Here is a 144,179-nt window from a genome sequence, read left to right on the forward strand (position 1 = left end):
ATGTTAGCCAATTTTTTTTTTTAGTATTTGTCTTCGAGAGAGAGCATGCTCTTGCAAGTGAGTGGGGAGGGGCAGAGATAGAGGGAGACAGAATTTGAAGCAGGCTCCAGGCTCTGAGCTCTCAGCACAGAGCCTGATACAGGGCTTGAACTCAGGAACTGTGAGATAATGACCTGATCTGAAGTGGGGTGCTTAACTGACTGAGCCACCCAGGCGTCCTTACTAATTTTTTATACAAAGTAAAATTCCATCCGTTTTATGGAATCCATTGTTCAAGAGCTGTGTGGATGCTCTGATGGCCATAGTGGTTACTAAATCATAGGGCAGCTTGTTCTAATGTAGAGATCCTTAAGTTTTCATAAATTTATTTTTTTTTGTGACAGGTATTTTTTACTTGTATTAGTGAAACAGGATTCAGTTACCATTTAAAATACTGTGTTCCATAAGATATCTTAAAAACAAAGAGGTTATAGTGTTGACAATGATGTATTGAGAACAAATGATTAAATTTTCCATGACAGAATGTAAAGAAATACTATTAGTAGGATATCCAAAAATACAAGATCAATTTAGAGTGTGAGAAAGTCTTCTATTAGAGTGGTTTGGATTTTGCAGAAATTATGTAGTGGAAATGATTCCTTATCCTTATAGCCTCCTTTAGGAAGGGATTCTTTGTCTAATGTCTTTCCTTCTCAACTGCGTAAAATGGAATGCACCAAATAGCTCCTAATGGTAAAAACGAGGTGCTGGTGATGATAATTGTCTGAAAAAATGCTGATGTATGAAAAAATAAGGACAGAGGAACCCAGCTGAGAGAGTTCTGGTAGAGCTGCCAGCATGGTAAATGTTCTGTAGGTAAGAGATACATAGTTTCTCTGGGGGTCATACTGACAGGAGTATAGGTTTATTAGTTTTCAGTGGTTTTGCCTGAGGCTTCCATAATCATGCCTCTAGTCACAGAACAGTTAGAGAGCCTGGATTCCAAAGACCATGAAAGTGACCATGCTTGTCAGTAAGTAGTTGAGCCCTAGGCATATCTCCTACACTATTACCTGTGCATGGAGAGCTTTCAGTTCATCCTAATGGGAGCACCAGATTTTGTAAGCCTGTCATATAGAGAAAACAAGTTCCCAACAAATGCTATATAGAGAAGTAGTAAATCAGACATGATTAAAGCTAGCTGTGTTAGGAAAACAAACTATAAACAAATGCTTTTTGCTTTCAGAACAACTGAGAAGTAGACAGAAAGAGTGATAAAGCATAATATGTTTCTTCTATCCTACTCAGAATTGTATCTAGCCTTTATAGGAAGAAAGAAACAGATAAGATATATGTTGACATTTTAATTATCACCATAAAGTAAAATATCAATAATCAAATTTATATAAGCACCTTTCAGAAGCAGACTATGATATCAATAAAGGACACCTATTACTTATCAGAAAAAAAAGTGGTTCAATGGAGCATAGCTGACAATTGTTATTGGAAAAATAAGATCAAATCATATTTATGCCTTAATAAATTGAGATTTTGCCTTACAAATATATATATATATATACGTACATATATAAATATGTATGTAGATACGTGTGTGTGTTTGTGTAAGTTAATTCTTTTTCTACTTGTTCCTTGAATGTTGCCTACAAATATTAGGATACATACAACAGAGTTTCTAATAGATTTAATATATATATATATAATGTGATTTATAAAATTTATGAAATTAGTATTTTTATTAAATATGGATTTACAGTATTAACATTTATGTGATAAAACTGTCATAAGAATTGGCCATTATTCTATGATTCCATTTTTACTTGGATGAGAATAGCAGAACTATTGTCTAATGTAGGACATTTTTAATCTTCATTCACACCACAAGCAGATTTGCCGTGGGGACATGGGACCATACCAAGGGTACAAGACTCTAAAAGCTTTAATTCCCATAAATTCTGTCAGTTTTCTTATTATCTCGAAGGTCATAATTATTCAGAAACTTGAGAAATATCTTACCCGAGGGATTGATAGAGATCATATTGTCTACTCACTTTAATACTAAAGGGTTTACTTTCTTATGAAATTAGAAACTTTCACAAAGACTAAAACCAACAGAAGAGATGTATTCAAGCCTAAGTTAATAAAAATACCCTACAGCTATGATCTGTAAGATTGGAGTCTGATGGGAATTGAATGTGTCACTTTACACTCTATTGCAGTACTCGCATCTTTTGAATTTTTGAAGTTAAAACCTAGCCTAAAACTTTACATTTGAATGTCAGTAGAAGACATTTTAAATACTTTATAACTGTACAATTTCAGATTTCTATGTAAAATGAAAGCTTTTAAATAAAATAATTTTAGTTAATTTATTAAAGTATCGTTTTAACCAGTTATCCAGAAAGATAAGCTATTTTGTTTGGCATAAAATTATTCTATTTAAAAAAAAATCTTTCCCCTGTGAATTTTCCCAATAACAATAATGTAAAGAGCCATGTAATGCAAATGTATAAGTTGAAGTTTTTTCTTGTTTATTCAATTATCCAATCCACAAGTAGCTTCTGACTCTCCACTACTTCCAGGCACTATTCAGCATGCTTTGTACATAGCAGTGAAAAAAGAAAAAAAATCATATTCCTTTGATACATAAAAGCAACTGGGGGAACATTGATAACAAACAAATACATGACTGACATGCCATGTGCCACTAAGCTATATGGTTATGGCTAAAGCAAATAGCTTAAAAGGTAAAAGGGGTAGGGTAAGGGTAAGACCAGGGCCAGTTTCATAGAAATTTGACCTGTGCAGTCACCTAGGTCCCCACATTCAGAAGGATCTGTGTTTGACTTAATGTTCTGCTTTTACTTTCTTGAAATTCTTAATGTGTTTTGAGTAAGGGGCGACATATTTTAATTTTGCTCTGGGCTCCACAAATTATGTAACCAGTGCCAGGTGAGATTATTTTAGTGTGGTTCAGGGAAGGCATGTCTGAGTAGGAACTTAAGAAATATTGGAGTATTTCCTGTAGCAATACCTTCTCCAATACTACAGGAAGAACTTCTAGAGGGAAAAAGAAGTGAAACATCCTGTTACAGTTGGAAGAGTAACAGAAAATTTAGATGAAGGGTAGAAGACAATGTTGTAGGGTCTTGGAAGCAGGGAGTAAGGGCAGGTCATACATGCTTTTCAGATTCAGGGTAAAGACTCTGTGTTTTAGCTTGAGTGGGATAAAAAGCCTTTGAACGATTTTGAGGACAGTAACATGATCTGAAATGCTTTTAAGAAGGATTGGTTTAGATATGTAAGGAGGCTGTTCCACAAATCTAGAAGAGAGTTGATACGCAGAGAATAAACTATAGTGGGGTAAATGTGGAAACAGGAAGGTAAGAGACTAACTGTAAGTGTCTAAGGAAGGGAAATGGAAAGGTAGAATGGGAACAAGTTGAAGTTCAGTTTCTGTAATCACCACATGGATAACTCTAGAACTTCGCAGGACACATGTGCTGGGAGTGTATTTGTGCATATTTTGTGTGTGTCTTTGGGGTTGGGTGGAATGAGAGAGAGAGGATAGTAGGAATAAACTGCCAAGGGTCTCAGGCATTGTCCTTAGGAGACTGGGTAACAGAGCTCACTCTAAAATATGTCATTTTGCTGCCATTCTTTTGCATAATTCAGAAAGGTTTTTGCTTTGATTAAGCCTCAGCTTTTTGTCTCCCGCTTCCCATCCTCCCTGAAAAGGTGGGATTTCTTAACAGTATCCTCTCAGAAGTCAAAAATCCAGATTTAGGGGCCTCAGTTTGGATCTGCACATCCAAAATCTTCAGGAGCTATGCTTCAGAGATTCATAAATTTATGCAAAACATTTCCAGTGCTCCTTTTCCTCATGGAATTACTTCAGAGACTTTTTTGAATATCAGTAGACCACGTAAGTCAGGGCCTCTTTAGGATGCTCCAGTCCTTTCCATTGAGCTATGTGTTTAACCTTATGTCAGTATCATACTGTTCTGATTACTGTAGATTTATAATATTTCTTAAAATTAATATGTCTAAGTCTTCCAAATTTGATCTTCATTTGTTAAATTGTTTTAGATCTTTTATATCATCTGCCTTTTCATATAAATGTTAAAGTGAGAATTTAAATTAATTCCAAAAAACCTATTAGGATATTGATGGTATTACACTACATTTGTAGAAAAAATTGAGAAGTTTGCCATTACAACAATTTTTAGTCCTCTCATCCATAAACACAATATGTTTCTCCATTTATTTTTAAGTATGATTTGCAATATTTGATAGTTTGCATTATATAGATTTTGCGCCTCTTAAATTTATTTCTATATTTACTTTAATGATACTGTGATGCTTTCAAAAGTATTTCCTAGTTCATTTCTAGTATATAGTTATACAAATGATGAATTTATATTGATCTATGTCTTGCTTATTGATTGCTATCAAATTAATTTATTAGTTTTATAGATTTTTTGTAGACTTCTTAAAGTTTTCTATACACGTGACTATGCAGATATAAGGAGTATTTTACTTCCTTCTGAACAATTTATGTGACTTTTATTACTTTCTCTTGCCTTATTACACTGGCTAAAATTGTCAATAAACTATTATATATATGTGATAAGAACATACATCTTTTGTCTTTTTCTTGATGTTAGGTAAAAAGTATTGAATCTCTCACCAGTGAGTGTGATGCTAGTAAATGATGTGCTAGTTAGTTTCTAAGATTCAACATATGTTTAAGATTGCAAAAAAACAAAATTTTTTTGTTTAACCAAAATCTTTATAATGATGGATATATTTTATTTTTTTAATTTTTTCCTTCTTTTTAAAATTTAAATTCCACTTAGTTAACATACAGTGTAATATTAGTTTCAGGTGTACAATTGAGTGATTCACAACTTCTGTATATCACCCAGTACTCATCATAACAAATGCACTCCTTAATCCTCATCACCTATTTAACCCATCCTCCCACCCACCTCCCTTCTGGTAATCATTAGTTTGTTCTCTATACTTAATAGTCTGTTTCTTGATCTGCCTCTCTCACTCTTCTTTTTTTTTCTCTTTGCTCATTTTCTTTGTTTCTTAAATTCTATGTATGAGTGAAATCATACAGTATTTGTCTTTCTCTGACTGACTTATTTCTCTTAGCATTATACTCTCTAACTCTATCCATGTCATTGCAACTGGAAAGATTTCTTTTTCTTTTCTTCTTAATGACTGAGTAAAATTTCGTTGTATATAAACACCACATCTTCTTTATCCTTCATAATGATGCATACATTTTGAAGGGATTTAATCTAAAGAGGTGTTGTTTTCTAGGATGATTTTCTTTTTATCTTTTATTAAATCCGACATGGATGTGTTTATCATTTCTCTTTAAAACTGGGATACTTATCTATTTTTTTATTGCGAGACTTTAAATTTTAAGATATGAATGAGAGTCTTTATAACAAGAGCTTTATTTGAGGAAATATTTAGAAAATGGAACTTCTGTGTTAATGTACATTGTATGTGCATTCACATAGTGAGAATCCGTAGAAGTAAAAATAAATTATACAGGCATTGATAATAGACTCTTAGAATCATTACTGTGACTAAAAACTGCATGATTGAAACTATTGATAACTCAACTTTTATTAGAAACTAATTTTTGGTAGCATGAAATATTATAGTAAGACAATAAAGGCTGTGTCCCTGTATCAAAATTCTGTGTAAATTATAATTTGCTTGCCTGGCATGCAGGGGAGAAAGTAAATAAATATAATATTGGATACTTGGATACTTCAGAAATAGAGTACAAATATTTAATGTGATCACTAAGTAGACTTTATGGTATATGGAAGGCAAGACTTGGAGCCAACGTCATTGAGCATATTCATTTTCGGCCAGAAGATAGAATGATTCAAAATCATTATATATGATATATGATATTCTTTAATGTTTGTGATAAATAGCTTATGCATTTATTTCTGAATGGGGGTAATAATCACTCGATAGCTTTCCTAATGGATTATATTTCTCAAAATCATTTTATGTTATTTGGTAGGGCATACTAAATTACCTTTATAGCATGTTTAAAAAAAAAGAGACAAAAATATTCCATTTTACTTTTATTCCTAAATCTTTAAGATTATTTCATTTTTGATAAAGAACTGTAGGAAGGGATTGCTACTTACCTTATGAAACTTTCATATGCGTATGATATAGTATACTCTAATGTATAAATATAATGTATTAAAATATGTGATCTATATTATATGGTCTATATTGTAAACATATTTGTTATATATCAATAGGAATAACCTTTTATTTATCAGCCACTGACAATAGCTTTTGTGTGCTGCCAAATTAAACTTTCTAGAAAGAAACAGTTGAGGCTATAAGAGTCTAGTACACATCCCTACTGAAACAAAGATATTGGGTCCCATTTTATAAAGTTGTAACTTTGAGGAAATAATTCATTGAATAGAGAAAATAAAAAGAACCACACCTTTAACAAAGGGGATGGGGGAACAAAGACACAATAAGACAGACACTACAAAAAGGCTCCTGCTTTGCTTGCCATGCTTGTTCACAGGATGAACTTATACCACTGGTTAACATTCTTCAATCCAATCACATTGTTTCCCAGTTACACAGCAGGAGCCAAACAATGGCTTTAAATAACTGAATTATATTCCGTATATGGTTTGCCACATACAAAGGGAGTAAACACTTGAATATCCTGTCTTGTATCTGAGTGCTTGCTTGAGTTGGTTATACTTCTTTCTTTGTATATAGAATCTCTGGATGTGTCATTCTCATAAAAAAATAAATAAAAATAAAAATAAAACAAAAAAAACCCAAAACCCTTTGTTCTTATAATTGCATAAGAAAGGAATTTGAAGGTTTTCTTTTATCAGAAAATTACTTATCACAGAAAACCACTTAGCAATAGAAAATCACATCAAGTATTCCCAAGGTCTGATGTCATTAATAAAAATGTCTGATGTTGCAAGCCTGAGAACACAAACCAGAATATTCAGGCTCAAGATCTGATTCTAGACTGTGGCTAGACTGTGGCTTGTGTGATAAGTGGGACAGATATACTTATGACTTATCCAGAGTGGTTGATATCATTCTAACTGATTTTATAATCTCTGACATTGTACCCATTTTTTCTTCATCACCTGCTTCCTGAATTTCAGCTGGCCCACACAGCTCTGTAGATAACCTTAAAATTAACTGACCAAAGGAGGTCTATAAAATGCAGCATCAAGGCCTGTCCTGTTCTGGAAGTTCACATTTGTGCCCTCCTGAGGTAAAAGGGAGCTGGGGTGAGATAATGCTAAGAAGAGATTTTAATCTTGGGTGGAGCTGTGAGCAGATGTTCATATTAAAGTCTGAGAAAAGCACAGGATTACTTCCTGTTATTTGTGTGATGTGCTTGTGTTCTGATATCTTGATATTACCCCATTCATTCAATAAAGGTGTGTTAAATGTGTCAGGAGTTAAACTAGAATGTTAGGGGCACCTGGGTGGCTTAGTTCAGTGGCCAACTTTGGCTCAAGTCATGATCTCACACTCCGTGAGTTTGAGCCCTACATTGGGCTCTGTGCTTACAGGTCAGAGCCTAGAGCCTGCTTCAGATTCTGTGTCTCCCTCTCTCTTCTCTGCCCCTTCCCCGCTCTTCTCTATCTCTCTCTCAAAAATAAATAAAACATTAAAAAAAAAAAAAACTAGAATGGTAAAATTTACTTTTCCCTTATACACTGTATGGAAAACCAAAAGCTGCTTAAGTATTTATACTTTAAATTTTTTTTTAACGTTTATTTATTTTTGAGACAGAGAGAGAGCATGAACGGGGGAGGGGCAGAGAGAGAGGGAGACACAGAATCGGAAGCAGGCTCCAGGCTCTGAGCCATCAGCCCAGAGCCCGACGCGGGGCTCAAACTCACGGACCGTGAGATCGTGACCTGAGCTAAAGTCGGACGCTTAACCGACTGAGCCACCCAGGCGCCCCAAGTATTTATACTTTAAAAGTCTTTTGTATGGTTGTTAAGAATAGTATAGTGTGTATTGAGAAAATAATTTAACTGTTAAAATCCAAAGAAGTTACTTTCAAATCACTGAAATAATCGTTTCTAAAGAGTATATTTGATTTCAAGGAGTTTCTGTCATTTTATCCAAATAGTTAATTGTCCCTAATAGAAGTTTGTGAAGTGTCTCAAAAACTACTTGTCTGAATTTTTATTCAAATTAATGTGTTATTGGCAATAATCACCCACATTAAATTCCCATGAAAACTGTTTTAAATAAATAGCATATAGTCTTTACTACTTCACAAATTCAGATGTCTCACTATATTGTGTTTAATTTAGTAGTTTTGATGGTCCACTACTCAAAATGAAAGAAAGAAAATAAGAAAGAAGGATTCTAATGGAGGTTTTATTCGTGAAAACAAGGACCACCTTGTTTAGATACAAGAAAACAAGGACCACCTTGTTAGGTGTCATATTCATGATATCTAAAAGACACAGGCCGTGTTTGTTATTATTACATTATTACCCTTTAAAATGTTTACTCTGTAAGAGCATATATTCACTGAGACTGCCTTAATATTTCCCTCAGCTTAACTAAACTGTAGACAGATTTCTCTCTCCTCCTGACTTCCCTCTAATCGCTGCCTTTACAAAATCTAGACACCCTGACCAAAGAGGTCCCTCCCCTCCTTTTTCTTAGAGGATTTATTATAGAAAACTGAAATATGCAAATTATTTTCTGCTCCTTTGAGATGTAAATCTTATTATTTTTCTTTTAGTCATCATCTATTTATTACTGAAAATAAAAAGATTAGAATTACCCTAATTTTCAGGCTCCTGGGTAGCTCAGTCAGTTAAACATCTGACTCTTGATTTTCAAGGTTGGTGAGTTCGAGTCTGTATCAGACTGTGCTGACAGCACAGAGCCTGCTTGAGATTCTGTCTCTCTCCCTCTCTCTTCTCTGCCCTCCCCCAATAAATAAATAAACTTAAAAAAAAGCATTACCCTAATTTTATACTTTACAATTTGCACTTATTTCTATAGTCCATGTGTCCTTTGGCCATCAGTGAATAAATGTTTTTCTTTTCATTTAACTCTTGAGGGCAAGGATCTCATGCTCCCTGTGTGACTACCTGGTTACTTTCGTTTTTCTTTTTAAAGTAAAAATTGTGTTTATTTAAAGTGTCTAACATGATGATTTGATACACATGTTTATAGCAAAATAATTGCTAAAGTCATAAAATCAAGCTAATTGACATAACACATCATCCCCTTACTTTGGTGTACATCTATGTTATGAGAGTACTGGAATCTACTGTTACTAATTTTCCAGTATTCAATACAATATTATTCACTAATGTCATTATATTGTACATTAGTTCTCTAAACTTACTCATTCTGCATAACTGCAACCTTATACCCTTTGGTCAGTATCTTTTCATTTTCCCCATCCCTGGCCACCACCAACCTCCTCTGCTTCTGTGTATTTAACATTTTTAGATTCTACATTTAAGTGAGATCATACAGTTATTTTTCTTTCTGTTTCTGGCTTGTTTCACTTAGCATAATGTCTTCTAGTTTATTCTTATATTTGCAAATGACAAGATCTCCTTTTTGAAAGGCTATATAATATCTCATAACCCAATAATAATGGGTATTATTATTATTACCCATCATTGTAGTAATAATATACCACAATTTCTAAATCTTTTTAAAATGGCTCTTGCTAGTTTTACAGTCCATGACTGTATCTTTCTCAAGGACCTGGAAGCCATACCTTTGAAATGTTGTTATTAAGGAAGACTCTGCTCTCTCCTGTCTCTATGAGATGATAGACCCTAACTTCAAAGGCTGCCTTGCTTCAAGTTGTAAAACTACTGGATGAAGATAGGAGAAAGTTTCTTTTTCCTTTGGGTAAGACCAATTAGTAAAGCTAGCCTGTGGTCCCTCTACTGCAGCTCCTGAAAATTCTGCAGCTTTATGAAGCTTTATAAATAGGGTGGCCATATAGGGCAATTCTGAAAGAAAAAGAGAGTACTTTTAAGAATTACTCTGTATTAATTAGAATAAACCAGGATTGTCTTGGCAATCTGAGATGTATAGTCACGATATTCGTAAGTGGAATAAAGTTTATGTTTATATTAATAATTAACTTCTGAGGAGTGAAGAAATGGAAATGTACCTCATCCGTGTGTCTGCTAGGTGGGCTACTGTAACAACATACCGTAGACTCGGTGTCATATATAAACAAGAGCAATTTATTTCTCTCAGTTCTCTCTGGCTAGAAGTCCAAGGTAAAAGTGCCAATATGGTCTGTTTCTAGTGAAAGCTGTCTTCTTGGCTTGTAGGTGGCTAACTTCCTGCTATGTCCTTACATGGTGGAAGGGCCAAGGAGCTCTCTGGAACCTCTTTTGTAAGGGCACCAATTCAATTCATTAGGGTTCTGTTCTCATGATACAATCACTTCCCAAAGGCCTCACCTCGTAATACCTTCACCTTGATCATTAGTTTTTGAATATTGAATTTTGGGGGGACACAAACTTTCAGACCATAGCTATGTCTATATACTATATGTAATAATTATATATATATATTTTCTGTATGTTATCTATATATAATGTAGAAATAATATATATACGTGTACATATGTACATAGAGAGGAAATGTTCATAGTTTCAGGAAATACAGCTTTCACAAAGCAGGTGATTATTAATGAATTGGCATAGAAATAATTAGAATAACATTTAAGAAAATTTAATAATGATATATGAAATTAGATCAAAATAGAAGTTTTTAATGGGTTGATAAGTTAAAATATCTAAAATCTTGCATGTAAAATCTGATTATTTTAAATCGAATTAAATTTTTTTTAATGTTTATTTAACTTTGAGAAATAGACAGAGCGCTAGTAGGGGAGGGCAGAGAGAGAGAGGGAGACAGAATCTGAAGCAGGCTCCAGGCTCTGAGCTGTCAGCACAGAGACTGACTTGGGGCTGAAACTACAAATGGTGAGATAATGACCTGAGTCAAAGTTGGACACCCAACTGACTGAGCAACCCTAAGTAATATTTAAAAGGATATACACAGAATTAGACATGTAAAAATTTATATGGTATTTGTATATTATTTCTATCTCTATCATTTTCTTCCACTGCAGTAAAAATAGTTTATTATTAACTTTACAAAATCAGCCAAATCTTAGTTTATAACCAACAAGCATAAAACCCATTTGACTTAAAGCAAGGCTTTAGTTTTGAAAGGGTAGATTTGAAATCTAGTAACACTGGGCCCAAAACATATAAATCATGTATTGTAATATGATAATGTTGCAACTTTTAATCTGCCTAGTATATCACCGATTTAAAAGATAAGGTTTAAATTTGGGATTCGTACAGCCATGATGATACATTATTACATCACTACAACAGGGCTTTTTTGATGGTTATTAAGCTCAGATCTGAATTGTCCTTTAATGGGTTTTTTTGATGCTGGAGCTGAGGCAACAAACTAATTTATTTATCATGTGGTTTTCTGCCACCAATGGTGACACTAAAAGGGTCTGGAAGGGAGGAGGGAAGAACCCATTTTTTTTTCATGGTTTCTTTCTTTTTCTGCAACTTTTGCCCCAGCAATGGTCTTTAACCTGCCAGAGGTAACTCTTCCCATCCTCCAGAATCTTCCAGCACTCCAAGTACCTGTCTTACACTACCCTGTTTACAGGCACCAATACCACTGAAACAGTGTCCCCTTCTCAGATATCTTAGGGTCCTCTACACTGGAGGCTTCCACCACACTCCCTATGTACCAAAGCCAGGCAGATGTCATACCTTCCTGAGAGTTCTGAGTTTCCTATACGTGACAAGTGCTACCCTGAGATCTTGAGATACTAGCAACAGCTAGACTGTTCCCTTTTCTCAGAAATTTGAGTCCCATCTCTGGGGTCTCTTATCTGAGCATCTAGATAGTTCCTTCCTCTAGTTCTTGTATCTTGTTACCTCAGTATTTCCTTTCTGCTTCTTTAGGGCTCTAATATCTGTTTAAATATATCCTTATATTGTTCTTATTGTTGAAATATCTAGCATAATTGCCATTGTCAAAAGTACAACCTAATTAGTAAGATCATCTGTGATGATTTGAGAACTTTAAAGTAGTAACAATAAATTTATTTACTAGATCTTTATAGTACATCTGATGATACGTAAACTGCTAGTGACATCCTTAGTGATGTAACAAAAATAATAGGTAATAATTTTAAGGTCATACGTACTAGACTTAAAGGTAAGGGCTTTGCATGCACTAATGTGAAAAAATAAAAAACAATACTGAAGGCGAGGAATACAGTTGACTCTTGAACAATGTGGGGGTTAAGGGCACTGACTCCTGTGCAATCATAAATCCACATACAACTTTTGACTCCCTAAAAAGTAACTTACTAATAGCTTACTATTGATTGGAAGCCTTACCGATAACATAAACAGTCAATTAACAATTAACACGTATGTCATGTGTATTATATATTGTATTCTTATAATTAAATACCTTAGAGAAAAAATGTAATTAAAATCATAACAAAGAGGAATTATATTTATAGGATTGTCCTGTATTTATTTAAAAAAAATCTGCATATAATTGGGTCCATGTAGTTCACACCCATGTTGTTCAAGGGTCAACTGTACTAACGTTCTGTTGTGGAAGAAGTTCAGGTAAAGTATAGATTTTTTTTCCCAGCATCATGTAATTATTAAATGTTGAACTACAATTTGTAATGTATTAGTCTTTGTTATCCTTAAGAGAGAAAATCAAAATACATTGGAAAAACAAGGTATAATTTTAGTTCTCTTTTAAGCATACACTCAAGATGTGGGAAATAATGTGCATTTATGGTATACCTTATCATAGGAATCCAGAAATCCTGCGTCTAACTTTATGCTCCATCAACAGGGTGTTGAGAACTTCATCTTATGGACCGAGATTACTTCCTAGCCACAAATAAGCCTTTCAAGCTTTTAGAAGAAAGTGGAAGTGTGCTCTCTTTAAATATACATTCTGAAATTTGAACTCACCACTGACATTCTTTGTTTACAAAACCACACTTTGGAGCAAGAGACTACAAAATGTCCTGTAGCTAGGTTTTTTGCATTCAATTAAATGCTAGTCATTACATTACAGGGATAGAAGAGTATTCTAGATTCTGGAAGAACCAGCTGTCTGTGCCATAGATACTGAAGTACTGGCTCCTGAATCAAGAGTTGATGATGTAAAAGGGCTTCAACAAGTCTAGTTCTAGAACAAAAGAAAATGCCAAACAATTGTTTTTAGTTACTTAATGCTGTAAGTCTAAAACACATGTAAATAGTTGTTTATTTACCTAAATATTCAATTCATCTTAGATACAACTAATGCACGTCACCAGTTTTTTTCTCAAACTAAAAGGATTTAACAGTGAAACAGCTAACATTCTTGTGTTCATAGCATATAAATATTACAACAGAAAATCTGAAGTTAGTTCATATATACATACACAAATATACATACATTGGGAATGCATAAGTGGATAACTTTTGACTAAAGATTTTACAGTGTGTTCCTCATACAAAGACTGTGGCATATTGAATTATGTTATTGGTTATTTTCTTCTGAATTTCACCATATTTTTATCTAAATCATACATACATAAATAGGTTTTTTTATGCTGAGCTAAATAACAGCATTGGATGTATTGTAGTTAAAAACAGTTCCTACACCTGCTGTGAACTGAATACTTATGTGTATTTGGAGCAAAAATTACTGCCTTTGCTGAATGTCCTACATACAATACTTAAAAATCATAGGAATAGTATATTTTTAAGGAACAGCAATGATTCATATTAAAATTTTATATAACACATTTCTATCACTCACTGTATGAAATTTACGTACTTATTTTATCTTAGATTAAGTTTAGCAGTTTTCAGTGCTCCTAACAAATCAAATATGCCAGTTATGTGGTTCATTAAATCAAACATAAAAAAAAAGTTTATTTAAAAAAAAAGATTTAGGCATTTCTAATTTTTAGGCATTTCTAATTTAGGCATCTCAATTTTAAGATGCTTCTTGTTTTAATTTAAGAAAACTCTCATCATAAAATGAGGCCCTCCTAAAATGTGACTGATATTGTTTTAAGGAGGATAAACGTGCCTCCAGGCAATGGTCCTGGCTAATCTTTGTCTTCTATTATTTGCCTGTAATATCAATGTCATCTTAAAATTTCATATCTAAAATCAACATTTTGATAAATTTATCAGATACGTAGCTAAATAATAGACAAAATCTAAAACATATTCCCCAAATACTATTTTTGCATTATCGTTTTCATTTTAAACAATATACAAATCATTTCAAATAATTAAAAAGTAAATGTTCAGGCATCCTTAACCTTATAATTACCTAAGGAAATAAAGTTAGTGTCTATTGGAAAACTACATATAAAATATTAAATTTTCAATTAAGTAACAAAAGTATGAGGAATACGAATTGAATGGCAATTAGAAATGTATTATTTTGAACCCATTTATAAAATAGTAACTGTCAATTACTAGTGGATAACTGAAAATCTTTTATATAAAATATAATTGAATCATAAACTAATATATTTCATAAAGATGAAAGGCATTCAATTTTTTCCTGTATATTTATGTTAAATTATAACGCCTTTTTCTTAGAAGTCAATACAAGCAGCAGTTGCCTTCTGACAAGTGAACCAGTTTCCTTTTTAGTTCATGATTATTCTGCTCCCACACACATAGGGTGTGTTTAATATGAAATGAATAACCAAATTGTATAATAATGATTGTTAAAGCAAGATTATAGTATAAAAATCAAATAGGTGTAATGAATGGGGTCATCCATTTTTTCCTTTTAAAACAAGACATCATGTTTTACTCACTAAATGTACCAAGAATTAACTGTGCTCAAGTTTGGGATAGACAATTATAATATTGCCTGTGAATTTAATCTGAGCAATTACTTACATAAACCAAATTATTTGAAATTTGCAGTCACTTTTGCTATCTAAAGGCTGGTAGTATGTCTAAAATGTTTGCTTGTTAATAGTGTTTCTGGTTAATGAGTGTTTCCAACTATTTTTTTAGCACATTTATCAATCATGTTGAAAATTCAAACTAAACCTATTTTCAGAAAAATGAATATGTGAGCAGAATTAAAAAGTGCTGGCATAGGTGCATAGATAAGAAAAAAACCTGACATGGTTGAATTGGCTGGCATATGGACATAAAGTCTGGTAAAAAAAAGATTCTTGCTCTGATTAATTCTGTGTATATGCTTGATCACCTGATACTTGATGGATCTGACAGAACAATTCAATTTTCATTCTTCTGAGTGACTCTGTAAAATCACTGCCAAACTGAATTAATTTGTTAAAATTGTGTACACCATAGTTAACAATAGCATAGATAACAGTGAAACAGTATTTTCTTACTAGAAACTTTGTATAGTAAATGTCATAATGGAGTATAAATAATGACAAAGATAACTATTATATCTTAACAGAGCTGAGTAAACATACTTAACTTCAGATATTTAACAATGAAATAGGTTGTTGCCATGCCTTAGTGTATAGACAGATAGTTGATTTATAGCAACAAGGTCTGAACTGAGGTATTTGTATTTTTTGAGTTAGAAGTAATTTAACCCAGTAGAGAGACTATTGATGTATTTTAGATCTTCAGGGATATATACATATAAATGTGTAAATCGCTTCAGATGCTTCTGTAGAACTTTGTGTCAAAATGTAAAGTGGAAAATTGTGCACTTCATCACACATGTATCCCATGTACACTTTATCACATAAATATCCCAAACACAGATGAAATATATACATACACATACATGCTTTAATGTATAGTGTTCATATAAGGCATATACATATACTTGTGTGCATATGTGTATATATATCATTTGTGTGTGAGATATATACATAGGATTATACATACATGATACAGTATATAAGGGATACATGTATGATAGTGTACAATTTTCACTTATTCTGTACTTTGACACAAAGTTTTGTAGAAGCACCAGAAAGGATTTATATTATGGACAAGAAGAAGATGGATGGTACAAAGCCAATCAGTGCACATTCTGGTTCAAAGAGGGGAGTTCCACAATGATTTATATACTCAAATGACACACAGCTTAATTTGATTAAGTTACTCTGCTTTGAAAATTTAAAACCATAAGTGGTATGCAAAAAGAAAACAAATATACTCGAATTACCTTCCTGGGGTGCCTACTCATTGGTCATGTCGTAGAGAAGAACAAGTTTGATAATGTGCTTATTTTTCCAGGTTGTCCTGAATAATCAAATGTGTAATCACAGTTATCCTTAAATTTTCCTCTTTCATGTTCCAAGTTCAATTGACTGCCAAGTTTGTGAATCTTCTTCTTGAATATCTTCTGCATCAATTATTTCCTTCCATGCTCTGTGCCACACATTAATTAAAGGCCTCATGAGTTTGCCAAATTATTCTAACAGCCTCTGACAAGTCTTCATAAATTAATCCTTCACAGTGCGAAAATATCCAACATGCAAATCTATTCATATGAGTTCTCTAAAATCTTCTAAGACATCTTATTGACTACATGATAATATTATTTGGTGCAGCATATGAAATATGAAACTTTTTACGTTCTGATCCTTCAGTGTTCAACTTCACATCTGCTAACGTCTCATGTATTCTACATCGTCCAAACATTTTAAATGGTTATTTATTTTTGGGGGAGAGAGAGAGAGAGCGAGTGAGCGAGCATGTCATGTGTGCAAGTCGGGGAGGGGCAGAGAAAGAGAGGGACAGAGGATCTAAAGCAGGCTCTGCGCTGACAGATTGTGAGATCATGATCTCACAAACCGTGGATGAAGTCAAACACTTAACCAACTGAGCCACCCAGATGCCCCTTAAATGACTGTGATCCTTAAAAGTCACCTCTGTAAAAATTGTTCCCACATTCTACATTCTTGTTTCTCATTAGTTGTCAAATGAGCTATCCTGCTTATCCTTGAAAATATTCCTCAAATGACACTTGTTTATGAACCCCCCACCCTTTTTCTATGCTATTAGATCACCCCTACAACATTTTAGTCATATTTCAGTGGTATCTTTTTTTATACTGAATCATAATAATTTTCAAATATATTTAAATGCATGCTACTAATAGCCATCTCTTTCTGGGTAAGAGCTCAGTCTGATTCATCTTTGAATCCTTAGAACAGGCTGACATCCCTTGCAAATTTTCTGCATTTTAGTGAAGAAAGAGAGAGGGGAAATTAATACTTGTAAATGTGCCCTTCTGTTTAGAAAATTTAATTATAATTATCTACTGAGTGTATGCTTATGCATATACATACATAAATTTATGTCAGTATGATGTGGTATGTATTTCAAGATGATTTTTTCTATATTTTTGTTAGTTTTTTAGTAAAATCAAGTGTGGTTTCTCTATCAAATATTTTTCAGTTTTCCTATAATGGTTAAACTGTAGCATTTTTATTTTCCTCTCAATGGTCTTAGATATTAAAATGTTAATATCCATTACGTCTCTAGATGGTGTTTTCCCTTTGTCCATTTAGCAAGACGTTTACTTATTCTTATCAAATATCAATTGAGAAGCTGTCACTTGCTTTCTAATATTAAACTCATTATCATTTGCCTTCAAGAGGATCTCTGAAATACTTCAAATCTATTATCACATTGCTAGTAGTTTCCACATTATAGATCTTTCAATGATCATTTAAAATAATGTTACATTAAACTAAATTGACTCTCCTCTGACATAAAAACACAGGTTGTATTACTGACTGATACATATTTAGAAGAAGAAATGTCTGGGTGTCATTTCGTATATTATAAAAAGATTATATTGAGTTATAAAAAAAATCCTGTCTGTACTACAGAAACTGATTTTGTAGATATTTATTTTTTTACAAAACAGATTTGTAATGTAGTTTCAAAAAATGGTAGCAAAACTCATCAGCTTATGGTAAACAAAAAATTTTCATTTATTAAATATTTACCTCATTAGTAAAATATGTATATACAAGATCTGCATCTCATATATAAATTTATTTTATATATATGTACATACACATATGCATATATAACAGAAGGTACTAGAAAAACATTTAGAGAACAAAAAACATAATGTAAAATTTGAAATATTTCCTTAAAAGATAATATAATATCTGAACAATACACAATGTAATTTAGAATTTATGATTAGTTTAATTAAAAGTTTTTTATTTTATATCAGATTTTGTGCCTAAATACAATTGTTTGGTAAGATTAAATAAATTGTATATTCAAAACATCACTTGAGTTAAAGTACTAAACTATTTTGGTAATGGAAATATGAACCCCCTTGTGCTCTATACATTCATGGTATATTAATGCTTGTGATTCACTGAAGGGTAAAGGTATACAACATAAAATTATAGTGTGTTTTATAAGATATATTTTCAGAGCAGCTGTAAAAAATATGAGAATATATGTTGTTACTGCAAAGACCCACATAGAGCCTGATGCAGGAATCAAGCTCACGAACAGTGAGATCATGACTTGAGCCGAAGTCTGGTGCTTAACCAACTGAGCCACCCAGGCACCCGAATTTCTGAATTTTTAAACGGAAATGGTTGGTGTTGAGCAATAAGAATTCAGAAAAACTACTAATATATTAAACAATCTTAAACATTCTTTTAATAAATATTTATGGAACACCTTTTATGAGTTTGGCATTTTTTAATAGTTTGTCGTTTTGAAAAGAATATAACCCTGACTACAGGAAGTTGAAAAGTATGACCAAAGCTATACTACAGTGTGATATCTGTCATAAACTAGTGGTATAAATAAAGTGCCATCAAAGCATTGAGGAAAGAGGGCTTAATTCTGTTTCTTGGAGAATTTAGGAAGAATTTGGTGGTGTTGAAGTGGATTTTGAAGATGAGAAATTCTTAGCCTAGAGAGGAAAAAAAGAGGAACCAATTTAGGTAGAAAGAAAAACATCATCAGTTTGTCAAATGAAAGAATAAACTTCTTTACTGACAGTTGATTTTTCTTTAATATTTATACACCACATGAACACTAAACATAAATTTCTCCAGTATTTAAATATATTTGAAAACTTAAAAATCTCTGAAGAGTACTAAAATCATACCTAAGATTGTTGATTCACTAAATGTTTTAAACCTGTGAAACAGAAACAGACATGAAATGTTACAAACAAATACAAATCTGTAACCCTGCAATAATGTCATTAACAGAATATAAGTATCAGGGATTTAATTCACTAATTTTTGGATTGTTCTTTTATGGAGTAAAGTTTTCTTTGTTATATATTTTTGGTTTTTGTTTATTGTACCTACTTTCATATTTCTACAAATAAAAAATAAAGTAAAACAAAAAATAGCAGACAATACAGAATCTGATTTATTTTTCATAAGGTCTGCTCCAGTCACAGGTACTTGCTGTTCAGCTCAAGGACATTCTGAGGACTCTTTTGTTACAAAATTTTATTTGTTACATGGTTGGATACTTTCATCCTCTATCTATCTATCTATCTATCTATCTATCTACCTACCTACCTACCTACCTACCTACCTATCTATCAATCCATCCATCATCTTCTATCATCTATCTCTTTAAAACTTTATTTTGAATGCACATTCTTCATTAATATTTTATTATAATTAGTAGAACTACCAGGAATTTTCATCTTTTATGAAATAATGGGTTCAGTTTGCATGATTACTTTTAGGATATTTTGTTAATGAATTATTAAGTGAACATGCTATCAAATTCATATTTTATATGACCATATTAGTTTCTGCATATTTATTGTATGATCTCTTATTTAACCATTTTCTACTTATGTGACAAACAAGAACATATTGAAACTTATAAACTAGATTTTACAAAGGAAACAAAACCACACTAACATTTTACTGCTTAAATAAAATCAACAAATAAATATATATAATAATAAACAGCCTTCTGTTTTATAACTGCCTTATGTGTATGCTGTAAATTGACATATATCTATAAAATATTGTGTATTCATGAGGTTTTACCAAGTTACTTGTTCTGATTTGCATTATTATCATTATTATTTGATGTTCCAAGCATTACAGCTTATGGGAAAAAAAAAACATTTAGCAGTCTTTTTTGTTTTAAGTCTATTTATTTATTTTGAGAGGGATAGACAGTGAGTAGGGGAGGGGGCAGAGAGAGAGAGAGGGAGAGAGAATATCCCAAGCAGGCTCTGCGCTGTCAGCACAGAGCCCAACGTGGGATCCGAACTCATGAACTGTGAGATTATAACCCGAGCCAAAACCAAGAGGCCAACACTAAACTGACTGAGCCACCCTGGCACCTCCTTAGCAGTCTTCTTTTTTTTTCTTTCAACGTTTTTTATTTTCAACGTTTTTTATTTATTTTTGGGACAGAGAGAGACAGCACGAACGGAGGGGCAGAGAGAGAGGGAGACACAGAATCGGAAACAGGCTCCAGGCTCCGAGCCATCAGCCCAGAGCCTGACGCGGGGCTCGAACTCACGGACCGCAAGATCCTGACCTGGCTGAAGTCGGACGCTTAACCGACTGCGCCACCCAGGCGCCCCAATCTTCTTGATCTTATCATTGCCTTTTGTTTTTTCTCAAAGCATCTTTAGTTCTGGTGATAATAGTATGTTTCAGATCCATCTTGATTTTTCTTGTCCCAGGGCATAAGATCAACTACTGTTCACTGATTCCTTGTTTCCTTAACTACCAATTATTTTAGGGATCAAATTCTTAAATCTAATGGTGCTTCTGAGTTTGACAGTGGGCAAAATGTTTTGCAGTTACTACTTGTTTACCTCAACATTGGCAGAACATGAAAGTATGTATTTTAAGATAATGTATTCACAATGAATTTTTCCCATTTGAACTGCATTTCCTGCAGTAAATGGTTGTATCACCCATTAAGATTTATTCTAAAGAGTTTCTGAGGTCAACTTAAGCTGAGAAACGTATAATGATAGGAGTTAGGGAAAGGAGGAGTTTAAATAGAAGAATAATACTTTTAAAGCACAGTGTATTTAAAGAAAAGTATTTTTTAGGGGGAAATTTCATGAATTGAGGCTTGTAAATATATAGGGGGATAATATGGCCTTTTTTTGTTCATTTCAAAAAATATATGGTTTTGTTTGTATTGCTTTGTGAGTTTTGTATGTTTTAAATTTTTCTTTTAATTTTGTTTTTGTTCTTGCACTTCTTTCCAGGGACATTGGGAATTGGTTACCAGGGAGGTGGCAGAAACAGATTATTGTTTCAAAGTTTCACTTTAATTACTGAGCAGACTGGCGAGTAACTGGCAAGTAGTGAAAAGTTAGTATGTTTGCATAGTTAAGGAGATGTGTTGGCTTGCACCAGAGTGGTGGCAATATTTAGAAGGGAAATGCAAAGTGATTTTGCATTTAATTGGGAAAGTGGTCAGAAAGGGGGAAAAAATGAAGTGTGAAGGATCAATACCAAATTTAAACCTTCTTGAACTGAATAGATTCTGACACATTTACAGAAAACACTGGAAAAGGGGGAAGATTTTGTTTTGTCTTTTTATTATTAACATTGGTAACTTTGAGATATGTTTAATTAGAACTGTCATTTTGATTGTTTGCCTCATGATGCACTGTAATTCGATTTATTAGGACTTGAAGAAACTGAATCCTAAAGGACAGTAAGCACATAGTTTACCAGAAGTGATACGTTTTGACATTTTAAAGGAAGGGAAAAGATTGTGAGTACAGTTCTGAACACGTTACTCATTTGAGGTGCCTGTGAGATATTCATTTGAGGCTATCCAAGAGGCTCTTGATTATATAGGTCTGAATCATAGAGAAAAATTCCCAGCAGAAGTTACACATCTAGAATTAATGAGTTAGAGATGATAAAGACTTATGAGCTGTTTAGATCACCTAAGCAGTCATTCAGAGAGCAAGGGGGATGAGCATTTAGCTTTGACACAAGGGAGGACAGATCAATAAAGGACACAGAAGGAACAGTCACTGAAGCAGGAGGGAGCCTAGAGGCTTTGTGCTCCAGAAGCAAGGAGGGTTACAGAAGCAAGAGAAAGGAGGGTTCTCAAAAGTGAATGAGTAATCAACAGGATTAAATGCTGTTGCAACCTGCAGTAGATGTGGTATGAACTGGATCAATTAAATATGACGGTCATTGGTGATTATGGCAAAATTTCCTTTAATGAAGTATTGTGAGCAAAATTGAGAACAACTTTACTTGAGAAATGATTAGAATGTAAAACACGAGATACAGTCTGTAGAAGTTACTTTTTCTGGGAAAGAGAAATAACATGGTAGCTACTAAAAGGAAACTAGGATTGAAGGAAAATTCTGTTTTGTCTTTTTATTAACATTGGTGGCTTGATGTTCACATCAAGATATACTGTAATTTGATTTATGAGCACTTCTGGAAGGAACTGAATCCTAAAGGATACTTAATCAGAAAGAATCACATAGTTTATCAGAAGTGATAGCTTTTGACATTTTATTTTTTATTTTTTATTTTTTTTAAAGCTTTATTTATTTATTTTGAGAGAGAGAGAGTGCGTCAGCTGGGGAGGGGCAGAGAGGGAGAGAGAATCCAAATCATGCTCCATGTTAGTGCAGAGCCCAATGCTGGGCTGGATCTCACAAGCATGAGATCATGACCTGAACCTAAAGCATCTGATGGTTAACTGACTGAGCCACCCAGGTGCCCCAGGTTTTGCATTTTAAATGAAGGGAATATTATACAAAAAAGGTGTGAAATATGGTCTGTTTATGAAATTAAAAACCATTTTATTTGTTCATGGTATATATAACTATAATATTATAACAAATACCTTTATAAATTACCCAGAAGTATGGAAATATGTTGAAGGTTAACAGAAAACATTGGATGATATGTTTTAGATTATATGATTTTAATATATATCATTTATCTGGAAAACAGTATATTCACATCTTTATGAGTAATAAAATGAAGTTTCCCTTTAGTAATATTTTCATCCACTTATGTGAGTACAATGCTGAAACGGATAAATATTTTAACAAGTGATATCCAATATCTTTTACTAAATTGGTTTTATTTCCTTTACTGAGAAAAGAGGTGATGAGAGGCTGTGTTGTAGACAAAGGCAGTGTCAAGAAAAAGACAGATGATCATCACCCAGAAAACAAGTGGACATTTTCTTGTTGGGCTTTTGTCTCTTCTGTCAGGGAAATCCCTCTGGGGTTTCAGGCTTTCAAAACATTTGACACAATATTTTGGAAATGACTAACACTGTTGCAGAACACAGTATAAAATATGAGACTATTTTTATGTAAGTTTCCAGTTTCCAATTCTGTATCACTGTTCACTTTATTTACTCGAAATATGAAGATTGCTACTTGATTTAAGTATTCCTCCAAATAATAGTTTTGCTTTGAAAGTCAAACATGTCATTTTCATTTGGTTCTCTGACTGAATATATCAAAGTTCTTGATTCATGATAAAATATGTTTTATTTATTTTCCATTATAGGAATTATTTTGGATTTATTAAGTTTATCTGATGATTACTCAGTTTATCTCATAAAATGAAAATGTGTTAGGAAATTGGGTGATTATCTAAGGAAAGTTCTTTGATACTTTGGCTTCTGTCAAAACAAGTCAGTTCTATTTAAAATTTTTTTTTGATAATTTATATTATTGATACTTTCTTAAATGTTTCTATAATTATTTTGGAGATATTTGCCAGTTAATCTACATAGTAAAAATAAAAGCTTTATACATGACAGGTTTGTAGAATGAATATTTTATTTTTTTAAATAATCAGATCAGTGAAAACTAATACAGCTTTATATTAGGGCACATGATGATAATTTGCATAACTTGTAGCCTGTCATTGGACCACTAAAATAAATGTAATCTTTGTGAATGCCAAAGGGTTAAGCACAAGTGAACACTTCTTAGCATCACTTTTTAAAATCCTAAAGCATTTAAAACTCATGTTTCACCTGTCATCTGTATTTATAGCTTGGTAATTAATGAAAACTTTGCCTTTCCTATGAAATTATGAGCTCATAAACTTCAGATGCATTCCAATAGGAAAAGTTTGGTTAAAAAGGAGGGCATATTTGGCAGGTGCAGTGTCATTTCTGAGCTAACTTTTTATGAAAAAATCCTGCACAGTTAATGTTCTATGTCTAAAAGATCTGGATAGGACTGTTAATGAGACTATAATATTTTAATTTGGATTTGGAAATGATCAAGAGAGTAGAGAATGAGAAAATACTTGTTTATGGACAATAGAAGGATAGAAGCAAAGTGTAATTGTATCAACTGTAGATCAACATGTTAGATCAGGTTGTGGGTGACTTTGAATTTCCTGGACTTAGTAATTTTTGGATAATATAAACAGTATAGTTTTGTATGGGCTATATTTGTCTTGTAATATTATATTGATTGTTCAAGAATTATTGGAATCTGAAAAACTGGTTAGGAGGAAATGTTAATAATGCAAATGTGATATATTGAGGTTCAAAATCATTATGGAGACCAATAATTTGTAAGAATTGATAACCCTTAATTGGGTGGTTGTACTAAAGAGCATTGCATGGATAGCTAAAAAAATTGAAGCTTATAATAACTAAGCAAATGCAAAGATGGTGGTAATATTATGGATAAACAAGATTTTTGCTGACTGGGAAGTGTGGACATGAGTTAATTTTGGATAAAAGAAAATGTAAATAACAACAACCTGTATAACAATTGACAAGTACTTATTGAGCATCTACTGAAAATTCTAGCATGTTGTTGGCTCAGTGGAGGACAAAATATATAAAATATATTTTTTAGACTTAGTGAGGTTAGACAGAGAAATTAAATAGATTTAATTATTCAGTGATTAAGTGAATCTTGGCAAGGATCTGAATATTAAATATGTTCATTTCCATGAGGTGCATCCAGCAGAGTAAGGGACATGAAGAAACGAAGAAAAAGTACAGTAATATCTTGGTTTGCAAGCATAATTCATTCTGGATACATGCTTGTAATCTGAAGCACTTGTATATCAAAGCACATTTCCCCATAAAAAATAATGGAAACTCAGATGATTAATTCCACAACACAAAAATATTCATATAAGTGTTTATAATACTATAATACAAAATAATAAAATACAAAATATAGAGAAAAATAAGCAAATTAGCCTGCAGTTACCTTTGAAAACCTTTGTGGCTGGTGTGAGGGAGACAAGGAGAGGAAGATTATTGTGTAGGACAGCTTTCACCATCAGTAACGGCGTCACTGCTATGTATTGGCTCATTGGAATCTTTCTTTTCCTCAAACTTTAATAAGGAACTTACCAATGACATTTGCTTTTGCCTCCTTTTGTGGATTTCATGGAAATGTGACATTTTTTTAAAGAGTAATTTGTTTGATTATTTTAAAAAGTGAAACCCATAACCGAAATTTCAAAGCAAATTCACACAACTGGAAATACAAATGCCCAACAATTTTACGGAGGGAGATCAAGGACAGTAATAAGCAAAGAGTTAGAAGGTAAGACAGGATGCCACTTTCACCTGTTATCATTAGGGGTGGGGTTTGTTTGCTTTGGTTTGGTTTTATGGTTTTTATTATTCGTGCGTTCCTTTGCTTTATTTTTAGTTTTACTAACCTAAAGTAGCATCAGAGTGAGAAGAAAAGACAAATTGAGAAGCTTTTGACAATTTGGCACCGAGAGACCTGTCTAAGGGAGTCATTTGATGTACATAAAAACATGTTATTCCCAAAGTTGTTCATCACAGCATTATTTACAATACTAAAAATTTGGAAATAAGCTGAATTTTCAATAATTTGAAAGAAGGTTAAGTAAATTATGGTGAAAGTACACAACAAAATATATTACCACCATTATAAAGTATCTGCAGACATTTGTAGTAACCACATATGATACTTGGTGAAAAAAATAAGAATATAAAACTGCGTGATGAAACACATAGCATGAGCACAGCAATATAAAACATTCATATCCCAAAGAGGGCAAGATATTGTTGTTAAACAGATTCATCACTTGCACTGCTATAGCCTTTTTCCGGTGGTGCTTTTCTACAAAACTTTGGACTGTTTCCCACATTTTACACATCTCTCTAATCTCATTTGAAGTGAGGGATTCCTCCGGCTTTTTCTCCTCATCTGCAGACGAGATGCAGACATAGACTTCTTACAAAATTTTGCAATTTCAGGTACTCGCATACCTCATTCGTACTTCTTGATGATTTCCTTCTTAGCTTCCACTGTAACTGTCTCCTTCTTACTGCCTTTCTTTTCAAACTTTTTCTGCATGGCAATTATGAGTAAAGCCTCTTTAAACATCTGTGTGCAGGTTTTTGTGTGAACATAAATTTTCAACCCCTTTGGGTAAATATTAAGGTGTGTGATTCCTAGATTGTGTGAAAAGTCTGTTTTGTTTTATAGGAAGGTGCCAGTGGGTCTTCCAAAGTGCCTGCACCGTTTTGCATTCCCACCAGCAGTAAATGAGAGCTTCTGTTGCTCCACATCCTGAGTAGCATTTCAGGTTGTCAGTGTTTTGGATTTTGGTCATTCTAATAGATGCATAGTAGGATCTCATTGCTATTTTAATGTACAATTTCTACTGACAAGTATGTTGAACATCTTTCCATATGTGTACTGCCATCTGTGTATCTTTGGTGAGTTGACTGTCATTAATTTTCACCTCTGCTGTTGTGCCAAGGTATCAGCCATGACAATAAATAAGTAAATAAGTATGGCTGCATTTCAATAAAACTTTATAAACACTAAAATTTGAATTTCATATAATTTCTGTGTGTCACAGAGTATGACTCTTTTAAAGTTTCCAGTCATTTTAAAATGTAAAATGTATTTCTGGTTTTCAAACTGTACCAAAACAGGCAATTGGCCAACATTGGTCTATGGGTCTTAGTTTGCTGACTTCTGGCCTAAATCACTTATCTAGGTCACATATGGAGGCAGAGAAAAGAGTTAGGAAACTGTTAGAGACAGTTACTCTGACAAGCAGTTGTGATAAGTAGAAAAGTGAGTAGATTTGTAAAAGATAGCTACTGCTTATTTCCCCCAAATTAAAAACAAAACAAAACAAACAAATTGCTCTATCCTATGATTGGTCTATTACATACTTGATTGAGAGGCAGAATCAGCAGGACCTGTCATAGGTTTGGATATATAGGGAGTAAGAAAAAGAGAACAAAAATATTAAGAGTTTTGGGAAATTTAAAGGATAATGAAGTGTTAAATGATACTATTGGTGAGATCCTAGATTATATTAATGAACAAAATGGGGAGGAAGAATATGCATAAAGAATACAATGATGACTTCAAAGACTTCACGGACTTTTTTGGGACCTTAAAGATTTCAGAATTTTGCTATGTAGTAACAGAGGAGGGCATTCTATGTAAAGACAATAACGTGAATAAATATGGCAGAATACATGACGCGAGTGTGTGCACGGGTGTCTGTGAGTTAAGCGCATTGTTTTGTTGCATTACATTTTACAGCTATAATGTTACTTATGAAATAAAGACATTGGCTTCTTGAATGGTTATGAAGAATGATGTTTATATTTAGTAGTATAACTAGGAATAATCCAGTAAGTTATTAAAGTATTAAAATAATTATAATTATTATATTTATTTTAAATATTTATTTATTTTGGGAGGGAGAAAGAGAAAGAGGGCATACAGGGGAAGGGTAAAAAGAGGGAAAGAGAGAATCCCAAGCAGGCCCTGCACTGTCAGCACAGAGCCTGGCATGGGGATCGATCTCACGAACCATGAGGTCATGATCTGAACTGAAAAGAGTTGTATACTTAACAGACTTCCAGGCACCCCAAAATAAATAATTATTTTAATGAATATTTATGGTGACTCTCTTATAAGGTAGGCATGCTTTTCATTATTAAAGTACAGATAAAATAAATAACATCATCTTGATCTCAGAAAGTTCACAAACTATTAGAATGCTGAAAACCTTTAAGTAAAATGTGATAGCTACTAAATCAGGGCTATTAATAAGATGGAATATAGTCAATAAGGAAGGATAGACTGATTTTGTTTCACCTTGGGCAGAAGGAAAAGGTAAAAAAGTTAATCTGTTAACAATTATAAATTTGTGCAAGTGATTTAATATTAAATAGATCTAAGAGTATCAATAGAACAAACAGTATATACTGATGTATACCTACTTAAAATATTTCTACATGATTCTAAATACAACATTTTGGGAAATAAAATAATTGCCTGTCATTTTTTAGTGAGGCAAAATATAGAAATCTGAAGAGGTTTAGTCACAAGTATTTTCTTGATTCAAATACAGAGTACTTCATTAGATTTTATTAAAAGTTGGGACACAAATTCATGTTTTCTATATATTTTTCCTTCAAAACTGTAACATATCTAAGAAGTTGTTTTATAGTTTGTGCTCTATCTAGTGAAATATCCCCAGTCCAAATCAAGTCTTTAATTGCATTTTCCAATGCTTGTAAAATTCAGAGACATTGTATCCTTGCTTTGCATAGTTTGATATGTATATTTTGTGTGTGTATATATATATATATATATATATATATATATATATATATTTAGCTACTAGATGACTTAGCTCAAGTAACACTTTAATCTTTCTTGGTTATTTGTTGATAATAGTGTCTTGATACATATTGAAGAAATTGAGAAACTTAAAAAGCTTATGTGTAATATAATGAGTATCATGTTTCATTTTCTCTTTCTCTCTCTTTTTTCTTCCTTTCTGTCTCTAGAAAAATACAAGAAACCGAATTTTCACAGAAATGAATTTTCCGAAGTCATATTCTTTTAGCTATGTTCTGTAATTATATTCACTACCTATAGGAGTCATTTTATGTTTAGGTCAATTAAATGACATTAAAACCTTAACTCGATACCTCCACTTGTAAGTTATTAGATAATTTTCTCTTGATTCATTAACCCTTATGGCACTGTTTTTGCTAAAGAAAAATCATTGCCTTTAAGGCAATTCTATCTCCTTCTTTCTGTTCATCACATAGGAGAAAAATGTGATGCCCTACATTATTATGCCAACACATACTTCAAAGCTCACACTGTATTTCAGTTCCATAGCTTGTATAATTGCTTCCAATCTTAAATTGCTTAAGGCCAATTAAATGGACAATTATTATAATTTTATTATTTCAATTAACCTTTTGTAAACTTTCAAATATCTAAATTTTCCTTTATCATGCCTGATGGTAGTAGGTCAATGTAGCTAATTCTAATTTATGTTTCTGACAGACTTTAAAAATGTATTTGTAAAAGAAAAAAATTAAAAATGTGCACACTTCAGTTATAACTGGGTTAAACTGCAATCATATTATATTTCATAAATGTATATATTTTCTCTTTTACTTAAATATATAACTTGTTATGGTAATGTAGGGAAACAATATAGACGATAAAATAACATGCATTTGCAGGTTGAGAAAACTATGTCCATCCAAATTCTATTGCAAAGCAAAGTAGCTTATATGACTTCAGCAACCTATTTAAACCTTTGAGTTTTAGGTTCTTTCCAATCACTTTCTATGTCTGTATGGATGTGGGAGGTGTGGTATTGCTTCCGTAGTGTGTGGTAAGACTGGGTTTGTGTATATCTAATCATAATCTTTTGCTTTTTTTTAGAAATTTAAGGCATATTTGGCTCCCATCCTGTGCATTTGCTAATGGAAACAAATGCTACATTTTCCTCATGTTTATAGGCTTCTGCCTTCTAATACCATCCATGCTTATAAAATTTTTAAAAATTTATAGTGAGTGTATATATGTGTATGTATCCCTATCTATCCATCCATCCATTCATTCATCCATCTCTCTATCTACTGTTATAGGCATGATTTAAACTAAGTTGGTTTATAAAACTCTAAAACATTTTATTTTAAGTTTTGTGATGTTTATTCATTTTTTGAGAGGGAGAGACAGAGCATGAGCTGGGGAGGAGCAGACAGAGAGGGAGACACAGAATCTGAAGTGGGCTCCAGGCTCTCAGCTGTCAGCACAGAGCCCGATGTGGGGCTAAACGCATGAACCATGAGATCATGACCTGAGCTGCAGTTGGATGATTAACTGGCTGAGCCACCCAGGTGCCCCTAAAACATTTAAAATACATGAAGAGTTAATAGTTTCCTTTAAGTTAACCCACAAGCTGAATGATTTGACATTTGCATTTGCCATTTTACATTTGCTTTCTTATTTGCCCCAAATCATAATCTTACAAACCAAATTATGATACCCTTTAGCTGTTATTCAAATTACCTTTATATACTTTTTTTTTTCAAAAAAATCTTTTAATGATTAGATTAGATTTCCCATTAAACCGTGGTCAAAAATAGAATCCTTTATGTGGGTATTTGTAATAATTTATATTTATGTTCTAAGCTTTCGAACTGATCTGAAGTAAGTGGCCAGACAGAGGAGTCTCAGACACTGAGTTATTTGTTCACAACCAAAATCTGATTGTGGGAAATGTGCCAATTAGAAATACACTTTTGGAGCAAGATTATTGAATAAAAATCATAATATATTCTGTCAAATATATTAGCAGTAACTAAAATTATAATTTTTTGTTAAAATTTTTTTTCAACGTTTTTTATTTATTTTTGGGACAGAGAGAGACAGAGCATGAACGGGGGAGGGGCAGAGAGAGAGGGAGACACAGAATCGGAAGCAGGCTCCAGGCTCTGAGCCATCAGCCCAGAGCCCAACGCGGGGCTCGAACTCACAGACCGCGAAATCGTGACCTGGCTGAAGTCGGACGCTTAACCGACTGCGCCACCCAGGCGCCCCCTAAAATTATAATTTAAAAAGAGTTTAAAATTAACAATTGTAGCACTTACATAGCTGCATCACAATGGAAACATCAAAATTTATCTGCCTTCAAGTGTAAGATGATAGGATAAATCCAGCACTAAAGTGTTTCTTATGAGAAAAATTGAAGAGCAAACTACAAATGGACAAAAAAAGAATAAGATGTATTGCAACAGAAATAGTAGTGCTCATCATATTAAAATGCTGATATAAAGTAAATATTTACCAGAACATGTGAGGCTTAGTGCATCTGAACACAGCCGCAAACTCTGCAGTATTTAGAAACACAAAGGTTAACTGAGCAAACTGTATCTTGAAAAACTTATTATCCTTATCTTGATTAAAGCCTGAATGAGAGAGTGTAGGTACTATGGGGAGGAGAGGAAAAATATGAAGAAGAAAACCTTCTCTAATTACCTTCTGTCCCAACAGAGATTAAAAAAAAAATGTATATTTTGTGTTTGCCAGCTGTGAGAAAAATGGCAGAATAATGAGAGAAGGTTCATCAAAGCTCCAAAGTAATTAGATTTTTCAGTGATAAGCTTTTATCTAAAGAGGAAAATTAGACAGATGATTGTTAGATAGATAGATAAATGGATAAAGGGATAAACAGATGAAATAGGAAACGGAGGACACAGGAAAATAAGAACCCAGAAAAGAATATGAAGAAATCCTATGTAACATCTTGTCATCATGGGAGTGACCATCACCTTTGCTGTCAGAGGTAAACTAATCAAGAGAGCCACAATCTCATCCCATTCACAGGTCCTGTGCACTCTCCAGGGGAGGAGATTACACAAAACACAGTCCACCCTGTGGACCCATAGTTGTCCTCTCTACAATGCAGAATGTGGTCATCTCTTTCCAGGTTTCTCAAGAATATAATTCCATTATAGCATCAGCTCAAAGTTCAAAATCTCATTATATGGCACTAAATCTCATTATTTCATTTATATGAAGTCCAAAACCCAAGTCAGATTCAGGTAAGGATGAGGTTCCTGGCTGTAATCTATTAAGTACCACTGATCTAGCACAAGTCCTCTCTGTGTGAATCTATAGAGACAGGTAATCTGTCCCAAAGCACCAAAATAAACAGTGATGGAAAAGCATAGGACAACAGTTATGGGCATTAGAATTCAAAAAGGGAAGAATGAAAGGTGAAAATGCATCAACAAACCTCAACAGTTATGAAATCCAGCCAACAGAAAGTTGGCCCTTTCTTAATTGGGTTTTAAGGCCTGGGAATAATGTTTCATTAGTTCTTGACTCTGCCCTTTGTGTTGTCCTTCTTTTTGCACAAAAAGTAGAATGTGTTTTCAGTAAAATGTGAGGTCTGAGAGCCTCTTGAATTTTGTATTCTTTCACTCCCAAGTTGACAGTGATTCTGTTGATACGATTTTCTCAAGAACTTGTTAAGTCTTACATGTATTTTGAGATTTCTTTCCATTAGAGAATCCACACTCACAAATCACTCTAAGGTAATCCTTTCTTAAAACTTAGTTGGCCTTATAGGCTTTGGTTTATTTTGGGACTCTATTTTGTTCAGCTGGTCTATATGTCTGTTTTTATGCTTTATTATAGCCTTATAATATATAACATGTTACTCATCTTAAATATACACATTTTAAAATTAAAAAACAATTGAAAATTGTTGATCCTGAGTTGGATCCTAGACTAGGGAAGGGACATCCATGGGATATCTGATGAATTAAAATCTGTAATTTAGTTAATTTTTAAAAAAGGGAGAGACTTTTTAAAGGGGTGCTTGGCTGACTTAGTTGGTAGAGCATGTGACTCTTGATCTTGAGTTGTGAGTTTAAGTCCCACACTGGGTGTAGAGACAAAGAGAATTTTTTTTAAATGATAATCATTTCTCTACCTTTGCTTCTGCTGTGATGGCTGAGGGGAAAATATTCTCAATCTTCCTAGAAACTCTCAGGTTTGGTTGAGAAGATTTGTGAGTTTTACCCTTAATGTCTTGAAAGGGCACTTTGTGTGACTAAGTACACTGAAGTTTTGAATTTACTAATGTTATAGCAGAAGGTACAATGACACACTCAGTTTTGTGTTGTTGTTGTTTGTTTCTGTTTTTGTTTTTCTGTGCCCCTTTGGGCACCAGTTTCTGTTAACATTTTCTGTCAAATGGGAAGCTGAGACTTTCCAAAATCACCCAGTCTTTGTTCTTTTTTGTTTAATGCTTTTTTATCAGTTTATTTCTGTACTCTCACTTTTTATAACCAACAAGCAGAAATCATGCATCCTCAACACTTTACTCAAAAATCCCTTTAACTAATTATTCAAGTACATCCATTACAAATTCTGTCTTCCACATGATTTCCAGGCAAAATTTTAGTAAATTCTTAGTCACTTCATAACAAGGATCCTTCTTCCCCAAATGTCCAATAATATATTGCTCATTTTCTTCTGGTTCCTAACGAGCAGCATCTTTATTTTATTTATTTTATTTTTTTTTTTGCTGATCTCTTTGGAGTATTTTCTAGAGGCTGTCTTTTTATTTTTTAATTTTTTTCAATATGTGAAGTTTATTGTCAAATTGGTTTCCACACAACACCCAATGCTCATCCGAAAAGGTGCCCTCCTCAATACCCATCACCCACCCTCCCCGCCTTCCCACCCCCCATCAACCCTCAGTTTATTCTCAGTTTTTAAGAGTCTCTATGCTTTGGCTCTCTTCCACTCTAACCTCTTTTTTTTTTTTTTCTTCCCCTCCCCCATGGGTTTCTGTTAAGTTTCTCAGGATCCACATAAGAGTGAAAATATATGGTATCTGTCTTTCTCTGTATGGCTTATTTCACTTAGCATCACACCCTCCAGTTCCATCCATGTTGCTACAAAGGGCCATATTTCATTCTTTCTCATTGCCATGTAGTACTCCATTGTGTATATAAACCACAATTTCTTTATCCATTCATCAGCTGATGGACATTTAGGCTCTTTCCATAATTTGGCTATTGTTGAGAGTGCTGCTATAAACATTGGGGTACAAGTGCCCCTATGCATCAGTACTCCTGTATCCCTTGGGTAAATTCCTAGCAGTGCTAGCTGGGTCATAGGGTAGGTCTATTTTTAATTTTTTGAGGAACCTCCACACTGTTTTCCAGAGGGGCTGCACCGGTTTGCATTCCCACCAACAGTGCAAGAGGGTTCCCGTTTCTCCACATCCTCTCCAGCATCTATAGTCTCCTGATTTGTTCATTTTGGCCACTCTGACTGGCGTGAGGTGATATCTGAGTGTGGCTTTGATTTGTATTTCCCTGATGAGGAGTGACATTGAGCATCTTTTCATGTGCCTGGTGGCCATCCGGATATCTTCTTTAGAGAAGTGTCTATTCATGTTTTTTGCCCATTTCTTCACTGGGTTATTTGTTTTTCGGGTGTGGAGTTTGGTGAGCTCTTTATAGATTTTGGATACTAGCCCTTTGTCCAATATGTCATTTGCAAATATCTTTTCCCATTCCGTTGGTTGCCTTTTAGTTTTGTTGGTTGTTTCCTTTGCTGTGCAGAAGCTTTTTATCTTCATAAGGTCCCAGTAGTTCATGTTTGTTTTTAATTCCCTTGCCTTTGGGGATGTGTCAAGTAAGAAATTGCTACGGCTGAGGTCAGAGAGGTCTTTTCCTGCTTTCTCCTCTAGGGTTTTGATGGCTTCCTGTCTCACATTCAGGTCCTTTATCCATTTTGAATTTATTTTTGTGAATGGTGTGAGAAAGTGGTCTAGTTTCAATCTTCTGCATGTTGCTGTCCAGTTCTCCCAGCACCATTTGTTAAAGAGACTGTCTTTTCTCCATTGGATGTTCTTTCCTGCTTTGTCAAAGATTAGTCGGCCATACGTTTGTGGGTCTAGTTCTGGGTTTCTATTCTATTCCATTGGTCTATGTGTCTGTTTTTGTGCCAATACCATGCTGTCTTAATGATTACAGCTTTGTAGTAGAGGCTAAAGTCTGGGATTGTGATGCCTCCTGCTTTGGTCTTCTTCTTCAAAATTACTTTGGCTATTCAGGGCCTTTTGTGGTTCCATACGAATTTTAGGATTGCTTGTTATAGTTTTGAGAAGAATGCTGGTGCAATTTTGATTGGGATTGCATTGAATGTGTAGATAGCTTTGGGTAGTATTGACATTTTGACAATATTTATACTTCTAATCAATGAGCATGGAATGTTTTTCCATTTCTTTATATCTTCTTCAATTTCCTTCATGAGCTTTCTATAGTTTTCAGCATACAGATCTTTTACATCTTTGGTTAGATTTATTCCTAGGTATTTTATGCTTCTTGGTGCAATTGTGAATGGGATCAGTTTCTTTATTTTTCTTTCTGTTGCTTCATTATTAGTGTATAAGAATGCAACTGATTTCTGTACATTGATTTTGTATCCTGCAACTTTACTAAATTCATGTATCAGTTCTAGTAGACTTCTGGTGGAATCTATTGGATTTTCCATGTATAATATCATGTCATCTGCAAAAAGTGAAAGCTTCACTTCACCTTTGCCAATTTTGATGCCTTTGATTTCCTTTTGTTATCTGATTGCTGATGCTAGAACTTCCAACACTATGTTAAACAACAGTGGTGAGAGCGGACATCCCTGTCGTGTTCCTGATCTCAGGGAAAAAGCTCTCAGTTTTTCCCCATTGAGGATGATGTTAGCTGTGGGCTTTCATAAATGGCTTTTATGATCTTTAAGTATGTTCCTTCTATCCTGACTTTCTCGAGGGTTTTTATTAAGAAAGGTTGCTGAATTTTGTCAAAGGCCTTTCCTGCATCGATTGACAGGATCATAAGGTTCTTATCTTTTCTTTTATTAATATGATGTATTACGTTGATTGATTTGCGAATGTTGAACCAGCCCCGTATTCCAGTAATGAATCCCACTTGATCATGGTGAATAATTCTTTTTATATGCTGTTGAATTCGATTTGCTAGTATCTTGTTGAGAATTTTTGCATCCATATTCATCAGGGATATTGGCCTGTAGTTCTCTTTTTTTACTGGGTCTCTGTCTGGTTTAGGAATCAAAGTAATGCTGGCTTCATAGAATGAGTCTGGAAGTTTTCCTTCCCTTTCTATTTTTTGGAACAGCTTGAGAAGGATAGGTATTATCTCTGCTTTAAACGTCTGGTAGAACTCCCCTGGGAAGCCATCTGGTCTTGTACTCTTATTTGTTGGGAGATTTTTGAAGACTGATTCAATTTTTTTGCTGGTTATGGGTCTGTTCAAGATTTCTATTTCCTCCTGATTGAGTTTTTGGAAGCTTGTGGGTATTTAGGAATTTGTCCATTTCTTCCAGGTTGTCCAGTTTGTTGGCATATAATTTTTCATAGTATTCCCTGATAATTGCTTGTATCTCTGAGGGATTGGTTGTAATAATTCCATTTTCATTCATGATTTTATCTGTTTGGGTCATCTCCCTTTTCTTTTTGAGAAGCCTGGCTAGTTTATTAATTTTGTTTATTTTTTCAAAAAACCAACTCTTGGTTTCGTTGATCTGCTCTACAGTTTTTTTAGATTCTATATTATTTATTTCTGCTCTGATCTTTATTCTTTCTTTTCTTCTGCTGGGATTCGGGTGTCTTTGCTGTTCTGCTTCTATTTCCTTTAGGTGTGCTGTTAGATTTTGTATTTGGGATTTTTCTTGTTTCTTGAGATAGGCCTGGACTGCAATGTATTTTCCTCTCAGGACTGCCTTTGCTGCATCCCAAAGTGTTTGGATTGTTGTATTTTCATTTTAATCTCTTTCCATCTATTTTTAAATATCTTCCCTAATTGCCTGGTTGACCCATTCATTCTTTAGTAGGGTGTTCTTTAACCTCCATGCTTTTGGACGTTTTCCAGACTTTTTCTTGTGGTTGATTTCAAGCTTCATCACATTGCGGTCTGAAAGTATGCAAGGTATGATTTCAATTCTTGTATACTTATGAAGGGCTGTTTTGTGACCCAGTATGTGATGTATCTTGGAGAATGTTCCATGTGCACTCGAGAAAAAAGTGTATTCTGTTGCTTTGGGAAGCAGAGTTCTAAATATATCTGTCAAGTCCATCTGATGCACTGTATCATTCAGGGCCCTTGTTTCTTTATTGATTCTCTGTCTAGATGATCTATCCATTTCTGTAAGTGGAGTGTTAAAGTCCCCTGTAATTTCCACATTCTTATCAATAAGGTTGCTTATGTTTGTGAGTAATTGTTTTTATATATTTGGGGGCTCCTGTATTCGGCACATAGACATTTATAATTGTTAGCCCTTCCTGATGGATAGACCCTGTGAGTATTATATAATGCCCTTCTTCGTCTCTTATTACAGCCTTAATTTAAAGTCTAGTTTGTCTGATAGATGTATGGCTACTCCAGCTTTCTTTTGACTTCCAGTGGCATGATAAATAGTTCTCCATCCCCTCACTCTCAATCTGAAGGTGTCCTCAGGTCTAAAATGAGTCTCGTGTAGACAGCAAATAGATGGGTCTTGTTTTTTATCCATTCTGATACCCTATGTCTTTTGTTTGACGCATTTAGTCCATTTACATTCAGTGTTATTATAGAAAGATATGGGTTTAGCATCATTGTGATGTCCGTAGGTTTCATGCTTGTAGCGATGGCTCTGGCACTTTGTCTCACAGGATCCCCCTTAGGATCTCTTGTAGGGCTGGTTTAGTGGTGACGAATTCCTTCAGTTTTTGTTTGTTTGGGAAGACCTTTATCTCTCCTTCTATTCTAAATGACAGACTTGCTGGATAAAGGATTCTCGGCTGCATATTTTTTCTGTTCATCACACTGAAAATATCATGCCAATCCTTTCTGGTCTGCCACGTTTCAGTAGAGAGATCGGTCACGAGTCTTATAGGCCTCCCTTTGTATGTTAGAGCACATTTATCTCTAGCTGCTTTCAGAGTTTTCTCTTTATCCTTGTATTTTGCCAGTTTCACTATGATATGTCGTGCAGAAGATCGATTGAAGTTACATCTGAAGGGAGTTCTCTGTGCCTCTTGGATTTCAATGCCTTTTTCCTTCCCCAGATCCGGGAAGTTCTCCGCTATGATTTCTTCAAGTACACCTTCAGCACCTTTCCCTCTCTCTTCCTCCTCTGGAATACCAATTATGTATATATTATTTCTTTTTAGTGCATCACTTAGTTCTCTAATTTTCCCCTAGTACTCCTGGATTTTTTTATCTCTCTTTTTCTCAGCTTCTTCTTTTTCCATAATTTTATCTTCTAGTTCACCTATTCTCTCCTCTGCCTCTTCAGTCCGAGCCGTGGTTGTCTCCATTTTATTTTGCAGTTCATTTATAGCATTTTTTAGCTCCTCCTGGCTATTCCTTAGTCCCTTGATCTCTGTAGCAAGAGATTCTCTGCTGTCCTTTATACTGTTTTCAAGGCCAGCAATTAATTTTATGACTGTTATTCTAAATTCACTTTCTGTTATATTGTTTAAATCATTTTTGATCAGTTTGTTAGCTGTTGTTATTTCCTGGACGTTTTTCTGAGGGGAATTCTTCCATTTCGTCATTTTGGATAGTCCCCGGAGTGGTGCGGGACTGCAGGCACTTCCCCTGTGCTGTCTTGAATAAATTGCTTTGGTGGGCGGGGCCGCAGTCAGACCTGATGTCTTCCCCCAGCCCACTGCTGGGACCACAGTCAGACTGGTGTGTGCCTTCTCTTTCCCTCTCCTAGGGGCAGGATTCACTGTGGGGTGGCATGGCCCGTCTGGGCTACTTGCACACTGCCAGGCTTGTGGTGCTGGGGATGTGGCATATTAGCTGGGGTGGATCGGCAAGGTGCACAGGGGTGGGAGGGGCAGGATCAGCTCACTTTTCCTTCAGAGATCCGCTTTGGGAGGGGCCCTGAGGCACTGGGAGGGAGTCAGACCTGCCGGAGGGATGGATCCCCAGAAGCACAGTGTTGGGTGTTTGTGTGGACCAGCAGCATCTTTAAAGCCCATGTTTCTACCAACAGTATCTTCAAGACAACTTAGGTTGTTCTACTTCTAAAAATTCCTCTAATCTATGTTTTTGTCCCCTTCCATCTCCACTATTTAGGTATTCATTATGGCAGCTTCCCAGTTATATATACCAGAAACCTTACTGCTTAAAACAACTCCTGTGCATTGTCTTATACTTAATGTGAGTTAGAAATATGAGCATGGTAAAACTGGATTTTTTGCTTAGGGCTTAACAAGTTTGTAATTAAAGTGTTGGTCTGGCTGAATTCTTTTCTAGAACTTGGTGCTCTTGGAGCTCTTTCAGATATTTTTTCAGAAATCAGTTCCCTGTGGCTCTGAAACTGAGATTCCTGTTTTTCTTGCTGGCGGGAAGGTTCTGTTAGAGACTACACTTAGGTCCTAACCACATTTCTCTCTTATAACATGGTGGCTTTCTTCTTCAAAACCAGTAGGAGAATCTTACTGCAACTTACTGTAAAGGAGTTGTATAGTAAAATATGTTGATGACAGTGACTATCCCATAACCTATTACATGTAACAACTTATTCAAGAGAATACTATCCATCATATTCACAGGTCTTAATCGATACTCAGAGGGAAGGTGTTTTACAGGGTATGGACAACAGAAGGTAGGAAATTTGGGTGCCATCTTATAATTTTATACCATGCATCTTTAACTTTTCAGTCTACCTTCAATTAGTTTTACCACTTAGCCTATAGAATAAGAACCTTACACCAGTAAGTGATTTGTGTTATTATGATATTGGTGTTATGCATTTCAATATTGCATATAGTATAAAGCCCACAGTGCACCGTATTACTTTTGTTTGAAACTGTCAGTTATATTTTAAAGATATTTAGGCAATAAGGAAAATAAATGGTTTATATATTTCTACATATTTATGACTTTTGCTGTACTTCATTTCTTTATTTAGATCAGTTATTGGTCTAATATAATTTCTGTTCCTATCCTTGCTTATAATGTAGGTCTTCTCTTGAGTAAACTTGCAAGATTTGTATGCTTAAGAAGATACTGTCTATACATATAGGATACTAGTTCCCTCTGGTTTTGTTTTGTTTCTCCTATCAATACTTTAAATCTGTTGTTCCACTGTTTTCTGCTTTGCATTGTTTCTGAGCAGAATTCTGATTTGATTCTTATTTTTGTTTCTTTATATGCAGTGTGTCTTTATTCTCTGGCTACTTTTAAGATATCTTCTTCATGGTTATTTTAAACAATTTGATTATGATTTACCTGGATGTAGTTTTCTTCGTGTGTGTGTGTGTGTGTGTGTGTGTTTCATTAATATTCTTGGATATATGAATTTATAGTTCTCATCAATTTGGAAAATTCTTAGGAGCTGTTACTTGAAATATTTTTATGTGTCTCTTTCTCTTTGCTATCCTTCAGGGACTCCAATTATGTTTGCAATATTTAAGCACATCTAAGTATTTTAGTCTGTTTGAAAGTTTCCTAAAGTATACTAATACTTTATGACTTTTAAGACTATTTTTTTTTCCCCCTTTCAGTTCCACGTTTGATAACTTCTCTTCTTTTGCCTTCAGGTTTACTAATTGAACTTCTTTCCATCAGTGTCTACTACCAATAATTTGAGTGCATTTGTCATCTCTGCCATTATATTTTTCATCCCCAGAATTTTAGTTTGGTTATTTTTTAAAAATATTTTTTATTTCTTTTTGAGACAGAGACAGAGCATGAGTGGGGGAGGGGCAGAGAGAGAGGGAGACACAGAATCCAAAGCCGGCTCCAGGCTTGGAGCTGTCAGCACAGAGCCTGACGCAGGGCTTGAACTCACAAACCGCAAGATCATGACCTGAGCCAAAGTCGGCTGCTTAACCGACTGAGCCACCCAGGCACCCCTAATTTGGTTATTTTTAAAATATCTTCTATTTCCCTACTTAACATACCAAATCTATATTTCTCTATCTTTAACATATTCAGTATATAGTAGCTTTTAATATCCTTGTTTATTAATTCCACTGTGTTGCTTATTAATTCCACTGTGTTATTTCTGGATCTGTTTCTCTTGATTATTTTTTTATCCTCACTATGGATTTTATCTTCCAGCTTGTTTGCATGCAGCCAATATTTTGTTAGATGCCAAAAATTGTGAATTATACCTTGTTAGGTTATGCATATTTTTATGCCCTTGTAAATTTTCTTGAGTTTGTTATAGGACTCAATTAAATTATTTGGAAACATATTGGAAGTTCAGAAGCTGACTTTTATGATTTGTTTGGAAGGACCAGAATAAATGTTAATTCAGAGCATGCAGTGAACAGAAAAGTGAAACTTAGGTGTTACTGTTGATTCCCTGGGCTCATTTGATACAGGATGTTACTTGTCACTTCTACTCTGTAAGCCATTCAGATGTATGTAGGGAAGCAAAATGACATTTTGGGTCCTGTGGTGTCAGTGACAGTTCAGAACTTGTAATCAGCACCTTTCAAAGTATGTGAGAATTTTCCTCACATACTTATAGAGTGATCACTTACTCATATAAATGGCCTTAAATTCCTCTGGTAAATCATTAAAGAAATCCGTACTTTATATATTAGCTATCATATTGTAAGTATCATCTTTTCTCAAGTGGACCCAGATACTCTTTTCAATCAGGGAGCTTTGAGTCTGGGCACTGGCTTGAATCTGGAACTAGGTAAAGAATGGTGTATTTCATACTATGGTGGCTGACATCACCCTTTTTCATCATCTGTTCCTGAGCATTTTATCGTATAGAAAAAAAATAGAATTATGCTACTTGAAATACACATACTTTGTTTTAAATTTTCTAGGTCTAGAGATATAAACACATCCTAAATTGAACTTTTAGATTTTATGTCACATTCAAAGTTTTAAGATGATAGATTATGTTATCATCACAAAACAGCTTCAGGGGAGCCTGGCTGGCTAAGTAGGTAGAGCATGAAACTCTTGATTTCAGGGTTCTAAATTTGAACCCCACCACATTGGGTTAGGGAGTACTTAAAAATAAAATCTTCAAAACAAAACAAAACAGCTTCAGTTTAAGGTCTTGGCAATAAGGGGGCTGGGAAAAGCTGTGTAATCATTATTTGCCTGATTCCTACAATATTCACATGATAAAGATATGAGCGGTATTTTTATTAGCTAATTAATTGAGTATGATATTTTAGCATTCTCATTATTTCTTAGTGGAAATAGAGAATTTTAAAAAGTTTCCTGATATATCCAAAAGGTTAAATACGTTAGCATATATATTTAATTTTGTTTAGTTTGTCTATAAAAGGTATATTATTTTTTTATGTTTTTACTAAAATCTTTTTCCATTAACAACTATGTCGGTTGTCTTATATTATAAAACTTAGAAACATTACCTTAATTCCAGCTTAAAAACTAGGACACCTAAAGAAACATTATTAAAAAAGAAAATCTTACTGCCATTAGCAAATTGTCAACCTCTGATAATAGAGTTAAATAAATCAGTGTTAATGATTTTAGGCATAAGCATGGTTTTACATGTAATTCAGAATCAAAATCACGTTAGATTTATTTATCAATGTATTTTTATTAGGAAAATATTAATAAACATTTTTAAAAAGTTAAATTTAGACCTTGAAAAGGTATTCATATGTGAAAACCTTTGATTTTCCTTTTATGTCATAATTAACTATTCAAATTCTAGAGGAGAAAATAGTACCCAATGCATAATAAAATAATCCAGCTTGCAGACAAAATAATCTGACCATGTACTTTTGTAGGAACAGAATTGACTATATGTAAAGTTGATTTCCTTCATGAAAAAAAAAGTTTCAATAGCGCCAAGTATTTTAAAGCATTAAGACATACCTCCTTTTATTGTGCTTTACAGATAGTGAGTATTTTTTACAATTTGAAGGCTTATGGCAACCCTGCATGGAGCAAATCTGTCGGTACCATTTTTCCACCAGAATTTGCTCATTTTGTGTGTCTGTGTCACTGGTAATTCTCACAATATATCAAACTTCTTCATTGTTATATTTGTTACAGTGATTTGTGATTATGGATTATGAATCACTGAAAGTTTGGATGATGGTTAGTATTTTTTGTCAATAAATTATTTTTAAAATAATTTTTAAGTTCTATTTATTTATTTTGAGAGAGGGAGAGAGAGCATAAGCAGGGAAGAGACAGAGAGAGGGAGAGAGAAATCCTAAGCAGGATCCAAATGTCCCTACGGAGCCTGCTGTGGGGCTCAAACTCATGAGCCATGAGATCAAGATCTGAGCTGAAATCAAGAGTCAGACACTTACTTAACTGAGCCACCCAGGCACTCCAATAAACTATTTTTTTTTTAATTAAAGTATGTGCCTTGTTTTTTTCAGATACAATGCTATTACACATTTAACAGACTACAGTACAGTGGAAATATTAAATTCATTTGACTTGTTTTATTGTGACATTTGTTTTTTGCAGTCGTCCAGTACCAAACTGCAATATCTCCAAGGTATGCCATGCCTGTTCTGTGTCTTGTTTTTGTTTTTCGTTTGTTTGTTTTTTCAGTAAGTTTGAATACAGGAGATTATGCCAAACTCCTGGCTAGTTTATACAATCCATTATCTGTGGTCCTCATTTCATACACACTTGTCATATATTTTTTTCATGCTTTTTGATCCAAGAGCAACTATATCTTTATGCCAGTATGTTGTCAATATTTCATAAAACATCATGGAGGTACTTGAAAATATTTGTGTTTTAAGATCAAATTTTGTTGTAGTTAAGAGATATTTTGATGGAAGTTTTTAGTAATAATAGAAATAAAGTGTAACATTATTCTTACAGTGAAAAAATAAAAGAAATATAATATTAGATAGTTTTATTATACATATTTATTAAATTTGTCCAAATAAATAGAATTTAGAATTTGTTATGTGACTTCAAAGCTATTTCAATTTCTAATTAAAATCAGATTTTTGGTTTTTGTTCTTTTTTCAAGTTTATCTATTTCTTAAGGCTCTTAAAAATTCTGTTATTGAAAATGAGAGAAATGGTACTATATATTGCATAGTAATAATTAGTTCCTTTTATCAAACCAATGTGTGTATAATACACTGATAGAAAATTTCTGCTTCCACAGTAGTTAATTAAAAAAGCTTTTGAAGAAATCCATTTATTCTCTCCTTACCATTTGCCTAAAGGCAAAGGAATTTCTACATAGATCAAAGGAATGATTGTAGCTATTTCCCTTGTCTGGGAGTTATGACAGTCTTTACAGGCAGCTGGTGTAAACACGTTCCGTTTTTACATACTTGTCATTGAATGTTTCACATACTAGACCTTAAGTGATTTTTAAGTTGATGTACATGCTAAACTGTAAGTTGTGTGATTGATCATTGTGGAATTTCTAATAATGTAGCTTACTAAATAAATATTGTACTATCATATAAAGGCATATTTTATTTTACTTTTATCATTAATAAAACCTACTTTAACACTATATCTGGGTATTTATATCATTTATGGTATTAAAAGTATAATTCCCATTATATTCTAACATTTAAGATTATTAGTTGGTCATTTCAAATATATAGTACTCCCATAATTGAAATAAATTTGGTGGTGAACCTCAAGCATCAAATTTCCTGAAATAAATATTCATATAAAGTATTTATGATGATGCCCATAGGTATAATTTACAATGTTAATGTTGAAAATTATGAGTTAGGAGAGGATATGTGTGCTTATTACATAATGATATATTTATGGCTCTTGAACCACTCAAGAAATCTTGGTATCCTGCGAATATACATTAATTTATTTATTAAATATAATTGAATCATTTAGTTATTCTGTATAGTTTATATAATTGATATTATTTTAGTATATGTTTTTATACCATAAAAAATTAAATATAGTGAAAAATACTGTACAAATACCCAGATGTGTTAATGTATATTTTAACATATTACGTAGTGATATTTCATAATCATTGGCCAAAAACAGTGGTTTTCTTTTCTTTTTTTTGTTTTAATACTTTTTTAATGTTTATTTTTGAGAGAGACAGAGCACAAGTGGGGGAGGGGCAGAGAGAGAGAGAAGCACAGAATCCAAAGCAGGCTTCAGGCTCTAAGCTGTCACCACAGAACCTGACATGGGACTCAAACTCATGAAGCATGAGATCATGACTTGAGCTGAAGTTGGTCACTTAACCAACTGAGCCACCCAGGTGCCCCTAAAAAGAGTAGATTTCTTAGATTTCAAAATTATTTAAAAGTCTTTCCTGGGGCGCCTGGGTGGCTCAGTCGGTTAAGCGTCGACTTCAGCTCAGGTCACGGTCTCGCGGTCCGTGAGTTCGAGCCCCGCGTCGGCTCTGGACTGATGGCTCAGAGCCTGGAGTCTGCTTCCGATTCTGTGTCTCCCTCTCTCTCTGCCCTCCCCCGTTCATGCTCTGTCTCTCTCTGTCTCAAAAATAAATAAAACGTTAAAATTTTTTTTTAAATAAAAGTCTTTCTTGCATCATTTAAAATTTTAAACTCCTAGAAAATATAAATGTTTTTCTTTTTTTAAAAATGTTTATTTATTTTTGAAAGAGATAGAGCACAAGTGGGGAGGGGCAGAGAGAGGAAGACTCAGAATCTGAAGCAGGCTCCTGGCTCTGAGCTGTCAGCAGAAAGCCTGATGTGGGGCTTGAACCCATGAACTGTGAGATCTTGACCTGAGCTGAAGTCGGATGCTTAACCAACCAGGCACCCTGAAATATAAATGTTTCTAAGTATGTTACGATAACCTACCCATTTTCATGAGAGGTATGGTATTTTATAAACACTTGAAAAACATCTCGTAAACATAAGACAATTTTTACAGACCCCTTTTGCCAAATTGAGTATTTTATCCACAAACATTTCGGAACGAAATTGCTTTATAAACTTTGTTTGACAGCTCTGGCTGCTCTTCTTTTTTATGCAATTCAAAGTATACCACGTGACAAAGACTATATATAATGACTTCAGTTGTACTGGTCATCCCTGTTTACCTTTCCCACAAAGTAGCCCCTCTGGTAAGTGTTTCACTTTTAACTCTTAGGAATAATTTGCATTTGGGGCAGAGATACTCATTACTCTATGGCATACCTGTCCTGGTTTATGAGTACCTAACAGAATATTAGCTTGCATGTTTTTCTTCTATTCTTTACATCCCAGTGACTTGATGTTATCTTGATATTTACCCAGTGGACACAACCTACTACAGCATCAGTAATCAAAGCTTTTATAACAAATTCCATAAAGAAAGGCCATCAGTGGTGGTTCCAGATGGTTAAAAAAAAAAAAAAAAAAAAAAGGAAAAGACATGAATTTCAATTTTTTTCTTTAACTTAACCTTTATGTCATCTTACCATATACCTCAACTATTCCCCTTTCCCAAACTGCAAAAAACATTGGGCCTTGAAGTCTTTTTTCTCCCCAAGCAGTTTTCAGTGATTTTTGTGTTTTTATTGTGGTTGTCATTTATTGGTTGGTTGGTTGGTTGTTCCTGGAACCAATGTTTACTTCTTTTATGATTTATCTTCAGTTGATTAGAACTATTGAGCCACAAAACATCCTAATTCATAATCTTGGCAGATACTGTCTTGCAACACTAAAATGTGTTATTTAAAATATCTACTGTGAGATTCTGCTTGAATAGCTGATTCAGCAAATTCCTATGCAGTGTAAATGCAGTTGCTCATTGAACTTTCCAATTGCCAATTTTGTTATAGCAGCATTTTCATGGCCGCTAATTCAGTGACCACCCATGCATCTGCTCTTCAACCTTCAAAATGCCTTTTTCTAAATATTCACTACTTTTTCTCTCGTTTTTTCACCAAGTTTATACCTTCAAAAAGTTATTTTAATGGCGTGTGGGAAAAGATTATATAAATGAGTATATTTAATCTGTCATCTTTTATCAGAGGTCAGCAGTATATTTTATGTATAGTAATGGAAATAATTATTTTTTGGGAAGTATTATAAGAGAAAATTTATTTTACCTTAGAAATTTTGTGAGTGCATATCTTAAAGTCAGGAATGGAAATCCAACATGCAGTAAATATTTTTAAATTAAAGGCAACAGGAGGATTTAAGAATATGGTGGTACTTACTGAGGTGAGCATGCTTTTATTACTTGACTGGATATTCTGTGCTTATTCATATTTTTATCATGGAATTATTCTGTTCTTATTTAGTTTGCACTAGAGTTGATTTCTCATTCAAGCTGTCAGAGTACACAGTATCCATTCACACCTTGTTACGAATCTGTCAAAAATTAACACTTTTTAAGTGGAGCGCAAGGTGCTGGAAGGTGAGCTGAGGTTCAGTAACGGCCCAAGAGAATGTGAGCAGAGAGAACGTGAGCAGAGAAGTTTATCACTCTCAGGTCCTGAAGGAAGTGCATGGCATGCCCCAGGGAACCACACGGGGAGGTCTAGGCAGGGTGCAGGCAGAGAAGGTAGAGAGACAGGCAGGACCTAGGGTATATTCCTTTTAGGGTTTGTGGGTGGAGTGATTTGCAGTTCCTGAGATAGGCCAGGTTGGAAAACTCAAACCTAAAGAGCAGATTTTGATAAGCTCCTCTGGGGTCTTATCGAAAGTGTGCAAAAGAGGGGGAGCCTGGGTGGCTTAGTCGGTTGAATGCCTGACTTTGGCTCAGGTTATGATCTCACAGTTTGTGAGTTTGAGCCCTGTGTCAAGCTCTGTGCTGACATCTCAGAGCCTGGAGCCTGCTTCAGATTCTGTGTCTCCCTTTCTCTCTGCCTCTGCGCCCCTCATGCACTGTCTCTCAAAAATAAATAGTTTTAAAAAATTTAAAAAAATAAAAAAAAATTTAAAAAAAGGTGTGCAAAAGGGGAAGGCGTTGAGAATCAGAAGAGATTGTTGATCACAAGGGCTATTGGGAAAGTATTATCAAGAATTTACATTCCCTTGTGACCATGTTTTTCTGTCTAGGGAATCTTGTTTGAGGGGCTAGTGTTAAGTTTAAGGCTTCTGCAGGTTCCTGGGCCACACAAAATGGATGCTGAGGCAATTGTACTGTGGAGTATTTTAGCTAAACTTGGCATTCACCTTTAGCTAGAAGAAACAGTAACTACTACTTTTGTCTAAGGCAGGGTCAGGGATTGTCAACCTCTGTGAGTCCGTAGGATGAAAGCCATTTCCTACTTTCTTGAGTCATTTCTTAATCAGAAATATTTAAATTATATCATTCTTACAGATGTCTGTCTAATCCCAATTTTGACTGATAGCTTATTAAATTGCATCATAATAAGTGAAGAGTTCATGCATTTACAAAGAGTGATTTGGTTATGTGATTTAATAAAAGAGAATAACTTAAGTGAAACAATCCTTTAGATCAGTTTAATTTTTTGTTTTTTAATGTTTGTTTATTTTTGAGAGACACAGAGACAGAATATGATTGGGTTAGGGGCAGAGAGAGAGGGAGACACAGAATCTGAAGCAGGCTCTAGGCTCTGAGCTGTCAGCACAGAGCCCGGCGTGGGGCTTGAACTCACAAGCTGTGAGATCATGACCTGAACAAAGTTGGATGTGGACGCTCAACCGACTGAGCCACCCAGGCACCCCTAGATCAGTTTAAAACTGTTTCAGAGGAGTACTTTCCTAAAACATAATAGAGTACAATTAAAGCATGTTTGTAGAGAATTTCTAACATTAGAGTTTACTATATTTCCTTTTTTTTGTTTCAAGTTTTAAAATATTTATAGTTATTTGTAATTATTCTTTCCAGTGATTTTTTTTTTCTTTCAAATTAGGTCAGTGATGGAAGGAAGAAAGAAAACTTCCATCCCCATCACACAAATACAATTATAATGGGGTCAGATGAAAAGTTAGTAAGAGATGTCCCAGTTTCTTGACTAAATAAATTGGTTCTTTATACAATAGTACAGTTTTCCTTAGAGGATTCATCAACAAAGAAAGATAGCTCTCCTTTTTGGGATTTTCTGTTTACCATTTGTAAGGTCATATTTCCTGTCAACCAGCAAGAGATTCCAATAGTAATTGTTTTGTCACTCAAAAAAATGAAATTTCTGTAACTATTTGACAACATATAGCCACAAGGCTATCGTAGCAAATTAAAGCCATTTCTGTTCAAGTGACAAATATGCTTTATATCCAAATGGGAATACCCTTTTAAAATAGTTTGTTACTTCATATATTTTTGTTTTCATTAAAGTGACTGAACATTTTATTCTATCATGAGTCTCATATTTCAGAAATCATGAAAATTTGTATTCAGATAATTTAATGTTAAAAATAGTTTTCCTAGTAACAATGCAAATAAATTTAATTTATTTAACTAATTTAAATGTTAATAAAATTCACTTAAATAATTACAGTTATAAAAAATGAGTTCCTAGTAAAATAATAAATACATTATCCATGCAGATGAAGTTATTACATTTAATCTAATTTAATGCCAGCATTGAGACTCAAACTCTGTAGATTCGTCTGATAGTAGACTAAATTATTTTTGTTGACAAGAATCTACTTATATTAATGTATAAGGAGCCTATTAGGAAAAGAGTTCATTCTCTAAGAATATCTTTAATAAAATTAGGCCTAATACTTTGTCATAGTTTTTTTTTTTTTTAACGTTTATTTATTTTTGACAGAGAGAGCATGAGCAGGGGAGGGGCAGAGAGGGAGGGAGACACAGAATCTGAAGCAGGCTCCAGGCTCTGAGCTGTCAGCACAGAGCCCGACGCGGGGCTCGAACTCAGAGACAGTGAGATCATGACCTGAGCCGAAGTGAGATGCTCAATCAACTGAGCCTCCCAGGCACCCGTGTCATAGTTTTCTAAAGCAGATGGTTTTCTTGAGTAGGTCCCATTTTTTTAAATCTTTTTTTTTTTTTAATGTTTATTTATTTTTGAGAGACAGAGTGAAAGTAGGGGAGGGGCAGAGAGAGAGGGAGACACAGAATCTGAAGCAGACTCTAGGCTCTGAGCTGTAAGCACAGAGCCCGACGTGGGGCTCAAACTCATGAACGGTGAGATCAAGACCTGAGCTGAAGTCAGATGCTTAATGACTGAGCTATTCAGGTGCCCCAGGTAGGTCTCATTTTTATAGCAGTAATAAATCAGAGGAGAAACTAAATAATAATACATATGTATCAAAATAAGAATGCCATGGCACAAATGGAAAGAAATGCATCCTCCCCACTTAACAAAACATACCATATGTAGTTCTAACAGAAAATGATATCCATGAGAAATAATAACTCTGCAGTGACAGAGCAAGCAATAGTGATGAAGAATTAGTATACTTGAATAATATGTTCATGGAAGGGACCAGAAGTTTTCATGAAAAGACACATATCCTATGAGAACTGAAAGTTGAAAAAGTATGGTGTTCGGGGAATAGATGGAAGAAAATGTAATTGAAATAAGAAATAATAAGTATCATAGTAACACTCTATTTTAATGTTTATTTTTGAGAGAGAGAGAGACAGAGAGTGAGCAGGGGAGGGCAGAGAGAGAGGGAGACACAGAATCCAAAGCAGGTTCCAGGCTCTGAGCCATCAGCACAGAGCCTGAAGCGGGGCTCGAAATCACAAGCCGTGAGATCATGACCTGAGCCGAAGTTGAATGCTCAATTGACTGAGTCACCCAGGCTCCCCACACTCTATTTTAAACCCTGGCCTGGAGACAGTGACTTAGTTATATACATATCTATATATTTATATCTGTATCTTTATCTCTAACCTGGTAATCTTGAACATCAGTCCCATGGAACATGTTTCCACCATTTTAATGATGAAGAAATTTAAGGATAGCAAATTAAAATGACTTATTTAAGGTTGCAAAATTAGTAATTTCAGTGTCTAGATTTAGAATTGATTGTGTCTAGTTTGAGTCCAAAATGAGTGCTTACTCTCTACAGAATCTTAGGTTTACTCAGTGATGCTTCTGGTGCTACTGGTGATAAAGCAGTATTGAAGGTGTGATCAAATTATGTGGGGGTAGAGGACACTGTGTAAATTATTTTTCAAAAATATTACATCTTGCACCCCCCAAACCAAGATGGGGAGAGTATTGTCCCTATCACATTGACACTCTCTGTGATTAGCCATTGCATCATTGTTCATGAAATCTATTTCCCCAACTCTGGATGTTAGGTTCATCCATGTGATTTGCATTGCTCCATAAGATGTTAACAGTTGTTATGGCATCAGAAGCTTGAATTGTATTTGGGTGGTTTTTCCTGTCCTCTTGTAAATCTGCTATTGTCCTGTGAAGAAATGGTCCAGATAACCCATTGATTGAAGGAGGATAGGAGACACATGAGCAGACATAAACTTGGCTCAGCCAAGCCAAGCTGAGTTCTGCCTTTATTGACTAATCCCCAGCCAATTAGCAGACAAATAAGAGAGAATAAGTGGTTATTATTTCAAATAGTTGAGTTTTAAGATGGTTTGTTAAACAGAATTTTTGTAGAAATAGCTGATAGACATAGTCACTAGCGATATACTTCAACTTTAGAATTTCTATTTTAATACTTGCATATATTAGAATTCCAAAAATATTTTCTCAAAATAGGTTACTGATCCTTAGAGAAATAGAAAACCACTTTTTTTTTATATTATGCCATCTTTAAATTCATTGATACATCATGAAAATGTTAACTGTTCATCACATTTTTGCATATTTTATTCTGATCTATATTCCTCTAAATGCAATCGAAGCTATATGTAACTGATTCTTAATCAAAACATTGAGTACACATTTCAGCAATCTGTCCACTTAAATCTGCAATCACTAAACTACAAAAAAATTAGAGATTTTTATGAGTAGAGAGGTAAATTTTGCCTCATTACTTTCCTAAAAAAATAGTTCAGAGAAAATATGAGGGAACTGAAGTATGCAAAAAGAATCCTATAGGTATTAATCAAAAGGTGTATCGTCATTAACATAAATGAGCAGCTGAAACCAAACATAGCCAATTGCATGGAGATATGTGGCTAGACATACTACACTCTTAGTTCTGGTAACAGAAACTGACATTTAACGAATAAAAATTATTCACAAACTTTTCTATTCCTTATTAAGTTTTGAAATATTTGTGTGTGTCTGTAACTGCAGCATTGCAACACTTTAATGTCAAATGAACACTTTCATTGAATGTGACATAAATGAGTAATATCTCAAAATAATCAACTACTATAATATATTCAACTATTTACAAAAAATTCCAAAAACCTATTACTGTCTTTTAGCTTGTGACTAGTTAGGAAAAACATGCACATGTTTATACCTGAAAGTCTTTTTTTCTCATACTTAAATTTATTAGTCATTATCTTTAGGGAAAAAAGTTTCTGCTTTCTCATAAATTGCCTGATATAGTCAACATTATGGTTGGTTTTAATAATGAGTACCTGAACACTGCTAGAATCCACACTTTGGTTAATTAGACATCAAGGAATCTGACATTCTTTAAATTAGTGTATTTGCTAAGTTTATTTGCATTTTTTATTAACAGCATTTATGTGGCCCATTTTATGACTCAGGTGTTTTTTATTATTTTTATTTTTTATTAACTACTTACATATATTAGCTTATTTAATTAATGTGGTCTTCCTAACCTATGAGTTAACAAGAGTAGAAATAATTCAGCGATTCCAAAAAATATGCAAGACAAAATAACACCAGAAACAACTCCAATATCAGACACGTGACTTAGATCAAAGTCAACAACTTTTTTCAGTAAATCTCATATATTTTAGGCTTATAAAGCACAAAGTCTCTCTGGTAGTTAGAGTCAAGTCTGCCAATGTTGTGCTAAAACAACTATAGACAACATGTAAATAAGTGGGCATTTGTCCGATAAAACTTGCTTTATAAAATGAGGTAATGGGCTGGGTTGAGCCAGTGGGTCACAGTTAGGTGTCCCCTAACTTAGATGGTAAGCGATGGATATGATTCTGGTCATATGAAAGTATAAAGGAAACCAAGGACATTGGCACTAAACACTCCAAACCTTGTTTCCTTGAGACCTGTTCCTTTTTGGGGAACTAAAAGCATTCCATGTTCATTAAATTAAAAAGCAGGAAAAGGAACTGTGGTAAAAGATAAAACAAAATCATACATGGTACCACAGGTGAATATAATGGAATCATATCATTTTGTGATATGTAAAGCCAAAACAAACATTCCTTTTTTTCCATTGGCAGTATATGAAAAGGACTCAAGGAAATGAAAGTTCATTTTGAAAAGAGGTGGCAGTTATAAAGATATTAAATCATTTCCACAGATTTTACCTGTGATTGTAGACAATTACTTTGTCAGGATATTTTCTTGGCTTCATGACTGTAGTTGGTAAAAGTAAAAAGATCGCAGCAAATCTTTTTCTAATCGTGAATTTTGAAAATATAGTAACTCAAAAACAGTAACAGCAGGATAGTAACACCACTTTTACATATGAAAGAGATCACATTTAGTTTCCATCTTGATGAGAAATTTATGACTTCTGGTGTATTTGGCTAGCTGAGAGGAATAGAACAGCATGGCCCTGGTAGAAAGAATTAAATACGTCAGTATACATATTGTGCCAAGCAAATGGAACAATTTACAGATTGGGAGCAGTGCAAAGTGTTGTCATTCTGGGCTAGAGCAACATCTATCTTTTTATACAGAAATAGAACATTCTGTTCAGTGTGTTCCAGCCTTGGCTCTCAGTTCCTAAGATAAATCTCAACCCCGAACAAGTCAGTGATAGGATACAGCAGAGAGCATAATAGAGGCTTGACAATGCAGTGATTAGTTACTTAACCTGAGAACTCAGAGACTAATCCATATGATAGAACATACAGAAAACAAATTGGATATGCAAATGTTTCCTATGTTTGAAATGATTCACATTATAAATAACCCTGCCAATTCACATACTGAAAATTAATAAATGTACATGTTCCCTAAATATGGCATTTTAATCCTCAATACTTTGGGTCAGACTGTTAACAAATAGTCATATAATCCAATTTATTTGTGGAAAATGAAAAAAAAAAACAGATTGTTCACTTTATTTTTTAGTATTTTTTTAATGTTTGTTTATTTTTGGGAGAAAGAGACAGGATGAGCAGGGCAGGGGCAGAGAGAGAAAGAGACACAGAGTCCAAAGCAGGCTCCAGTCTCTGAGTTGTCAGCACAGAGCCCTACGTGGGGCTCGAACGCACAAACTCCAAGATCATGACTTGAGCTGAAGTCGGATGCTTAACCAGCTGAGCCACCCAGGTGCCCCAGATTGTTCACTTTAGGCAATAACTTACATATGACCAAATGACAGATTCCCTTGGGTTTTCATAAAACTTTGTTAATATAATTAACAAAGACACTCTCAGATTCCTTTACAGTTGATTGTTTATATGTCTGTGTCCCTTGAAAGAACTAGAGCTACTTGAAGATACAAATTGTTGGAATTTGTATATCTAATACCATAGTTGGGATGGAATATATATCCAGTATTCAGTAAGTAATTGTAAAATTACTTCAATTGAATATAACTTTTTGTTTTTGTTGTTTCTGGAATGATAAGATAATATATATGGGAAGCACTCTTTTTTTTTTTTTATCTTTCTGATTCCAAGTTAGTTTCGAGGGTTTATATGTCTTGGGTTAATGTAGCAGTTGAGAAGCACTGTCTATTATAGCATTTTCTGTGAAACCAAGTAAAAGATCAAAACTCATGAATCCTAGACATTCAGATACATAAACTATGATATTTAAAAACCAAGAAAGAATTTCCACTATCCATATGATAAAAATGAATTCAAAATATTCTTGCTCAGGCTTTCTCTCATGTCAGAATAGTGTTTTGTTTTAAAGCATTAATTCATCTGAAAACAAAACAAAACAAAACTGTTCTAAGAATCAGAGACCCAGTGTCATACATTTGAGTAAATAGTTCACTGAAATAGATGCATAAACCACAAAATTCACAGACTACCCAATATACTAGTGTAATATATTAGAGAAAAGATTGTGCTGATGTATTGAATTTACAGTAAATAAAAGAGTTCAGAGGTTTCTTGTAAATACCAGAAGCATCACCACTGTTTTAAGTTTAAGCATGTGTAGGATAAACGATAAAAGTGACTTTTCATTCACGGATAGATCCTTCAGATAACCAGATTCGGTGGTGGCATCATTCAAAATGTCCAAGCAGAGGACCTGAACAAATATTTTTCCAAAGAAAAGGTGCAAATGGCCAAAGGTACATGAAAATAGTGCTTAACATCACATCACTGAGTCATCAGGAAAATGCAACTGAGAACTACAGTGAACTATCATCTCACACCTGGTAGATAGCTCTTATTAAAAAGACAAAAGATGACAAGTGTTGGGAAGATGGGAGAAAAGGCAATCAATGTATGCTGTTGGTTGGAATGCAAATTCGTGCAGCCAGTGTGGAAAATAACTTAGAGATTCTGCAAAGAGTTATTCTGCTATAAAAAGAATATCCTGCCATTTGCAACAATATGGATGGACTTTGAGGGCATTACCAAAGTGAAATAAGTCAAAGGGAGAAACACAAATACTGCATGATCTCACTAATACATGAAACCTAAAAAAAGCCAAACTCCTGGAAAGAGTACATTGGTGATTGCCAGGGGCTGGGTGTGGGAAAAATCAGGAAATAATGGTCAAAGAGTACAAACTACCTTTTATAAGATGAATACATTCTAAGGATTTAATGTGCAGCTTGGTGACTATTTTTAATCGTATTACGTAATATACTTAAAATCTTAAATACTTAAGATCTTAAATGTTCTCCTCACTCACACACACAAAGGTTAAGTGGGGTGATGGATGTGTTAATTAACATTACTGTGGTAATCTTTTCACAATATATATGTGTATCAAATTATCTTAAATTACACAGTATTTATTATGTGTCAATTACATCTTTAAAAAGTTCGGGGGTGGGGGGGAAGGGAGGAGCCACCAGAAGAATAGGATACTGAGGAAATGCATAATGTCATGATATAATTTCAGTAATTTTTTTAATTCTTAAATTTGGTAGGTCATTTAATGGTCTTAGTTTGCTCACAGTCAAGACAGATGAATGTATGTAAATAAATAAATTACATAAAGTACAAAGTGTGTTCAAAAAGCCACTGGCAGAAATCAAAATGATTTTGTTGAATCAGCAAGCAAAACTATTTTTTGACTACTTTATGACCTCTTCTAAAGTTTTTTTCATTGGCAACATAAAGATATGAAATGAGCAGGGGCTGTAGGTAATGGACCAGAGTGTGATTCTACCACCCTTCTATGTACATAAGCTTGGACATAGTGTATTATGTTACCTAATATCTTTGAGCCTGTCATAACTAATTTGTGAAAAAAGAAAACATTTTCTTGCTTCATTATAATACACTATTTAGGAAATGTATCAAACAACATGTCCAGGCTCATTAAAATGGTCATCACTATAAGTTTTTAAATATTTCATTGATGCTGTTCATACTAGGTATGAATACTATGCTCGTACTATGGCAGGGATCAAGATTGCACAGGTTGATGACACAGTGCAACTTATGTTTCAAAAAATCCTGAAAATACACCAGTGCTAGAGGAAAAGTGAAAGTTATTTGGGCAGGAAAAAAAAAAAACACCATAGAAATATGTGAAGTAAGTTAAGCTGTGAAAATAAAAGTACCAGGCTGAGGCAGGTGTGCAGTTGGCAGTGTGAGTCCTCAGCCACCTGGCCAGCCTGCCTGAGAAGAAGTGATAGCAGGAGCCCACTGCTGTCTGTGCTGCCTCCACCACTGTCGCTGGGAGGTCTGAGTGCCAGCCTGCAGCCATGGCTTACTGCTTGTGGGAAGGGAAGGGTCAAATCATGTTTGTGACCAAAGAAGACCATGAAACTCTGAGCAATGCTGAGCTGGTGGCTGATGATAGATAACTATGATCCATAAGAGGAGCACGGATTGATCCTACCAAATGGAGACATTAACTGGAACTGCCCATGCCTTGGGGAAATGGCCAGTGGCCCCTGTGGCGAATAGTTCAAGTCGGCCTTTTCCTGCTTCCTGACAAGGAGTCAGACCGTGTATATCACTTCTGGGCCATGCAGGAATGCATGCAAAAATACCCTGACCTCTATCCCCAGGAAGATGAGGAGGAGAAGGAGAAGCCAGCAGAACCTTTACAAGAGGGAGATCCCACTGAGGCCACTACAACCAAAGAAGAGGAAGGGTCAAGCTAATGAAGGTCACAGGCACTGAACTCCAGTCCTTCTGCTGCAAAATGACGTGAACCTTTTGCAAAATGCTTTTTGTTCATTCTCTGAGAAGGTGCCTTTCCAAACTCTACTGTTTTGTCCACTATAATCTGAAAAATAACTTTTTTCGATGAGGGTCTTGGTCCTTTGACACATACAGTGGGAAAACTATGTATGTCTTACATAAACCTATTGGCAAATGTGACTGTCAGTTTTGAATCCTCAGATTACTCTGAATTTTGTCACTTTGAAATAATGTGCTGACTGTGCTCAGCAACCAAAAATCGTTATTTGGGAGTGTCTTGTGAGTGAGCTGATTTATTTGATTATATTCCTTTTAGTATATTTTATACCCTTTTGGGAAATGAAACAGAAACAGAAACATCTTCCTTTAAAAACTCTGGAGTGGGGCCATTCCCAATACAAGAGGCCAGATGATCAGATACTTATTTCTCAAGATCTGTCTTGACTGTGTTTCATCTCTGATACATTTTGGTTTCCATTTTTGCATAGAGCTCCAGGTTTTCTGTGTTTGGAAATTTGAGCTTTGGACCCTCTGAGTGAAAACCCCTTTCTAAGTGAAGAGAAAGGCTGGTTTTGCTGTTCTTGTTATTCCAAAAGCCCTGGTTTGGGGTATGTGTTCACAATGGCTCTGTGCCAGCCTGTTCAGATGCATGTTCTTGAGAGGTGAGGACCTAATTGCTACCGAAGTAGCAGCCAAGGGAAGAAATGATATAAATTAAGTAGTCAATTAAAAGGAAAATGTGACTTTTACCTGAAAAAAAAAGTGAATGTCAGATAAGAGTACTCAAACAATAAAGGAAAGAGAGAGTAGAGTGTAGAAATTTTGTGAACTTAAAGTAGAGATCCAGTTTATGGGAATCTGCACTCAGCATCTAGCTAGTAGTTAGATGAAGGGAAAACGATTGCATAAATGCATAGACAGATTTGAGAAATACTGTAAGGGTAGAATGAATTTGTTGGGGTCAATGAATAGGGAATAGAATAATTCCCTATACATGAGTTCTCTGAGGAGGTTTTCTTAAGGAATAACGTAGGTATATGGAAAGCATAAGGGAGCTAAATGAGTTTTGAAATGGACGTTTTCAGTGTTGGGTCACTCTGTGTGCGTGTATACACATAGAGGGAATATGTGATACATTTTGATGCTAAATTTAGAACTCTTACGTGGAATAAAACACAATTGAAGTTTTTTTTTAAGTTTATTTATTTTGAGAGAGAGAGAGAGTAGCATAAGCAGGGGCAGGGCAGAGAGAGAAACAGAGAGAGAATCCCAAGCAGGCTCTGCACTGCCAGTGTGGAGTCCAATGCCAGGCTTGATCCCACAAGCTGTGGAATCATGACCTGAGCCAAAATCAAGAATTGGATGCTTAACCAACTGAGCCATCCAGACACCCTGCAATTGAAATTGTTTAAGTATATTGAATGCCATCTCAGCAATGCATTTTCTGTGCATTGGTTTTCACTATTTTCAAACATTTGTAATCAAAGTGATTGAGACTTTTATTGGTATCAACTAAAATACATGAAACACATTTTTCTCTTGATCAATGTTGATAGGTTAAAAGTAAAAATATGATAGTTTTTCTTCCTAAAAATATGAAGGGTAGATTTTTGTTTCGGTTAGTCCATGTAAAAGAGAAAAGAACCACTGGCGGCTTCTGTACTGTGGTTTCAGATGGTCACTGAACATCCTTTCACTTAATTTATTCTCATTGCTTCTGGCCCAGTTCTGTCATTGACTTGAAAGACTTTTCATATAAATGACACTAATGCTCTTTCACACTGAGTGCTGGCAGCTCACATAGGAATATCATCTAGAAAGTATTTTTTATCAACTTTTGATTTGTTTTATATGAGAATTGCAAGTGAGTTCACTATGAGTTATTCTTCGAGTATGAGAGGACTAAATCAAATTGATCACTGTTGGAATAAAAATCAATAGAAAAAAGTAGAACTATATCTTGAATCATCTATATTTCATTTTATAACTAAATTTTAATATAAATTTATGAAGTGTATATTTACTTAAATTAATCAATGTTTACATAGTGCTTTTGAATGAATAAACCATACATACATACACACACAAGATACACACATCTATTGGAGGAGTCAACATGGCAGAGACACAGGGGGCCCAAAATTCCCTTGTCTCTCAAACACAGTAGTATTGAGGCCAGAAGACTTGGAATTCCAGGAATCCTAGCCACAGAGTGATAGAAACATCTCCAGGGGCCCATGGAGACAGCTTGGTGAGACTGAGGTGCATGCTTGAGAATTGGGAGAGAGAAAACAGGCACCATATGAACAGCGCTGGGGTAACCCCTTTAGTGGAGAGACAAAAGGAAGAGAAGGAGAGGCTGTTGAAGTATGGGATTGTATTTGGACAAGATAAAAACCTCTCTGGACCACCAACCGGGGAACAGAAAAAATGGAGAGAGCCAGTCTCTAACTTGCAAACAGCCTTAGGAATGATGATCTAGGATTGTGCGACTTTCTCTGGACTGGAGCCAGCTGCTGGTGTGCATGCCTGGCCTGGGTCAGGAGGAAGGGGAAGCCAGCCCCAGCTCAGTGGTGAGCTCAGAGGCACATTGGGAGAGCAATACCCTCTCTCCAGTGCTGTGGGAAGGTGTATTGCTGCTCCAAGGACAAAAATCTCTGCAGGCATCAGCCAGAGGCCCTTTGTCAGCTAGGGAAGTGGCATTACCCCAGAACCGGGGCATGGAGTGGGATCCTTTAAGACATCTGGGCTGGAATCCCAGCCAAATTCCTGGGAGGTGCAGGAGTCTGTGGAGCGGGACAAACTGGCCTGCTTGTGCCCCTGTAGCGCTGTGAGGACGGGCTGAACAAAGTGGTTGGGACACCCAGTCCAGGGAGGAGAGCCTGGGGTGTCTCCATTTTTCTTCCCATCACCAACACGGTGGGGCTTCAGGGAACAGAACAGCAGGCCCCCAGTGAAGACATGACCTACTTACACCTAACCCCACCCCTCCATGCCTGGTAACTGCATATCTACAGGAGTGAGATTGACACTGACCAAACCAGAAGGGCCCTTCTCCAAACCAGCACAGCCACTGGTTACAAGGCACCATCAGACAACAGTCCAGCAGTTTTGCATTTTCTGATTTGATTTTTGGTCAGTTCTTACTTTATATATCCTCTCTCTCTCTCTCTCTCTCTCTCTCTCTCTCTCTCTCACCCCCTCCCCCCCTCCCTCCCCCCCCCCCCCCTCCGTCTCTGGATTAAGCCATGTGTTTCTCTGATTATCTGTTCTCTGCCTGGTCAATTGTTTTTCTCCCTGCCTCTGTCATTTCTGTCTTTGTATGGGATAAGGCTTAGTCCACCACCACCCGGTTTCAATTTTTTCCAGGGTTACTTCAGTGAACAAATCAAAGCACACCCGATGGAAGGTCCAAACCACCCCTATGAGTGGAGGCGGAGATAAAGCAACTGGAGTCGCAACAACAGAGAGCATGCAACACACTGCAAAAACATTTCCTCAAGGGCCAGGCCCTGGACAATATATGACCCCTTTTTAATATAGTAGTACTCTCAGGTGCAAGACACATAACAAGCTATTAAAACACATAAAGGACAGGAAACTAGCCAAAATAATGAAATGGAAGAATTCTCAAAAGAGATTTCCAGGAAGAAATGACAGCCAGAGAATTGCTCAAAACAGATATAAACAATGTATCTGAACAAGAATTTACAATAATAGCCATAAGACTAATAGCTTGGGTTTAAAAATGCATACAAGACAGCAGAGAATCTATTACTGCAGAGATCAAGGACCTAAGAAATAGTCATGACAAATTAGGAAATGCTGCAAATGAAATGCAAAGTAAACTAGATGCAGTGTCAGCAAGGATGGAGGAAGCAGACAGGAGAATAAGTGAAATAGAAGATAAAATTATGGAAAATGATGAAGCTGAGAAAAAGATAGGAAAATATAGACCATGAGATAAGAATTAGAGACCTAAGTGATTCAGTGAAATGAAATAATACACATACCATAGGAGTTCTAGAAGAAGATGAAGAGAGAGAAAGGGGCAGAAGGTTTTATTTGAACAGATTATAGCTAAGAACTTCCCTAATCTGGGGAAGAAAACAGACGTCCAAGTCCAGAAGGCACAGAGAACTCCCTTCAGAACCAACAAGAACAGGTCAACTCCAGTGCATATCATAGTGAGACTGGCAATATACAAAGATAAAGAGAGAATTCAGAAAGCAGCTAGGGACAAACAGGCCTTAACTTACAAGGGTAGGCAAATAAGGGTAGTAGCAGACCTGTCCACTGAAATTTGGGGGTGGCAGGAAATATTCAATGTGCTGAATAGGAAAAATATGCAGCCAGAATCGTTTATCCAGCAAGACTGTCATCAGAATAGGAGGACAGATAAAGGCTTTCCCAGACAAACAAAAACTGAAAGAGTTCATGACCACTAAACCAGCCCTGTAGGAAATCCCAAGGTGGACTCTGTGAGTGGAATGCTGCAAAGAATACAAAGGACCAGAGAAATCATCACAATCATGAAACCTATAGATAACACAATGATACTAAATCCATATCTTTCAGTAATCACTCTGAATGTAAATGGACTAATTGCCCCAATCAGAAGACATAGAGTATCAGAATTGATAAAAAAAACAATATCCATCTATATGCTGTCTACCAGCGCCTCATTGTAGATCTGAGGACACCTTCAGATTGAAAGTGAGGAGATGGAGAACCATCTATCTTGCTACTGGAAGTCAAAAGAAAGCTGGAGTAGCCATACTTATATCAGACAAACTAGATTTTAAACTAAAGACTAACGAGAGATGAAGAGGGGCATTATATCATAATTAAGGGATCTACCATCAATAAAAGGTAGCAATTATAAATGTTTATACCCCCAGATGGGAAGAACCCCAAATATAAAAATCAGTTAATCACAAACATAAGCAATATAACTGGTAATAATACAGTAATTTTAAGTGACCTTAATACTCAACTTATAGCAAGGATCATCTAGGCAGAAAATCAATAAAGAAACATTGGCCTTGAATGATACACTGGACCAAATGGACTTGAATGATACACTGGACCAGATGGGATGAACTTTTCATCCCAAAGCAGCAGAATATATATTCTTTAGAAGAAGAATATATTCTTCCAGAAGAAGATGTATTCTCCAAAATAGATCACATAGTGGGTCACAAAACAGCACTCAATAAGTATAAAATAATTGAGATCATACCATGTACATTTTCAGATTACAACACTATGAAACTTGAAATCAACCACAAGAAAAAATTTGGAAAGCCTCCAAATGAATGGAGGTTAAAGAACATCCCACTAAAGAATGAATGGGTCAACCAGGTAGTTAAAGAAGAAATTTAAAAATATATGGAAGCAAATGAAAATGAAAACACGATAGTCCAAACCCTTTGGGACACAGTAAAGGCAATCCTAAGAGGAAAATACATTGCAATCCAGGCCTATCTTAAGAAAGAAGAAAAATCCCAAATACAGAACCTAACCTCACATCTAAAGGAAATAGAAGCAGAGCAGCAAAGAAACCCTAAAGCCAGCATAAGAAGAGAAGAGAGAAAAAAAATAAAGATTAGAGCAGAAATAGACAATATAGAATAAAAAGAAAAACAGAACAGATCAATGAATCTAAGAGCTGGGTTTTTGAAAGAATAAAGAAAATTGATAAACTCCTAGCCAGACTTCTCAAAAAGAAAAGAGAGAGAACCCAAATAGATAAAATCACAAATGAAAGAGGAGAGATCACAATCACACCACAGAAATAGAAACAGTTATTAGAGAATACTATGAAAAATTATATGCCAACAAACCTGAAAATCTAGAAGAAATGAACAAATTCCTAGACACTACACACTACCAAAATTCAAACAGGAAGAAATAGAAAATATGAATACACGCATAACCAGCAAAGAAATGAATCAGTTATCAAAAATCTCCCAACAAATAAGAGTCCGGGACAAGATGACTTCCCAGAGGAATTCTACCAGACGTTTAAAGCAGAGTTAATACCCGTAATTCTCAGGCTGTTCCAAAAAATAGAAGTGGAAGGAAAGTTTCAGAACTCTTTATATGAAGCCAGCATTACCTTGATTCCCAAACCAGACAGAGACCCCATGACAAAGAAGAATTATAGAATAATATCCCTGATGGACATGGATGCAGAAATTATCAACAAGATTGTAGCAAATTGAATTCAACAGTGTATTAAAGGAATTATTCACCATGATCAAATCGGATTCATTCCTGGGCTGCAGGGCTGATTCAGTATTCACAAATCAATGTGATACATCACATCAATACAAGAAAGGATGAGAACCATATGATCCTGTTAATAGATTCAGAAAAGCATTTGACAAAATACAGCATCCTTTCTTAATAAAAACCCTCAGGAAACTTGGAATAGAAGGGACACACCTTAACATCATAGAAGCCATATATGAAAGGCCCACAGGTAATATCATTTTCAATGGGGAAAAACTGAGAGCTTTCCCCCTGAGATCAGGAACATGACAGGGATGTCCACTCTCACCAGTGTTGTTTAACATAGTGTTGGAAGTCCTAGCCTCTGCAATAAAACAACAAAAGGAAATAAAAGGTATCCAAAGCAGCAAAGAAGTCAAACTTTCACCTTTTGCAGATGACATGATACTCTACGTGGAAAACCCAAAAGACTCCACCAAAAATCTGCCAGAATTGATCCATGAATTCAGCAAAGTCACAGGATATAAAATCAGTGCACAGAAATTGGCTGCATTTCTATACACCAATAATGAAGCAACAGAAAGAGAAATCAAGAAAACGATCCCATTTACAATTGCACCAAGAACCATAAAATACCTAGGAATAAACCCACCAAAGAGATAAAATATCTGTATGTTGAAAACTTATGAAAGAAGTTGAAAACACAAAGAAATGGAAAAACATTCCATGCTCGTGGATTGGAAGAACAAATATTGTTAAAATGTTGGTACTACCCAAAGCAATATAGACATTCAATCCAGTACCAATCAAAACTGCACTGGCATTCTTCTCAGAGCTAGAACAAACAATCCTAAAATATTTATGGAACTACAGAAGACCCTGAATAACTAAAGTAATGTTGAAAAAGAAAACCAAAGCTGGAGGCATCATAATCTCATAGCCTGTACTACATAATCTCTCTCAGCCTATACTACAAAGCTATAATCATCAAGAAAGTATGGTATTGGCACAAAAACAGACATAATGCAATAGGATAGAGAACCCAGAATCGGATGCACAAATGTAAGGCCAACTAATCTTTGACAAAGAAGCAAAGAGAATCCAGTGGATAAAAGACGGTCTCTTTAGAAAATAGTGCTGGGAGAACTGGACTGCAACATACAGAAGAATGAAACTGGACCACTTTATTACACCATACATAAAAATATACTCAAAATGGATGAAAGACCTAAATGTGAGACAGGAAACCATCAAAACCCTAGAGGAGAAAACAGGCAGCAACCTCTTTGACCTCAGTCGCAGCAGCTTTTACTTGACATGTCTCCAAAGGCAAGGGAATGAAAAGCAAAAATGAACTATTGGGACCTCATGAAGATTGAAAGCTTCTGCACAGCAAAGGAAACAATCAACAAAACTAAAAGGCAACAGACAGAATGGGAGAAGATATTTGCAAAAGACATATCGGATAAAGGGTTAGTATCCAAAATCTATAAAGAACTTACCAAACTCAACACCTGAGAAACAGTGAAGAGATGGGAAGACATGAATAGACACTTTTCTAAAGAATACATCCAGATGGCCAACAGACACATGAAATGATGCTCAACATCGCTCATCATCAGGAAAATACAAATCAAAACCATATTGAGATACCACCTTACACCAGTCAGTGGCTAAAATTAACAACTTAAGAAACAACAGATGCTGGTGAGGATATAGAGAAATGGGAACACTCTTGCACTGTTGGTGGGAATGCAAACTGGTGTAGCCACTCTGGAAAACAGTGTGGAGGTTTCTCAAAAAATTAAAAATAGAATTACCCTACGACCCAGCAATAGCACCACTAGGAATTTATCCAAAGGATAGAGGAGTACTGATTTATAGGGGCACATGTACCTCAATGTTTATAGCATCTCTATCAACAAGAGCCAAATTATGGAAAGAGCCCAAATGTCTATCCACTGATGAATAGATAAAGAAGATGTGCTATGGAATGGAATGGAATACTACTTGGCAATGAGAAAAAATGAGTAAGTAAAATAAGTTACTCATAAAAAGACAGATATCATATGTTTTCACTCATATGTGAAATTTGAGAAACTTAACAGAAGGGGGAGGGGAAGGGTAAAAAAATAGTTTCAAATGGAGAGGGAGCCAAAACTTAAGAGATTCTTAAATACAGAGAACAAACTGAGGACTGATGGCCAGGGAAGGAGAGAAGGAAAAATGGGTGATGGGCATTGAGGAAGGCACTTGTTGGGATGAGCACTGGGTGTTGTATGTTAGTGATGAATCATGGGTGTCTACTCCTGAAGCCAAGAGCACACTGTATACACTCTATGTTAGCTAACTTGACAATATATTAAGAAAAACCACAAAGTGATGCACACATCTAATAACAGAAATCAGTACAAAATATTATAAAATTACATAATAAAGATCCCTGTGACATTCTAATATACCCTCTCCCCAGAGGCAAGAATGTTAATGGTTCTTGTTGATCCTTTTGGAAATAATAGTATAAGCATACCCCAGAAAGGATTCAAATGTGTTTCTTCCTATTTTCAAATGAAAGTTACTGTCTACAATATTTTAAACTATGAGCTTTTTATTTTTAAAAAAGTTATCAATTCTAACTCTTACAGATGTGGTCTTCTGGGCTGTCAACCCATTAGGTTATACCATGAACCCATTCTAAAGGTGTCCCACAAGGCTATAATTGACTGCTGTGATTTAAACTTTAAATCACATGCAGATATTATTTAAGCACTTTTTTCATCCTCTGTAAAATTGGAAAAATAGTATGTAAGTCACAGCATTTCTTAAAATCTCTGAAAAAATATCCAACCCAGACTTAGTTACTCCCAAATAAATACTACTTCTATTGTAAGGCACGTTCTCAAGAAGCTAATGGCCAAGTATATTGTTTTAAAACTTTCATGAGCCAACACTACACAGATCATGCCTTGGATTAACAGCGTTTTTCACTCTCACACACATAGGAAAACATGCAAAATTGTACCTGGAGGACCAGATGTACACTACAATCTTAATGAATTCCATCCTGCACTTCAACTAGGTTTACCTTATCTTCAGTAGAAGTTACAACTGCCCTGGCCATCCACAATCCTCTCCATTCTAAACTTTACTCAGAAATTGTTTATTTCCATTGCGGTATCAACGATATATATGGATTTGCTATTCTTTTCTTATTAACCACTTAAATGGTGATCATGTTTTCTGCTCACTTCATTGATTCTGTCATGGTCACATTAAAAATTTTGTCAATGAATAAATCATGCCATCTATAATATATTTTGAAATATTTCACTCTTAACTATTTATTTCAAGTCATTTTTTCAGCTGACTGATTATCAGGTCATCTGTTAAGGGTGCTTTGTTAAATTGTACTGCTAATCTCACCAGAATAATGAAATATTCATAGATTCCAATACCTTTTTTTTTCTTTACAATTTTCATTATCCTGTTTTTTTTTTTTCCTTTATGCACAGACTAATACCTGTGACTTATAAGAACAGGTACACAGTTGCAAATTATCTGATCCCCTTGTCTCACTTTTTTCTCACTCACCAATGAAACTCGACCTCTAGGTAAATCCTACAATTTATTCTGTCCTGGTGATTGTTGAAAGAAAAGAATCAAACATAATTTAAATTCTCTTTCTTAAATTTTTTGATGTTTTATTAATTTTTGAGAGAGAGAGAGAGAGCAAGCAGGGGGTGGGGCAGAGAGACAGGGAGACACAGAATCTGAAGCAGGCTCCAGGCTCAGCTGTGAGCACAGAGCCCGACATGGGGCTTGAACTCAGGGACCATGAGATCATGACCTGAGCCGATGTCAGACGCTTAACTGACTGAGCCACCCAGGCGCCCTTATAATTTAAATTCTTCATTTCACACTTCAATTTGGACTTGGTATTTTTCTGGAAATACTTTTTTCCCCTAAAATTTGGTGGGAGACAATACTCCATAATATTTTCACATCTCTTTATTATTTGGGATTTAGGCATAAAAAAAACTTGTAGACTTGGTAAAAAATTGATTGTATGGTAAATATGCCCTGGAAGCTAGAGATTAGCTATTTCTTAGAAATGATTTATAGACCTATTTCCCCAGAAACCTGTTACTTACAGTTCAGTGAAGTGAAGCTAGACACTTTTTTCCTCCCTACTATGCTCATTCCCTCATGATGATTCATTTATATTCCAAAGTAAAGGTGCTAATGAATGCTACTAACTTCTACTGAATACCGTGGACTAATCATATTCCACTGACTCTTAATGGAAAACACACATGCACACACTAACACGCACATACGTATCTACTTCATTCCTAACTTGGGTGACATAAACTAATACCAGATTCCTAACTTTTGGGTCTGTTACCAAATATTGATACTAAGTATAGTATCAATGGGGTTATAGTTGGAAACATGATTCACTTGAGGTGTTTTAAGTAGTAAGATATTTAGAGAATCTTATACAATCAGTGTAAGGACGGGATGAGTGAACGGTGGAAATCTAGGTGTTTAGAAAGTCCTTAAATTTCTAGGAACCTACAACCAGTGTCTACCTTACCTTCAGCAAAGAAACAAATGATTCGCAACAACTCAACCAGAAACTAAAAGTTTTATTTTAGTGCCTATGCGTTTTTTTATAACTACAGCTGGAAAATAATGTCCTCTCTTCTGTCTTCCGAATTTTGCAAAACATGTTTCAATCTAACCTAAAGGCCTGCTTTCAAGGAATACTGGTCTATGCAATTCTCAGCCAATCTTGCATGGTGCATGAGTGTGTGTAAGATGAATGGAGACAAACAGGGATGCACAGATTTTTTGACAAACAACTTTATGCTAATATTTCTTGCCTGTGAGATTTCTTATGCACTCATTTTTTTTTCCTTCTCATTTTCTCTTTCCTCCCTTCTCTCAGTTTGCCAGAGGGGTTACAGAGGAGTCAATATATCCAGTACCCAACGCTGCACACAAAATAGGGTTGACAGCAGGATGTGCCATTTCCCTGTAGACATGTGTTCTGCTTGTCTTTTTTCATGAAATGCAACAATTGGACCTTCTTTCTCCACCTCCTTTATTTGCTGCATGCCTGCCAATGCCTTTAATAGCCTTTCCTTCCTTATATATTATCACATGCAAATTAGGATGCCTTTCATTATTTTTCATGTTTATTTATTCATTTTGAGAGAGTGAGCGAGTGAGAGAGTCAGCGCTGGGGAGGGGCACAGAGAGAGAGGGAGAGATCCCAAACAGTCTCTGCACTGATAGCACAGGGGCTCGATCTAATGAATTGTGAAATCATGACCTGAGCTGATATCAAGAGTTGGACGCTTAACTGACTGAGCCACCCAGGTGCCCCAAGATGCCTTTCATTTCATCAAAAACACAACCTATATCATGTATTTTATTTTCATAATGGTGTGTGTGGGGGGGGCGGGGGGGGAGGTGATTCCTATGATGAAAATGGAAACTGTAACATTTTAGTGAGCCAAGCAGAAAACTGCCTTTATTCAACGAAAATTGATGCTCTGAGTGCTGTTCTAGCCCCAGTAGAAATTCTGTTGGAATTTGACTTGTATCCTGATCCTCAATGTAAATTTTTTTCCTAAATACCCTGTTCATTCCTTCTTTAATGCCTGTATTATGTCAGAAACAAATCTTATGGTTTCAGAGTCCTGTATAATTTTCATTAACTTTCTACTTGCAGATTTTCATGTTTTTGGGTCTCACTATAAGTATAACCCTTTCTTCTTGCTGTAGTACATTTCAGAAAACTTTAGTTTTGCTTTACCTTCCAAATGAGGGAGAGTTTTAGGGTTTAGATTCTTGTGAAGAGAATTTATTTTTCTCACCTTGTTAGTGTTTGATCCTTCAGTCCCTTCTTCAGTCTGGTCTCATTCAAATTCTGTCCACCCAGCAATTCTTAAAATCACCTAAATTTGAAAGTATACCTAACTTCCAGGATAATCATTTAAGAATTTTCTTAATTTAAGTTACTTTTCTTCATTTCCATAATGATGGAGTGGTTATGTGTTGTAGAAAAATTGTGTAATTCCCTCTATATAATTTAAGTTGCTTTTACATATTTAAACTTTTGACCTCCTGTATTTTTCTTGCCTCATGTTTTTAGTTCTTCATATATTTATTGATGTAATTCCGGATATTATCAGTATATCCAGTTTACCAATTCTGACCTTAGTATTACCTCACTAAACATTTTCTAGATAGCTATTATCTATTTTTCTGATACTTTCTGCAAATTTCTATGTAAAGGAAAAACAAAAGAAACAAACAAAAGAAAACTAATGACCACCAGGATTTGAACCATGCAGTGGAGAGTCCTATCCTCAGAAAACAGTAATCTCAACCACATCTGTCAAACATTCTTTTCACGGACCTTCTAACACTATTTCACCAGCTTAATTACTCTTTTATCTCCATCATCCTTTGTTCATGCAGGCATTTAATTCAATATGTAATTTTTCCAAGACAAATTTACTTCCTTTTATGGTCAGCCTTGTAGGTGTTTTCTTAATCAGGGCCTTCAAGTCAGCTTCCAAATACATATTTTCTTCTTGGGAATCATTATTTATATAAATCTGATTCTAACTTCATTTGTTGAGTGAATCAGAAGTTCTTTTATTATAAGAAGTAACTGATTAAAATATTAAAATAATGATTTATAAACCAACAACCATTAAAAAAACTGCATTGTGTTTTATTCCTTCTCAAAAATTTTCTCACATACCTAACATTTCTCATAAAAAAGGAGGGTAACTGGAAGCCATTGTTAAGTAAATTCTGCATTCCAAGTTTGGGACATCACTGGGTCTCCGATGCCACAGTGGAGCTTATTTAAGGCACTGGCTTTTAGATGGCAAGATGTAACCACTGATCTTCTATGCTTCCCAACTCAGTACCACTCATCGTTGTTGCTTTCCAACCCCAAAAAGGTGCACCATGGAAAAGGATAAATTCCCTTTCAATCTATAGTACCTGGAAAGTTAAAGAGTAATGATCTAGTTCATAACATTTAGTGACATTCTTCCATAAGTTAGGTTTGTCAAGTTTCTCATAAGCTTGTTTATTTGATCTAACTTTCAAGCACATCCTTCAACCACAGTGACCTTTATTTATTTTTTAAAAAAAATTTTTTTCAACGTTTTTTATTTATTTTTGGGACAGAGAGAGACAGAGCATGAACGGGGGAGGGGCAGAGAGAGAGGGAGACACAGAATCGGAAACGGGCTCCAGGCTCTGAGCCATCAGCCCAGAGCCTGACGCGGGGCTCGACCCCACATACCGCGAGATCGTGACCTGGCTGAAGTCGGACGCTTCACCGACTGCGCCACCCAGGCGCCCCGACAGTGACCTTTAATAACATTAAATTCTGGGGTGGCTGGGTGGCACAGTTGGTTAAGCGGCTGACTTCGGCTCAGGTCATGATCTCGTGATCCGTGAGTTCGAGCCCCGCGTCGGGCTCTGTGCTGACAGCTCAGAGCCTGGATCCTGTTTTGGATTCTGTGTCTCCCTCTCTCTGACCCTCCCCCATTCATGCTCTGTCTCTCTCTGTCTCAAAAATAAATAAACGTTAAAAAAATTAAAAAAAAAAAACAAAACATTAAATTCCATGCTCCTACAATATTCATAATCCTTTATGGATGATGAAACAAGAATGTTCATAGCTTGTTGATGAATATGGTATTCCATTAGAGTCATTTTATGATAAATCCATCCAAAGAGTGTATTCTCTTCAAGTTAATTTTCTGACATGGGGAGGGAATCTCCTGGATCACAGCTTTGTCTGTTGTCTGTATTTATAGCTATTTTTTTCATCTTCATGAAATTCTAGGGATGTTATTTCAGCCTTACTCAATAGGGAAAGGCCAGATCCTAATAACCCTAAGAACATTTGAAACACATGGACTGGGGCTGATTAAAAACTACATGTGTACTGTTGACATTATATATTTGTGGCATTAGAACAATTTAGAAATATAGTGTGAATCAAAAGATACTGTATGTGCCCTGAGTTTCTCAATTGTATATATTCCAACCATCTTTCTCCCAATTTATCTGTTTGAAGAAGATACCATAACCAGTTAACTATAATGTCATGACCCATCTATCTTGAAATGTTGAAGTACTATTTTCATTTCCTTAAGAAACAATTCTGTCCACTTTAAAATTTGACATATTCAGAGAAGGACAGTAAGCTGAAAAATTTAGACCAATATTTCTCAATATTTGAACAAATGAAGTATAGTATACTTTCTTCACACCCAGGAAGCTGTCTTAAAAATGTGCTATCTTGATTGTTGAAATACAAAATTCAATAACTCTATTGTTCAGTAACCAACACCCTACTCAACTTGATGATGGCACTTTTCCAGAGTGTTTGAAAAAAATAACTAGAAATCTAAACAGAGCCTACAGCCTGTATAGTAATAATAACTGTTCAGGTGGTGCTGTGTGTCCAGATTATTCAGGTGAAGACTTGGGAATATGCATATATCAACAAGAATTCAATATTTTTTCCAAAAAAAAACCCAAGTCTGTATATTTCCCACAATTTACACCTTTAGTGAGTATGAGAACTGTAAGAGATAGCTTGTAGTAGTATTCTTTTGCCCTAATTGGCTCAGTGGAAATACAATGTTTAAATCTCGCCCTGTACTTGGTAAACACACCCTGTACTATGAACACGTTTTCCATTGACTACAATCTTCCCCTATTTCCATTTATTACTTGTTTTTATTATAAATTGACTTAGGGTCATTTTATTTATTTAAATTTTTTAATATTAAATATAATTTATTGTCAAATTGGTTTCCATACAACACCCAGTGCTCATCCCAATACGGTAGTTTTATTCATGTTTCTTGTGCTTGGAGTTCTCTGAATTTCTTACACATTTGGTTTAATACTATGTTCTCAAATTTGGAAAATATGCCACAATCATAGTTAAGTTTTTTTTTTTTTTCTCTCCTACCTTTCCTCCTTTGGGAATTCCAGTTACCCATATATTAGATAAGAGCTGTTTCATGGTCCTTTGATAATCTGTTCATTTTTTTTTCAGCTTCTTTTCCCCTTGTGTTTTATTTTGGATAGTTTCTACTTCATCATTTATCCCATCTAATGCGTATGTATGTACATATACTAATATATATATTAAGAGATATATATGTCTCAGACATCATTGTAGTCTATAGAAGGCCAATTTAATTTTTGTATATATATCTTCACTCTGTGTGTGATACAATCATTCTAGCTTATTAAACATGTGGAATACTGTCAGAATAACTGTTAATATCTTTGTTGGCTAATTTTAGCATGTGTGTTCCTTCTGGTTAGTTTTAAGAAATTGATTTTTCTTATGGATTTTATGTATGTAAGACAGCTAGTATTTATTATTATTATTATTATTATTATTATTATTGTTATTATTATTAATGCCAAACACTGAATGTTACCTTATTGGGTGCTATTACCTTAAGTATTTGCATTACCATAAATATTAGTCATCTTTGCCCTGTAATGCAGTTTAAGTTGCATGAAAACAGATATTTTTCCCCATTGAGGCTTGCTATTAAACTTAATACCAACGGAGGATTTATTCTACAATAGGTTTAAATATTCTACTTTTTTAAAAATTTTATTTTTTTAAATTTACATCCAAATTATTAGCGTATAGTGCAACAGTGATTTCAGGAGTAGATTCCTTAATGCCCCTTACCCATTCAGCCCATTCCCCCTCCCACAACCCCTCCAGTAACCCTCTGTTTGTTCTCCATATTTATGAGTCTCTTATGCTTTGTTCCCCTCCCTGTTTTAATATTATTTTCATTTCCCTTCCCTTATGTTCATCTGTTTTGTCTCTTAAAGTCCTCGCAGGACTGAAGTCATATGATATTCACTAATTTCACTTAGCATAATACCTTCCAGTTCCATCCATGTAGTTGCAAATGGCAAGATTTCATTCTTTTTGATTGGCAAGTAATACTCCATTGTGTGTGTATATATATATATATATATATATATATATATATATATATATGTATATATGTATATATATATATATATATACACACCACATTTTCTTTATCCATTCATCCATCAATGGGCATTTGGGCTCCTATTGCTGATAGTGCTGCTATAAACATTGGGGTGCATGTGTCCCTTTGAAATGGCACACCTGTATCCCTTGGATAAATGCCTAGTAGTGCAATTGCTGGGTGGTAGGGTTGTTCTATTTTTAGTGTTTTGAGGAACCTCCATACTGTTTTCCAGAGTAGCTGCACCAGTTTGCATTCCCACCAACAATGCAAAAGAGATCCTCTTTCTCTGCATCCTCGCCAACATCTGTTGTTGCCTGAGTTGTTAATGTTAGCCATTCTGACACGTGTAAGGTGGTATCTCCTTGTGGTTTTGATTTGGATTTCCCTGATGATGAGTGATGTGGAGCATTTTTTCATGTGTCGGTTGGCCATTTGGATGTCTTCTTTGGAGAAGTGTCTATTCATGTCTTTGCCCATTCCTTCACTGGATTATTTGTTTTTTTTGGGTGTTGAGTTTGATAAGTTCTTTGTAGATTTTGGATACTAATCGTTTATCTGATATGTCATTTGCAAATATCTTCTCCCATTCTGTCAGTTGCCTTTTAGTTTTGCTGATTGTTTCCTTCACTGTGCAGAAGTTTTTTATTTTGATGAGGTCTGAGTAGTTCATTTTTGCTTTTGTTTCCCTTGCCTCTGGAGACGTGTTGAGTAAGAAATTGCTGCGGACAAGATCAAAGAGGTTTTTGGCTGCTTTCTCCTCAAGGATTTTGATGGCTTCCTGTCTTACATGGAGGTCTTTCATCCACCTTGAGTTTATTTTTGTGTATGGTGTTAGAAAGTATTCTAGGTTCATTCTTCTGCATGTTGCTGTCCAGTTTTCCCGTTTTCCCAGCACCACTTGCTGAAGAGACTGTCTTTATTCCATTGGATATTCTTTCCTGCTTTGTCAAAGATTAGTTGGCCATACGTTTGTGGGTCCATTTCTGGGCTCTCTATTCTGTTCCATTGATCTGAGTGTCTGTTGTTGTGCCAGTACCATACTGTCTTGATAATTACAGCTTTGTAGTATAGCTTGAAGTCTGGGATTGTGATGCCTCCTGCTTTGGTTTTCTTTTTCAAGATTTCCTTGGCTATTCGGTGTCTTTTCTGGTTCCATACAAATTTTAGGATTATTTGTTCTAGCTCTGTGAAGAATGCTGATGTTATTTTGATAGGGATTGCATTGAATATGTAGATTGCTTTGGGTAATGGTGACATTAAATAATATTTGTTCTTCCCATCCAGGAGCATGGAATCTTTTTCCATTTCTTTGTGTCTTCTTCTATTTCCTCATAAGCTTTATATAGTTTTCAGTGTATAGATTTTTCACCTCTTTGGTTAGATTTATTCCTAGGTATTTTATGGTTTTTGGTACAACTGTAAATTAGATTGATTCCTTGATTTCTCTTTCTGTCGCTTCATTGTTGGTGTATAGGAATGCAACCAATTTCTGTGCATTGATTTTATATCCTGTGACTTTGCTGAATTCATGAATCAGTTCTAGCAGTTTTTTGGTGTAATCTTTTGGTTTTTCCACATAGAGTGTCATGTCATCTGCGAAGAGTGAAAGTTTGACCTTCTCCTGGCTAATTTGGATGCCTTTTATTTCTTTGTACTGTCTGATTGCAAAGGCTAAGACTTCCAATATTATGTTGAATAACAGTGGCGAGAGTGGACATCCCTGTCTTGTTTCTGACCTTAGGGGGAAAGCTGTCAGTTTTTCCCCATTGAGGATGATATTAGCATTGGGTCGTTCATATATGGCTTTTATGGTCTTGAGGTATGATCCTTCTATCCCTACTTTCTTGAGGATTTTTATCAAGAAAGTATGCTCTATTTTGTCAAATGTTTTCTCTGCCTCTATTGAGAGGATCATATGGTTCTTGTTCTTTGTTTTATTGATGTGATGAATCGTGTTAATTATTTTGCGGATATTGAACCAGCTCTGCATCCCAAGTATAATCCCACTTGGTCGCGGTGAATAATTTTTTTAACTTGTTGTTGGACCTGGTTGGCTAATATCTTGTTGAGGATTTTTGCATCCATGTTCATCAGGGAAATTGGTCTAAATATTCTACCTTTTTATATGGCATTCTACTTCAGCTGATAGTAATAGGTGGTGTTCACAATGTTTCATGAGTACATGCAGTTTCTTTAATTGTGTTAGGTGTTCTTTCCCTGGTCGTAGGTGGTTTCCTCACATGACAATGTAGTAAGTACTTTTCTGAATTCTTGAGGGTGAATCCAGAGTTCTTTTTTCTCTGCAGTTTTCTTTATTATTCTTCCTTGTGAACTTTAGACACCTTTGTCACTCCAGGCTCATCTCTGTTTCCTTATTTTGGACTCTGCTAGCTCCCCTTGTTTTCACCTTCCCATAATTCAGCCAGCAAAGCTCTCAAAGTATTAGTCTATGTGCAGTAACAGAGCTCACTATCTATCTATCTATCTATTTATTTATTATCACTGTCCTCTGTTAACCAGACACCATTGTCATGAATGAAAACTGTAGTATCGTATATTTTGTATGTATGTTTATGTGTTTCAGGCACGAAAGTAAATCCAGTCCCTCTTGGTATATTATGGCCTGAAGTGGTACTCTAAATCTTTTAAATCTATCGCCTTAAAGTAACAATAGAAAACAGCTGTTTCACTTTTTAATGTACTGTTTCAATTACCTACATTCCTTACTTAAAATTTAAGTATACTAGATATCTATATATTCTTTATTAATGTTTATTTATTTATTTTGAGTGGGAGAGAGGGAGAGAGCGAGCATGAGTCGGGGTGGGGCAGAGAGAGAGGGAGAGAATCTCAAGCATCCTCTGTGGTGGGCGGCTGGATCTCACAAACCATGAGATCATGACCTGAGCTGAAACCAAGCTTAACCAACTGAGCCACCTAGATGACCTAAGAGATCCATTTATTCTAATCAATATTTTATTCATACCCAATGCCTGGAAATAGTCTTTTTTCTTTTTAAACCAAATTATGCATAAAAGAAAAATGAATAAGTATTATACAAGTTAAGATATTAAAGCAAACAAAAGAAAATGGTTTCAAAAGCATAATTTAAATTAGATGGAATTATCATTGATATAATTTTTGGAATTAAGTAGAACTCTGCAGGAGTTGATAAATAATGAGTTAATTTCCATTTCAAAAAGAAATAGCTCTTGATACAGCCAAATTGTAAAAAGACAGCCTCATGCTGACAAAGATGTTTTACACAGTGCATCATTTCTTATCATCAGAATCAAATGAGCACAGTTGGTGTGTGGCAGTTATTCTTTAGTTTCTGAGTTTTTCTCAATAGAAGTACTATAAAGAAAGTATCGGAAGGAAATGTTCATGGAATGTTCTCTTATAAGTAATGGAATGAATTGATTATCTTTTTTTAAATCTTTAAATTATTATTTCAAATGCACTAAATCAATTTCTTAATTGGCTAATATACATAAGCTATTACTTAGAACATTATTAAGTGCTTACATAGTAAGCACTGAGGATACAGAAGTGAATTACAGACAGCTCCAATCTGGTGAGCTCATCGCATTTTTGTAGACACAGACACATAAATAACTGAGACACACTACCATAACTTCCATAATATACGTGTCTGCACAGGGTAATGGGAAATAGATGAGTGAATAATCCATTCATCCTAGACTCATGGTGCTTGTTTATTAAGACCTAAACTTCTTTAGCCAAATTCACTTCCTCATCTACAGGTTGGATGAAGTTCAACAAGTTTGCCCTGGCTAATATTCAACTGTGCAAGGAGAAATAGTAACTTTAGCATCTTTCTTAAGTTCACTTTTCTGTGTCTATCAAAGGTGAAGGCTAAATATGATAAGATATCTAATATGGAAACTTGGTAAATATGTGCATTAAACAACTTGGCAAAGTTGTGCATTAGATAACCTTTTTAGTGGGATTTTTAAATTTCTTTTTTTAAGTTTACTTATTTATTTTGAGAGAGAGAAAAAGAGCAAAAGCAGGGTAGGGGCAGAAGGAGAGGGAGAGAGAGAATCCCAGTCAGGCTTCATGCTGTCAGTGAGGAGCCTGTTGCGGGGCTCAATCTCATGAGCCATGAGATTGTAACCTGAGCCACAGTCAAGACTCGAACAGTTAATTGACTGAGCCACCCCAGCATAAAAAGATGTAATTAAGGTAATAAATTCTGTAAGGAATATTATTGTTGTAAATATATTTGCTGCATTTCTTTTGAAATAATTTTCATTACTGTAATGTAAATTGGAGCTGTTTATGCCATTCAAATAAACCAATATAATTGAAAACATGTTTACATTAGGCCTCTTATTTGACGCTGTACCATTATGTTATATTTGCCACTCTAATTATCTACTAGCTAATCCAAGATACTAAACTTGTCTCACACACACACACACACACACACACACACACACACACACGCACACATGCGCGCACACACGTTCTATTCTTATGATATTTGTGATGTTCCTTTAAGTGACTCATATCACTGCAGAAGAGCTAATATATGAGCCAGAGTACTCAGACTTAAAAATAGGCAGATTACTTGTATTTGAAAAATTTGATACTTTTAAGCAATGTTCAAAATATCTAAGAAAATAATTAATTTAGCCAAAGAACAATAAGCAATGCAAAGAAGCTAGATGGAGTGTGCATAGGATATCATTTTTGATTCAGACTACAAATCACTGGGAAATATCAGATGTGACTGAATCAAGCTGCTCAGGTGAGGCCACTGCTCTGCTTCCTATTTGCCTTGGCTTCCTTTCACATCAACCCCATTCTGAAACATCCCACTCTAATTTCTTTCCTTTTCTTATTATGCTGTTATGCAAACCCAGAAGCCATGGGCTGTCTGTGAAAATGATTCCATTATTATCACTTTTTCACTCTTTTTTATGAGGGTAATCAGACTCTTCACCTGGGGCAATCACATGTATCAGCTGGAGGTCTCGATGCCATGAATGGAGTTCAAATAGTTTATTCCTTAGATATGCTGCAAGATCAACTTATTTCTTTTCTGATTTAAAAGAAAATGAGAGAGTGGAGAAAGAAAAAACAAGTGTAAAACAAACAAAATGCAATAAAAACAAGAAGCAAAAACAAAAATATGAAATAAAATCAGCTCCCAGTTTCTTCTTAATTTGCTTAAATATAATCCAAGCCTCTGTATTTATTATTTTTCACCCATGTTAAAATATTATCTGTGTTTGCTACGTAAAATATGAGCTGTTTACCTCTCTGCTCATTGCAAAATAAATCTAAATTTCCCAGAATATGATAATAGCTAATATTTAATGAAAAATTACATTTATATTGGGAAAAGTACTTTATGAGCATTGCCTGACTGAAACCTAAAAAAAAATTTTAAAAACTTATGGAAGTGGTAGGTATTATATTATCAGTGAAGAAATTGGAGATCAGAAAATCAAAATACTTGGCACATGAAAAAATTAATACAATGTAGAACTTAGTTATAATCCAGACTACTGAACAACTGTGTTCCAAATTTTATTTATATAACTATATATAAATATTTATATATATTTATAAACATATAAACATTATATTTATACATATTTCTGTGTACATACTATAAACATAAATATTTACTGCTAAATATTACATTTACGTCAGAAATTTATATGGTTTCCAATTAATATTATATATTAAGATACCCTTATGGTCACATGTATATGTTAGGGAATAGTTATTGGTACCTACTATATATTAAGCACTACTATAACTTTATGAACTCAAAGGAGAATAAAACAGACAACAGATTGATCTCCAGCATATGGTTTAGTAAACAAGCAATCACACATTTGTTATCTGCCAAAAATCAGATGAGTAGTATAAAATGTAACAAATGTCTTTGTTACAGGTTTGGTGTAATGGCATTCAGTGAAGGTATGCCTATAGTAGTAAAATTTCAAGTGAAATTAAATTAAGAGTATATGTAAATTGAAAAGAAAAAAAAAGAAACAGCAGTTCAAAGAGTGGGGGAAAGTAAAATTACTTTATTGCTGGAGAAAGTATAGTTTATGAGGAGTCCATAAACTTGCGACTGAGATCCAGTGTACTTGCGACTGAGAAATTGTAATGTCAGTTGATACTAAGGACACCATTTTGTTAAAAAAATGATTTAAGTTTAGTGCATACCGTACTGAAATGTCTCCAATTAAGAAACAACAAAAATGTTTGAATTTTTTTTTTCATTTTGAAAGCTGAATATTTTAAAATAGTTTAAAAATTTTTAATTCCAGTGTAGTTAACATACAGTGTTACATTCGTTTCAAGTGTACTGTACAGTGATTTGACAATTCTATATATTACTCGGTGCTTATCGTAAGTATACTCTTAATCCCCTTCACCTATTTCACTATATATATATATATATATATATAGATATATATATATATATATATTCTGCACCTTCCTTATCCATTTATCTCTCAGTGGACACTTGACTGCTTCCATAATTTAGCTATTGTAAATAATGCTACAGTAAACACACGGGTGCATATGTCTTTTTCAAGTTAGTTTTTTTGTATTCTTGGGGTAAATGCCGAGTAGTGGAATTACTGGATCATAGAGTAATTCTATTTTTATTTTTTTTAGGAGCTTTCATACTATTTTCCACAGTAGTGGTACCAACTTGTATTCTCACTAACAGTACACGAGGGTTCATTTTTCTCCACATCCTCACTAACACTTGTTGTTCCTTATTCCAGCCATTCTGACAGGTGTGAGAGATAGTATCTCATTGTGGTTTTGGTTTGCATTTCTCTGATGAGTGATGTTGAGCATCTTTTCATGTGTCTGTTGGCCATCAGTATATCTTCTGAGAAATGTCTGTTCATGTCTTCTATCCATTTTTAATTAGGTTGTTCATTTTTTTTTGGTGTTGAGTTGTATAAGTTCTTTATATATTTTAAGTACTAACTCTTTTTTTAGAATTTTTTTTTTCAACGTTTATTTTGTTTTTGGGACAGAGAGAGACAGAGCATGAACGGGGGAGGGGCAGAGAGAGAGGGAGACACAGAATCGGAAACAGGCTCCAGGCTATGAGCCATCAGCCCAGAGCCTGACGCAGGGCTCGAACTCACGGACCGTGAGATCGTGACCTGGCTGAAGTCGGATGCTTAACTGACTGCACCACCCAGGCGCCCCAAGTACTAACTCTTTATTGGATATGTCATTTGCAAATATCTTTTCCCGTTCAACAGGTTGTCTTTTAGTTTTGTTGATGGTTTCCTTCAGGGTGCAGAATGGTTTTACTTTCACATAGTCCTAATAGTTTATTTTTTGAAAGCAGTTTATTCTAAATGTAGGTAATTCTTTTCCTTTTTATTACTTTTTTATTGAAGTATAATTAATAGACAATGTTATATTAGTTTCAGGTGTATAAAATATTCAACAATTCTGGACGTTACTCAGTGCTCACCATGATAACAGTAGTTACCATATCACCATATAATGTCACTACAATATTATTGACTGTATTCCCCATGTTGTATTTTTCATCTTCATACAGAGAAATTGATACTTCTTGAACCCCTATATCTATTTTAATCAACCACCACCCACCTTTCCTCTGGCAACCACCAGTTGTTCTCTGTATTTAGGAGTTAGATTTTTGGTTGGTTGGTTTGTGATATCTGTCATTATCTGCCTGACTTTTTGCAGTTAACATAATGCCCTCTGGGTTCATCTGTGTTGTCACAAATGGCAAGATTGCATTCTTTTTTATGGCACAGTAATATTACATTGTGTATATATACCACTTCTTCTTTATCCATTAATTCACTGATGGACAGATGGACTGTTTCCATTTCTTGGCTATTGTAAATAGTACTGGGATAAATAATACTGGGATAAATGTACGTATATTTTTTTTCAAATTAGTGCTTTTTTTTTTTGGATAAATACCCAGAAGTGGAATAGCTAAATCATATAGTAGTTCTGTTTTTAAGTTTTTGAGCAACCTCAGTACTATTTTGCATAGTGGTTTCATGAATTTACGTTTAAATTTCTATCACCTAGCGTATGGTCCCTTGGTTTTATAGCTCTCTAACACACATTTCTTTTTAATAATAGCCATGCTGACAAATGTGGTATAATATCTCATTGTGGTTTTGATTTGTATTTCCTTGATGATTGGTGATGGTGAGCATCTTTTCATATGCCTATTGGTCATCTGATTATCTTTAGAAAACTATTCAGATCCTCTGCCCGTTTTGTAAACATTTTGGTAATAAATTTTTACTGGATTTCATGAAAAAATATTCATGGCAAAACATAAAAGATTTTGCTGTAGTGAGATTTTTAAAATAACTAAGATGTGAGTGTGTGTGTGTTTCTTTCATTAATAAATTTGTATCAGTAGAAAAGAAAACTATGAGAAAACAGAAATTGCATATGTGTGTGCACAGTCATTACAGATAAACATAATTTTGTCATGAATGATCCTATCCTTTCTTAAATATTCTGTGAGGCAGATAGTGATTAAAATGATTTTGCCTGAGGAAGAAAGCAGTGAATTTCAATTTCACACTTGTAGTCTCTTCCTCTGAATAATTTTGTTACCTTATTATAAATACATTATGTTTTTGAATATCAAAGTTTCTTTCAGAATATTGTACTCTTGATCTGCATGAGATTGTGAAATACTATCTGAAAGTACAAAAAAAGAAAAGAAAGAATTCTTTGTAACTACCAGGGCTCGTGTTTAAACTGGGGAAGACATTAATTTATATAAGACTAAGGAAGTGGTCTTAAATAATGTGCTTAATATCTAGATTATTAGTTACCTCATTTGTAAAACCAGGTGTTAACAAGACATTCTCCATAAGCATTCTGCAAGAATAAAATAATAAGCTATGTGCGAACACACCTGGACATGTCTGAATCATACTACCATATAGACAAATCAAAATCTGAATTAGGGCTATCTGGGTGTCTTAGTTGGTTGAGTGTCTGACTCTTGATTTGGGCTCAGGTCATGATCCCAGCATCGTTGGATAGAGCCCTGCCTTGAGCTCTGTGCTGAGCATGGAGCCTGCTTAAGATTCTCTCTCTCTCCCTCTGCCCCTCTCCCTAAAATAAAAACATTTTTTTTGAATTAAAACTTTTCTAAGAATAATGTAATAAATAGTATTAGAAAATATAGTGTTTGAGAACTGGATAAACAACCTTCAGAATGATTTTTGAAAAGTACTTTAGTGTGATAGACATTGGCTGAACATATATTTTTTCTCTTTCATGCAATGAGAGAATAAGCTTTGGTTCCAGTGAACTATATAGCCAAAAGGAGATTGGGAAGGGAAGGCCTCTTTGACAGAGTGAGGGTGATTATAGGGGCGCCTGGGCGGCTTAGTCATTTAAGGATCTGACTCTTGATTTCCGGTCAGGTCATGATCTCAAGGTCATGAGATTGAGCCCCATGTAGAGCTCCGGGCTGAGTAGGAAAACCTGCTTAAGATTCTCTCTCTCCTATTCCCTCTGCCCCTGGCCTGTTCATACTCTTTCTCCCTCTCTCTCTCTCTCTCTCTCTTTCAAAATAAATAAAAAAATAAATGAAGAAAAAAAGAAATAAAGAAAGAGAAAGAAAAAGAAAAGAAGAAAGTGGTTATAGCCACTTCTTTACTGGGAGCCAACAATCGAATATGTGAAGTTACTTCCAGAAGTAATGTCATTGTTTCTGCTCTAGCGCATATAGAGAACTCTGTGCACAGCTGTTCTTAAAGCCCTTATGAGCTTCCCACGAGCCCTTCTTCTCATCTGCTGGTTGAAGAATGCAACCACATTCTTTTCAAAATACTTAAATGATTGAAGAGGTATTGCCCATATTCTGGAGAAGAGAGATTATTTCCCCAGTTGTGCCATCCCCCAAAAAGAGGAAAATGCAAGTGAGCTTGTGTTATAGAACTTGCTTCTCACAAAGCTTCTTGTTTATAAAAGCCTTCTTTTTTGGCGTGCAGTGTAGTACATGAATCTAAAGTTCAGCTGTTCCAGAATGTCTATTTATTTTATTTCTCCTGCCACACAAATACAAGGGCTTCATCAAGATATCCTTGTGTTCTTTATAGATCACTAGTGCTTGAAGAGTTGAGCTGATAACATTCATGCTTGCTTGAAAAGTGGCAGGAGTACTTACTAACCTGCAATGTGATAGTATCTTCTTTTCCCCCTAAACAGATATATTTGCAATAATTATGAGCAATTCTTCTTATACAATTCTAAAATTTACAAGTAGATATGTAAGAATTTTTTACAAGTTTTATTTACATAAACTTCTGTTATTCCATTTCCTTGATATTTTTTTTGAGAAAATCTTTAGAAATGTGCTTTTATCCAAAAGTAAAAGCAGGTACTCCCAAGTTTATTTACAAAATGTTGACTTGTCCTCAGTTAGAACATACACACAAACTTAATTTAATACTGGCCTCTACATTTTTATTATAGAGGGAGTTTGAAGGCACTCATGCAAAGAACACTTTATATTGATAATATTTATTGAATTGTGAATGACTTGTTCTTTCCTCTTAAACATCATTTAACTGTTTCCCACTTAATACTAAATGTAGACAGAGACATATTATGCATATACCTTAGAAGTAAGAAGTAAGAAGTTTTCAGTTTATTAACAACAAAGCAGTTTAGCCACATGGAAGCTACATCATCAACCATGACATTATAGTTAAATTGACTGAATGTCTCAGGCAGTAGCATGCCACACATTGCCTATTTTCAAGGCTTACTTCAAAATATATTTCCCAATTACAGATACAGAAACCACAGTTACTGTAATTATAGCAATAAAGTTATAAATCAGGGTCCCAGAGATTTATTTGCTTATTCACATGTTTGTTCATTTATTATTTTATTCTTCAATCATTTGAGCCTAATACAAGGAAAAACAAATGAAAATGTTTGGCATCAGAGGGTCAATGGTTAGATCACTTATAATAAAGTGATTTGGGGTTAATTGTTTACATTATCCATGCCATACTTTAATTGTGAGACAAAAATGAATGTATGTATTCATGCATATGTGTATATAAATATATACACATATATGAAAATTGCATTTAAGCTCTAAATCTATATGCAGATGGTATCTAGTTATTTTTAATTATTTTATCTACCAATATAAGGAGTAAATATTGAATTTTAAAGTGTAGGGATAGGATATGACTGATATTCTAGGCCTAAAACATTGTAATTTATTAGAATTGGAAAGATGTAGGAGGGCCTGGGTGGCTCAGTCAGTTAAGTGTCTGACTCTTGATTTCGGCTCAGGTCATGATCTTATGGTTGTGAGATGGAGCCCTTTGTTAGACTCTGCACTGGTCATGGGGCCTGCTTGTGATTCTCTCTCTCTCTCTCTCTCTCTCTCTCTCTCTCCCCCTCTCTCCCTCTGCCCCTTCCCTGCTTGCATGCTCTTTCTCTCAAAAAAAAAAAAAAAAGGAAAGATATATACTCATACAGCCTATAGTATTATTTTTAATGACCTTATGAACAGTTATTTGCTTCTAATAGCATTCATATAATATTGTTATTGCATAATCTCATTTTTGGTATGTTTCAATTTTTCCCATAGAAACCAATTCTACTAGGAAAGAGTTAACATGTGTTGGCTCTGTGAATGAAAAAAAAAAATCAAACACACTGGAAAACACAGGTTAAACTTGGTTGAGCCATTGCCAAAGCCTCTGACCTACTCTCCTCCTACCGTCTTTGAAATATTTCCCTTGTCTCCTGCACACTTTCTAATTATTTATGGTCACTACACTCTGTAATTGTCAGGGATTGCATTCATTTGAAGAACACTCAGACCAGTTGTTTCAGATGTTGATGCTCACCTCCTCATCTAAAAATAATTGGCTATAATTTGCATTTTCCTTTAGAAACAAACTGATCAAATAGAATTCACATTTTTCTGATTCCATCCTTAAGTTCAAGCATCTTCAGTTTTTCACCATCTTCCACAAACATTTCCATTGTACCACACATTATCTTCTATAATCAACCATCTTCTCACGCTTCCTATTCTTACATTATGCCACCTGAAATTGGAATTGATGGTTAACCAAAATTTGCTTTTTTTAATTAAAATTACACTTTTATTGTTCCATCCAACTCCTTACCTTACCTTACCTTACCTTACTTGAAACCTGGAAGTCCATTGAGGTCAGCTTTTCCCCCAAAGCCATCCTAGTTTGAAGCACTTTATAATACAAATCATGAATAATTCAATACAAAGGATGAAAGTCCTCCTTGCTTCTACCCAAGGCTACTTCCAAATCTTTACTCTCCCACTGTCTGATAAATATCCCTGCTGCTTCAAGGTTCAGGCCACCTACAATAATAAACTACTATCTCCCCAGCTCTGTTATTTACTCATACACATGTAACTTCCCACGTTCATTGAAGAGTATCTGGATTACTCTTTTCTTAACAATTTCTGATATTATTGTACAATTTTCCCTGTTTGTCAGTTTTACATTGTATTGCCAAATTGTATCCTAAAATAGAATGTATAGGGCTACATAAGGTAGTCAGTTTCTACGGTGTTAAATTTCACCTGAAGGAACTGTTAATTTCTTGATTAATAGTGAAATTGAACATTTGTTAATATATCTATTTTACAGTCACAATATCTATGAGTTACACTTTATTTAAAAAGTACAATTTTACTTACACAGTTATACAATTAATTATGAAAGGCTTAACTTCTCCAGTAAATGGCAACCTCCTGACAAATCAAATAGTTTTATTGTGGAATCCCAGGTTGGGCAACTGAGTCAGTCCCTGTCTTCCTCTCTGTCTTCCTCTATCTTTCTCCTCTTGTATACATATACATTTATTACACTATGCAAAATTAACAAATAAAACAAGGTGGAATTGAATATTCATGGAATATAGTTTCTGTACAATCTAGAGATATATAAAATAACAGAGTTCATGAGTGTTTAATTAAATTGCTAAAAGTGTGTTCCAAAAATATCTATCTTTAAAGTGAGTCACTGAGTTCAGTCAGTCAGTTGCCTAATATGACATAATGTCATGAACACAAAGGAAAGTGGTTTTTTAAGTCCTACTCTAAATGTGGAAGATTTTGCTGTCAAATCCTAAGTCCAGAGGTTTGACAGTATACTACAACAGATATGTTAGTGTTACAGGATAGAAATTAACTTTTATCAATAAATTTTGAGTTAAATACAAAGCTGGCTAGGAAGATATAAAAATTCAATCAATAAAAATATACAACACCAACTGCAACAATAAAATCACTACTGTCACTTTATTAATGTATTGTTGCACTTAGGAGCATATTTTTAACACAATTGAAAAAAGTGTAATATTTGTATAAGCGATATAAAAGGCAGTATACTTACGAATATAATTTGTAAACCAAATACATCATAGGTGAATTTTATAAACTGCGATACATATTTTACTGTAAGTAATTTTGCAATTGTGAAAATGTAGCTACTTTAGGCACATTTAAAGCAAGACACAATTTTCTCATATTTCAAGGGGTTTACAGGAGTGACTAACCTTGAGGATTTAAAACTTGAGGTTGTGAGCATAGAGTGGAGACAGACATTCCTGAGGATGGTCATAAGAAAGCTATATCTTTTATAATTTAGAATCCATTAAGAAATACTTATAAATTAAGTGAGTTATCTGATTACATGCCATTCCCTTGATCCAATTTACTTTTTGTCTGCCTCAGAGTTTATGCAATTCTGATTACTCTTGGAGAGAGGAGTTAAGATGGCACAATGGTAGGAGGACTTTATGCTTGCCTTGAACCTCAAACACAGCTATATAAATATCAAATCATTCTGAACACCTAGGAAATTGATCTAAGGATTGAGAAAACAGATTGCACAACTAGAAGGAGAAAAGAGACCATATTGTGGAAGGTAGGAGATGCAGAGGTATGAAGTGGGGGAGAAAAGAATGCCAGTGGTGCACAAGGGAGAGAGCCCTGATCAGGGAGAAGAAACACACACACACACACACACACACACACACACACACACACACAGAGCACACATGCAAGCATAGGGTGCAGGGCATTGCACAAGAAAAGAATTTCCACAAAATCATTGATGGGGAAAACAAGAGGGTCTGATTATTGCAAGTTTTTACAAGCAGCAGAGCTGAAAGTTGGAAGTTTAGAAGTCTATCCAATTGCCTGGGAGCTATAGCATTGCTCCTGTGGAGGGAGAGCAGAGGCCCAGCAATGGAGAGCATGCTTTGAGGATCCCCTGAGTTAGGCTGGAAGATGCATTTCCCCTTCTTAGAGTGCATTTGGGAGAGGCACTACCTCTTGGAGGACAAAAGAGGCAGCAGGCGTCATTGAGCTGCCCCATTTGTTAACATGTGAGCAGAGATGCCTGCTGAGGGCAGCTAACCTGGATGCCAGGTTTTTGTTTGTTTGTTTGTTTGTTTTTGTGACACTTTACCATAAACTCCAAGCCCCTGTGTGATTGTGTGGCTGCTTTTCTGGGAAAAACCAGTAGCAGCCACAGCACAGGGAGACCCTCCCACAGAGGTTCATTGTAGGTCTGTGCTGGGTTGAGTCCCTAAAATCTGGAGTTTTGAAACCTTGCCATATGCCTGAGATAAAACACAGGAACACTGTGCTGCCAGCTGGGCAGACAGCTCAGACACAGAAGGGTGAAGGAAGGGATCTGATGGAATCCTGGGACAGAAGAGGGGAGATTGTTCCCTCTTCTGTGAGGGCTTCCTGAACAGTGCCAAGCATAAACTACACTCTCTGGAAAAGAGAGCGAGCCAATGCCATATTTTTTTTTTAACCAGTCCCGTCAGCACAGATGGACTTCAGCTAGAGGCACAGTGCACAATTGCTTTCACCAATCCCACCCCACTGTGCTCTGCAGGTACCTATTTTACTAGGGCAAGTGTGATTGAGAACCCTAATAGCAGCGGGCCCTTTCCTTCAGAAGACCAGTAAACCCCCTGCATGCACCAGGTGTACTGATCATAGAGTTCTGCAAAGCTTCAGCTCTAGTGGAATTGGGACCAGGCACATGCTTTCCTAACACACAAAAGGCAGATCTAGTCAAAATGCCAAGATGGAGGAATTCATCCCCAAAGAAAGAAGAAAAGGTCATAGCCAGGGAGCTAATCAAAACAGATATAAGTAATATGCCTGAAGCTGAATTTAAAACAACAATCATAAGGATACTAACTGGGTTTGATTAAAGCATAGAGGAAACCAGAGAGACCTTTACTGTAGAGATAAAAGACCTAAAAACTATTCAGGATAAAATAAAAAATGTTATAACTGAGATGAAAAACTGGATGAAATGACCACAAGGATGGAAGAAGTGGAGGAATGAATAAGTGATATAGAAAATAAAATTTTGGAAAATAATGAAGCTGAAAAGAAGAGAGAAAGAAAAATATTGGATCATGAATGTAGACTTTAAGAATTCAATGACTTCATGAGGCATAATAATATTCATATCATAGGAATCCCAGGTGAAAGGGAAAAAGGGGCAGAAGATTTATTTGAGCAAATTATAGGTGAAAACTTACCTAATCTGGGGAAGAAAAGAGATACGTTAATACAAGAGGCATTACGAACTCAAATGAAAATCAACAAAAGCAGACCAACACTAAGATATATCATAGTAAAATACAGAGAGAAGGAAAGATTCTTGAAAGCAGCAAGGGAAAAGAAATCCCTGACCTACAATGGAAGACAAATAACGTTAGTAGCACATCTCACAACAGACGCTAGGCAGGCTGGAAGAGAGTGGCATGATATATCCAAATTCTGAAGGAGAAAAATGTGCAGCCAAGAATACTTTATCCAGCAATACTGTCATTCAGAATACAAGGAATATAGTTTCCCAGATAAACAAAAACAAAGGATTTTGTGACTACTAATCCAGCCCTACAAGAAATATTAAAGGGGACTCTGAGTGAGAAAGAAAGAGCAAAAGCAACAGACTAAAGGAACAGAGAAAATCTCCAGAAACGACAGCTTTACAGGTAATAATCTGGTGTAAATAAATAACTATCAATAATTACTCTGAATGCAAATAAACTAAATACTCTGATCAAAAGACATAGTGTAACAGAGTGGAAAAAAATAAACAAACAAACAAACAAAAAAACAAGACTAGTATATATGCTGCTGTGGAGACTCATTTTGGCCCTAAAGACACCTCCAGATTGAAAGTGAGTGGTGGTGGTGGGTGTGGGGTGGGGAACAATCTCTTATGCTAACAGATATCAAAAGAAAGCTAAAGTAGCCATGCTTATATCAGACAAACTACACTTTAAATCAAAGACTGTAACAAGATGCAGGGCGCTATGTCATAATAAAGTGGTCTTTCCAATATGAAGATCTAACAATTGTAAATATTTATGCCTCAACATGAGCAACCCCAGATATGTAAATCAATTAATAACAAACATAAACTCATTGATAATACAATAATAGTAGGGGACTTTAACACCCTACTTACAGCAGAGGACAGACCATCTAAGCAGAAAATCAATAAGGAAGCAATGGCTTTAAAGGACACAATAGACTGGATGGACTTAACAGATACATTCAGGATATTTCATCCTAAAGCAACAGAATACACATTCTTTTCAAGTGCACATGGAACATTCCCACAGTAGATCACATATTGGGTCATAAATCAGGCCTCAATAAGTACAAAAAGATTAAGATCAAACCATGCATATTTTCAGACCGCTATGCTATGAAACTAAAAGTTAACCACAAGAAAAAGTTTGGAAAGACCACAAATACATGGAGGTTAAAGAACATCCTACTAAAGAATTAATGTGTTAACCAGGAAAATAAAGAAGAAATACAAAAATACATGGAATATAATAAAAAGGAAAACACAACTGTCCAAAAGTTTTGGGATGCAGCAAAAGAGGTCATGAGAGTGAAGTACATAGAAATACAGGCCTACGTAAAGAAGCAAGAAAAGTCTCAAATACCCAAGGAGCTAGAAAAGGAACAGCAAACAAAGGCTTAAGTCTAGGAGAAGAGGGGAAATGATAAAATTTAGAGGAGAAATAAATGATATAGCAAAAACAAATGCAGTAGAACAGATGAAAGAAACTAGGAGCTGGCTCTTTGAATGAATAAAATAATAACCCCCTAGCCAGACTTATCAAAAAGAAAATAGAAAGGTCCCAAATAGATAAAATCATGAATGAGAGAGGAGAGAACACTACCAATACCACAGAAATACAAACAGTTATGAGAATATTATGAAAAATTATACGCCAACAAATTGGGCAATCTGGAAGAAATGGATAAATTTCTAGAAATATATAAGCACCAAAACAGAAACAGGAAGAAATAGAAAATTTGAACAGACCCATTACTAGCAAAGAAATTGAATCAATAATCAAAAATCTCCCAAGAAACAGCCAGATGGCTTCCCAGGGGAATTCTACCAGACATTTAAAGAAGAGTTAATACCTATTCTTCTCAGTTTAAAAAGATGGAAGGAAAACTTCCAAACTCAATCTATGGGGCCAGCATTAGCTTGATAAAGAGTAAAATTTTATCTTTTTAAAGATAAAATGAGACAAAGTCCCCACTAACCAGAATTACAGGCCGATATCCCTGATGAATGTGGGTGCAAAAATCTCAACAAGATACTAACAAATCTAATCTTACAATATATAAAATAGTTACTCACCAGGAGCAAGTGGGATTTATTCCTGGGCTACTGGGTTGTGTCAGTATTCACAGGTCAATCAATATGATACACCACATTAACAAAATAAAGGATAAGAACCATATTATCCTCCCAATAGATGCAGAATCATTTGACAAAATATAGCATTCATTCTTGATAAAAACCCTCAAAAAGTAAGGATAGAAGGAACCTACCTCAACATAAAGGCCATATACAAAAAACTCACAGCTAATATCATCCTCAGTGGGGAAAAACTGAAAACTTTTTCTCTACAGTCAGGAACAAGACAGGGATGCCCACTCTCATAATTGTTATTTAACATAATACTAGAAGTCCTAGCCTCAGCAATCAGACAACAAAAAGAAATAAAAGCCATCCAAATCAGGAAGGAAGAATTCAAACTATTGAAATTATACACTATGTAGAAAACCTGAAAGACTCCACCCAAAAAGTTGCTAGAACTGACACATGAATTCAGCAAAGTCACAGGATACAAAATCAACTTACAGAAATCTCTTGCATTTCTATACACCAATAATGAAACCACAGGAAGAAAAATCAAGAAATCAATCACTTTACAATTGCATCAAAAACTGTAAGATACCTAGCAATAAGTCTAACCAAAGAGGTAAAAGATCTGTACTCTGAAAATTATAGAACACTTATTAGAGAAGTTGAAGATGACACAAAGAAATGGAAAAACATTCCATATTCATGGATTGGAATAACAAATATTGTTAAAATGTCTATACTACCCAAAGCAATCCTCACGTTTCATGCAATCCCTATCAAAATACCACCAGCATTTTTTTTTTTACAGAGCTAGAACAAATAATCCTAAAATTTTTATGGAACCACAAAAGATCCCAGATAGACAAAGCAATCTTGAAAAAGCAAAGCAAAGCTGGAGACATCACAATTCCAGGCTTCAAGTTACATTACAAAGATGTAGTCATCAAGACAGTATGGTACTTGCACAAAAACAGACACATGGATCAATGGATCAGGATAGAAAATCCGGAAATGGACCTACAGCTATATGATAAACTGATCTTCAACAAAATAGGAACTAATAGCCAATGGGAAAAAGAATGTTTCCTTAACAAATGTTGTTGGGAAAACTAGATAGCAACATGCAGAAGAAACTGGACCACTTTCTTACACCATACACAAAATAAATTCAAAATGGATGAAAGACCTAAATGTGAGATAGGAAAGCATCACAATCCTAGAGGAGAAGACAGGCAGCAACCTGTTTGTCCTGCGCTGAAGCAACTTCTTCTAGAAACATCTCCAGAGGCAAGGGAAACAAGAAAAAAATGAATTTTTGGTACTTCATCAAGATAAAAACCTTTTTCACAGTAAAGGAAACAATCAACAAAACTAAAAGTCAGCCTACAGAATGGGAGAAGATATTTGCAGAAGAAATATCTGATAAAGGGTTACTATCCAAAAATCTATAAAGAACTTATCAAACTCAACAGTCAAAAAAAAATAATAATCCAGTTAAGAAACGGGCAGAAGACATGAATAGACATTTTCCCAAAGAAGACATACATACAGATTGCCAACAGACACATGAAAAGATGCTCAAAATCACTCATTATCAAGGAAATACAAATCAAAACCACCCTGAGATTTCACCTCACACCTGTCAGAATGTCTAAAAGTAACAGCATAGGAAATAACAGATGTTAGTGAGGAGGTAGAGAAAAGGGAACCTTCTTTCACTCTTGGTGGTAATACAAACTGGCACAGCCACTGTGAAAAACAGTATGGAGGTTCCTCAAAAAGTGAAAATAGAACTACTTTACAACCAGCAATTACACTACTAGGCGTTTACCCAAAGGATACAAAAATACCAACTTGAAGGGACACGTGCACCATGATGTTTATTAACAGCATTATCAACAATAGTTAAACTATGGAAAGAGTCCAAATGTCCACCCTCTGATGAATAGATAAGATTTGGCATATATACCATATATATATCTATACATATATAGATATCTTCTTTATCTCTCTATATATAACTCAACCATCAAAAAGAATGAGATCTTGCCATTTGCAACGATTTAGATGGAGCTAGAGTGTAGTATGCTAAAGAAGTCAGGACAAATATATGATTTCACTTATACGTGTAAGAAATAAAACAGATGAACATGGGGAAGGGGTAAAAGAAAGAGAGGGAGGCAAACCATAGGAGTATTAACTCTAGAAGCAAACTGAAGTTTGCTGGAGGAGAGGTGCCTTGTGATATGAGTACTTCTTATTCCATTCACCCTTATCTGTTTATATTAGCTAAAATATTTAATCAAACTGATTACTAATGCCAAATGATAAGTAATGCAGACTACATTATTCCTTCATCCTCTTATAACCTAATCACCCAAAAAGACTATGTTTATGGTCACTTCTTTATTATTGAGGTAGAAAGACTCCTACAAAGTCCTGCTACTAAGGATTATGGAGCCTAACTATGCTAAAGTGAAGAATCAGATATTCGTGTATTCTTTACATGACAAGGAAAGTATGTTTACTGAAGCCTTTACCTTTCCTGATATATCCTTCATTTTCTTTATATCAATTAATACTTTTTTAAACCCTTAAATTTCATCATTATGTATTTATATGTGTCCACAATAGACCATGAGTTTCATTAGGGAAGGTATGTATGTATGATTTATCCAAGACCACTCAAAAATTACTTTTTATTTCTGCAATAGAGTAAAATCAAGTGTTTATGTAGGATTTTTATAAAACTTAATGCTTAGCAAATTTTAAAAAATAAGTTAGACTCTTTTTTTTTTTAACGTTTATTTATTTTTGAGAGAGAGAGACAGGATACGAGCTGGGAAGAGGCAAAGACAGATGGAGACACAGAATTCGAAGCAAGCTCCAGGTTCTGAGCTGTCAGCACAGGGCCTGACACGGGGTTTGAACCCACAAGCTGTGAGATCATGACCTGAGCTGAAGTGGGACGCTTAACTGAATGAGCCACCCAGCTGTCCCATATTCATTTGTTTTTTAATCAGATACTCTGGAAAACAGTATGGAGGCTCTTTAAAAAGTTAAAAATAGAACTACCCTATAATACAGCAATCACACTACTGTTTTTACACAAAGAATACAAAAATTCTAATTCAAAGGGATATATGCACCCCAATGGTTATAGCAGCATTGTCTATAATAGCCAAATTATCAAAGCAACGCAAGTGTCCATCTATTGATGAGTGGATAAGGAAGATGTGCTATATACACAATGGAATATTAGTCATAAGGAATGAACTCTTGTCATTTGCAACAACACGGATGGAGCTAGAGTATAATATCAATTAAAATAAGTCACATATCATATAATAGACAAATGTCATATGAGAAACACATATCATAAGATTTCATTCATAGGTGGAATTTAAGAAACAAAACAAATGAGCAAAGGGAAAAAATTAAACAAAAAACTTAAAATAAAAAAATAAGTTAGAATGTAGTATGACCAGATGGTTAGTTCATCAAAAAAGTTTAAATATAGATTTTATTGAGATATCATGTCTTATATTATTACATTTTTATATAATTCTGTTTTAGTTTTATGTCTAATATATCTTGGATTCTATTATTGTGTTAAACAAATAGATCTAGTGTACTTGGATAAAATTATTAGAATGCTGATGTATTTTTAACATTTACTATTTGCCTAGCATATACTTAGACAGTCAACTTTCAGCTCTCATCTACATGTAACTGAAGCACAAAATATTTATAAAGTGTGAAATTATTTCAAGTTAATTGAGATATAACTTCTTTTATTTGTTATAATATTATACTATTTTTCTTGATTTGAGAATGTGATAAATTTCAAATTCTATTCATTTATGTCATTTTATATCATAAGATATAAAATAATTAAGAATAGGAATATAAATATTAATTAAATATATTAAATACTGTAAATTATTTTTTGATTAAATGTAATAAGGCCATCAGAGAAGAAATAATAGTTTTCTAAAGTACAAACATGAAATTAATTACCTAATTGTATTAATGAGAATAGAAGATATTCTGATTTTTTCCCAAGATATTTAATATTTCACAAGGTCTATAAAATAAATTGTTTATTAAAATCTATGAATTACTGAAAATAAATAATATTTTTTACAGGAAAGCTTTGAGATAGGATGTAGGAAGGCATTCATTAGAATGGTTACCATAAGTCAAAATTCATAAGGAAATAAAATATTTCAGCCGATGCAAGTCCAGTTTTCTTTTTCAATAAGAATTAGCTGTAACTACCTTAAGAACAGCTTAAGGATCTGGAGTGTCATTACCCTAATAACTTTTTTTTAGGATTATAACTCCATGAGCTAATAAGACTGTCAGTACATAAATACTGTAAAAAATTAAGCTGCTTTGAAAATTCACAGAAAGGGTAGGCTACCAAAATAAATAGGATTTTTAAGAAAATCACTCAGTTAACTAAATCTCCCCTGATTTTTTTAAGCCATTCAGATTGAAATAGTGGCCTTTTAATTCCTTGTTCACTGTTTTTTTCTCTTAAATCTAACAATATCTAAAATAGATTGAAACAAACACCTCATTCTGCCTCTTAAACAGGTAACTTAATCTAAGCTGTAACAATGATATTACACTAATTCCTTAAAGCTTAAATATTTTAAAGAAAACATAGCCTGAATGAAAAGAATCTTACAGCACATTGTGAATTTAGGGACTATATATTTTCGTGGTTAGCAACAAAATGAAACAAAAAACCCACCTTTTAATTTAGTAAATAAATTAATCTGGTTGTAAACCTATCATCTACAAAAATTGCACCCTCAAATAACTACAGAACTTTCTTGATCAGCAACAAAACAAAACAAAACAAAACAAAACAAAACAAAACAAAAAACAAACCCACCTTTTAGTTAAGTTGGTTGTAAACTTGTCATCTACAAAAATTGCACCTTGAAATAACCACAGAACTTGTGCATAGCTATTAACAATGTCTATAGAATTTTACTCATGGTATTAAATACATTAGGGTATCATTGATAGAGTCAGAATATAATGTATAATTTATAGAGATTAATGGATATATTTTGCAATTTTCTAATTTGAATTCCAAATGGTGTCTATTATGCAACCAATAGTTGAGATATGTCTTTGAACTTCTTGGACACTATATCTTCCTTTTAAGGAAGATGGGGCTTAGATTCGGTTCTCTCATTTTCCCTACCAATGTTGTAAAAGTGATAATGGTGCTTATCTGTGGGATCCATATTAAATATGATTATTTACCTGCATGTATTAGAATATTTGCTTTAAATAATATCCAACAAATGTGAGAGGCTGTTGTGATTAGTGTGTTTATTACCTTTAATAGAGAGAATTAAAACTAATTTAGATATCATTACTAATTTTCTTCTTTGCAGCAGATCTGGTTAACAATGTTATTGATTGTAATTCACAATTATTAATTTTAAACACTCTAAACACATTATAAACATACTATTTTGCACCTGTAGGCTTTTGTAAATTGATATATTTTAATATTTTCAAAATATATCTATAATTGCTTGATTATATATATAATATGTAATATATACTATTATTTCTCTTTATAATTTTTTCTTTTTTGAGAAATTGGAATAAGAGGTCATGTGGAAGTATACACTTTAACATCTGATAAGGACTTTTATTTAGACTCTGGAAAGAATATTTAAAAAAAAATATTTATTTATTTTGAGAGAGAGAGAATGCAAGTGGGGGAGGAGCAAGAGAGAGAGGGGAACATAGGATCCAAGGCAGGCACTGTGAAGATAGCAGCAAGCCCGATGTGGGACTCGAACTCATGTACTGTGAGATCATGACGTGAGCTGCAGTTGGGTTCTCAACCAACTGTGCCACCCAGATGCCCCTAGAAAGAATACTTCTAATTCAAAAGAAAAAAAAAAGAAGAAAACAATTAAAATATGAAAATTCTGTGAATAGGCTATTTTCTGAAGAAAATATGAAAATGCACAAAAATCACATAAAAAGGTAGCCAACATCTTTAGCCATCAGTAAAATTCAAATCAGAACCATAATAGGAGAGCACTTCATATCCACTATGATGGTAATAGTAATAGTAATAGTAATAGTAATAGTAATAGTAATAGTAATAGTAATAATAATATAACAAGCATTGGTCAGAATGTGGAGAAATTGGAACTCTCACATACTACTGGTAGAAATGTAAATTTATGCAACTGCTTTGTTAAATAGTCTAGTTATTCTTCCAAATATTAAAGATAGAGTTATCATATAACTCACGTTTCATTCCTAGGTATTTACCCAAGATAAATGAAAACTTACATTCACACCAAAACTTGTTCATGAATGTTCAAAGCAGCATTATTCATAGCAGCAAAAATGTGGAAACAACCCAAATGCTATCAGTTGATGAATGAATAAATCAAATGTAGCATGTGCATATGATAGAATATTATTCAGCAGTGAAAATCAGTTAAATGCAGATATATGCCACAACATGTATGAACCTTGAAAATATTTGGTTACAGAAGATAGCATCCAAAAAAGGCTGCATGTTATATAATTTCATTTGCATGAAATATTCAAGATACACAAATCTATAGAGACAGGATTTTCATTACCTAGGACTGTGGGGTAGGGAAGTTGTATGCATTGCTAGCTGATACAGTGTTTCTATTTGAAAAGATTGAATTATTCTAACATTGACTGTAATATTGGTTTCATAACTCTGTGAATGTACTTAAATCCATTGACCTACTCTTTAAATGGGTGAATTGTATAGAGTCTGACATATTTCAATGGAGCTTTATGATAAAGGAATATATAATGTCCACTTTTGAGCAGTTAAATACACAGTAGTCCTATTCAATGCCTAAACTGAAGGTGGCAGACATGAAATGGTAGAAACTGAGAGTGCCATATTAAGTAATATTTTTACCCATAAATATTACATTTATTCATTTGCAAGTAGAGAAACATTTCAGAATATAAGGTATACTTAAAAAAGTTTACATTTATATCTACAAAGAAAAACACATGTATACCTGTTTGCTTTGGGGAAAGTGTTTGCAGTGACCCATGAAGAAAGTGAATGAAGCCGCCTTAAAGCATTTGTTCTATCCCCTCTTTAAATGTGCACTTTTCTGTTTTTAACTAATAAACTTTTTAAATGTTTTAAATGTTTACATAAGAATGTATTTAAGTATTTTGTCAGAAGGTACAAAGCTAGTTAGACAAAAACTGTGATTAAACTCTGTTAAGTTTTATTCCCAGTCCTATGAACTTTCTGGTTCTCTTAACTGCCACAGATAAATTAATTTGAAAAGAAAGATTTACTTCATCAATTAAGACTCAAGAAGAAACTCATTTACATTATTAATATGGCCTTCCTTACATAAAGAAAAAAGGATGAGAGAGATAAATGTTAGAATTTGCATAATGCTGCTTTTATTGAACATTTATTAATTTTGCAAATTATTCAACCAAATCTAGTAAAAATCATATGCTCCTGCTTCATGTTATTTATGCAGCTTTTATTATAGTACAAAACCAAACCAATAAAGGCAGTTATTTGCTCTCAATTTAATATCCCCTCACTAAAAGAAAAATTTTAATACCCTAAATTGGTTAATTTTAAATCTTTTCTCAGTGATTAAAAACTTTAAGCACTGTAATTTCTCAATGAGCAAATGTTCAAAATAGCATTCTTGGATCTACTCAGTTTACCATTAACTCCAAAGCAGCTCTTCTGACTCCTTAAAAATCTTCAAGTTCTTAAATCTCAAAAGGGACTGTGTTATGTTGATAGTAATGAATGGCTTTGTTTTGTAGAACCAACAGTATTATTTAATTTTTGAATATTCTGAAAAGAATAATCTGAAAAGATTCTGATTTACAAGGAACACTATGATTTAAAATCCTTACTCCATAATACATACAAATCTATTTCAGATGTTAAACTCTGTATTTCTTCTTAAGTGATGATTTTAAATAACCAGATATAACATGACCATACCTTCTAGTTAGACTTAAAATAACACTAATACATAATTGAAATTTATGTAATTTGTTTAGATTGAAACAACGAGCGATTATTACATGTCCAATCAGTATAAAGTAATTTTTCAAAAGTTGACATTTTAATTTCATGAGTTCAGTTTAATTTTCACAATATTTTTCTGTGTGTCTAAGGTTTCAGGGTCATATATTTGGTATTCAGATCAAGATTATGTCAGCAATATATTGATAATGTGGCAGATAAATTCATAAGTTTCATGTAATAACCTGCAAAATAGGAATATTTAAAGTATACTCAACACTACAAGCGGCTCTTTATTTCTGCATTTGAAATGACATTATACATTTGTTAGTAATATTTAGAAAGAAAAGAATGACAGTGAACAGTGTTCATATCTGATTTTAAGTAGATTATACTTACATGTTTATCTGTCTTATCTATTATCTATCTATCATGTATCTATCTACCTATCTATCTATCATTTATCTGAATTAGTGTGTTTTACTCCTTAGAGATATAAATAATTGGGCAAGTTAACCTATAGACAATTAGATAAGTAAATGGACCATATTTTAGCTAAGGAGAAAGTAACTGGCATTTTGGCCATTTCAGATAGGGTGAAAGAGACTCTTCTGTAAGGATGTTACACAGGGCAGAGACTTGAATAATAGTTACTAGAATTGTATTTTTAATAAGGTGAATAGGTATCACCCCAAAATTAGAATTTTTCTAATTCCTGGAAGGTTGGCAGAAAGGCACTGAGAACAAGAAGAAAATGGTAAGAAGTGAGGAAGGACACACACACTGAGGTCCTGTCATGTTAAAGGCATGGCTTCAGGTAACTCTGCGATCAATGGTGGGGACGTTTTAAGGAGAGTAATGCTATGTATGGTCTGAATTATATTTGCTAATCTCATTTATAGTGAAGTATAATTGGTGGGGGAAATTGGAAGTATGAAAATCAATGATTTTGTAAACTTTTAGGAGGGTCTTATGGCCATTCAGAGCAGTGTAAAAAAGTCATCCTAATAAAAATCATCTTATCTGCAGGCAGAATCAAGGAGAATTGCTGGTGATAGAATATGCAAGGGAGACAAAATGGTACTTTGAACTCCTATTTCTTTTATTTTTTTATTTTTTTAATTTAATGTTTATTTACTTTTGAAGGAGAGAGAGACAGAGTGTGAGTGGGGGAGGGGCAGAGAGAGAGGGAGACACAGAATCCGAAGCAGGCTCCAGGCTCTGAGCCGCCAGCACAGAGCCTGATGCGGGGCTCGATCCCACAAACCGCGAGATCATGACCTGAGCCGAAGTCGGACGCTCAACCAACTGAGCCACCCAGGAGCCCCCTCCTATTTCTTTTAAACCTGATTTAAATGTATTTTCATTTACTAATATTGAGAATGGAAAAAAAATGGAGTTTGTTTGTTAAGGTATGAGAGACATAGAGTTTCAAATGCTTATTAGGCATCAACGGAAAATTACTGTGATGGAGTATCCAAATATTTCTTAGTCGTTTAAACAAGTGTGTGGAATACAATTAATGACAGGCGTACATGGTTTTAAGAGGTTATCAAGATAATGATCTATTTTTGAAAATACTTAGGGAGAGGTGCCTGGGTGGCTCAGTCAGTTAAGCATTGGACTTTTGATTTTGGCTCAGGTCATGATGTTGTGGTTCATGGGTTTAAGCCCCATATCAGGCTCTGTGCTGACAGTGTGGAGTCTGCTTGGGATTCTCTCTCTCCCTCTCTCTCTGCCCCTCTCCCTGCTCTCTTTCTCTCTCTCTCTTTCAAAATAAATAAATATTAACGTGAAAATACTTATGGAGTACATACTCTGGAAAAGATAAATCAGGGAAGAAGTTGCATGATATGTAGCAAATGACTCTACAAATGTACTCAATAATGTTTACATTCTAAAAAAACTCAAGATCATAAAATTATTTATGGCATACACCACACATTGATATACACACACATAACTAAATTCATGTACATGTATACATACATGCATATAATAACTAAACATTTTATATAGAAAACACAAAAATAGATGAGGTTTTGAGTGTGTGTATGACATCATGTGCGGACATACAGGAGAAAATAAGTAGTTCATATTAGTTCTTAACGTTAATCCCCAATTAGAAGAGTAAAAATTGAATATTTTGAATCAAAATAAATGCACAAAAAAAGAAAAAGGAAAAATAAAAACAAAGCAAAATAAATATAATACAGGAAAAAAAGATGCCATATAAAATTCTAAAATTATGTGAGTAAATGATTGAGTCTGTTTACTATTGTAGAAAGAACACACTACATGGTATACTTATCAGAGACAAGTAATTTAATGTGATTAGTAATGAGCATGTAGACAGAAGTATGGCTGATTGTTAGGATATTGCAAGTATCCAATAATTAGATAATGAACAATGTATTTGGGGAGGGGACAAAATATATACTGAGGGAATTTAAAGAGGAATCAACACTACGTGGAGACTGAACACAGGCAATACAGTGGAGGGAAGAGTCTAAGTTATTCATGTTTCTTCTTTGGACTGACTATGTGACACAATATTAAATAGATTGGGGTTAGCAAAAGACAATGGTAAAAGAGGGTGAGAGAGGCAGCAATGAGAAATTAGAATTTAATGGGGGACACATTGTGAGGCAGACAAATATAGATATCCAATATTAATATTATATTTGTGTCTTGATTCCTGAAGAGAGATCACAGCTTATAAATCAGATTTTAGAATTGTGGAAGTCAACATTTGTTTGCTCAGATGCATTTGTTTTTAAATATTTGATAGTAGACCCTTATGTTGAGGTATTTTCTTCCTGGAATGCACAGATTCACACTTTCACTTCATACATGTATATGACATCCCAGACCAATTTAATTGTTTCTGCCAGAAACTGGGGCAGAAGTGTGGTAAGTCACTTAGGAAGATAAAGTTTCTGTTGCTACAATCCAAGGACTTCCATCCCTTCAAAACTTATAAATCTCTTGTGGTTAAGCTCTTTAATTCTGTAAACTATTTTCTTTTCTTTTTGTTAGTCATTGTTGATTTCTGTAGCTGGCAAACAGAAAACTCAATAAATTATTGAAATTGGTTTCCAGAAAGCAACCCTATAGGTATTATTCCCTCTGGAATATATGATGTGTTTGGAATTAAATGCTGAGCTGCATTTCAGTGAATGGCAATGAACATCGGGTTTATATTTCAAAGTGGTAAAAAACCGCTTATTTTAGGAAGTTCAGAATCAGGTGCTCAAGTGATGGCTGTGGTCATGTAGGACCATGAGTTTATTGAAGCAGATGCTCTGAATCAGATAGTTGCTACCATAGGCTGACTTAAAAGTTAATGTAACTATTGGAGGCACAGTTTAAGAAAGCTGATTTGACATTGATGAAAACACAGTGAGAAATAAATACACTTAAATATCAAGTAGAGGGTCCGGTTCTCAGTTGAAAATCTGTGTTTGGGATTTTTCAGCTCTGACCAATTACAAATGCTTTCCCTGGAAGGCCTTACGGAGAAATGTTGCCCACTCCAAACCAGACTTGGTGCACAGCCAATGCCCTTCAGTCTTTGAGGGGAATTTCAGTCTTGAGGCTTCTGGCTAGGCATGTTCTTTGTATGTTTGCAATCCTAGGCCAGGCACCTTAATTCCTAGGTCTCTTTATCTGAGGTCTTAGGTGGAAGTCTTCAAGTACTTCTAGAGGACTCCTTAGAAAGGAGTGGGGAGGGGAGAAACTTGAAGACACTTTGCTCCTTTGTCACTTTCCAGTCCTTTTCTACTTCTAGACCTTATCCCTACTTCAGAGTCCATTAAACTTCTGAAGTCTTTGGTTCAGTACTCTCTCAACAGTGATACAATCACCACCTTTGTATCTCCACTGATCAGTCAACCAGTATATTGTTCCATGAGCGAAACAGACTAACAGCGAAAACAGTCTGTTTTCTCCAGTTTTATTTTTATTTATATTTTTAAAGTTTATTTATCGAGAGAGAGAGAGAGAGAGAGAGCACATGCACAAACATGGGAGAGGTAGAGGGAGTTGGGGGAGGGAGAGAGAGAGAGAGAGAGAGAGAGAGAGAGAGAGAGAGGTTGAGAGATTGAGAGAGAGAGAGAATCCCAAGCAGGATCTGTGTTCTCAGCATGAATCCTGATGCGGAGCTCAAACTCAGGAACTATAAGATCATGATCTGAGCCGAAATCAAGAGTCACTCTTAACTGACTGAGTAACCCAGGCACCCTATACAGGTTTAGACTCTTGATTATGCCATTGCAGTAAGTGCTAAGACTTAATTCTTTCATTTTTAGCTGGTTTCTTAAATCATGTACTCTCATACCTGGCACATCAGCTCTGTCCCTATAACTCAGCTGACCACCTGAAATCAAGATGCACACCACAGACCCAGAATATAACCCAGTGTTTTTCCCTATTGGCACTGAAAAATTCTATTTTTTATTGTGACTCTAAAAGTGAGATGATTTTTTGGCAAACTGGATCGTTGATTTTGTAAGTTGCTGCATTATAATGTCAGTTGAATTTACAGTCAGCTGTGCCACTGTGTGTGAACTTGAAGGCACTGATCGATAAAGAATGGGATAAGAAACATTAGAAGGCTGCTGTCATAATGGATATGAAAAGCTTGGAGAAATGTCTCCACTGTGGAAGCCTTGTCCGACAAAGCCATTTTCTTTAGCAAAGGAAAGTAAATGAAGCTCAAATTCCCTTTCTAGTAATAATTTCATAAAAATTTACTGGGAAACCAGGATAAATGCTGTATGGTCCTACGGGGCTTGGAGGTAAAAATTTGGAAGAGCAAAGAGAAGGATTTAACTCATAGAGCATGTACAAATTTAGAATTTTATAAGAAATCTTGCATATGTATACATTTACTTTGCAAAAGTAGATAAAATTATTGATATGAGCTTGCTCACTAGGAGATTTACATACAGAGTTCTGAATTAGAGGATATATTCCCTTTAAAATTGTTTTGGTTTGTTTTGGATTTATATGCTGCGTTCTGTAAGAAAAAGATACAGAATTGAAAAATCCTTTGACATATTAAAAAGGCATTCAGAGATTCTAAGATAATAAATATTTAGATTGGATCTATTACAGGCATGTAGCCTATGGATCCTCTCACTGTGTCTCCCTCAAATTCTGGGCAACTAGTTTTTCCTTCTTCATGATGTTGAAGAAAATCAGATTTTTTTTTGTTTAAAATACTTTTAATATTTATTTATTTTGAGAGGGAGAGAGAGAGAGAAAGAAGAGAGAGCAAGCAGGGGAGGGGCAGAGAGAGAGGAAGAGAGAGAATTCCAAGCAGGCTCTGTGCTGGTGGAATTCGGGGCTCAAACTCACAAACTGTGAGGTCAAGACCTGAGCCAGAATCAAGAGTTGGATGCCCAGGTGCCCAAAGAAAATCAGAATTGTTGAAAAGTGACAGCATCAGCAGACTAGAAGCGCTAGCATGAAAGGCTATAATAAAAATGGAAATTCAGTTGTAGTGAAAATCAAGATAAATTTGGATAACCATATTCCAGTGAATAAATATGATATATATAATCACGTAAGAGGAAACATTTAATCAGACATCAAGAAGCAACAAAACAGGTCAATCATATTTTTTATAGATTGCTACCTGTGCCTACTTACTTTATTTAGGTAAAATATAAAAGCCAACAAACACATTGAAACAATCCCCATCTCACCAAACCTAGTAAAAATAGGCCATGTTTTACTTTAGTCTTCACTGAGTAAGAAATTATATTCTTTCACCTGATTGCAGACATAGAGATGTCAGTGGTAGCAGTTGTGGTGGTGGTGGTGCTGGTGGTGGTGCTGGTGGTGGTGGTAGTAGTAGTAGCAGCAGCAACAGAAATAGCAATACTAACATCTCTAGCAGTAGTAGTAGTAGCAGCAGCAGCAGCAGCAGCAGAAAGAACTGGGATAAATTAAAAATATTGTAGTACCCTTGAAGAAGCATGTTATACCATCTTGCATGATACTGCATGTTAAGGGAAATTATAGATATTATCACCACTGACAAAAACATCAAGGATGTCACTCATCCCCAACACATTATAATATAATTTGCCCTGTTGGAAAAAGATAATAAAATGTGTCAATATAAGTTTTATTGGGTGTTTATTTCAATTACACTTGCTTTATCAGATGTGGTCTCTTTGAGAAAATAAATACAGTTCTTTGTATTTGGAATAAGACTTCTTTTTTTTTTAATTTTTTTTAACGTTTATTTACTTTTGAGACATAGAGAGACAGAGCATGAACGGGGGAGGGTCACAGAGAGAGGGAGACATAGAATCTGAAACAGGCTCCAGGCTCTGAGCTGTCAGCACAGAGCCCGATGCGGGGCTCGAACCCACAGACCGTGAGATCATGACCTGAGCTGAAGTCGGACGCTTAACCGACCGAGCCACCCAGGCGCCCCTGGAATAAGACTTCTGATTTTCCAAATGCATTTTCTCAATTATAATACAAGGATTAGATGAGAAATAAAAATCTTTAAGATGTAAAAATACATGCCAATTTTTTTCTGAGTTTCTAAAAGAAAAAGAAGGTATTACCAGGTCATTGTTTACTACAAGTACACACACAGTTATAAAATATAATTATTCTTTGAGTTATGCATCATATAGCCCAAATAATACATGCATATAATAACATATAATAATATATAATAATATATAATATAATGTAATGTAGTATAATATATAATATAATATAATATAATATAATATAATATAATATAATATAATTAATATATACATAAAATGCACAAACTACAGGAAAAATACCTCTCTCCTGGGACCAATCTATACTGCATGGCCTTCCACACTTTCAAGAATGAGACACTCATTCTCCCAGATTCTGGAGTTGTGGTGAATGTTGACTTTTAGCTAGTCTGAGAGTCAAAGAGAGAGGGAGATGCCTCATCTGATGTCATCACTCTCCAGGGCTGCTAGAATCCAATGGCTGGTCTATATGGAGGAATAGAGGCCGAATGTGGTTGCCTCAAGACAGGCAATTCTGAATGTTGTTCAAAATTTACTGTGAGCTTGGCTGGCATCTCTGTTGCAACTGTGCTATAGTGTTCTCACCCCATTCAGTCCTTCTTCCACCACTGCCAATCATTTCCTGATACCAACAGTTGACTCAGTGAACTACCTGGATGCAAATCTTCATCTCAGAGTCTTCGTATGGAAATTCTGACCCAAGACCTTTGGTGCCAGAAGTGATCTGAGGAAGCACTCTAAAGAAAAGGATTTTGGAATTGAACTATCCACTGGCTGGCTAGCATTGATAGTAGATGAAACATGAAAAGTCTCAGGAATGTTGTAATGCCTCGATATTTTATTGAGACATTAGAGAAAGGGAATGTACTGACAAGTACCATGGATTAACATTTGAGAAGGTTTTTTGAAAGTAATAGTTGTAAGGATATTGCATGATTGCCACTGGGGAAAATTTACATACTGGAATAAAACAATGAGATACATTCATCAACAACTGGAAGTCAGAGAAATTTCTTGACTCTTCACCTCCCACGATCAGCGGCCAGAGAGGATCAGGTTCAAAATTTATTTTAAAGTGTAGCAGAATACTCTCCGGTTCCATCCACATTGCTACAAAAGGCCATGTTTCATTCTTTCTCATTGCCATGTAGTATTCCATTGTGTATATAAACCACAATTTCTTTATCCATTCATCAGTTGATGGACATTTAGGCTCTTTCCATACTTTGGCTGTTGTTGAAAGTGCTGCTATAAACATTGGGGTACAAGTGCCCTTATGCATCAGCACTCCTGTATCCCTTGGGTAAATTCCTAGCAGTGCTATTGCTGGGTCATAGGGTAGGTCTATTTTTAATTTTTCGAGGAACCTCCACACTGTTTTCCAGAGTGACTGCACCAGTTTGCATTCCCACCAACAGCGCAAGAGGGCTCCCGTTTCTCCACATCCTGTCCAGCATCTATAGTCTCCTGATTTGTTCATTTTAGCCACTCTGATTGGAGTGAGGTGGTATCTGAGTGTGGAAACCAATTTGACAATAAATTTCATATTAAAAAAAATAAAGCATAGCAGAGCTCCAAAATAGGGTGGCTTCTCAACCTTAAAGTTCTATGCCAAAGTCAGAGACCTGATTGGGGATAGATTGGTTCCTGATACATGGGATGCTGGGATAAGTAATCTCTCTTTCATCTCTCATTTACTGTGTCCTGAAAGAGAGATATTTGGCATAGATATGTGGTCATGTCATTTAGAGTAAACAACATTGCCTTTGCCACAACTGCATGTACTCTTTTATACTACTTATCACTTCAGCAATTTTTGAGCAAATTGAATGCTCCACCCCAATACACTTTGAAAACCCAGTTACTTCTGAGTTTCTTGAACTCTCTAAATTAGCTATTAAACCAAAAGCTATATGGTGCTGTTTATCAGAAAAATATTTCTCTAGAACAATGGGCAGAATTTGTTGATATGGACTCAGTAGTGTGCCATGACCTCAATTTAATCTCTCTCTGTTCTTTTTAAGTATAACATTTATGAACTATGGGTAAACAGTATTGTTTGTTTTTGTATTTGTGATTTTAGTTTATTTGTTTCAATCAAAGCATTCATAATTATTTTACTTATTACTAATATTGACTGACCCCTTGAGAACATTTTCATTAACTTTGTGTCTGTGCTTTAGTATTTCCTATCTCTTCTTACTCTGGTTTGGAGCTTGACTTCTGGAGTCAGAAGGCCTGGATTCAAATAATAGGTCTGCTATTTTAAATAATTGTGTGGAGGAGAGAAATGTACACTCTGTGCTTTGTTTTCATCATGCATAAAGTTAAGATAATAAAATATATGTGTAAACTCTTTTTAGTTTTTAGTGGTGGTATTGATCTTTCTCTCTCTCTTTTAAAGTTTATTTAGTTTGATAGAGAGTGTGTGTGCACGAGTCAGGAAGGAGCAGAGAGAGAGAGAAAGGAAAGAGAGAATCCCAAGCAGGATCCATGCTATCAACCTTTGGCCTGACAGGGGGCTCGATCCCATGAACCGTGAGCTCATGACCTGAGCCTAACCATGAGTCAGATGCTTAACCAGCTGAACCACCTGGGTGCCCTGAATCTTTCTCTTTCTACAATTTTGAATGTTTAAAAGAGAATATAAAGAAATTATAGATTTTTATTTTCATATTGCAGTGGGAAAATGATAAGTTAATATTTATATGTGTTATGTTAATTGTGTGTCTGCATAATCAGATAGTGCAATATTCTCATTTACAAAGTCAGAATTTTTATTTATATCTTATTTTGGGATAGTTGGCATTTAAATGTTTTTTTTTAAGTTTGTTTACTTATTTATTTATTTAATTAATTTATTTTGAGGTGGGGAGGGGCAGAGAGAGAAAAGAGAGAATCCCAAGCAGGCTCTGCACTGCCATCGCAGAGCCCGACACAGGGCTTGAATTGTCGAACAAGGATACCATGACCTGAGCTGAAACAAAAAGTCAGGCGCTTAACTGACTGAGCAACTCAAATGCCCGTAAGTCTGTTGTTTTTAATACCATGTGGTTAATGGGGTGCCTGGGTGGCTCAGTTGATTAAGCATCCCACTTTGACTCAGGTCATGATCTCACAGTCCTGGGTTTGAGCCCCATGTGGGGCTCTGTATTGACAGCTCAGAGCCTGAGGACTGCTTCAGATTCTGAATCTCCCTCTACCACTGCCCCTCCCCCACTTGATTCTCCCTCTCTCTCTCCCTCTCTCTGTCAAATAAATATGAAAAAAATTATTTTTTAAATATCATATGATTAGTACAGCTTCAGTATTTTCAAATATAAGAATAACCTGTAGTTTCCTTAAGACTGTGCACTCTACAAATTACAGCAGTTTTTGCAGGGGTGTTTAAATTTTGTTAAAGAATTCAAACAACAGCTTCATCAGTTCCAAACTAAGATGCCTTACTCAAAGTTTCATAAACTTTTCAACTCTTGATATCATTATTTTTTCCTTTACTTTCACAGTTAAAATAGGAATAAAATGATAGTTATCTTACTGGGCTACTTGTAGGATTAATAAAGAAAAATACAACTTAAGAGTTACAGTGCAGACATAAGGTAAATATTTAACAATATTGGATGATATTTTAGATAACTGCATAGATAGAATTAGTAGGTGTGTTCCTTCAAAATTTCTGACATTGCTCCATTGTTTTCTGTATTAGATTCTGAAAAAAAAAATTGGTGACTATCCAGTTTGTTACTGTCTTTGATCCTTTTTTTTTCCACATGTGGATAAGATTTTTTTTTCTGTGTTAAATGTAAATATATTTAACTTTCCATTGTTTCCTTGATGATTAATAAGTACTTTCAATACATATATCATTATAGATTATGATATGTGTATATCAGAAAGTGAATTGGTATGCCTGACTTGTTGCATGATTGCCAGTATTTAAAATGTAATCATTGGTATACTGTAAGTTTGCATTAAAAAAAAAAAAACACAGTATATATTAACAGTTTCTATCAGGCATAGGTTCTGTACCCACACATTTCCCTTTCTCAGTTATTTATATACTAGTTTATTTATTGTATTCAAATTCTGTAAGATGCCTAAATCAGTGTCCTTCTCAATTTACTCATAATCATGTATCTACTCTTACATTAATTCAATAACGGAGTATATTCTGGAATGCTTACTGTATGCCAATTAAATATATATGCTGTCATTTCTGGTAGTTGTAGGGACAGAATCAATACAGGATAGAAGATGCTAGGATGAGGAGACTCAGTCTGATTTAATACCAGCACCAGAACAAGACAAAAACACCTTTCTAACTTTCCATTTGTTTTAGATGTTAAGTTTCTGTTCCAGAGAAATATTTTCTGTTTTATAATTTGCGGTTATAAATTAAAGCTAATGAGCACAGTTTATTCATTTGTGTATATCAAAGTATTTTTGAAGAAAGTCACGGTCATAAATATGTCTATGCACATTGCAGACTCTTTGCTTCCAGGGTTTGTGAATTATAAGTTAAACTATAAAGCAAAGATGGAATATAAATTATATTACCTAAAACCCTATTGTAATTTTACTTATATAATGAATACATGGCTGAATATAAAGCAGTTACATTGGAGTCTTTTATCCTTTCTTTTATTCTCCTCCCTCCCCCAACCCAGGTTGTCTGGGATGGTCAAGCTCTAGAATAACTAAAAGAAAAAAAAAACACAGAAAATATTACATATTCACCCAACTGAATATATATCATATATCATATATATGTGTGTGTGTGTGTGTGTGTATATATATATGTATATATATATATATATATATATATATATATATATATATGATTTCAGTTACAAAACCATTGACATCAGCCTTTTGACACCAGTCCGTAAAACACAATCATAACAGCAAATCTATCTGATCTGTGTTAACTAGGTTTCTCTTGGCACTAGCATTATATGATGCTCCTAAATCTCTTGATTAGTATTGACTTGTCTCTGAGATGTGTGTCAACTTCTGTAAGCTTCTAGGGCTGCACACCTTATTTTAATCAGGGCTTAGCATTAATCTTTATGAGTGATAAAACGTGTGCCATTGGAAAATAAATTGATTTAAGCGCATGCCAACTTTTAGGTACTACACAAAACACTTAAGACCTTCATCCTGCCTTTGAAATATGGCATTATTCTCCACATGTATACTTCGCTGTTTTAAGACACTTTTCATATTAATTAAAATAATGGTAAATGACTTTTCATTAACGTTTTGGGTGTGGGATTGATATTTTTTTCAGAGAAAACACAGAGGCATATTAGAATAAGTGTTTGAACTTTTGATTACAAGTTTATTTTTTCGCAGATTTTGAATTGAAGCCTACACACTTTCACTTTTCATAATCCTAGAGCACTCTAAGGAGAAATATTAATTAATTGTCCTTATATGCAGGTATACATAGAAGATGAAATACAATTATAATTGGCAGAAATGAAATTTTTTTAGCTTTTTCAGTTTTCTTTAAAAAATGAACTGAATTAAGAGGGTTATTAGATAGAAATTATGTTTGTGGAAATCAAAATTCAGTGTTAAAAATAATAGATCTTAAAAACAAGTAATTTCTCATCAAAGATGAAATTCTCATAAAGTCTGGAGCAATTATTGAAGTTTTTGATATGAGAGACCCAGGGCCCTTCTTTCTTCTCAGCCATCCATTGTATACCTAATGGCCTTATCTTCACTGGATAGGTACAGCTCTGTAAGCATCAGACCCATGTTCCAAGCAAAAGTAATGACAAGATTAAAGGGCACACAACACACACTAGTGAGCCTGCTAACACTGCAAGTGTTATACTAGAATCAGCACAAAAATTTTTACATGTCTAGCCCCAATGAACTTACGGTATGCAGTATTCCATCTGGAAAATTTTTAAGTATACATAAACTAGATTTTGTTAATAAGGCAGAGGAAGGTAATGGATATTAAGAAAGCAATAATCAAAACATGTCAAAATGTGAGAGAGACTGTATGATAGATATAATTCATCAAAAAAAATCCTATGGATTAATGGAGCTGACATTCAAATGAAGGGAGAAAATAAGCAATAAATATGTGAGATGTCAGAAGTTGATAAGTTATTATAAGGAAAAGTAATTCAGAGTAAGGGAATTGTGATAAGAAAATGCTATTTTGTACAAAGGGAGTGGGAGGTATTATTCTTGACAAGCTGACAATTAGTGGAAAACTGGAGAAAGTGCCACATTTAATAAAGCAGGTACTCGAGGACAGAGCAGGAAGGCAGAAGGAAGAGCACATTTAAAGCCTCTCAGTTGAGAGAATATTCCAAGAACAGCAAAGTCTAACAGATTATGGAGGTAAGAAAGCAAGAGAGAGGATGAGAGGCCAGTGGCAGAAGTAGAGTTCACACAGGCTATACTGTCTCTGGATTTGAATCTGAATTAAATATGAAGTAAATCATGGGTTGTGAGATTACATAATCTGGCTCTTATTTATTGCTTTATGGAGAACAGCATGGAGGGAACAATCCCATTTTATATTCATTTCTGTCATTTTCCTTTATGCTATTTATTACCCCAGTTGACTTATTCTAAAAAAGGGGTACATATTCACATTGCCAAGAAACTATTCTATTTCTTCCCATGTAATCCATTCTATTAATTGATTAATTAGCAAATCCTAAGCGTATTAAAGAGTTTCTATTGTTGTTGGTTGAAATCCTTAAAATTTTATTATATGTGTGAGGCAATATTTGTATACATCTATTTCGCTTGCCTTGATTTTTTTTTTAAATTTTTTTTTCAACGTTTATTTTTTTTGGGACAGAGAGAGACAGAGCATGAACAGGGGAGGGGCAGAGAGAGAGGGAGACACAGAATCGGAAACAGGCTCCAGGCTCTGAGCCATCAGCCCAGAGCCTGATGCGGGGCTCGAACTCACGGACCGCGAGATCGTGACCTGGCTGAAGTCGGACGCTTAACCGACTGCGCCACCCAGGTGCCCCCACTTGCCTTGATTTTTTGTTTACATCTATTAATATGTAATAAATATGAAAATATTTTTCTTTGCACACCTATTTCTCACACACACACACTCACACACACACACACGCACACACACACACACTGATACTAATAATGCATATTGTCCATAATCTTTATTCCCAAATATGTCCCTTTAAATAATTAATTAATTAATTAATTAATTTTTTAATTTTATTATTTTTTATAATTTAGCTTTATTTTTTATTTTTTTAAATTTACATCCAAATTAGTTAGTATATAGTGAAGCAATGATTTCAGGAGTAGATTCCTTAATGCCCCTTACCCATTTAGCCCATCCCCCCTCCCACAACCCCTCCAGCAACCCTCAGTTTGTTCTCCATATTTATGAGACTCTTCTGTTTTGTTCCCCTTCCTGTTTTTATATTATTTTTTATTTCCCTTCCCTTATGTTCATCTGTTTTGTCTCTTAAAGTCCTCATATGAGTGAAGTCATATGATTTTTGTCTTTCTCTGACTGACTAATGTCACTTAGCATAATACCCTCCAGTTCCATCCACATAGTTGCAAATGGCAAGATTTCATTCTTTTTGCTTGCTGAGTCATACTCCATTGTATATATATATACCACATCTTCTTTATCCATTCATCCATCGATGGACATTTGGGCTCTTTCCATACTTTGGCTATTGTTGATAGTGCTGCTATAAACATGGGGGTGCATGTGTCCCTTCAAAACAGCACACCTATCCCTTGGATGAATGCCTAGTAGTGCAATTGCTGGGTCGTAGGGTAGTTCTATTTTTAGTTTTTTGAGGAGACTGTATGCTGTTTTCCAGAGTGGCTGCACCAGCTTGCATTCCCATCAACAATGCAAAAGAGATCCTCTTTCTCTGCATCCTCGCCAACATCTGTTGTTGCCTGAGTTGTTAATGTTAGCCATTCTGACAGGTGTAAGGTGGTATCTCATTGTGGTTTTGATTTGTATTTCCTTGATGATGAGTGATGTGGGGCATTTTTTCATGTGTTGGTTGGCCATCTGGATGTCTTCTTTGGAGAAGTGTCTATTCATGTCTTTTCCCATTCCTTCACTGGATTATTTGTTTTTTTGGGTGTTGAGTTTGATAAGTTCTTTGTAGATTTTGGATTCTAACCCTTTATCTGATGTGTCATGTGCAAATATCTTCTCCCATTCTGTCAGTTGCCTTTTAGTTTTTCTGATTGTTTCCTTCACTGTGTAGAAGCTTTTAATTTTGATGAGGTCGGAATAGTTCATTTTTGCTTTTGTTTCCCTTGCCTCCAGAGACGTGTTGAGTAAGAAGTTGCTGCGGCCAAGGTCAAAGAAGTTTTTGGCTGCTTTCTCCTCAAGGATTTTGATGGCTTCCTGTCTTACATTTAGGTCTTTCCTCCATTTTGAGTTTATTTTTGTGTATGGTGTTAGAAAGTATTCTAGGTTCATTCTTCTGCATGTTGCTGTCCAGTTTTCCCGTTTTCCCAGCACCACTTGCTGAAGAGACTGTCTTTATTCCATTGGATATTCTTTCCTGCTTTGTCAAAGATTAGTTGGCCATACGTTTGTGGGTCCATTTCTGGGCTCTCTATTCTGTTCCATTGATCTGAGTGTCTGTTGTTGTGCCAGTACCATACTGTCTTGATGATTACAGCTTTGTAGTATAGCTTGAAGTCTGGGATTGTGATGCCTCCTGCTTTGGCTATTCAGGGTCTTTTCCGGTTCCATACAACTTTATAGGATTATTTGTTCTAGCTCTGTGAAGAATGCTGGGGTTACTTTGATAGGGATTGCGTTGAATATGTAGATTGCTTTGGGTAGTATCGACATGTGAACAATATTTGTTCTTCCCATCCAGGAGCATGGAATCTTTTTCCATTTCTTTGTGTCTTCTTCAGTTTCCTTCATAAGCTTTCTATAGTTTTCAGTGTATAGATTTTTCACCTCTTTGGTTAGATTTATTCCTAGGTATTTTATGGTTTTTGGTGCAACTGTAAATGGGATTGATTCCTTGATTTCTCTTTCTGTTGCTTCATTGTTGGTGTATAGGAATGCAACCAATTTCTGTGCATTGATTCTATATCCTGCTACTTTGCTGAATTCATGAATCAGTTCTAGCAGTTTTTTGGTGGAATCTTTTGGGTTTTCCATATAGAGTATCATGTCATTTGCAATGAGTTGAAGTTTGACCTTCTCGTGGCCGATTTGGATGCCTTTTATTTCTTTGTATTGTTTGATTGCAGAGGCTAAGACTTCCAATACTGTGTTGAATAACAGTGGGGAGAGTGGACATCCCTGTCTTGTTCCTGACCTTAGGGAGAAAGCTCTCAGTTTTTCCCCATTTTGGATGATATTAGCATTGGATCGCTTGTATGTGACTTTTAGCATCTCGAGGTATGCTCCTTTTATGCCTACTTTCTTGAGGGTGTTTATCAAGAAAGGATGCTGTATTTTTATTCTTATATTTTTAAATTACCTAAAAATTCAAATTCCGAGAGATAATTTAAGATTGTGTATTAAGAGTATTTCTCTGAGGTGCCTGCCTGGCTCAGTCAGTTAATCATCCAACTCTTTTTTTTTTTTTTTAAATGTTTATTTGTTTTTGAGAGAGAGGTCACAAGGAGGGAAGGGGCAGATAGAGAGGGAGACAGCGAATCTGAAGCAGGCTCCAGGCTCTGAGCTGTCAGTACAGAGCCTGATTCAGGGCTCGAACCTGTGAACCGTGAGACCATGACCTGAGCTGATGACCAGTGCTTATTAACCACTTGCCCTCCAGGCGCCACAGTCATCCAACTCTTGATTTTAGCTCAGATCACTATGTCACGGTTTGTGAGACTGAGCCCTGCATCAGGCTCTGTGCTGACAGTTAGAGCCTGCTTGGGATTCTCCCTCTCTCTTAAAATGAATACATAAACTTAAAAAAAAATATTTCTCTAAAAAATTCAGTTCTATACAGTTGTGTTAATTTCACAGACACATTATTAACAACTTTTTAGTATCTCTTACAAAGTTTGGTATCTTAGTTGTGAACTTTCTTTTATTCACATCTCTTTTTTTTAGTTTAATTCTCTGTTTTTTAGTTTAATTCTAGTTTATACCAGGAGTATGAAATAGAGTGTACATAAGTAATGTGTTTTGTGTCTTTGCCCACTTTAAAAATATATCTTTTATGTTGCCCTCTGTGGTAGTCATTAGCACTACTTTTTATTTAGTATCTCTTACAAAGTTTGGTATGTAGCTGTAAACTTTCTTTATTCATATCTCTTTTTTTTACTTTAATTCTTTTTTTTTTTTAGCTTAATTCTAGTTTATACCAGGAGTATAAAATAGAGTGTACATAAGTAATGTGTTTTGTGTCTTTGCCTACTTTAAAAATATATCATTATGTTGCCCTCTGTGGTAGTCAGAGCTCTGCTAGCTCTCTGAATTTCAAACAGATGTTTAAGATTTCTCATAATTGTGTACTTCTGATTTGGCCAGCCCATGTGATTAGTTCTGTTCAACGAGAACGGAACAGGAATTCCACACTGCTGATATTTAAAAAAAATAATTAAGTTTTATCTACTTTTTTTTTTTTTTTTTTGAGAGAGAGAGAGAGAGAGAGAGAGAGAGAGAGAGAGAGAGAGAAAGAACAGGGGAGGGGCAGAGAGAGAATCCCAAGCAGGCTCCACACTGTCAGCACAGAGCTGGACAGGGGGCTTGAACTCAATGAACCATGAGACCGTGACCTGAGCCAAAACCAGGAGCCAGAAACCCAACCAGCTGAGCCACCCAGGCATACCCACACTGATGATATTTAAATGCTGATATGATGTGATCCAGCGATCTCCATTTATTTCTGTTATGGCAACCAACAATGTTTATGATAGCTTCTTCTCCATTGGTGTGGAAATGTTAATGTCTGTAGTGAACAATACCTCCCCACTTCCTTCAGCCAACTATAAGGGGTCATGTAGCCTGAATAATAAATTATCCATTGTTGTTTTAAGCTACTGGATATCTGCGTGTATAGCATGACCTATTGCTTTTGAATAATTTAATGAAAATACTACCTAAAATCAGCTGCATTCATAAAAAAAAGCTTAACATGTGTGTCAATTTCAGATGGAAAATTTGGTGAAAATAAAGAGATAAAGAGATCTATTACAGAAAGCAGAATGATTTGTCATGTAGTTCTAGAATAGGAAATTAAAATAATCAACAACAGTGACAGTTACCATTGTGGGTTTGCTGCTCTTCTCAGAAAAAGATAAGTTATATAATAGTTGTCTAAATTTGAAATTAGAAATTAAGAGTAAAGGAATCTACACATCCAGTAATTTATAGGGTATGACTAAATTATTGCCTCTCAAACCCAAACAGTAAAACATGCAATTAATTAAGAATTCCTTTCAGCAACAAGGCAGATTAAAGCTCAGTTTGCATCTAAAATCAAATCAAAGGGTTTGTCTGTCACATCCATAGCTAGAAACCCATGAAAAAAGATTAAATCATTACTAAGTAAAATCCTTTTCATAAGACTAAATTGACTCAAAGAAAACTTTATAAATGCTAAATGTTTGGTGGACCCATAAAAGCCTATTATACTTAAATTAATTACTTTTTTTTTTTTTAGGTAAAAGAGGGAGAAGCAGAGAGAAAGAGAGAGATAAAGAGACAGAGACAGATTGTTGAGGGCAGATAGCATTTCTAAAAACAAATAACCAAACATAAACAACAATAAACCCTTCAAGCGTGGCAATTAGCACAAAAAGTTGATAGAAATAAATGGAAAAGAAAACCACAATGCCATGCCTTTGAGACAGTAGTTTTGCAAAATATATATCAATTTAAAAGAAAAAGTCTCTCTTCCTTTCAAACTTAAATGACCCTTGGGACATTTTCTATTGCCCACTTCAGAAGGTACCAAGGAATTTAAAGAAAAAGAACTTTTGAAAGGCCAGAGATAAGAGACTGGGGCTATAATTTGAGATCCTGCTTCCAGAGATTGAGAATTCAACAATAATAAGGTTTGTTCCCCTACTTCAAGACCATTAAAATTTTTGTTCCCTGAGTATCCAAACTTTATACAGAACTTATAAAACTCAACAGCCCAACAAGCAATAATCCAGTTAAAAAATAGGCAGAAGACACGAAGAGACATTTTTCCAAAGAACAGAACACATACAGATGACAAACAGACATATGAAAAAATGCTCAATATCACTTCTCAGCAGGGAAATACAAGTCAAAACCATGATGAGAGGTCACCTCACACTTGTCAGAAAGGCTAAAATTAACATAGGAAACAACAGGTGTTGGTGAGGATACTGAGAAAGGGGAACCCTGTTACACTGTTGATAGGAATGTAAACTGATGTAGCCAATTTGGAAAACCATATGGAGGTTCCTCAAAAAGTTAATATAGAACTATACAATGATCCAGCAATTTCACTACTAGGTTTTTATCCAAAGAATACAAAAATACTAGTTTGAAGGGATATATGCACCAAGATATTTATGGCAGTGTTCTCAACAAAGTCAAATATTGGAAAGAGTCCAGATGTCCATCAACTGATGAATGGATAAAGATGTAGTGTATGGGTGTATGTGTCCATATAATTATATATATATATATATAATTATAATTATTACTATATATAATTATATGTAATTATATATATACACACATACAATAGAATATTACTCAGCCATCAAAAAGAATGAGATTTTTGCATTTGCTGTGATGTGGATAGAGCTAGAGAGTATTATGGTGAGTGAAATACCAGGCAGAGAAAGATAAATGATGTATGATTTTAGTCATATGTGGAATTTAGGAAACAAAACAAATGAGTATACAGGGAATAAAGATCAATTTATCTACGGATAGTAACTTGGATTGCTTACATTGTTTCCAACCAAGAAACAGACTCTTAAGTATAAAAAACAAACTGATGGTTACCAGAAGGGAGGTGGACGGGGGAATGTAGGTTTTGGGGACTGAGGAGGGCACTTGTGATGAGCATTTGGTATTTTATGTAAGTGTTGAATCACTAAATTCTACACCTGAAATGTTATTTTTCACTCTGTTTTCCAGTGTGTATTGGATGACTAAAGGAGAGATAACATGTCTTTGTAGTTCATAGGTCCCCACATAGAAGAAACTACCTCTGGTTCATGTTTCAGTTGGAGTACTTTGCATTTAATGCCATGATTGGCAAACTGGCCATTTGCTATGATGATCCAAAGGGCATCATTATATATCTTGCTTTGACACTTGCTTATGAAATGTGGATGCAAGCTGCTTTTTTTAAGTTGTATAATTAACATACCCTGTTATATTAGTTTCAGTTGTACACTATAATGATTCAACAATTCTATACATTAATCGGTGCTCATCACAGTAAGTATATTCTTAATCCCCTTCACTTATGTCACCCATCTCCCCCCCCCACCACCACCTCCCCTCTGGCACCACTAATTTGTTCCTTGTATTTGAGTCAATATTTCCTTTTGTCTCTTTTTTTTCTTTGTTTTGTTTTGTCTTTCTGTGACTTATTTCACTTAGCATTCATTATACCCTCTAGATCCATCCATGTTGTTTCAGATTGTAATATTTCATTCTTGTTTATGGCTAAGTAATATTCCATTATGTGTGTGGGTGTGGGTGTGTGTATACATGCATACAATTGTATATACATTTACTTTATCAATTCATCTATGGATGGTAACTTGGATTGCTTATATTGTTTCCATATCATGGCTATTATAAATAATGCTGCTATAAAGTTTTAATAATTCTTAGTGTAATTTCTTAAGAGCTAATGCACAAGTTAGCATGCATTATCACTTTCTTATTTCATGAATTCTAATGCTTGCAAAGGGGGCTTCTCTGTTTATCTCTATCGCTGAATGACCAACTAGCAGAAATATTAACAGTTGACTTCCAGTACATGTAATTAGAGAAGGAGGGTGGTCAAACTTGGTTCACTGAGATTTTAATTTTTGATACCCCCCTCAGTATAACCTTGCCTCTTTACTAATATATTCATCTATTTGAATAGTAGTTTGCCTAGATAAATTATACATTCAAAATTATACTTCACATCTGTTTTCAAGACAGTGCTCTTTTACTTGTCAATTTGAAATGGTATGCCAATATAAATATCATTTATTCATAGATTATAGTCTCTCTAGCTATGGAAAGTTATTCTTTTCAATTTGAAAATCAGAAATTTAAGAAGTATATGACTTAGTTCATTCCAACTGCTATAATAAAAATACCGTAGACTTGGTGATTTAAACCACAAACATGTTTTATTCACAGTTCTGGAGGGTGGGAAGTCCTAAGATCCAAGTAACAGTAGACTTGGTGTCTGGTGAGACCTGCTTCCTAGTTCATAGATTGTCATTTTTTTACTCTGTGATCTCATGGCAGAAAGGACAAGGGAGCTCCCCGGGGTCTAGTTTATAAGGCCACTATATCCGTTCATGAGGGTGCCACCCTCATGATCTAATCACCAACCAAGGCTCCATCTCGAAATACCATCACATTAGGAATTAGATTTCAATATATGAATTTTGGAAAGACACAAACATTCACTCTATAGCAGTATTTTTTAAGTGTGTCCTTTTTTTAAAATCAATCTTGTTCAGAAATAATGTCAGTTTCAAATATGAGTCATATTTTTTCTTCCACAGTGATCATATATTCATAATTTCTTTTGTACTCTTCTTTCTGAAAATGGTATTATTTGAATATTAAATTTCCATGATTTGTCTTTCATATTTCATAACTTCTCATTTCGGTTTTCTTTCAATAAATTTGTCTTTAAATTTGCTGTCTTGTTCTACATTTACAAGGTTGTTTAAACTTCACCTTTCAAAGAATTAATTTTGTCTAAAGCCTTTGTGGTATTCATCTATTCTAATTACTTATTATTCTTTTTTTTGTGTTCTTTGTCCAATTTTTTCTTCCTCGTTTTCTTGTTTAAAAACATTTTCAAGGATTCAAATTTCACATTTTAAAAATACTCTATGTGTATTTCATTTTCAATCATACCCTCTTTTTCTCTGTCAAAACTGGTTGCTCATATTCTTAATTTCTGTTGCAAGTGGGTTTTTTTTTAGATTTTTCAAAATTAAAGATGGTTAATTCCATTTAATATTATTAATACAATTCTATATCAATGACAATAAATTGCTGTCATAAGTTTTCTTACTAAATGTGTAATTTTTTGTGTGTACAAATATTTTCTTTTTTTAAATTGTTTTTAGTGTTTATTTAATTTTGAGAGAGAGAGAGAGAGAGAGCATGAGAGGAGAGAGGCAGAGAGAGAGGGAGACACAGAATCCGAAACAGGCTCCAGGCTGTGAGCTGTCAGCACAGAGCCTGATGCAGGGCTTGAACCCACAAACTATGAGATCGTGACCAGAGCCAAAGTCTGGCTTTTAACCAACTCAGCCACCCAGGCGCCCTACAAATAATTTTCTTAATGTTAGATTCAGATTAGATGGTAAGGGATTTTGACAGGCTGACATTTATGTAAATAAAATGTATGATTGCAAGGAAGTGACCACACATGTAAGTTTAAACTTTTAAGTTTAAAAATATTTTGGTATTTTCTTCATTCCTGGTTGAAACTGTTATTATTTTATTGAATTTTTTATCTCCTGTTATATTTTCTTACATTGGGTTCTGCCTAATTTTAATGTTGTGTTCACCCCACAGTTCTTCCAGGCGTGTTACTACTTTGTTTAGAAAAAGGTTATGATTGATTTAATTTAAACTCAAAGAAAATAGCATAATCTGTCATGAATATCTTGGGTAGGATAACTGTGTGTGGCCCAATGAACTATAGGTCTTGTTGTAAATAATTACTTTGAGAAATGGTCTATGTCTCAGCCATACTTCCTGTATTTTTGGATTCCAACCTATAAGCCCATCTGGAATCCCATGTTGAAGAATGACTTTACCCCTGCAACAGCTCTGTGCTTTGCCAGTCTTTGGTTATTATATGCTCTGTTACCATTATTCTGTTATGTGCTTTATGGAGTCTTGAAGTTACATACAGTTTATTTTTGTAGGGTTACATTTTTTTTTTCTTCTAGAGCTCTTAGAGATCTCTTCTCTTTCTTTATCATTTCTATTACTTTTATTTTAAGAAAGCACATGCTCACCAAATTGATAGTCTCTTCTAAAAATTTAATAACTTTGGCTATGGGTAGTAACAATATTGAAAGAAGTTGAAAGTCTCTTCACTGTAGTTAGGGGCAAAAAAATTCCCCCCTCAAGGTAACTCATCTTCAACTATTTTAGAATCAAAGCTATATTCAGGGTCCCACAGTGGGATGAGTTAATATTGGTCCACATGGCAAGATGAGTAAAGCATGAAAGTTCAGTTGCAAGAGACTGGAGTCCAAGTCACATTGATTTAATGGAGACTTAGGATAACTGCTTTACCTTATTTCAGATAAATCAGAATTTTAAGTTGAAAAAAATCTTCCCCTTTCCATCTGCTCGCTTTTTTTTAATATGAAATTTATTGTCAAATTGGCTTCCATACAACACCCAGTGCTCATCCCAACAGGTGCCCTCCTCAAAACCTATCACCCAGCCTCCCCTCCCTCCCACCCCCAATAAACCCTCAGTTTGTTCTCAGTTTTTAAGAGTCTCTTATATTTTGGCTCCCTCCCTTTCTAACCTTTTTTTTCTTCCCCTCCCCCATGGTCTTCTGTTAAGTTTCTCAGGATTCACATAAGAGTGAAAACATATGGTATCTGTCTTTCTCTGTATGACTTATTTCACTTAGCATAACACTCTCCAGTTCCATCCACGTTGCTACAAAAGTCCATATTTCATTCTTTCTCATTGCCAAGTAGTATTCCATTGTGTATATAAACCACAATTTCTTCATGCATTCGTCAGTTGATGGACATTTAGGCTCTTTCCATAATTTGGCTATTGTTGAAAGTGCTACTATAAACATGGGGGTACAAGTGCCCCTATGCATCAGCACTCCTATATCCCTTGGGTAAATTCCTAGCAGTGCTACTGCTGGGTCATAGGGTAGGTCTATTTTTAATTTTTCGAGGAACCTCCACACTGTTTTCCAGAGTGACTGCACCAGTTTGCATTCCCACCAACAGTGCAAGAGGGTTCCTGTTTCTCCACATCCTGTCCAGCATTTATAGTCTCCTGATTCGTTCATTTTAGCCACTCTGACTGGCGTGAGGTGGTATCTCAGTGTGGTTTTGATTTGTGTTTCCCTGATGAGGAGTGACGTTGAGCATCTTTGCATGTGCCTGTTGGCCATCTGGATGTCTTCTTTAGAGAAGTGTCTATGCATGTCTTCTGCCCATTTCTTTACTGGATTATTTGTTTTTAAGGTGTGGAGTTTGGTGAGTTCTTTATAGATTTTGGATACTAGCCCTTTGTCCGATATGTCATTTGCAAATATCTTTTCCCATTCCATCAGTTGCCTTTTAGTTGTGTTGTTTCCTTTGCAGTACAGAAGCTTTTTATCTTCATCAAGTCCCAATAGTTCATGTTTGCTTTTAATTCCCTTGCCTTTGCAGATGTGTCAAGTAAGAAATTGCTGTGGCTTAGGTCAGAGAGGTCTTTTCCTGCTTTCTCCTCTAGGGTTTTGATGGTTTCCTGTCTCACATTCAGGTCGTTTATCCATTTTGAGTTTATTTTTGTGAATGGTGTAAGAAAGCGGTCCAGTTTCATTCTTCTGCATGTTGCTGTCCAATTCTCCCAGCACCATTTGTTAAAGAGACTGTCTTTTTTCCATTGGATGTTCTTTCCTGCTTTGTCAAAGATTAGTTGGCCATACTTTTGTGGGTCCAATTCTGGAGTTTCTATTCTATTCCATTGGTCTATGTGTCTGTTTTTGTGCCAATACCATGCTGTCTTAATGATTACAGCTTTGTAGTAGAGGCTAAATTCTGGGATTGTGATGCCTCCCACTTTGGTCGTCTTCTTAAATATTATTTTGGCTATTCAGGGTTTTTGTGGTTACATACAAATTTTAAGATTGCTTGTTCTAGCTTCAAGAAGAATGCTGGTGCAATTTTGATTGGTATTGCATTGGATGTGTAGATTGCTTTGGGTAGTATTGACATTTTAACAATATTTATTCTTCCAGTCCATGAGCATGGGATGTTTTTCCATTTCTTTATATCTTATTCAATTTCCTTCATAAGCTTTCTATAGTTTTCAGCATACAGATCTTTTACATCTTTGGTTAGGTTTATTCCCAGGTATTTTCTGATTCTTGGTGCAATTGTGAATGGGATCAGTTTCTTCATTTGTATTTATGTTGCTTCATTATTAGTGTTAGGACTGCAACTGATTTCTGTACATTGATTTTGTATCCTGTGACTTTGCTGAATTCATGTATCAGTTCTAGCAGACTTTTGGTGGAGTCTGTTGGTGTTTCCATTTATAATATCATGTCATCTGCAAAAAGTGAAAGCTTGACTTTATATTGCCAATTTTGATGCCTTTGATTTCCTTTTGTTGTCTGATTGCTGATGCTAGAACTTCCAACATTATGGTAAACAACAGTGGTGAGAGTGGACACCCCTGTCGTGTTCCTGATCTCAGGGAATAAGCTCTCAGTTTTTCCCCATTGAGGATGATATTAGCTGTGGACTTTTCATAAATGGCTTTATGATGTTTACATATGTTCCTTCTATCCCGACTTTCTCAAAGGTTTTTATTAAGAAAGAATGCTGAATTTTGTCAAATGCTTTTTCTGCATCGATTGACAGGATTGTATAGTAGTTTTCTTTTCTTTTGTTACTGTGATGTATCACATTGATTGATTTGCGAATGTTGAACCAGCCCTGCATCCCAGGAATGAATCCCACTTGATCATGGTGACTAATTCTTTTTATATGCTGTTGAATTCAATTTGCTAGTATATTGTTGAGAATTTTTGCATCCATATTCATCAGGGATATTGGCCTGTAGTTCTCTTTTTTTACTGGGTCTCTGTCTGGTTTAGGAATCAAAGTAATGCTGGCTTCATAGAATGACTCTGGAAGTTTTCTTTCCTTTTCTATTTTTTGGGACAGCTTGAGAAGGATAGGTATTATCTCTGCTTTAAATGTCTGGTAGAATTCCCCAGGGATGACATCTGGTCCAGGACTCTTATTTGTTGGGAGATTTTTGATAACTAATTCAATTTCCTCACTGGTTATGGGTGTCTTCAGTTTTTCTATTTCTTCCTGTTTGAGTTTTGGAAGTTTGTGGGTACTTAGGAATTTGTCCATTTCGTCCAAGTTGTCTAGTTTGTTGGCATATAATTTTTCATAGTATTCCCTGATAATTGCTTGTATTTCTGAGGGATTGGTTGTAATAATTCCATTTTAATTCATGATTTTATCTATTTGGGTCATCTCCCTTTTCTTTTTCAAAAGCCTGGCTAGAGGTTTATCAATTTTGTGTATCTTTAAAAAAAAAAACAACTCATGGTTTCACTGATCTTCTTTACAGTTTTTTTAGATTCTATATTGTTTATTTCTGCTCTGATCTTTATTATTTCTCTTCTTCTGCTGGATTTGGGGTGTCTTTGCTGTTCTGCTTCTATTTCCTTTTAGGTGTGCTGTTAGATTTTGTATTTGGGATTTTTCTTGTTTCTTGAGATAGGCTTGGATTGCAATGTATTTTCCTCTCAGGAGTGCCTTTGCTGCATCCCAAAATGTTTGGATTGTTGTATATTCATTTTCATTTGTTTCCATATATTTTTTAATTTTTTCTCTAATTGCCTGGTTGACCCATTCATTCTTTAGTAGGGTGTTCTTTATCCTCCATGCTTTTGGAGATTTTCCAGACTTTCCTGTGGTTGATTTCATGTTTCATAGCATTGTGGTCTGAAAGTGTGCATGGTATGATCTTAATTCTTATATACTTATGAAGGGCTGTTTTGTGACCTAGTATATGATCTATCTTGGAGAATGTTCCATGTGCACTTGAGAAGAAAGTATGCTCTTTTGCTTTGGGAGGCAGAGTTCTAAATGTATCTGTGAAGTCCATCTGATCCAATGTATCATTCAGGGCCCTTGTTTCTTTATTGAGCATGTGTCTAGATGATCTATGCATTTCTGTAAGTGGAGTGTTAAAGTCTCCTGCAATTACCCCATTCTTATCAATAAGGTTGCTTATGTTTGTGATTGTTTTATATATTTGGGGGCTCCCATATTTGGCACAGAGACATTTATATTGTTAGCTCTTCCCGATGGATAGACCCTGTAATTATTATATAATGTTCTTCTTCATCTCTTGTTACAGCCTTTAATTTAAAGTCTAGTTTTTCTGTGTTAGGTATAGCTACTCCAGCCTTCTTTTGATTTCCAGTAGCATGATAGATAGTTCTCCATCCCCTCACTCTCAATCAGAAGGTGTCCTCAGGTCTAAAATGAGTGTCTTGTAGACAGCAAATAGATGGGTCTTGTTTTTTGATCCATTCTTATACCTTATGTCTTTTGGGTGGAGCATTTAGTCCATTTACATTCAGTGTTATTATTGAAAGATATGGGTTTAGAATCATTGTGTTATCTGTAGATTTCATGCTTGTAGTGGTGTCTCTGATACTTTGTGGTCCTTGCAACATTTCACTCACAGAGTCCCCCTTAGGATCTCTTGTAGGGCTGGTTTAGTGGTGGCGAATTCCTTCAGTTTTTGTTTATTTGGGAAAACCTTTATCTCTCCTTCTATTCTGAATGACAGACTTGCTGGATAAAGGATTCTTAGCTGCATATTTTTTCTGTTTTCACATTGAAGATTTCTTGCCATTCCTTTCTGGCCTGCCAAGTTTCAGTAGATAGGTCTGCTACTACCCTTATGTGTCTAGCTTTGTAAGTTAGGGCCTGTTTATCCCTAGCTGCTTTCAGAATTCTCTCTTTATCCTTGTATTTTGCCAGTTTCACTATGATGTGTCATGAAGAAGTTTGATTCAAGTTACGTCTGAAGGGCGTTTTCTGTGCCATTTGGATTATAATGCCTGTTTCCTTCCCCATGTTGGGGAAATTCTCAGCTCTGATTTGTTCAAATACACCTTCAGCCCGTTTCTCTCTCTCTTCTTCTTCTGGAATTCCTATGATTCGGATAGTGTTCCATTTGATTGCATAATTTAGTTCTCTAATTCTCCCCTCTTACTCCTAGGTTTTTTTTAATCTTTTTCTCAGCTTCCTCTTTTTCCATAATTTTATCTTTTAGTTCACCTATTCTCCCCTCTTCCTCTTCATTCCACGCTGTAGCCACCTCTATTTTATTTTGTACCTCATTCATAGCATTTTTTAATTCATCATGTCTATTTTTTAGTCCCTTGATCTCTGTAGCAATAGATTCTCTGTTGTCCTTTATGCTTTTTTCAAGCCCAGCGATTAATTTTATGACTGCTATTCTAAATTCTTGTTCCATTATATTGTTTAAATCGTTTTTGATCAATTCGTTAGCTGTCTCTACTTCCTGGAGTTTCTTTTGAGGAGAATTCTTCCATTTCATCATTTTGGATAGTCCCTGCAGTGGCTCCATACTGCAGGGCCCTTCCCCTGTGCTGTGGGCAGTAACTTGTGTTGGTGGGCGTTGCTCTCAGTCAGACCCGATGTCTGCCCCCAGCCCATCGCTGCGGCCACAGTCAGACTGGTGTGTACCTTATCTTCCCCTCTGTCGGGGGCAGGACTCACTGTGGAGTGGTATGACCCCTGCCTGAGCTACTTGCACACTGCCAGGATTGTGGTGCTGCTTCAATGGGATCTGTCATAATAGTTGGGGTGGATCTTTAAGGTGTACAGGGGTGGAAGGGGCAGACTTAGCTTGCTTTGTCCTCTTTGTTCCCATGGGGAGAGGCCCTGTATCACTGGGAGGGAGGCAGACCCCTGGGAGGGATGAATCAACAGAATCACATAGTTGGGGATATGCGAGGTGCAAGCAAGTTCGGTGATGGAAACTGGTTCCTTTTGGAATTCTGGCTGGGGGATGGGAGAGGGAGATGGTGCTTGCCAGTGCCTTTGTTCCCTTGCCGAGCTGAGCTCTGTCTTCTGGGGCTCAACAACTCTCCCTCCCGGCGTCCTTTCTCTCTCCCCACTCTCTGAGAGCAGAGCTGTTGACTTTTAACATTCCAGATGTTAAGTTCCGCTGGCTGTCAGAACTCACACAGTCCAGCCCCTCCGCTTTTGCAAGCCAGACTTCGGGGGCTCTGTCTTGCCAGGCGGGCTGCCCCTCCTGGGGAGGGCCCCAGCTCCCTCCTGCCAGTCTGTGTAGCATGCACTGCCTCTCCGCCCTTCCTACCCTCTTCCGTGGGCCTCTTGTCTACGCTTGGCTCCAGAGAGTCCATTCTACTAGTCTTCTGATGGTATTCTAGGTTATTTAGGCGGATGTGGGTGGAATCTAAGTGATCAGCAGGACGAGGTGAGCCCAGTGTCCTCCTACACCGCCATCTTCCTGTACACTCTCTACTCGCTTTTTTTAATGGAGACCCTAATAGTATAGTAGAGAGCATATACACTGAATCCATATACATTTATGTTCTTTAAAACTGTAATATCATGGAAGATTCTCTATTTTCTTACATTCACATCAATCCCCATAAGAGGATTCTGAATATTTCTTCCCTGTGTCCAGTTCCCGTGGATGAATCTCTATTCATGCAGGGACATTATGTATTGGCCAGCTTCTGTTAACTGCCAATCACTGAGTCAACAAGGTGGGACATTTGTTAACATATTTTTCAGAAGAATTTTGTGTATATAGGTTCATTTTTCCAGAAACTTTCAAGTGAAAAAAATGTAGACAACCATAGAAATAGCAGATGCTGTTCATAAATATAAAGAAGACACAAGTATGTGCACCAGGGAAATCATTACACTTAAACCTCAGAATTAACCAGGAAAATAACAAGTTTGAGTCAGAGCAGTGGTGATAGCACTAAAGAATAAAACAGTAAGGGAAGTAGTAGTCCTAAGTGGATATTGCTGCAATTTAAAATTAGAGGACAGAAAGTTAATTGAGGATGGAATAAAATAGGAACTAAAAAGCCTTGTTCTTTGTTATTTGACTGAATAAGTTGCTAAATATCTAATTTTGCTTAAATTGCAGTCATAAATATTTCAACTTCAAATGGTGTTTTTTTGAAACAATGGAGACTGAAGAGAAGTATAGCATGGATGTGATAGATATGAAACATTTGTGAGACTCCTTTCCAAAAAATCACTAGTAAGAGATATGACCAACCATTTGGCTCATTTCAATTTAACTGAATTAGGTCTCTGTAATCTTGTAATTCCAAAAAGATAGTTGTATCTATCCGAGTTATTTTTTGGCAATAACACTTTCCAATATAAAGTTGTTACTGACAACTACATATTTTTTATTTGATCTCTAATTTCTTAAGGTTGGAAAACATTTTTATCATGTCATTCAAAAACAATTGCATACACCATGGAGAGTAAACTCTAAATGAAATGGCATGACCTACTAGCCCTATCAAAAATCTACTATCTTAGACTGACATTAGTGACAGTCCCCATTTAACTAGGTCAGTTACTAAAAGGAAAATAAAGTGGAAACAAAAATTGTTCAATTTTTTAATGTCATTTGAAATGTTGAGTTTGATTGGCAGAAGCAACAGATTCAAGATAGCTCAGTAAATGGAATTGTCTAACATGACCCTGAGGGCTCACTCTAGGTTACCTGGGAAATGAGCTACCTGGTACTGGAGGAATCTTTCTGCCCTTCCTCCAGAAGGGAGTGCACTTAAGATAATATTCCCATTGGATTTTTTTAACCCCACACTGAGACTCTAACATCCTTTTGCCCAAGTCCTCAGGAACAGAGTAGCTAGCATTCCCTGACAACTCTCAAACAATTGACACCCATAGTTAGACTGCTTGGTGTCAAGCAGCCCGATTTTTACGTGACTTATCAAAGCTGCTTTCATGCTTTGCCATAAAGGGGAGCAATATGGTGGTGTTAGTAGTTCTTGCACTAGAATATAGAACCATACTGGGAGTCTACTTTTACCCTGGCTCCAAGATGTGGGATGATAAGACAATAAGGGAACCTGTGCCCTAACACCTCTTTTTTCTGACCCTCAATTTGTGAGTTTACTTTCCTCAGTGAAACCTGTTGCTTAACCCATGCCGTTTTGCAATTGAAGTTCATCCCAAACCTCAGTTTATAAACAAATGAAGACTCATACAGAGAATAAAAAACTCAGATAGTACATATCTAACATATCATTAAATATATATGTAGTGCCATGGCCCTTGACCTCTTCATTTGGGTTTGAAAATGACACCAGTAAAGAGTAAGTGATTTATAAATATTGAATTGGAAAGATTTTTCTATAAACACACATACACACATACACACTCACTCACATACACACATACCCACAAGGTAGATGACTGTAGTTTGATGCATGTGCAAGGCACTTTGGGATATTTTCTTGAACTCAACGTAGTATGGATCCATGATAAAAATATATAAGTCACAATATTAGATTATAGACAAGCAGCTTTAAAAAATTAGATTTTCCCTACAGTTACTTAGTTTTCTAACTTACTCTGGCATATTTCTTTCTTTCTTCTTCTTTTTTTCTTTCTAACTTTCCTTCTTGCTGTGACACAGACACAAGAGACAACAGGTAACAGAAACAGATATAGGGACCAATAAGTGGTAAAAAATAAATAGCTTCACAGGAATACATAGATGGAAAAATAGAAGTTTGTTATTTTGACCTTTTTAGATACTCTTGGTTCAGACTTTAAAGAAGATTAAGTAAGAATATATATCTGTTTCTCTCTCTTTCTCCATCTATTCATCTCCTGTATTATAAATACACATACATACATAAACATTCACACATATATATGATTTAACACCAACAGCCTGCAAATATAGTGAAAATCATCGGCTTTGCAACCAATGAAGGCAGATGAGCAAGGTTGGATCGCCTTCAAAACTACATTCTCAGAAAATTATTGTTTTTTGTGTGGTAGTTCCTTGAAAGATCCCAGTTTCATATCCCATTTATTTTCTCTGACTTGGAAGTCATCCAGGACAAAAGCTGTTTTTCCAGAAGCATTTATAAAAAATTGTTTAAGGTATTTGTTTAACTTTGCAGCTTCCTAAGGTTGTAGATAATGCTGTTGGAGGAAATAGCAGGCCAATGAAAAAGCTTAAAACCAAAATCTGAGGGGTTTGATATCTATGTGGGCTTTGAAAGAATCTGATTTATTTTCTGGGAACCTAGAAGTCCATATGCGTGCATATAATTTTGTGCATACCCAAGGCCCTGAACAAGCTTAAGAAACACCTGAGAAAGCCCTAAAGTTTCAGCTCTGCTTGACCTTGAATCCCAATGCATGCAGGAAGAGAAGAGTAGGCAGAATTATCAATCAACTAGTTGAGTGTTGAAGACATGCCCTAAAAGAAAAAAAGAAAGAAAGAAAGAAAGAAAGAAAGAAAGAAAGAAAGAAAGAAAGAAAACAACACCAACAACAAAACCACTTTGGCACAGAGTAAAGAGATCTATTGTTTGCACATGTTTAACAAAATTTCTGCCCAGTAGTGCCCTGACCACCAGGCTACTAAGCATAGATTTCAGTGGGCCCATAAGATAAAGAATGTAGACTTTGCAGAATTAGTTGATAAAAATCACTAAACAATCAATCAATATTGTTAGGGTAATTAAAGGAGACCTTAAAAAAGAAAATGGAAAGGCATTCCATATTAATGATTTAGAAGTTTTAATATTGTTAAATGGTGAAATTTCCCTAATTGAGCTATATATTCATTGTAATCCATATCAAAATCCCAGATGTCTTTTTCATAGAAATTCACAAACTAAAATTCATAAGGAAATGCAAAGGACCCCAAAAGACAAATCAATCTTAAAAAAGATGAAATTGAAGAACTCAGATATCCTAATTTAAAATATTACCATAGACCTACAATAATCAATAAAGTGTATTTCTGGTATAAGGATAGACAGATTAACGGAAGAGAACATGGAGTCCAGAATAAACTCTGGATATTTATGAAAAATTAATTTTTTACAGGGATGGCAAGAACAATTCAATAGGGAAAGGAGTTCCTTCAAGAAATCATTTGGGACAATTGGATATCCCCATTCAAAGAATGAATTGGGACTACTATTTCATACTTCGTATAAAAATTAACTCAATGCATCAAAGGCCTAAATGTAAGTACTAAAATTAAAAAAAAAAGTCTTTAAAGAAAACATAAAGGTCCATCTTCATGACTTTGGATATGCAGTAGAATCTTAGATGTGACACATAAGGCAGGGGCCACAAAAGAAATGCAGATAAACTGGACCTCGTCAACATGAAAACCTTATGCTTCAAAGGACACTATCAAGAGAGTGAAAATTCAGTACCACTTCACAGCCATTGGGGTGGCTACTAGAAAACTTATGGTAAAACAAGTGTAAGGAAAATGTAGAGAAAGGAAAACCCTCCATTTATTTTTGGTTGTAATGTTATTGGTACGGTTATTTGGAAAACAATTTGGCATTTCTACAGAAACTTAAATATAGAGTTACCATATGATCCAGCAAATTTACTGCTAGGTCTACTGACCCCTCCAACTGAAATTATATATATGACTATGTGAAAATTTGTATTTGAATGTTTGTAGCAGCATTATTCATAATAAACAGGTGAAGCATCCCAAATCCTCATCAGCTGATGAATAAACAAAAGGAATAAAATATGAATACATGCTGCAACATGAACGTACCTTGAAAATATGCAGCGTGAAGGAAGCAAGACACAAAAGGCCACATATGGTATGATTTCGTTTATATTAAGTGTCCAGAATCCTTGTAGATAGAAAGTAGATTTATTTTGCCTATATCCGGGGGGAATGGTGAGTAGGCAGCTGATTGAAAATGAGTATGGGGTTTCTTTTGGAGATGAAATATTCTGAAATTAGACGATGGTGAAATATCAGTTTAAAAAACACACTGAACTTTACACTTTAAAATAATGAAGTTTGTAAGTGAATTATGTCTCATTTAAAAAATAAATGAATACTGGCATCAGAAAGACTGGCTCAGACATTCAACATTATGTGTGATATTAGCCACTATGTATCCTACCTGAAACTAAAAATTCTACATCTGCAATATATCAGGACATTCCTTATAATACTATTGTTAGGAATGTATGCCTCTTACCATATAGTAATTACAAAATTTAATGTAATACAATAATTATGAAATTTACAGAGCCATTTTAATGTATTCCACCCTTTCCATATCAGCATTACAATCATTAACTAATGTTATACTACAATTATCTACTGAGGAATGTGCTGTTATTAACCTCACTTAATGGATAGTAAAATGAGGGGTGGAGATTTTAAGAAAATAGCCCAAGTTGACTCATGTGAATGGAAGAGTAAGGTGTAAACTCAAGAAGCCAAACCCCAGTGCAAAAGCCCTCATTGCCACAATATTTATCCCATGCAAGGAGAGGATACGGGTTTGTATATATGTCTGAATGTATGTATGTTATATATTGACACCATTCCTAGAAAGAGACCATTCAGCAATATTTCTGTATCTGTGTCCCCTGAGAGAGTTCTGATGCAGAAAATACAATAATCAGGTTGATAAGACAGAGTTTAAAAAAAAAAAAGGAGATCCAAAAAAAAAAAAAAAAGCCACGTCAACTGCCATTTCATGAACTGAAGGGTGAAAACATTGGCGGAAGTCCAACTTCAGAAAAGAATCAACGATTGGATAAGGAGAAGCATAGACTAGAGTGTTACAGCAACTTGCTGATCCATGCATACCTCTCTATTTTTTTGTACAGGAATGCACAGTATTTATAATATCAGATTCTGAAACCATTATCCTGGGGTTAATTCCTGGCCTTACCCATTTCTAAGCCTTCTGAATGAATTACTTAATACCCTCCTGCTGCTCACTTCAATTCTTCATCTTTAAATTGTGATAATAATAATACTACCACAAAAAAGCAATATGGGTATTAAGTTAAAGCATCTAATATTGATAATACTATTTCTAGCATATTATAAGGGTTCTATAATTATTAAACATAAGGCTAAAGTATTTTAATAAATAAAGGCCTCCCTATTTTCAGGGGGAGGGCTCTATTAACTGTTTCTCTTTTAATTATGGTGAATCTCTCCACTCACACAAAGGTCTAGAAAAATCCTTCATTGTGAAATTATATTAGGATATTGTAAAACACATTTCAACGTGTATATTGAATGCTTCTGCATTCTGTTATGTTGTATGCATGAGAGAATGATATTTTCCATTAAAAATTTTTTTAACAATTCCCAGGTTTATTAGCATCATTGTGTAGTAAAGAAAGTGTGACGTTCACACTTAACCTCTCTTTAATATTTCAAATAATGAAAAGGAAACCACTTTTGGATTTTTACTCCTCAATTTGTTACATCTTTCTTATTTTATTTATATTTAAAATGTACTGGGGATATTGTTCAATAAGACATCCCTTATTCTACACATTTGCCAAATTATGTCACAGTATTCTTGTTAATGGTTGTTGAAGACTATCTATCTGCTATTAAAATACATTGGGAGCAAAAATTTTTAAAAAGATATTTAATGATATTTATTTTTTATAGCTCCCTACAATCATTAAAATGTACGTTTATTTACTACTTTTAGCAACATAGAAAATGACTGCTTAAACATGACAGATTTGTAAATGATAGCCTTCTGTAAAAATAGGCATATTGATATTATCTTTCATGTGACATAATCATAGTATGCCACAATAACATCAAATTAGGAAATATACTGTATTTGATGTTTAATAAAAGTGCTATGGAGTAAACATAGGTAATTAAAATTGATTAATATCTTTTTTACTCCATTTGTTATTTAAAGTTATACCAATTAAATTATTAAATAGAAGCTCAATGAAAAACAATATAAGAATGAAATGTTTTCAATGGAGAGAAGAAAACCATAAACTTCTGGCATGCCAATAAATAAATTGAACTGATGAAAGAAAATTCTTAAGAAATGGAGTACTATCTTTGCAACTATGTTTATCATTTTTTTAAAGATCAGTTAAATATTATCTCTAGAAATGGTAATCACTATGATTAGAGAAGTTGTGAAGACTAAAATAAACACAGAAGTTCTTGAACTTGAATTTCATTAGTAAGCTGAAAAGCATTATTTCATATACTGGAGCAGCTATCATATTTCTTAATTATAAAGCAATGAAATCTAAATCTTTTAGAAAAAGCCATTTTTAATAAATCAAAGTCAAACAGCTAAACTTTTTAAGTCTCAGTTTCCAAATCTTTAAATTAGTGATAATAATACTTCTCTTTCAGGGTTCTAAAAATTCCTAAAAATAAATTCAAAGCACATGGCAAAGAGTAGGCATGAAATGGGCAATTAAAAAATACCTAAACTGGAGGGGATTTGGGTGGGAGGGTTGGGCTAAATGGGTGATGGGCATTAAGGAGAGTACTTGTTGGGATGAGCACTTAGTGTTACATGTAAGCAATGAATCACTGTGTTCTACTCCTGAAACCAATACTAACTGTACGTAAAATAACTTGAATTTAAATAAGTAAATTAAAAAAAAATCTATACCATAATAATATCTAGAACAGCTTAAAGCATTTATTTTACACCTCAATTTTATATGTGCATACATATGCTTATATACATATTTAAAATTACATATATAATTTGATAAGATACTAAATACATACAAATAAAACAAATGTCTTGCTTTTTTAAAAAAAATTTATTTTTGAGGGCAAGAGACAGAGCATGAGCAGGGGAGGGGCACAGAGAGAGGGAGATACAGAATCCCAAGCAGGCTCCAGTCTCCAAGCTGTCAGCGCATAGTCTGATGCAGGGGCTCGGACCCATGGACGTTGAGATCATAACCTGAGCCAAAGTCAGAAGCTCAACCGAGTGAACCACGCAGGTGCCTCACAAATGTCCTGCTTGAAACGGAGACATTTAAATGCACATTTAATTTAATTTTAATTGGACTATAATGTTTAATTCTACATTGATAAGATACAGAAGAAAAGAATTTAAGTATCATTTCATTTTTTCCCCAGACATTTATAAGGTAAAAATATTTGTGTGGACCCAGAATTAAAGTTAGGTAGGTGAATGTTTTATAATCATCTGTCACATTTAGATAGAAAAAGTGAGAATGTGTGCAATAATGCAAAATTTGTTTCTTTTAGATAAAAAAGATTAACCTTGTTGCAAAAGTTACTTTACATGCATTCTCCAATGTGATTCTTTCAGTTCTGTATTAAAAATAAATAAATAAAATAGATCAATCAATCAATCAATACTATTTATGAGCCACAATTTAAGTTAGCCAATAAGAAAATTGCATGAAGTGACCTGACAGCAGCCTGCATTTTATGACTATCTGGGAAATTTACAAAGTTAATTAAGAAAAAATTAGGGGGGAAAAAGAATAAAACATGAATTTAAGTTGTTGATACTAATACAGAACTAAAAAAACAACATGGGACAATAAAATGCCACTCATTCATGAAGGTTAATGAGGACTAACCACTGAAAAGAACTTAAGAATGTAAATATAATTTAATCACAATTCTTATTGAAGTTATCCATGGGAGATCTGCCCTACAAACAGGTCACAACAAAGTCATTACATTAAATGAAGCTTAAATAAGCTTAAAGGAGCTTAGTTAGATTCATAGCTATTATGATCTAGTATATATGTTGGTCAACTATTTTGTGCTTATATCAGAATGAACCCTAAACGGGAAGGGGGGACTTTTGGGGATAATGTCTAAGGCAGTTCAGAAGCTTCATAATATCCTAAGGACAATATAAGACTAAAAATAACTGCTTTATGTTTCACTGTTTCCTTCCTCACTGTGGGAGAGGAAACTAAACTTTGTATTTCTGTGTTACTTCAGCTATGCATGACTATCTGGAATGTCAGCCACCACTTTGGCAAAATGTTTATGAAAAGAGCACAGGTTATTTATAAATCAACATTTTTCACAAAATATTTGAAAAATGAAAATGGGAACATAATGATTGGCAATGTGAGCACCTTTTTTATTTTTAATTTATGAGAGATAAGACACGCCTTAGGCAATTTTATATTAAACAAGATCCAACTATATTGTCTACAAGAGACTTGCTTTCAATTTAGGACACACATAAGCTGAAAGTGAAGAGATGGAAAAATGATGTTTCATGCACTTGGAAAGCAAAAGAGAATAAGATCAGCTATAATTATATCAGACAAAAAGATATTTCGTCCAAAACTGTAACAAGAAACAATTTTATAATAGGGTCAATATCTCAAGAGAATATATCAAATGCAAATATACTGGTGAACAATATTGGAACATCTAAATATGTTAATCAAATATTAACAAACATGAAGGCAGAAATAGGCAGTGACGCAATAACACTTTAATACTCCACCGTCAATAATGGATAGATCACCTACACAGAAAATCAGTAACCAGATTGGATTTGAATTACACATTAGGCCAAATGGATTTAAGAGATATGTACCAAGTATTCCATTCAACAGCAGCAGAATATACATTCTTCTTAAGTGTACACAGAACGTTATCCACGATAGATCAAATGTTAGGTCTCAAAATTAGTATTAACACATTTAAGAAGATTGAAATTATCTCAAGTTGATTAAAATCATATGTAACCATAGTAGTATAAAATGGAAAACTGTAACAGGAGGAAAGCTTGAAAATTCACAAATATGTGGAAATTAAACAGCATACTCCTGAATAATCAATGGGTCAAAGAAATAAAAATGGAAACCAAAACATATTTGGGGCAAATAAAATAGAAACAAAAATAATCAAAATTTTTACAGAGAAAAATAATTTTTTCAACATTTTACCACCACTTTGGAAAACAAATAATCTTAAACATAATTTTATACTTAATGTGTTACCATATACTTAACAATACAAAAATATAATCATTTACTTATCACACAACCCAGTAATCCCATTCCAACATATTTATCCAAGTGAAATTTAAAACATACTGAAATTCTAAATGAAACTTTATTAAAACTTTGTTCATTATAAATTGAAAAGTAACCAAATGCCCACTTATATGACGATATTGTGGTACATATGTATAAAAAATACTACTCCATAAAAGAAGGAACAAACTAGGCATGTATGCAAAATCATGAATTCCTGAAGTGCTCAGATGAAAGGCATAGTGGCCCAGTGATATATCTATCATTGTGCTACTACTGGATACCGTGGAACTTATCTGAAGCTATTAATAATTTTATTAAAATCTATATACTTTTCTTTCAAAAGAATAAAAGAAAAAAAAAAACAACGCAAGGATGCATCTTGAAACATTATGTTACAAAAAAGAGCCCTGACACAAAAGACTATATATACTGTATTTTCTATTTATTTAATTTTTGAAAAAGGAAAGTTATAACTAAAATTTGCATCATACCTGGCTTGTTTGGGGAATGAAGGAAAAATTTGGGATAATGGAATGATTATATTTTTATTATTTTGTTGGTAACAAGATTGTATATGTTGCTACAACTTGTAGAACTCTACATGTAACAAGGTTGAATTTTAATGAATGTAGTTAAATCATGCCTCATTATGTTTATTTAGATAAAGTTATAATATAGAGCTCCTTCAATTTTACATCAATATTTATCCAATTTTAAATATCTAACCACACACTGAGGTCCTAGACAGAAGTGATTTTTCTGACACAAGTGATAAAAGCTCCATTAAAAGTTCACTTTATGATTGACAGCAGACTGTGTGTAGTTGAATATGGCTTACTGGAGTAAAACAGTTGCAAGCTACCATGCAAGCAAGGTAGACAAAAGGAACATTCTCCAGCCACACTGAAACTAATAATGCCATGTCCTCGCAGGAAGATAGACAGACTTGCAATGAAGGTTTCATTTTCCGTATGGTGGTGAAACTTTAATTTGTTGTTGCTAAGATCTTTGTTCCCATCATCTAAAATATGGAAAACATGCACTTACATTTACTAATTTTAGATACTCAGAATGATCATTTTGATGATAACATACATCATAAAATTTGTATGAGTAAAATAGCCACTAAGAATAAAAGATATCCTATTACAATCAAATGTTATGATTTCTTACGTATAAGAATTGTGAAGAATTTCTAAGCAATGGCATCAATTTCAAGACTTATAAGAAGAAACCTATGTGACTTTGAAGCTTGGGTTTTAAATTGCAAGTAAATTATACTGTGGTGAATGTAATAGAAAGGAAATGATATACTTACTTATATGTAAGATAATTAAAATGTTTTCAAGCCTTCTGCTCTGCCATTTAGATTTGTTCAAAAGTAATCATTATTATTTTTGCATAAAGATGATGCAATTAAGTGATACAATTTAAGCAGTGTAATTTTAAAATTATATTTATCCACAAGAGTTTTGAAATATTCACCATTCCTTTATGAATTTTTCCCAACTCAATATTACAGGCTGTGTTAATCTATAATATCAAATAATTTCATTATTGGCTGTGATTCAGAATATCTATATGGCTTTCTCCCAAAAAAGCACTCTGATTTTTTTTTTTTTGCCTTACACACTGAATTCTGATACATTTATAAAAAGCATTGAAAGTTTGTCCTGAGAATTAGAAAGAGACTGTCTATGTTAATTATGTCCTTGAATGACTAATGCATAATATCAAGTGGATACAGAAAAAGAGGGGGAGCAATAAATAAAGGAGTATTGTGAGTAAAAAGGGACTTCATTAAACTACTAGAAGTAATTTGCCACTTATCATAAAATTGCCCAATGAACACTTCCAAAATTAATAGTGAGCAGAAATGTTATTGAAAGGTCTAAGTGTTCTTTACAATGACTAGATAATAATAGGATGAAAATTACCCAAAAGACATATAACCATAAAACATAAAAGAGTGATTTAATTTGGATTTTTATAAAATACAACTATGTGGATGATATTAGTTATCATTGAAACTATTTTGAAAAAAATATTTTGTATGTGAGTTAGAATTATGATATATTTGATGGTTTATAATTTCTGGGAAAATAAGAATGTATAAAAACAGATTTAGTCAACTGACAAATATGTTAACATGAAAAATCATCTTAATACTTATTAACCAAATGTTCTGTTGAGGACTGTGGACAATTTGCCTAGCAATCCTCCTTACAAGATTTGCCTAAAAATCTTCCTTACTGTATAATAGTTAATGAGTATGAATTTATCTTTTAATATCGATTAGTAGTTCAAACTTTTTTGACAGTTTATCCTTGTAAATCATTGGTGTAAATTTAGGAAGAAAATGGTATATTAAAATCACCTAGAGGCATTTATGTATGCATGTATGTATGTTCATGGATGTATTTATGCTAACCTAGGATTGGTTGGTATACATTCTTCTAAAATGTAGGCAATAGATCACTATTAAGAGTGTTGTAAAGCAATATCTGCCCAAAACTGATTAAAAATCTTATAAAGGTTTAAAATTTGATTTTATACATTTCTTTTATTCCAGTACTTTCATTTTAATGCAAATAAGTATTTTACTTCAATTTAGTACCACATTTTCAATGAAAAAAATTACTAGCATTACTACTAACCACATGACTGATTTTTTTTTTTTTCAATTTCTATGACCAGGTTGCAGAGCATCGATTAACCAGAAATACATTACCAGATCAAAGTGATTTAATGGTAGGTGATTGCATTTTTTACTTTAAATACCTTGGCAAATGATTTGAAGGGTACACTCAGAGCACATTGAAAGAAATTAGGATTTCAGTATTTCACAGTGATATATGAAGACTTTTTTTTTGTCTTTCAAGAGAACTCTGTTGTTTTTTAAAAATACATGTCATGCTAAGTTAGAATACTAGCTTGCAAAAAAAAAAAAAGAAAAAACAAGGACCTATCTCTAAATGGCATTGATTTTCTAGATACTTTATTAAAGATAGAGAGTATAGGGTAATTTAAAAACTTGATAGTCTAGCAAAATTGAAATGTCAAAATTAGGTTGTATCAACATGGAGCTATTTAAAAAAATTGGAAATTATCTTGACAAGCAAGAGATATCAGAATCTTGACAAATAATCCATGTGACTTATGTATTTTAAAATGTAATATAATTAAATTTACTACATTATTTTACATATATGAGCAAATGTAAGTTATATTCTGGGGCTACACACAGGATTTGCAGATGAGGCTTTAAAACCCAAGCCCCTCAAAAGTAGTCCTAAAATGAGCATTACAAATATAGAATCAATATATTGTTTCCTTCACGTGAGCATTAAAAAAAGTTTATTGAGGTTCTACTTAACATATTCCAGACATCTTCTTAGTAACTGGACATATGACCATATACAAAAAAGAATATCTTTTCTCTTATGTAGCCTACAATTGCAGAAAGATCCAAATGGTATTCAAATTTTTATTCAATATAGCATTCATTATTAATAAATTATATGCATATATATATATATACAATATACATGCACACCATACAGTATATAAAATTACAGAGAAATATATAACATACATAATATTTAATATATAAGGTAAATATATCTAATATACATATTATCATGGATGATTAGGTAGAATTGAAATCCATCTTTAGCCAAATAAATATCTGTCGAGAGTAGAGACATCAAATCCAAACAGTCTGAGATGAGATGCTGCATGGAATTCTTGAAGAACAGAAAGGAGGTAATACAGTAAAGCCATTGGAAATTTCTGAGCAAGGCGCTGAATGACTTTATTTGACTTAGAATTTTAAGTGCCAGTTTGCTGCTATATACGGAACAGTCTGTATGAGGCTGGGCAGGTTGGAGGCAAGGTGATCACTTCCGAGGCTACGCAGTAGTCCAAAAGTAGAATTAGAAACGTAATAATGGGAATGGTGAGCAATAATGAGAATGAAATATATACTTTAGGTAGTTTTAAAATGTTTGTCGTAGATTGTGTTAAGTGTATGGGAGAAAAAGGAGTCAGGAATTCATTTATTTAGCTTGAATAAAACCAAAGTAAATTATGGTATCAATTCTTGAGATTGGGTGAGAAATAGAGATGTAGCATATCATAGGTATTCAGAGGTACAGTTTTAGACATTTTTATTTTGTACTGTTTATTTGCAAGGGTAATCAACAAATTGTCAGGAAAGCACAAATCCCTGGAAACCTGTACCAAAAGACATGTCAGTACCACAATTCTTTGTTTATTCAAATTTTCATAGTGATGACTCAGGACCTTGAGAAAAAAAATACAAGTTTTACACAAAGTATTTTATTTGGTATGATTGTCTTCTTCATTTCACAGACTCCTTTTAATTGAATGCTTTTCTCAGGTGTATTTTCCTTTGAAAATATTTGTGTGAAGTAGGCCATGTAAGTACCAGAACTTCCAACTCAGAAATAGGAAGCAAAAATAATTTTGCATGTAACTCAGACAGGCTACTTTGAAAATCAAAATGATCAAATGTGTATTTTAGTCTGGTTTTTTTTGCTATGCTAATTTAATTTATTATCATCATATTATAGTTCAATAGCATAATTAAAACATCAAATGTGGAACCCATAGTCCAAAGAATATTCAATATTTTATGTAGAAAACAATGCCAGATCCCCAGTGTCCTCTTCTAAGGTATCCGTGGGCTCTGCTCAGGAGTCAGCCTACGTCAAGAATCATGACTGATCTCATCCATTTAAATTTATGCTAGTATCTCTTGTAACTGGAGAGGAAATGGTGTGGGATTGGGGTATGGGGATTGTTAACAGAACACAATAAAACTTAAGGAGAGTAATTATCAAGGTGGCAGCTTCCTGCTCTTTGCTAGGTTTAGATTCCTTGGAGAAGTTTCTTTGGCTCTGTCAGTTCATAATTTATCCTGGGGGATATATGGCCTCTGGAATGGAGGCAGAGAACATGGTATATAACTCTAATTTTTGGACTTTTGAGATAGCACCCTATTTTTTATCTTTATGCCATAGTTGTGCCTTGTGCCATTCATCAAATACAAATCTTGGGTGATTCTTGGGTTTGAGGGTAAAAATCATCAAGCTCTTGGTTGTCATTACCTTTGGGTAGGTACTTGATATTTTGTGTCTTTTGTTGGCTAGTTCTTCATATACTTTTATCTTTATGAAATTAGTTACATACCTTGGCTGTAGTTAACTTTCTTTCAGTTTTATTTTCCACATATAATTTTAAAACCATGTTTTATATACTTGGCATTTTGATGTGATTTTAGGAGGAAGAAAATATTTTAAAAATCCTTAGTTTCAAACTGAATCTTTAATCAGTGCTTATTAAATGCTATTAAGTGCCTATTAAATGCTATTTATGAAGTATTTAGTGGGTTGGCAAAAAGCTAACATAAAACACTCTCTAAGTGGAAAGCTCTTTCTTAGAGATTCTCGAAATAGTAATGTTCAGATTATCTTAATGGTGTAATTTAATCATGTATTATAGGTAAGAAACCATGGAAGATCATGTAATAAATCATTAATAGGATTGTATCTGTTTTACTGATTTCAGTTTGGTCCTTACCACTAACAGTCACCAGATATAGGACTAATAATTCACATGCTGATAAAGTTGAATAGTTTACCTACAGATTAAGGAGGAAAAGCCACTTGGTTATCTTAAAAAGATTAAAAAAATATATAATGGGATAGGTTTATATGGAATATGACTTGGAAGTACCTTGAACACTTTCACAGAAATCTTTGTCTTAGTGATTTTAGTCTTTGTGTCTCTGCTGACATACCCTGTGTTTTCAGTGATTTTTTCTTTAATTTTTCAGAATATTTACAATATCTGCCTTAAACTGATTGCCAACTGAATGTAACATAACATATAGGCTATCTTGGGTTTGGTTTCTATAAACTGTACTTGCATGGATTATATGTCGCATTTCCTGTTTCTTCACAATTGTAACATTTTTAATTGTTTACTCATTACTCTATGAAAAGATTTAGACCTTTTGAATTCTATGATATTTTTGTGAATTGGTTTGATCTTTTTTCCAGATTGATTGAGGTATATAGACAAATAAATTGGTAATATATTTAAAGTATACAATGTGATGATGTGATACAGTGTATACAGTGTTAAAGGATTCCCACAATCAAGTTAATTAACACATCCATCACTTCATGTGGTTA

The 144,179-nt window shown here is 34.6% G+C and overlaps 1 pseudogene; it reads left to right on the forward strand.

Annotated features, from left to right (window-relative positions):
• Positions 1 to 56,349: 56,349 nt before the first annotated feature.
• Positions 56,350 to 58,613, forward strand: LOC128314484 (mitochondrial intermembrane space import and assembly protein 40-like; annotated as a pseudogene).
• Positions 58,614 to 144,179: the final 85,566 nt, after the last annotated feature.

Source organism: Acinonyx jubatus, chromosome A1 (assembly GCF_027475565.1).
Source record: "Acinonyx jubatus isolate Ajub_Pintada_27869175 chromosome A1, VMU_Ajub_asm_v1.0, whole genome shotgun sequence".
NCBI classification, from domain to species: domain Eukaryota; kingdom Metazoa; phylum Chordata; class Mammalia; order Carnivora; family Felidae; genus Acinonyx; species Acinonyx jubatus.